This window comes from Cupressus sempervirens, chromosome 9 (genome assembly GCF_028749045.1).
Source record: "Cupressus sempervirens isolate cs-2001-9-10 chromosome 9, ASM2874904v1, whole genome shotgun sequence".
NCBI classification, from domain to species: Eukaryota; Viridiplantae; Streptophyta; class Pinopsida; order Cupressales; family Cupressaceae; genus Cupressus; species Cupressus sempervirens.
In genome coordinates this window covers 360,316,722-360,460,900 of record NC_143126.1, presented here as the reverse complement: position 1 = coordinate 360,460,900, position 144,179 = coordinate 360,316,722, and the positions used below count along the sequence as shown (strand labels likewise).

The 144,179-nt window shown below is 35.1% G+C and overlaps 1 protein-coding gene across 1 annotated transcript; it reads left to right on the top strand.

Moving 5' to 3' along the window:
• The first annotated feature begins 46,073 nt into the window (after positions 1-46,073).
• On the top strand, positions 46,074-132,269 carry LOC149538791 (NAD(P)-binding Rossmann-fold superfamily protein). Its single transcript, XM_089800107.1, has 4 exons — positions 46,074-46,334; positions 46,436-46,629; positions 55,024-55,253; positions 131,724-132,269. Exons 1-4 carry the CDS (start codon positions 46,243-46,245, stop codon positions 132,000-132,002), a joined length of 795 nt encoding a protein of 264 aa, XP_089656233.1. The 5' UTR covers positions 46,074-46,242; the 3' UTR covers positions 132,003-132,269.
• Positions 132,270-144,179: the final 11,910 nt, after the last annotated feature.

Here is a 144,179-nt window from a genome sequence, read left to right as displayed (position 1 = left end):
CATGTGGATAAATTAGTCTTTAAAAAGATAGTAAGATTGCATGGGTTTCCTAGGACTATTATTTCAAATAGATATACCAAGTTTACTAGTCATTTTTGGAGGACACTTTGGAAGAAAATGGATACAAAATTGAAGTTTAGTTCTATATTTCATCCATAGATAGATGGGCAAACTGAGGTTATGAATAGAAGTTTGGGTAACTTATTGATATGTTTGGTTGGGGATAAGCTTGCTAACTAGAATTTTATTTTAGCACAAGTAGAGTTTGCATATAACAATTTTGTGAATATAAGTACCAAGAAGACACCTTTTGAGATTGTTAATGGATTAAATCCTAAAGGAACTACTGAATAAATTCTAAGATAAAGAGAAGTTTTCAAGTAGAGGAATTTGTAGATTTCATGAAGACTTTGCATGAGAAAGTAAAGAAGAATCTAGAGGATAGTAACCTTGAGTATAAAAAGAGATAAAATAAAGGGAGGAGAAATAAATATTTTGAGATTGGAGAAAAAGTGATGGTTCATTTGAAGAGAAATAGATTTCCAATTGGTCCTTGAAGAAAAAAAAGAATAAGTTTGGTTGTTGTAAAATCCTAAGGAATTTTGACAGTAGAAATGTTTTTGAAATGAACCATAAATTCTTTTGAAGTGATGGGCCTTGAAGAAAAAGAGGATGAAGTTTGTTCCTTGTAAAATCCTAAGGAAGTCTGACAATGGAAATGATTTTGAAGTTGAATTACCTAAATACATGTACATTTCACCAATATTCAATATTGAAGACATCTTTCAATACTTTGAAGCATATGAGGAATTACAAGATAACCTAGATTATCCCAAGAAGAAGGTTGATAACATTGAGAAGGTTTTCGATAGTAGAGTAAATAAGAGTACTAGAGGAAAAGACTACATGGAATACCTTATTCAAAGATAAACCAATCAAAGATAGTTCATGGATAACACAAGATGATTTGGATCTTCATGACTTAGGTCAAAGCATCAGGGTTTCCTAATGTGGAAATTATATGTTTACTTACCCTAGGTGTCTAATGAAGGAGCATCATGGGTTAATGAGCAATCTTGCATCACCCAAAAACATTTATTGTTTTTTGTGCTTGTTTTTTGTTCATGAAGTAGCCATTACTATCTTGATTTTTGTGTTATGTTTAGTTAACATCTTGTCGAGGACTTATTTTTATTCCTTAACCTTAGAGCGCAAAAGTTGATGTGTCATATTCTTCATGTTTTGTGTCATTCTTTTATGTCTCTATCTCCTGTAGGTTTCATCTAGCAAGGCATGTTATTTCTTTTGGCATGGTATCCTATGATGATGTAGCATCTTGCATAGTTGGGAGTTGACTCATTGATTATGTTTGGACCTACCCTCAAGAGTGTGTGGAAAATTGATGCCCATTACTTGGGCTATGGCTTACACCTCCAAGGTAGGACCTATATTGTAATTAAATGCATGATTAGCTAACTTGTGGTCTAGCTAGCTATATAAGAAGCTTGAATTAGATATAGGGAGGTAATGAAGTAAAAGCAGTATGTAAGCCAAAGGAAAAAGAGTGTGAGATTGGATTTTGATGTTGTAATTTATTTGTATATGGTGGAAACTTGAAAGGCCTTACAGTTAGGCATGTTGATTGTTATTTACCATATATAATCAATCAATAAATCTATGAACTTTGTTACCTCTGAGTTGCAATTCTATTTTTTTTTGTGTGCACTCTTGGAAGGGTTGTTAGGTGTTTGGACTCCCATCCTTTCATCTACCTTCCCTCCATCATGTCTCTTTCATCATTATACTTTCTTGAAATCCTCTTTATTAATCAAAGTATCTTCATCAATCAAATGATCTGGTACTCTACTGAATTAGAGTAATGCTTAACCAACTCAAGCTTGACATCAATGACAACATAAAAACTGATATGACTCTTTTGTATATGCCTTAAATTTAATTATATTTTGGAATTTAAATTTATGTTGATTTAGAACTTAGGATGAGGATGATTACCTAATCTATATGCATTGATGTTTACATGTTTAGATCTACATGTTGAATATGTTAATTGAATTATGAAACTAACATGAGGATTTTAATTTAAAACTAAGGTTTATATGGATTAACTATTACATGATGCTTAAATGTGATGATTACCTTGCATGATAATTGGATTATGGAAGTTTTTTTGAAGGAAAAGGATTTTAGAATTGATTATGAATATTGCTTTAGAAATAAAAAAAGGTCATTTGATTATGTAGTATGAATGTAAATGTTGAATTTAAATGATGCACTATTGATTTTATATATTAAATCTCCTTGGACTACATTTACTTTTGTATTAAAATAGTTGAAACAACATCTAGAACAAAATAGAGTATTCAGAAGTTTGAACAAGAGAAACTTACCAATCCCCATATATATTAACAATTACAAAATTGGATTTAGTGTGTAGGAAAATAACCATGGATTTAATCAGAGAATCAAGGCTAAACCTATGTGCAATTTGTGAAAAGCCAAGGTTAAATTGATTGAGGATATTGAAACTTAATTATGATTTTTTTATTTATAAGCATAATTTGGATTTATGTTATTAGATTAAATTCATTTTGCAATTTAGATACGTCACTTGTATTGTGAAATTTATTTTAAATGGTATCACTTATACTTTTATTGTCTGTGGAAGTAACATGTCAATTAGGACTTGGCAAGAGATACCTAACCTAGGACTAAACCTAATAAGCTACATAAGTAGTACCACTTGCTAATAGATGTTATGTGAGATCCCATTAAGAAGAAATTTTAATTTAAACTTTGTGGAGACTTTTGAGGGCTAAAAAGTGAACCTAGGATGCCATTTAAGTGAAAACTACCAACCCATATAGTGGTACTATCGGTTAGGGGCTTATTTTTAACCATTAGAAGGTGAAGGACACCTTTATGACCCTCCAAGTAAGCCACTTTTCAAAAGTGCTAGAAATGGAGAAGTCATAATCACCTTTCCTTTCAACCACTCTTAGTTAAGCCTACATTTTTTGAAGGGAGAGTGGAAGAAAAAGATATTTTTGTCATTTGCACTTTTAGCTAGGGTTTTGGTAGTGGGCTTGATGACCCTTTTAGAGGACTTAGTAAGTGTTCACCTATTTTCTAATTTTGGAGACACTTAGGGTTTTGGATGGGAGATTTGGAATAAGCTAAGGAAAGATCTTCTCAAACCTCATTTCTATTTCTTTGGAGCAAGGTTGGTTCTCTTGTCATGAAAGAGATTCTTTCATTTTGTAGCTATGTGTTGTTATTCTACAAATGAATATCTAAGTGTTTGCATTCATTGTTATGTAATTGTTTATGTTTTGTGAGTGTTGGGTATGGAGGATTTTACATTGGTTTATTTCTTGTGATTTTTAGTGTATGATGTTAATGGGTGTAAAGGGTATCACTCATGCTTGGGAGGGAAATAATTGATATGGGTGAAGGGATTAGTTGGGCTAGCCCTTGAGTGTAGAGTCTCTTCCATTTGAGGGAAGAGGGATAAAGCATGGATTATGAGCTCCATGTGCCAAATTTAGTTTTACATGTAGGAGTGATAAGGGGAGAAATTGTGAGAAGTATGACATGTTAATCTTTAATCCTTGTGAAGGCATGGTATGGTTATGTGATTTTTGAAGCCTTGTGAAGGCATGATACTTATTTATTTTGTATGGCTTCTCCTCTTGGGTTTGGCACACCTTCATCCTCTTTCACGGGTCCTTAGGTGACCCATTATGAAGCTCATGGTCTAGGAGCTCAATATTGTTTTGTTGTAATTTTATTTGTGAGATTTTTTCTATGTATCCCATTTAGCCTTGATTCTCCAAGCTTAGGGGTGGTCTCATAGAGACCTAGGTTAGGAGGTGATCTCTCCATGGTACCTTTATTTTATTTGCATATTTATGTCTTGGAAATGCAAGAGATGAGAAAGGAGGAAAATTTATTTTTCTTCATTATTTTGGTAAGTTTTGGATGTGGCTCTTGAACATTGTAAAACAAGAGCTCATTGTATGAGGAATGTATTCTTGCACTATGGTTAAAAGAAAAGGAGTCTTAATATGCATTTTGGTTCATGTAATGTCAAGTGAGAAGGGTGCATTGCAATGTATTTAATATGACTATTTTAGTTTTGAGAAGTGGGGTAATGTATCATTTCAATATGATTAAAGAAAACGTAATGTGTAGATTTTACTATGTTTACTCTAAGGAAAAATACAATTTGTATCATCTTATATTCAGTAAGTGTGATAAATAATTGTTTTTTCAAAGTTTCATTCTATCATTGGGAGAGCACAAAAAAAGTAGTTACAAATTTCTTAGTAATGATGTAGAAAATGTACTTTTAAAAAGTTCAAGAAAAATATTGGTTTGATTTTGGTTGTAAAAATTTAGGCATGACAGTTTCTCCCTTCCATTACAAGTGGGTTGTCTATTAAGAATTTCCCTTACTATAGGCTCTTGAGTATAATCTTCAACCCTCTCTATGTTTACAGCTTCCTACTCCCTTACTCTGATTAACATTCTATCCCTTTCTATAATGTGCTCCCTGATCTTAACTTCTCTCTTTATTTATTTGTTTTCAGAGAGTTGTTTGCTAGTGGAGTCTCTCATTTAAATCTTAAAATTTTTAGGTCAATCCATCTTGATAAAAAAAAGTTTCATTAGACTGAGATAAGACTATCATATCCATCAAGCTAATCTCTCAAGGCTCATAGATTGTCTAAGAAGAGGTTTGGGTGATCATGTTTGTTCCAATTTATAAGAATTTGCCTTAGGGCAAAATTCACCCAAGATCAAGGAACTAAAACACAAGCACAATAGTAGACCAAAAGAGTATGATTAGAATAATGATATGTATTCAATTCAATGTCAATGTACAATAGGAGTGTTTTTATATAAAGGCCTCTGGAATGCTTCTAGAATGCCTAGAAATTAGCATCATGATAAGTCATACAACTAGGCACATGTCCACGAGATGTGGATTATCCTCTATTAAGCATAGGAGTAAGTGTGATGATGAGAGGATAAGGCTACAAAGGTGTAGCACACAAAATGATGTTGTAGACACCATGTGCTAAAATATGAGTGCAATTAACTATGTTGTCTACATGACAACTCAATTAATTATGCAAACTCCAGTGTTGTAGACACCATGTGTTGAATTAGAGTTGGTTACTTCTATGTTGTCAACATGACAACTCATAAAAGTACACAAACTCCTAAGTGTCTCACTAATAAATAATAAAATAATGCATTAACCTAAGTAAACTTAAGTAAGTGTAAATAGTGAATAATTATTTACACCAACACCCCCCCTTAAGTGCAACTTAGGGGAATGCACTTAAGCTCACAAAAACTAGGATGAAATACATAATGGGTCCCGACTACTAGGCCATGTTAGGTACCCATGTACATAATGAAATGCAGTCTCTCATAAAGTAGAGAAAGAGGGAAAACCTCATGGGAAAAACCCTCCCCCAAAAGGAGAGATGAAAAATCAAGATGCATGGATGGATGGAGTAATCAAGACCCCCCCATTATGACATACATCAAGTATATACAAAAGAGAAGTATGAGAAGAACAAAACCCCATAAGAGGAAAAAGTCCCCCCCATAAGAGAGAAGAAGGAGAGAAACAAGGTGGTCCCCCCCCCCCCCCAAAAAAAAAAGAAAAGTAAAGTGTCAATTAGTGATAGCTGCTCCAAGGTAGAAGTTGGTCCATGAGTGTTGAATAATGTTCCTCCCCTTTGGAAGAAACAATGGCAAAGGTACAAGTGAGATGCTTCCCCCATATGTAGAAAGAATCCCAATGATGAATGATGCCTCTAAAACCTACTTAACTATCCATGTGTTGATACTGACTGCCACCCCTTCCAAGATTACTGAAAAGAACGAGTGTAGATATAGTAAGGATGGATGTAGAACCTATCCCAAAGAACCAATTGTCTTCTCAAATGATAAAGAGACCTCCTGCAACTATTGTACATAAGGATCCATAATCATATCAACTTGTGAAGATCGATCATGTAGAGAATGGACATGAGGGTCAGAGTGAGACCTCGCAACAACTGAAGAAGGATCATCATCATTAAAGAGAAGATGTATATCATCAACGATGTCCCCCAAGTTTTCTATGTATGACTCCACAAATAAACTTGAAAAATCTTCTATGTAGTTATCCCCCATTGTTGGAGCTAGAAGACAAGGTGTACCCTATTGTGTTGGACCTATCACTGTGGTAATATATGCATGTGGAAAGTGTTGATGATGTGACCTCTCGCTACAATTGTCAATAGGATCCCACATATCTGATTATGTTGAATCACTATTACTGGTGTCACTATCAGTTTCCATAGTCTACTTATAGCTTTGACTTCAAGTGTTGGATCAAGAGACTTTCCTTGTATCATGCAACTTTCCATGGACTTAAGAGTTTGTATCATTAGTGTTGCAACATCTATCTTGTGCAGACTGAATGCTGGTGGATTATAAAGATCAATACCCTCAAGTTTGCAAAAGTCTTGAAGTCTTGTGTTCACATATCTACTTTCATTGTCCATCCAAAGAACCTTAATGAATTTCCTTGATCATTGTTCAACATGACTCTTGAAGGCTTGAAGCTTATCAACCACTTCATTCTTATGATGAAGAAAGTAGACCCATTTGTAGTGTGAAAAAACATCAATGAAAGTAAGGATGTAGCAACCCTAGCTGACTGATGTCACTATAAAAGAACCTACTAGGACCATGTGAACCAACTAAAGAACAATTGGTGATCTTGAAGACTTCCCTTTATCAAACTTATTCTCTAGATTCATATCCACTAAACATGTTGAACATTCACCCTTAGAAAAGTTGATTATAGGTGGACCTTTGACCATGTTTTTTCAACAAAGTTGTTGAAGATAGCGAAACGAAAGATGGCCAAACAGCTTATGCCATAATTTTGTTTGTGAATGAGATTGAGCCAACAAGGCATTTGAAGGAGACTTAGGCACAAAGTGGGAGAATGAATAAATCCTCTGGTCATGATTGACTTTCCCCACTACAAGCAATGAATCATCTTTTAGATTTTGCACCATTACTAAATCTGGAAGAAACTCAACTTTTTTGCCATCTCCAAGGTGAGTGATTTAGTAAATTGAGAGGAGATTAGAGCTAAGGTTTGGAACATAGAGAACATCTTTGAATTCTCCATTATCCATCTCCACATGTCATTTCCCTTCAACTTCCATTTTTCTATCATCTCCTACAAAGATGTGTGGTACCCGTGATTACTTCAATGAAGAAAAGTCTTCTTTTGAAGAACCCATATGATATGAGGCACCTAAGTCAAGAATCCATTCTGATGAAGAACTTGATCTAGCCATAAGTGTGTGCCCTTTTCCCTTTGAAATTGTTGGAGTTGAATCCTTGGAAGCATTTGGTACATTGATTTTGTTCTTCTTGAGTAAGTTTTCCAACTCATCGATCCTCTTAGTCTTGCAATGATGCTCATCATGATTTGGCTTCTTGCAATATGCACAAATTTTTTTATCCTTTTCATTGTTTCCCTTCTTGTTGGAAGAAGAACTACCTTGTTGTGAGGAGGATTGTTGTGTCTCAAATTGTGATTTTTGCTTCCACTACTTTTTCTTGTTGTTGCTAGAATTTTTGCCTCTTTGACTTGATTGGTTCTCATCACTAGTCATTAATGCTTTGGTCTTTGATGACATGAGAATTCCCATATCTATCAACTTGGTTTGTTCAAAAATCAACATTTCTACAAATGCATCAAATGTAGGCTTTTGGAAAGCACTTCTTATAGTTAACCTATGAGTATTATAACTCAAAAAAAAGGAAGCATACTCTAAAGGTAGCCTCTTCAAGATGTGATGAATCAACCTATCATCCTTCATGGGATTACCGCAATCTTTAACTAGTCCTCTAAACTCATTGGCTTTGTTGATATAATCTTGAATTGTGTCAAAATTCTTTGGATCCAATAGAAGTAGGTCATCCTCAATTTGGAATTCTTTTTCCTCATCCACCTTACCATACAAAGATTCAAGTTTGTCCCAAGCAGGTTTGGTTTCCTTGAAACTGGAAATGTGGAAGAAGAGATCTCTATGTACACAACTCCTGATAATTCCTAAGGCCTATTGGTCTTTAATTTTCTAATCAAAGAGTGCTATAGCATCAGTGGGTTTGAGGATTGTACCATCAACATAAAGATTTAAACCTTTTGCCATTAATCTACTCCATACAATATCTTTCCATGTAGAATAATTATGTGAAGTTAGAAGTGGACCTTTAGGTGAACCCATGATGTAGAAAATTAAAAGAGCACAAAAGAGAGACACAAAAACACAATACACACCCTGCCTTTTCACTCAATCAAAAGACCCCCCTAAAAAAGATGTTTTTGGCACTTTATATGTAGTGCATGTACAATAGGCCACTTGTCAAAATGTACAAAGTGGACTTCTGATTTTGCTATTTACAATTGCCTTTTGAGGCTCAACTTTGTCACTAAGAAATGTAGCTCAAATGTACAACAATTTTGAAAAGTAATCAAAGCAATACAATGTAGAAAATGTCCTAAGTCTGAAAGTGATAGTTTTGTCCACACAACCCTATAATCTAATTGCAGATTTGGAAAGTAGATGAAAAATTAAGTACTTTAAAAAAAAATAGAACTTGAAAATGTGTCTAGATGAGCCTGTACGGAGCATTTCAAATTGCAAAATACAAGATTGGATAGGTATAGTTGCCAAAAAATGCAATTCTTGACAAATTCATGCACCAAAACCAAAAAAGAACAACACCACTAAAAAGTTTAGGAAATTCTATCCAAAATCAAAAAAAAAAAATTGCACCTAATTTGGAGTCTAAATGAATGAGTTATGGCCTCCCAAATTCAGACTATCAAATCAAAATTACATCTAGAGAGGGATCTTGGTAGCAAACTGCTAGGTTAAATTTGATGGTCAAACAACCATCACAGTAGTTCAAAAGTTCCTAGGAATGACTGTCACACAGTCATCAAATTTAATGATGTGAAATGTTGATGTCAGCAAAACAAGTCCCATCTACTGACATGGTTGTTGATTGTGCATATGGATCGATAGTTGGATGATGTGTCTATATGGAGGTGTACGACTTGACGAGTCAGAGGATGACATAGCTATTTGTGGTGTTATGTGCTGACATGGTCAAGTGTTAGTATGGTCTGTCATGCATGGTAGTCGTGTCAAACATGTTGCTGACATAGGCAGCTGAGTTGGCAGCTTGCCTAGTTCGTGGGCTAATGTGGTTCAAGTACATGCAGACCATGCAAAAGTGTGTCACATGTGGAGCACAGTAGGTGCCACATAGTGATGGTGACTAGGTGCTAGGAATGTTGCAATGAGCACCGAGAAATGTCATAGTGGCTAGAAGTGCTAGCCGCGACCCAGGAAAGCAAATAGTGGCAGTAGAAGATACTATGTGCTGTCATAGTATAGGGATACCAGTACTCAAAGAATGAAAAGTGGAATGTGAGCCAAAAACTATAGATCGATCGTCGGGCGAGAGTTCTAACAGTGTCACTGCCAGTGGTGCTGACGGATGCATCATCAAAAAACCAAAAAGACATAACTGCTATGAAAAGATTCTGCTAGAAATTGAAAGGACGATGAGGTGGGTGGGTTACCAATAATCCTACATTGACAATGTGAGTGCCTGCAGAGTTGCATAAATGAAAGAAGCCACAAATATTTAAAATGAAGTTGGTTGGTCTGTGGCTTATGTGCCTGCCAGTATGTAAGTTGTGCATCCACTGATGTTGAAAGATGTTGCCCACCAATAAATTGCAAAGGTACCAACAAATAATTTGGAATATTCCAGTGTTGTAATGAATATTCCTACGGGAGCCAGGGTTTCACCACTCGATTACTGCAAAAAAAAAAAAATCTCTATAGGGCCAACTGGCTGAAATTTTTTTTCGAAAATATGCAAAAAAAATCTGATGGAATGCAAAGAGAATTAAAATACTTATCTAAATTAAAAATGAAAATCTAAATAACAATCATACCAAATTTGCAAATTGGGCCTTCAAGTGTCAGTTTGTAAAAAAAAATTCCTCAAAATCAACTTTGGCCTAACATAGGCAAATTTATAGTCAATTTTCACCAAGTCAATGTTTCAGATGTAATGGCAAGGTATGTTCTAGCTCTAGATGCTCCTAATGATAGTGATACTCTAAATTTAGGTTGAGGTGCTGAAGAAATAATGGCCTCAAACAACTATGTGAAGAGAAATTTTTCAAGCTCTAATACCATGTAAGAATTTTCCTTAGGGAAAAATTCACCCAAGATCAAGGAACTCAAACACAAGCACAATAGTAGACCAAAAGAGTATGATCAAAATAACAATATGTATTCAATTCAATGTCAAAGTACACTAGGAGTGCTTATATATAAGGCCTTTGGAATGCTTCTAGAATACCTAGAAATCAACGTCGTGATAAGTCATACAACCAAGCACATGTCTACCAAATGTGGATTATCCTCTATTAAGCAAAGGAGTAAGTGTAATGATGAGAGGATAAGCCTACAAAGGTGTAGCACACAAAATAATGTTGTAGACACCATGTTCTAAAATAGGAGTGCAATTAACTGTGTTGTCTGCATGACAACTCAGTTAATTATGCAAACTCCAATGTTGTAGACACCATGTGTTGAACTAGAGTTGCTTACTTCTGTGTTGCCAACTTGACAACTCATAAAAGTATGCAAACTCTTAAGTGTCTCACTAATAAATAATAAAATAACGCATTGACCTAAGTAAACTTAAGTAAGTATAAATAGAGAATAATTATTTACACCAACACAATTATTACCGGATAAGTCCCTTATTGTTATACCTATGTGCCCTTCTCAATATTCCTATATAGTGATCATTTATGGTAGGTTGGCAAGTAAAAACAATATACCAAATAGTTTAACATCAATGTGAAATAATATAACTTATTATCATGCAATCCATAGGTCTTCTTTCCATCACCAACTTGTCTAATCAAGTATTCCAACACTAGTATAGCATCACCTATATTCATCTTTGAATTAGTCACATTTTGAAAATGAGTATGTGCACTACCATTGGAACCAATGTAGCCTCAACCCATATATTGAATACCCTGCACAACGATGAAAATAAATAAATTTTGATTTTAGTGCTAGTTGTTCAACACAACAGAAGAAGCACCACAAACCCTTAAGCCCACATTAGTGTTATTACTCCAGGGATTGAGGTTGTATTAGTATTCCACAAACTTTTGCCCAACTATGGAAATGCAAGATGAGAAAGGAGTAAAATTAGATTTTCTTCACTATTTTGGTAAGTTGTGTATGTGGCTCTTGAATACTATAAAAGAAGAGCTCATTGTATGAGGAATAAAATCTCACATTGTGGTTAAAAGGAAAGGAATCTTAATATGTATTTTTGTTCATGTAATGTCAAGTGAGAAGGGTGAATTACAATGTATTTATTATGACTATTTTAGACTTGAGAAGCGTGGTACTGTATCATTTCAATATGATTATGGAAACTTAATTTGCAAATTTTACTATGTTAACTCTAAGGAAAAATATATTTTGTATCCTCTTATATTAGGTGGGTGTGATAAATAGAATTTGTTTTCAAAGTTTCATTCTATCATTGGGAGAGAACAAAAAAAGTAGTTAAAACTTTCTTAGTAGAAGTGATGTAGAAAATGTAAACTTCAAAAAAAAGTTTTAAAAAAATATTGGGTTTGATTTTTGTTGTAAAATTTAAGGCATTATAGTTTCTTCCTTACACTACAAGTGGATTGTCTATTAAAAATATCCCTTACTATAGAGAGAGTATCATCTTCAATCCTCTCCATGTTTATGGCTTCCAACTTTCTTACTATATTTAAAAATCATTTTCTTTCTATAATGTGCTCCCTAATCTTTGCTTCTCTCTCCTTATTTCTCTATTTTTAGAGAGCTATCTGTTGGTGGGGTCTTTTATTTATTTCTTTAATCTATTAGGTTACTCCATCTTGATTAGACAAAGTTTCATCAAACTCAAATAAGATTATCATATCTATCAAGATAATCTCTCAAGGCTCATAGATTGTCTAATAAGAGGTTTGGGTGATCATGTTTGTTCCAATTATTATCAAATAAGTCCCTTACTATTATGCCTATGTTCCCTTCTCAATATTACTATATAGTGATCATCTAATGGTATGGTAGCAAGTCAAAAAAATATACCAAATAGTTTGACATCAATGACAAATAATATAACTTATTATCATGCAATCCATAGGTCTTCTTTCCATCAACAACTTGTCTAATCAGTTATGCCAACACTAATAACCCTTAATATTAATTGACCCTCTTTGAATTTGGATAGTATAGCACCACCTATATTCAATTTTGAACTAGACATATTTTGAGAATGAAAATGTGCACTACCATTGGCACCAATGTAGCCCCAACTTGTTTGTTGAATACTCTAAACTGATATGGAAACAAATAAATCTTGATTTCAGTGCTAGTTGTTCAACAAAATAGAAGAAGTACCACAACTCCCTAAATCCATATTAGTGTTATTACTCCCATAGGTTGTTCTATTAAGTTTTTCTATTTTCCTTCTCATCTCCATATTTATTGCTTTTGTTAGAAATAGGAAATACTGAGAGGGGAGGGTGTGAATAAGTATTCCACAAACTTTTGCCCAACTATGGATATTTTTTACAACCTTAAAACATGCACATGTGATTAAACTAATAACAACATTAGTTGTTAACTAGGGAAATCCTAGCCAAGGGAAAATCTCGATGGGGATGGTACCCATAAAATGATCCATTAATCAAAAGTATCTTGTGAAAGATGTTAACCTTGTTAGGAGTCTATTACATATGTATAGTGTCTCTATCCTTGTTAGAGGATTAGGCATTTTGAGAAGCCTCAACCCTGTTAGGAGTTGGTATTATAATTACAAAAGGTATGGAAGATGAGCCCACTACCCAAACATGCAATTAGAATGATATATGTTGTACACAATAGGTATAGATAAAAACAACTCTTGACAATGTTGATATATGTAATATCTCATTTGTCCTTTAGAGCTCTTCATTCACAACTATGCATACTCTTCCTTTTACTTTGTTCTAGCATAAAGTTTGCATCATAATGCAATAGCATTTCAATGTCTAAGACATCAAATAACTTCTCATATACAAGTCTTTCCTTTATACCAAGTAATTATGTCTTGTTGGCCTTCATGTCTTTACACATGTCCTAAAAATTAAAACTAACTCTTGCCTACTTAGGGTTAACATCAAGGATTTCCTCCCTGAATAGTCAAGCAATTATTTTGATAAACCAAAATAATTCCTTAACATAATTGACCATTTCCTTGCCTATGCTATGTTCTTCCCGTACATGACTACAATTGGTAAATCTTGAATACCTATGTCTATACATCTCATAAAGACTTGTAATCTAGGAAATAGTATCATCATACCTTGTTCTAGCTTCCCTCAATTGCACACATGCCAATTTGCTAACTATATATGAAGCTCGCCAATTAGAAAGGTGTCTCTGCTTATAGATAATCTTTATAACATTTAGACAAGTTTTTGAGTCTTCAAACCAAAACTTTGTCTTCATAACATGCTGAATGAATATTAATAATATGTTTCTATAAATGAAAACCTTAATGTATTTTTATACTAACCTCTTAGAAAGATTTTCAACATCTTAAACTTTAAGGCACTAATCATTTTAGTAGCAGAGTTGTAGTATTCTAACATTTTTTATTTTTCTTTTAAAATAAAATCAAATGTCAAAGTTTAATTTCTTGTATAAATTATTGTAATTCATTCCATCTTAAGTTCCATTTAAGAGGTTTAATAATTAGCCAATATCTAGGTTAGTTTTGTTTTTTCAACTTTGAGATGAGATTTGTTTTTTCTTTTAGATTCATTATGATGGGATTAGGAAAATGCTTTATGTGAATCCAAGTCTACCCACCTTGGTCTTGTAGAGCTAGAAGTCTAAGAGAATTTCCTAATTCCCGTTAGTCGTGTAGTCCTTCATTAGAGAATTGAAATTTCTTTGTTTAGTGTTATTGAGGTGTATTGGTATTTGTTAAGGTATAAAACCCTTTTTCAGAGCCAACACAATGAGTGCTAGGTGTTCCATTCATTCTAATGAGAGATGGGTTCTTGTATATCACTTCTCATGAAACATGGGTCAATAAATTTTACTAAAAATCCTACACAATCAAATGTTGATAATATTATCATAATTTGACTTGCTATGGAAAATACCTTGTTGCACTCTGTATTGGCACACTATCTTCCCTGGGACTATGCATTGGTTTTAAGTTAGGAATACCAATTTTTTGCCTTATTTTTTAGTTTCATGAATTTTGGAGGGTGAATTGAAGAAGTTTTTTGAAATGTTTGACTTAGGTTTTGCATTCCTCATTGTCATGTCATCACCGTGGACCATGCAATAGAATTTCAGTTTTGGAATGGTAACCTTTTTTTACTATGACCAATATGGCCATGTTTTAGTAGGCAATTATTTTATTATTACAACCATTAAAGTTAAATGTTTTAGCAGACAATATTTGTTAGCTCTTTCTATATCTTGCATCAAAGCTTCTCTCTCCCTTCTAACTCTTTCTAACTCCATTTCTTATTTTTTCAATTGTTGTTGTGCCATATCTGGGTTCACCCCATAACTATCACCTTTTCTTTGATCATCTAGTCCAGTCAAAATTATTTTCCCTCATCCAAAGTCAATTTGGTGAACAATATGTCATACCTTATATTGCATTGAGTTACTAGTTTAGGTGGAGCCTGCCTGCTATATTTAGGTTTCTCCCTTGCATCACAAGTGGGTTGTCTATTAGAATTCCCCTTAGAAAAGGCTCTTTCTTATCATCTTCAACCCTCTCCGTGGTCATGACTTCCAACTCCCTTACTTTTTTTAGTAAACTATCCTTTTCTACAATGTGCTCCCTAATCCTAACTTCTCTCTCCATATTTCTCTTTGTTCAGAGAGCTATCTATTGGTGGGGTCTCCCAGTCAATTCTTCAATCTCTTAGGTCACTCCATCTTTATAAGGCAAAGTTTTATTAGATTCAGATATTATTATCATATCCATCAAGCCAATCTCTCTAGTCTCATGGATTGCCTAATAAGAAGTTTGGATGATAGGATTAGAAGAAGAATGCATAGCTAAATAATTGAAGTCATAAAGATCTCTTTTCACTCTTAGGCTATCTTCATAAACACCTCTCCTATTCAAAAGTTGAATTAATTTTTATATTTTAATTAAAACCATAAAAGTATCCATACTATCACTATATGAACTCTTAGAAAATGAATCTAGGCCCTCAAGGACATGATGTATAAAGGCTTAGTAAGTTCACCAATCTTAAGCATCCAAGAGTTGGAAAACTTAGCATTTAACTTAAAATGGGATTGACCTTTTCTTTCATTTTGACCCAAGTCACCTTGCAATTTCTCTTCAAGGCGCTCTTTGATATAAGTGTTAGTATTCTTTTTTTAATCCATGGTTTATAACTCAAAAAAATGCATTGGTACAAAGAAACTCAAAGTCACCAACCAAAAAGGTTTACCAACTGATAAACAATCTTTATAACATTTAGACAAATTTTTGAGTCTTCAGACCAAAAATTTGTCTTCATAACATGTTGGATGAATATGAGTAATAGATTTCCATAAATGACAACCTTAATGTATTTCTATACTAAGCTCTTAGCCAAATTTTTGACAGCTTAAACTTTAAGGCACTAATCATTTCAATAGCAAAGTTGTAATAGTCTAACATTTTTTCTTTTTCTTTTAAAATAAAATCAAATGTCAAAGTTTAACTTCTTGTCTAACTTATTATAATTTATTCCATCTTAAGTTCCATTTAAGAGGTTTAATAATTAGCCAATATCTAGATTAGTTTTGTTTGTTGAGCTTTGAGATGAGATTTTTTTCATTTTTTTAAAGATTCATTATGATGAGATTAGTAAAGTGTTTTATGTGAATTTAAGTCTACCCGCCTTGGTCTCATAGAGCCAGAAGTGTAGGCGAATTTCCTAATTCCTGTTAGTTGGTCTAGTCCTTCATTAGAGAATTGATATTGCTTTGTTCAGTGTTATTGAAGTGTACTTGTAGTTGTTAAGGTATAAAACCCTTTTTCAAAGCCAACACAATGAGTGCTAGGTTTTCCATTCATTCTAATGAGAGATGAGTTCTTGTATATCACTTCTCATGAAATATGGGTCAACAAATTTTACAAAAAACCCTACACAATCAAATTTTGATAATATTATCATGATTTTACTTGCTATTGAAAATATCCTATTGCACTTTGTATTGGCACACCATCTTCCTTGGGACTATGCAACAGGTTTAGGTTAAGAATACCAATTTTTCTACCTTATTTTTCAATTTCATGAATTTCAAAGGGTGAATTGTAGATGTTTTTTTGAAATGTTTGACTTAGGTTTTGCATTCCTCATTGTCATGTCATCCCCGTTGACCATGCAACATAATTTAAGTTTTGGAATGGTAACCTTTTTTTACTACAACCAATATGGCTTGTTTTAGCAAGAAATATTTTTTTTATTACAACCATTAAAGTTAAATGTTTTAGTAGGCAATCTATTTTAGCTCTTTCCTAACTCTTGCATCAAAGTGTCTCTATCCCTTCTAACTCTTTCTAACTCCATTTCTTATTTTGTCAATTGTTGTTGTGTCATATCTCAGTTCACCCTATATAACTATCACCTTTTCTCTTATCATTTAGTTGACTCAATAATTATTTTACCTTATCTAAAGTCAATTTGGGGAACAATAAGTCATACCTTGCATTACATTGAGTTATTGGTTTAGGTGGAGCCTATCTGCTATCTTTAGGTTTCTCCCTTGCATTAAAAGTGGGGTTGTCTATTAAGAATTCTCCTTACAAAAGGCTCTCGCTTATCATCTTCAACCCTCTCCATGAGCATGGCTTCCAACTCCCTTATTTTTTTTAACAGACTATCCATTTCTATGATGTGCTCTCTGATCTAAACTTCTCTCTCCTTATTTCTCTTTGTTTGGAGATCTATCTATTGGTGGAGTCTCCCACTCAATTCTTCAATCTCATAGGTCACTCCATCTTGATTAGGCAAAGTTTTATTAGATTTAGATATTATTGTCATATGCATAAAGCTAATCTCTCTAATATCATGAATTGCCTAATAAGAATTTTGAGTTACAAGGTTAGAAGAAGAATGCATAGCTAAATGATTGAAGTCATAAAGATTTCTTTTCACTTTTAGGCTATCTTCATAGACACCTCTCCTATTCAAAAGTTGAATTTATTTTGATATTTGAATCAAAACCATAAAAGTACCCATACTATCACTATATGAACTCTTAAAAAATGAATCTAGGCCCTCAAGAACATGATGAATAATGGCTTAGTAATTCCACCAATCTTAAGCATCCAAGAGCTAGAAAAATTAGCATTTGAATCAACATGGGATTGACCTTTTCTTTCATTTTGACCCAAGTCACCTTGCAATTTCTCTTCAAGGCACTCTTTCATATAAGTTTTGGTATTCTTTTGTTAATTCATCGTGTATAACTCACAAAAATGCATTGATACAAAGAAACTCAAAGTAACCAACCAAAAGGTGTATTTGTTGATAGATAATCTAGACAAATTTTTGAGTCTTCAAACCAAAACTTTTTCTTCATAACATGATGAATGAATATGAATAATATGTTTCCATAAATGACAACCTTAATGTATTTCTATACTAACTTCTTAGCCAAATTTCCAACAGCTTAACTTTAAGGCACTAATCATTTCAACAACAGAGTTGTAATATTCTAACATTTTTTTTCTTTTAAAATAAAATTAAATGTCAAAGTTTAATTTATAGTCTAAATTATTGTAATTTATTCCATCTTAATTTCCATTCAAGAGGTTTAATAATTAGCCAATGTCTAGGTTAGTTTTGTATGTTAAGCTTTGAGATGAGATTTGCTTTTTCTTTTAGATTCATTATGATGGGATTAATAAAATGTTTTATGTGAATCCAAGTCAAGCCACCTTGGTCTTGTAGAGCCAAAAGTGTAGGAGAATTTCCTAATTCCCATTAGCTAGTCTAGTCCTTCATTAGAGAATTGACATTTCTTTGTTTAGTGTTATTGAAGTGTACTGGTAGTTGTTAAGGTATAAAACCTTTTTCAGAGCCAACACAATGAGTGTTAGGTGTTCCATTTATTCTAATGAGAGATGGTTCTTAAATATGACTTCTCATGAAACATGGGTCAATAAATTTTAATAAAAACCCTACACAATAAAATTTTGATAATATTATCATAATTTGACTTGCTATGGAAAATATCCTGTTGCACTCTATATTAGCACACCATCTTCCTTGGGACTATGCATCAGGATTAGATTAGGAATACCAGTTTTCCACCTTATTTTTCAATTTGATGAATTTTGGAGGGTGAATTGAAGAAGTTTTTTGAAATACTCAACTTAGGTTTTGCATTCCTCATTGTCATGTCATCCCTATGGACCATGCAACAAAATTTAAGTATTGGAATGGTAACCTTTTTTTCCAATATGGCCATGTTTTAGCTGGCAATTTTTTTTTATTACAACTATTAAAGTTAAATGTTTTAGCATGAAATTTTTGTTAGCTCTTTCTAACTCTTGCATCAAAGCTTCTCTCTCCCTTCTAACTCTTTCTAACTTTATTTCTTATCTTGTCAATTGTTGTTGTGTCACATCTTGGTTCACCCCATGACTATCACCTTTTCTCTGATCATCTAGTCTAGTCAATTTGGGGAACAATATGTCATACCTTGTATTACATTGAGTTACTAGTTTAGGTGGAGCCTTCCTGCTATCTTTAGGTTTCTCCCTTGCATTACAGTGGCTTGTCTATTAAGAATTCCCCTTACAATAGGCTCTTGCTTATCATCTTCAACCTTCTCCATGTTCATGGCTTGCAACTCCCTTACTTTTTTAACAAACTGTCCCTTTTTGTAATGTGCTTCCTGATCTTAGCTTCTCTCTCCATATTTCTCTTTGTTTTGAGAGTTATCTATTGGTGGAGTCTCCCACTCAATTCTTTAATCTCTTAGGTCACTCCATCTTTATTAGGCAAAGTTGTATTAGATTTAGATATTATTATCATATCCATCAAGCTAATCTCTCTAGTCTCATGGATTGCCTAATAAGAAGTTTGGGTGATAAGGTTAGAAGAAGAATGCATAGCTAAATGATTAAAGTCATAAATATCTCTTTTGACTCTTAAACTATCTTCATAGACACCTCTCCTATTCAAAAGATGAATTTATTTTGATATTTGAATCAAAACCATAAAACTACCAATACTATCACTATATGAACTTTTAGAAAATGAATCTAGGCTTTCAAGAACATGATGAATAATGGCTTAGTAATTCCACCAATCTTAAGCATCCAAGAGCTAGAAAACTTAGAATTTGACTCAACATGGGATTGACCTTTTCTTTCATTTTGATTGAAGTCAACTTACAATTTATCTTCAAGGTGCTCTTTCATATAAGTGTTTTTATTCTTTTGTTAATTCATGGTGTATATAACTCACAAAAATGCATTGGTAAAAAGAAACTGAAAGTCACCAACCAATTGAGGTTGGGATAATATTTTGGAAAGAACTTAAATGACACTATGTGAATATACACACTTCAAATCTAATACAACTGAGACAATACAAGATAGCTCATGTAAACCCTACACTCAACTTTGCAACAATCATCTTGAACTCGACACAAATATTTTTAAGACTGAAGGATTAAAACACTTTCATTTGCTAACCTCCCCAAAAAATGTGGTATTGTGTTGGCTCCCAAAAAGGGATTTATGCTTTGAAAACTACTGTACACTCGAAAGTGTCCCACTCTAAACCCTTCTATCCAAACGATTCCATGAGTTTGGAATGCTTGGATGCCGGCTTAGAGCTCCCTATCCATGGAGTGCAAGAGAGTGTATTTCAAGTTCAAGGGCTCTCAGATGAGCCTTAGAGATACTCTTCTTGCTAGTAAACCATGCAATGGGAGGTTCCAAAGACAAGATGCAAGAATGCAAATGTCCCAAGGAGTTCCTCAAGAATGCAATGCAACTAAAGATTAAACTAGAATGATAATACAAAATGCAGCTATGCTAAAACATGTATGAGAGTGTTACAAAACCATTATTAAGCTATGTGAGATTAAGCTACATGTAAAAATGAAAGCTAAGCTAAGATGCTATGGTATGAGAGAATGTAGACAAGAAATAGAAATTCTCCACAAAGCTCCAAAGAAACCTGTTAGAAAACCTGCAGCATAACAATATTCAAAATATGGATGGATTGAGGGGGAAAGCTCTCTCCCTTTTAAAGATGTATGGACGGTGGAGATCAAGATGAAGATGGTGGATGATCAATGGTGGAATTTGAAAAGAGGAGTGATCCATGTGCACACACAAATCAACCAATAGAATATAAGTTGACTTGTCATATAAGACAAAAGTCACAAAGCCTTTTCTTTTAATTGCAAAATAGAAAAAAGACTTTATGTGTGCACTTTAAGTGGGTTAGAAGAATGGGGTCTTTTATTTAATTAAAAGGGGACATGTTCTTTTAATCAAATAATGAACTTAGGATAGCATAGTCAAACTATAGGTTATAATCAAATAAATTGATTATTAGCAATTTGGCTTAGGTAAGTGATTAAATTAATTTAGCCAAAATGTTGAAAAGGGGGCTAATAGTCTAGATGACCATTTTTAGGTGATTACATTTGCCCCTCTTTGACTAATGCGTGATCGATCTGGGAACACATTATGTCAAATAAAATCGAAGCCAAGTAGGCGATGATAGATATAGACGTCTGATTCCAAAGAATGAAATGCAGAAATAGATAGCAAGTCCTGAATGCACAGCCTGATAGCAATAGTACTAAACACTAGGAAGAGATGATGTCAGAATTCAAGAAGAATACTAACACTTAGAAAAGTGGATAGAGTGAGAGCAAGTGAGAAGATCAAACAAATGCTCCTAAGCAGTGATAGAGTATTTTTGCCCCCTCGGGATCGAAATTGAAATGAGATAAGGGGATGCAAAAACTGGCTAGAAATGAGAAAATTAGAATATAGCAATGTCCAAGATGACAGATAAATGATTAGAACCCAAGAATGACTATAAGAAATTGATGAAATGCCCCAGTTTGACTAGAGTTGACTTTGAAGGATATAGCATAAAAATTAGGTCAAATCTAGTAGAGAGATGATTTAGATGTGAAAAGGTGAATAGAAGGAGATACGAAGCATAGAAATGAAGATGCCCCAGCGATGATTCAAAGATTAGACCTCAAACAGTCAGCTAACTGCTCAGAAGAAGGTAGAATTTTAAAAGACAATTTTGACCATCAAGATGAACTCGAATTTGGATTTCAATCCCGAAAATGAATCTAGGACGTTGAAATTATTTAAGAGGTCAAAAATTTATATAATGTGATGATAAGATAGAAAAGAGATGAAGTGATAGATTAAGAAGGTGAAAAGACATGAATAAGAAGAAAGTAAAGAAAATATATGAAAGGAGTTAGTCGATATGTCCACAAAAAGATGAAGAGAGAGCTCTCCCCATATGCAAGAATGCAAGACTAAGCTAGAAAATGAACCTAAAATGCAAGCTAATATGCAAAGTGGTTTACCAGCAAGAAGTGCATAACATTTAGACTCTTAATTTCATCATTGAGCATTTATTAGGGACATCATGAGATCATACAACCATCACTAGTATAACTATGAGGATATGAATATGATCGATATTAGATAGGTATGTGGAAATCCAATCTAAGCATCAAAGACATTTAAGTCAAGATAACTACACGATTAGATTCCCTAAGTTTAATTTAGCAAGATTACACCTGTATCAAGGCATAAGCGCCAGGATAAACCCTGAGTGCGGTCTTGCAAAACAATCAAGGATGATACATTTATAAGTCAAAGTGTTGAATAGGACAAGCATGATTGCTTACAACACTATAGACAAACAAAAGTATACCCACAAGCAGAAATCAAGAAAATATGTCCCATGCCCCCAGTCTTCTAGTCAATGACATCCTTGAAAGACTATTAGGGAGGGAATACATGGCAAAGAAATCATCATAGACAGCACACAAAGTAGATAAATGTCAGCATAGCTCAGTTGTTTAAGTGTTAAAGTGCGTGTGTGTAAGTCACTTGGCCATTTCTTCCAGACTTGATTCTGATAGTGAGATATCGCGACATCGGAGACCGTAGGTAAACTATCTGTAAAGTGTTAAAAAAACACTTGATGTCAAAGTGGGGGAAGTGTTGAGAAACACTATTTTGTGAGTTGTCAAAGAAACCCTAATCCACAAGAATACCTCAATAGGCTAAGTAGCTATGCCCCCAAGATGAGGACAAGAAAAAATTCCAAGCTAGGAAATGTGTAGCAAAGTGGATGATTGAGATTGATAGACATAGGTGCAAGGGTTTCAAGTAGCGCCTGTTTCCAGGTTTTCACCACTTTGACAGATTTTTTTTTTTTTTTTTTTTTTCTTGTTGGTGATACATCAAAGTGAGGTTTTCACTAAGATGATCATTTTTTCAGGACATTTTCTGATTTTTAAGATTTTTTCAGGCTCATAGATATATACAAGATAGCTGAGCAAGAAGCCTCTAAGTATAGAACTTCTTCAAGTGTAGGATGTTGATAGGTTCTGCAAGTTCTTCACCCTTTGAAGTAGACAACTGGTAAGCACCAGACCCAAATGATGTTGTGATAATGTAAGGACCTAACCAGTTAGGTTCAAATTTCCCTTTCTGTTCTCGATTTTGCTAATTTTTGGGATTCTCTCTAAGCACAAGTTCACCAACTTGGAACTCACGGGGGTGAACCTTTTTGTTATATTGTGTAGACATGCGCTTTCGATAAGCTCTCATGTGATCAAAAGCAGCCTTGCGCCGTTCATCCAGAGTCTCTAATTCCTATACTCTCATAGCTCTATGGTCTTCATCGGTTATTAACCCATGTAAGGAGATGCGCAAAGAAGGTATTTCGACTTCTAATGGGAGAACAGCCTCAGAGCCATAGACTAGAGAAAAGGGTGTAGCCCCTGTAGGAGTACGAATAGAGGTTCTATAGGCCCAAAGTGTCGGATTTATTTGCAAGTGCCAATCTTTCCCAGACTTGTGAACTGTGCGGTGTAGGATTTTCAGCAGCGTAATTCGTCCTCTATTTATGTCCTCAGAAGTAGACCCTTCTTGTTCCTATTGTTGGGAGGTAGAAGCTTCTTCATTATTAGCAATAACTATGTCTTCTCCCCAAAGGAGGGAAGTGAGAGGAACAAAGTCTTCGTCTTGTGTAGTAGTAGCAATTACGGGAGAGTCATCATCCTCCGATTCACTAGACATGAGTAATATTTGACTACAGTTTGGTGTATTATTGTCTAGCCCAAAGCCTAGACCAGCAGTGTCTCGAGCATCATGACCTTGAGTGTGACTTAAAGGTTCAACTAGAGCATTCTTACAACCAGTTAAGGACCCGTGGCCCTGGTAGCCCATTTTTGTCAAAAATTTATAGCCTTTTCCATATTTTTTGGGAGAAATAGGGGTAGTCATTGTAACCTCCTCGTCTTCCTCTTCTCTGTAGATCCAGTCCCTAATGGCTTGTTCTTCCTTCTCTTCTTCCAGTGGTATGGAAGATTGCACAAAAGTGCCAAAAAGTGTCATAGCAGAAGCAAAAGACTTCTTTGCAATAGTTGGTTTCCCATAAGACCGAGGGGAAATTGGTAAGGCAGCAATAGAGTCCAAAGTGTACTCGCCCATACCAAGGCTCATCATTTTCAGTTTTTGTTCACATTCTGTGAAAGATGGTGCTAGCTCATGAGAAGAGCGATTGTGCGGGACTAGCGTTTCGGCAGCAGATAATGTGTTGATAGACATGGAGTTGTCGCCGGGGACAACCACTTTAGTACCATTAAAAGGGAACTTAATGCACTGATGGTATGTAGAGGGTACTGCTTGCATATCATGAATCCATGGTCGTCCCAACAACAAGTTGTATGCAAGTGGTATGTCTAAGACTTGGAAAATGACATTCTTCTCAACTGGACCAACTCTGATTGGAAGTACAATTAGACCTTTAGAAGGCCTTTCAACCTCATCATAGGCCTTTATAGTGATCTTGCGCTTAGGATCGATGGCAAATTCAGACATGCCCAATTGTTGGATTACATTGAACGAAATGATATTTAACCCTGCACCATTGTCTATCAAGACTCGACGAACATGAGTACAAAAGATTTGAACTTCGACATGAAGAGCAAGGTTATGGGGATGACTAAGAGCTCGGTCATCTTCTTCAGAAAAGGTGAGATAGTGAGGCGAGGAGATGTGGTTCACCATAGCTTGGAATTGTTCTGCATCAATATCTGTGTGAACATTGGCAGAACGTAAAGCTTTCTCAAGGATATCCCTGTGCAAAGGAGATAACTTTAGCAATTCAAAAATGGAGATTTGTGCTTGTGTGCATTGCAGTTGGCTAACAAGATCATAGTTGGAGATCTTGGAAGTAATTGGTTGCTTAGATGATGAAGCATTTTTAGGATCATTAGCAACTTTTAGGACAACCTTAGATTGCCCCCTAGTGACAGCGTTAAGTGGTTCACCCTGAGAAGATGAAGACTTAGCCACTCGGAGTACCACCTTGGGTCTAGTATCAGTATGATCTTGAGGAGTGGATCATGTCCTTAAGACCACTCTTGGTCGTTCATCTTTAGCGTCATAATTTGGCCAGTTGTCATTGTTGGAGCTTGCCATACATATGTATTCAACGGGCTCAAGCATGCTTATAACATTATCAGTGTTAGCGTAAGCATAACTAATTTTGGCGTCATGATTCTTTTTGGTAGCTACCCTTGAGGTCTCACCCTTTTCATATTCAGGTAATGGTTTTTGGAAAGCCTTATGATTAGTATTCTTAACAAGGCCATCTGTAACAACTTTTCCAGCTTCGATGAGGTCTTGAATTACATCTTTGAGTTTGAAGCAATTCTCTGTGTTATGTCCTTTACTTTGGTGATAGCTACAAGTATGATCTTCTCTCCACCATGGAGGTCTAACAGGTGGATCGTAAGGACGTGAGTTGTCTGGTAAGGTAACCAATTTGTTTGCAATTAAGGTTTTTAAAACCACTTCATAAGGTTCGACCATAGGTGTGTAAACACGTCGCTTCTTCACAAATTTAGAGCCTTTGTCAAAGGGTTGTGGTTTTGAACCTTCTTGTTGCTTTGCTGCATAGATGGCATTGGAAAGGTTAAACACAGGCTCCTTAGTCTTAGGAGTGTCCACTACTCCGTCATTGACAACATACTTGTTTTTGTTCCAAGGTTTGCCTTTGTCTTTATTGTTCCCATTGTTAATTCTATCCTTGTTTATGGTAATATCACCTTTTTTGATAGCAACATCCTCAATGCGATATGCACTTTCTACCATGGCGTTGAAGGATGTGAATAACTATTTTCTTAGATCAAAGTATAATTTGGGTACAAGCGTGTTGACAAAGATGTCAATTTTTCAGCCTCGGGCACTTGCCGAGGATACCGAGAGTATAAAGATCTCCATCGTTGAAGGTATATTGCAAAAGACTCTCCTGGTCTTTGTTTGATGTTGCATAAGTCTAGCACTGTCACAGGATGTTGAATGTTGTACGAATATTGCTGGATGAAACGTTGCGCAAGTTCGTCAAATGTTTTAAGAGGAGGACTCAATTTTGTGAACCACTCCATAGCTTGTCTTCTTAGACTTCTAGGGAACAAACGCATAAGAAAGGTGTCTTCATGCATAAAGTCCATACTAATAGCATAGAAATGTCTCACATGGTCATGAGGGTCACCATTTCCATCGTATTTGTCATACTTAGGAACCTTTATATCCTTAGGAAATGGTAGCATGTATAGACCCCTATCAAATGGAAGAGCGCAAATTGATTCAACAAATGATGTCTTAGGTGGCTCTTTTGAAGTTTGTAGTTGTGTAAATTGTTTTCTTAGTTCTTGTATTTCTTCCCTTAAGATTTCAGCCTCAGTGGGCTCTCATTTTGGTTTAATATGTTCAACATTAAAACCTTTAGGGAGTTTCCATCCCCTAGCTGCCATGTATCGAAAGTATTGGTCTCCATTTTCCTCTAAAGCTCTGAGCATTAGTTTTTGGGCGAAGCCATCTTGTTGAAATTTGATCACATCTTCGCTAGTTACTTCTTCATCACTATCATGATGAGATGGTTTAGGTGAAGGACATGTGCCAGCGGCAGCTCTAGGAGATCTTGGAGGTGTGTGATTACCATCATTATTTTCAAAGGGATTTCGAGGACAAGTTCCTTTATATCCTTCGTAGCGTGCCTGATTGTCAGTTTCAGCTTGTTGATTTTCTCTCTCCGTAGCGTATATAGCCTCCAAAGTCTTTTGGGTTTCACGTGCTTGTTCTTCTAAGCGATGTTTAATTTCATCATGATGCACCATAGTGACTATACCACTCGTACCCTCGGGTGTCTCAAAGGGTGTGCCAATGGATTTTAAAAACTATAAAGTGGGTTGTGCCGAACGTTAGCTGTTTGTGTTTGATCAAATTCAAGGTTCTTATCACAAGGTTGTTTGCGAGGACGTTTGGGTGGTGTTTCCAATTGTTTGAAAATGAAAGGCGTGTGGCTACTGTTACCACCTTGATATCTAGTTGTGACCGGCATGTAAAGAGTTGTCTTTGTTTAGTAGGACAAGAAGAGCGAGCCAAATTTGAAGCTTTTACGATCAGGACTAGTCACTTGTCAAAATGTGATTAGATGGCTTGTCAAACAGTGCTCAAGATCTTACAGCACGGGTGACTCGAGCCGAGCGGACGAGCGAGAAGCTCAATAGTGGATAGCTAGAAAAATAATAGCTGAATTTTGACAAGTGATTTATCAAGACGTTTCAAGACTTACATTTACGGACTAAACCCATCTTTTCAACTTAGGATGAATTCTTCACACACTGATACGTGGCCAGGATCAAGGGTGACTAGTGTGACGCTCCTTAGACCAAACAAATCCGATGGCAAACTTTGTTTTTGACCCAAAATGACTCTGATACTTTCTCAAAAGGAGGGTGACATAAGTTCAGCAAATAATGTCGTGCAACAGAATTTCAAGAACAGTGCGATACTTTTTGTTCAGGCGACAGATATTTATACCAAGTGCGACTGAATATAAGACACAGTGCGACATAATTTACTACTGACGTGTGACATAATTTTTGAAAAAAATGTCGCGCGATATTTCTCGTGAAAGCGTGCGACAGAGTGCCAGTTTTGTGTAAAAAAAGTCAATTTTTTGGCTTGGAGTTGATTTCAATTTGTCAATCAGATAGTCGTTTCAATCAGACAGCGTTTCGTCTCAGCTTGTATCAGTAAACAACAAGGTTTGCAAACAGTAAGTGTTGTAACATGTCTTCAAAACAATTGATCAAGGGTAAAAACAACCTTGTCAATACGCACTTGGGATATCAGAACAGCCTTCCTAACAACTCTTTATCGGAATGTTTATGTTGCAAGAACGTTAACACTGGTCAAAACATCGAAAACAATAGCCAAGCAATCTACCTTAGAGTCACGGTTCATTACTCAACAACTTAGCCCACGCTTGATGCTCCTTCGCCTCACACCAAGTGGTTGCCCACAAGAGATATTGGCTTTGTCATGGAAGTGCCATAAGCACAACCAAGGGAACACATATGGTGAGTGTAAATCTTGGGGTGATCCGGGTAGTCCACTAGGATCGATCCTTGCACCAAGAAGTTGAGCGGCTAAAAAAAAAAGGTAGTTACTAACTTAGAGTTTTTAGATCGGGCTTCCATTCATAGTGTTCCTCTTGCTCCCAATTACGGGACACCTCACCTTGCGATGAGTAATCGATCTCGCGATCACAAGAGTACCTTAAGCATTCTTGCCTAGTGATCTCCCTATGGTCGAAATCCCATAAGCAATCACACTAGGCGAAGACAAACACTACGTCTACCAAAGTTTTGTGTCCTTGGTAGCCTTGAGTTTATAGTGGGTTGGAAGAGCCAGGTAATCAGCTTGTCCCCACTTGGGTCGTTCCTCTCAGGTTGTCCGAGAGCAGGCCCTCTAAAGGATTCTAACTACACAAAGAGTGGATCAACTTTCGAAAGTCAAGATTTCTGATTCACCACAAGGGTGAAGAGCATACTCTCCTATTCCAATCGTTTTCTCCCAAACACGCCAAGAAGATTCAATTGCCTCTTACTCTTGAAATCAAATGGTAAGTCAAGATTTCTGATTCACCACAAGGGTGAAGAGCATACTCTCCTATCACCAAAAGATCCCAATTGTAAGTTTTAATGTGCCTAAAAATAAACAACTAGTATATGCTGCACATGAAAACTAAAAAGCAAGAAATTTTGAGTTTTTATGCTTTGGGCAGCCTTGCAAACAATGTTAGTAGCCCTTGCGCATTTGAAGCTTTGACATGCGTTCTTTTTATGCAATGTTTCAATTTTTTTTTTTCATAAGGATAGCAACCTGTAATCACAACTTGTTAGCACCAAAAGTTAGTATGAAATAACATAAAAATCTGCAATAAAAAGTGGTGAGTTGCCTCAAAAATCCAATTTATCTTCCAACCAAGTGCATGCAAAGAAAGTGCAAGTTAATCACAAATGCTCTCATTTTTACTCTTTGATTTTGACCTAGTCAACAAGATTGGACTTGTTTACTATGATTTTGTATCCAAAAATGAAAATGAAAAGAAGAGACTCCTGTTAAAAATCAGAGAACTTTCCAAAAATGTAAGAAATTTTAAAAAATCTCTTCATTTGCGCTCTAGAGATTAATTTTGTCAAAACAGGCCAAATTTATCAAATCGAGTTTTTGATCTTTAATACGACCTCAAAATTCAAAACACAAAGAAAAAACCCCCATTAGAATTGAAAACCTTTTCTGAAAATGTAAGTTTTTTTAAAAAATTCGCTGATTTGCAATCAAAAACAGCTTTTTATGAAAAAAAAAAAAGAAAAACTCATAACTCCCGAAAATCATGTCAAAATGCTCTACAAATCGGACTGAGACATTTTGAGCATATATCCAACCTGCAAAAAAAAATTCAAAAATGAACTCCAAGCGGTTTAAAAGATATGATCAAATCTTTAAACCAACTAAGTTTTTGGCCTTCAAACCAATTTACTTATGGGTTGGCCTTAAAACCAAAGTGATAATTCTACAAAAGCATTTGATTAGATCCAATATGCTGCTGTAAAAAACCAGAGATAAAAAATGAAAGAAAATGGAGCTAGAACTTGATTCAAGCCCCACGGTGGGCACCAAAAATGTACACTCGAAAGTGTCCCACTCTAAACCCTTCTATCCAAACGATTCCATGAGTTTGGAATGCTTGGATGCCGGCTTAGAGCTCCCTATCCACGGAGTGCAAGAGAGTGTATTTCAAGTTCAAGGGCTCTCAGATGAGCCTTAGAGATACTCTTCTTGCTAGTAAACCATGCAATGGGAGGTTCTAAAGACAAGATGCAAGAATGCAAATGTCCCAAGGAGTTCCTCAAGAATGCAATGCAACTAAAGATTAAACTAGAATGATAATGCAAAATGTAGCTATGCTAAAACATGTATGAGAGTGTTACAATACCATTATTAAGCTATGTGAGATTAAGCTACATGTAAAAATGAAAGCTAAGCTAAGATGCTATGGTATGAGAGAATGTAGACAAGAAATAGAAATTCTCCACAAAGCTCCAAAGAAACCTGTTAGAAAACCTGCAGCATAACAATATTCAAAATATGGATGGATTGAGGGGGGAAGCTCTCTCCCTTTTAAAGATGTATGGACGGAGGAGATCAAGATGAAGATGGTGGATGATCAACAGTGGAATTTGAAAAGAGGAGTGATCCATGTGCACACACAAATCAACCAATAGAATATAAGTTGACTTGTCATATAAGACAAAAGTCACAAAGCCTTTTCTTTTAATTGCAAAATAGAAAAAAGACTTTATGTGTGCACTTTAAGTGGGTTAGAAGAATGGGGTCTTTTATTTAATTAAAAGGGGACATGTTCTTTTAATCAAATAATGAGCTTAGGATAGCATAGTCAAACTATAGGTTATAATCAAATAAATTGATTATTAGCAATTTGGCTTAGGTAAGTGATTAAATTAATTTAGCCAAAATGTTGAAAAGGGGGCTAATAGTCTAGATGACCATTTTTAGGTGATTACAACTACCAATATACTTCAATAACACTAAACAAAGACATGCCAATTCTCTAATGAAGGACTAGACCAACTTTCAAGAATTAGAAAATTACCCTACACTTTTGGCTCAAGGCAGATAGATCTTGATTCACATAAAATATTTTACTAATACCATTACATTATATCAAAAAGAAGAAACAAATCTCAAAGCTCAACACTCAAAATTGACCTAGATATTGACTAATTATCTCTCTTCAAAACCTGTTGAATGAAACTTAAGATGGAATACATTACAATAATTTAAACAAGAAATTAAACTTTGACATTTGATTTGATTTTAAAAGAAAAACAAGGAATGCTAGAATACTACAAACTCTACTACTAAAATGATTACTTCCTTAATCCATTGGGGTTTGTCTTCTACAGCACATGGATTTGATTTTTGAATACTCTTGAGATCTTCTATGACTTGATTTGCAAATGCCTTACAATTGAAATCATTTACAATTAAAATTTTGGCCTACTTAGAAAATCCTTATATTAATTCTATGGACATTATGAATTATTCTTTAGCAATTTAATTGATCTTTGATCAAATCTTAGGAATAATACACATGCACATTAAAGTATGTAATGAATTAATGTAAAATCTTGCAATGCATAAATTCACAATTACTCTTTTAAAAAAAATCCTTTGTTAATTGCTTGGATTGTCACTTTATGTATAGAAATGTTATACGTTAATTTACTGCATACTTACATATGCATATTTTTATTCCTAAGCTTTGATTAATGATCAATTAAATTGTCAAAGAGTAAATCATAATGTTAATGGAACTAACAAGGATTCACTAAGTAGGTTGGAATTTTAATTTTAAATGATTGTAATTGTAAGACATTTGCAAATCAAGTCATAGAAGATCTCACGAGTATTCAAAATCAAATTCATAGGCTGCGTTAGATAAACCCCAATGACTTAAGGCATTGATCATTTCAGTAGCAAAGTTGTGGTATTCCAACTTTTTTATTTTTCTTTTAAAATAAAATAAAATTTCAAAGTTTAATTTTTTATCTAAATTATTGTAATCTTAAGTTCCATTTAAGAGGTTTAATAATTAGCCAATATGTGGGTTAATTTTGTAATACCCCTCCTTTTCTATCATTATAGACTTAGTTGTTAAATTTCTATATGAATCTTCTATAAATGTGTTAGCCCTTATTTGATATTTGAAATGTAATACTTTGATATGTTGGGTAATTGATTATGTTAAGTTGTACAACAATTTCCTACTGGTAGTGATGATGCTTTCATTTTTCTTAGTTAGTTAATGAAATTACTTTTATGATGATACCATATAGTGTATCTTACAAAGATGTTTATTATGTCTATTGAAAACACATTGATACCAGTATGAGAATGTGTTTCAATCATTATTTTGTCACTGATGTTAAACCTGCTACTTGTTGGTAAGACAACTACTTAGTTGATTTGAGTACTATCATATAATTGGTTGATGAGGAGGATTTGATCAAATGAGATAACAAAAGCATCTAGAGAAAAGGTTGAGTTATGGTATGTAAAAGGAAGCACAAAGATCAATTAAGACAATGATTATATAGTGCATTGATTATCTACTTAAGGTTGCAAAGGTTGGATACACTGACAAAGTCTAGAAGAACAAGTAAGAAGAATTGAGTCTACCAAACTTGACCCTATGGATAGTAGGTGCCGAGAAAAATTAGTTCAAGCCGAGTAGAAAATCAGTTGGAGTCGAACAAAGTCAAAGTATAGTGTATGCCAAGTGATACAGTGTAAGCCGAGTAAAGTTTAGTTGATGTCAGGCACCAGTAAACTTTAGTGTTTGTTGAGTGATCTAGTTGAAGACGACTAGAAGAACAATATCGAAGTTGAGTGACAACATATTGATGCCAAGTGTTAGTATTCATGTTAAATCTTGGATTTGATGAATCTAAGCCAATTATTTTATTTTCTTCAAGCATGTGGAAGATAACTATGGTGAGTTGGTGGCACAAAATTCATGGTAAACTATTTTGAGGTGAATTTAAAGAGGATTGAAGAAGAAGTTTCTAGAAGGGACTAAAATGAAAAGGTGGTAGATTCATTGAATCCTACCTAATTCTACCTAACCCTAAAATGGATGATAGAGGTTGAATGATAAAAGATCTTAAATTTCTATTTATAGAAATGGGTGGTTAGAAGCAAGGTTGATCGATGTTGGAGAACCTAAGTTAGACAAGAGGTCTAAGGTATTGGTTCATTTAGAGACCAAAACAAAAGAGATTTCTATTGGAAAGCAAAGCAAGAAGGCTTAAGAGTATGAATGCTTAAAGGGTGAGCAAGCTATCAGAGCTAAAGTGTGTGAAAACTAAGCAGAATGGAGGACTAAATTAGAGATCTATAATTTGCAAGTTGTTATCAGATCAAGCCTTACTGTTACTTTCTAACCATTATACCAGTCTATGGTAGATCTTTTTGATTAAGGTTGACCTAATAGTCATTTGTAACTATCCTAATTGGGTGACATTCCAAGTGAATGATCTAAAGTCCTCTAACAAGGCTCACTCCTAATAGGGTGATTGAAATCCTCTAACCATGTCACATTTAACAGTGTGTATTGTACTAACAAGGCATCACTTTAGAAGAGTGAGAATGAGTAGCATGTTATTGGTAGTTTTTTCCAAATTGGGTTTCCATGTAAAATCATTGTGTCAAATGTCTTATTGAATCTATTACGTTTCATGCTTACATTTATGTAAAGTTGATTTGACAGTAACATACAAGTCTAAGTGATTGTATGGTCTAATGGATGCATGCATGATGAATATGCTTTATGGATATGGGTTCACTAAGCTATGAAAAGTTTTATTTGTACATCTAGACCTTGGATAACTAATTCACCCCCCTTGTCTTAGTTATTCTAAAGTATTCCTTGACAATGTCTTCATGATGATGAGATATTCATCTTAGAATATGATCTTATTTATATTTAGAATTTACTATTATACTTACTTCATATTTGCATGTGTATGGTGTGTGTGTGTGTGTGTGTGTGTGTGTGTGTATTTTACAATTATGTTTGACATGCCTAATATGGTTGAGGGAGGGACTTATAGTCACCTACTAGTCAAGATCTACATGATGTACCACTCCTTGCCATTATTTGTTTAGCTTAGATATATATGCACATGTACATGCTCGTCTTTTATACAGATTTACAAGTATCAGGCAGCGACTTCTCTGAATTGCTAGGATGAGTGTGTTGTATCGCGATAACTCAATGGTAAGAAAGGAGAGATAATGTTCAGGTCCAATCCCATCCATATCTTAATTACATGTCATAGGAAGGAGGACATGTATTTGATTTCCACCTTTTGTAAACCCATGAGTTTATCTTTGTTTGTGTCCTTTACTATTGAGTTTTGGTATTGTTGCTTTTATGTGGATTTGAATATCTGATTTATTTGGTAAATGATTTAATTATAATATTTGGGTTAATCATATATATTGAGAATTATTAAATTTTATTTGAATAATTTTTTAAATTAAAATATGAGAATATTTAATTAATTAAAAACTAATTAAATATGTTCTTTAATTTAAAAGGACTTAATTTAGAAGTCTAATTTAGAAAATTGGTTTACGAGAAACTAAAATAAGATGATATTTAATTAATTAGAAATTAGAGTAAATATGTGCTTCAATTTAAAAAAATTAGTCTAATTTAAGAAGTTGCATTAAAAAGATAATTCAAGTATTAAAAGATTAAAGATTTGATATTGTTTTATTATAACTATTTAATTAATAATAATTAAATTAGAGTTGCATTTAATAATGAGTTTTAATTATTATTATTAATTTAAATAATAAATTATGCATTAAATAGTGCTTGCACTAATTAATAAAGTGGAGGAAAAGAACATTTTAATTGAAAGGTTCTTTAAGTGTGCATAAAAGGATTAAATAATTAAAGTAATTATTATTTGATAAAGTTAGTGGCTTTTAGAATATTGAAGAACAAAAACCCTAGTTAGGATTATGGTTCTTTATAAGGGGGTTAGTAGTTCATTTGAGGGACACACAGGTTTTGGAGAGAAAATTTTAGAATTGGATCAAAGGAATTGTTGAAAGTTTTAGAGGGTTTGGATTTGCATGTGTTCACATATTGTCTCAGATATTAGCTATGGTTTTGAGGTAGGGTTTGAAAACCAAGTATAGAATTTTATTGAAAGATTTGTCTACTTTGTGTCTTCCTAGGTGCTTGCATAATGCTTATTAATTTTTGAATAAAGAAGTATGTGGTAGATTTTGAAAAGAAAAACTTATTGATGGAATTAAATCATATGACTAAAAACCATGTTTTTTCTTATATTCTATTTATAGTCTTGTGATGTTTATTTTTGTGATGGTTTTCTTTGTGGGTTATTTAGTTGGCCAAGTTAAGATGTGCACTAGAGGCATTTTTGAGATTTCTTTTATGATTATTTGACTAGATGTCATGATATACTTTATGATTTGAATTGAGATTTATGTTTTATGAGCTTTATGCTATTAAGTATTTATGAGAACTTGAATTTTCAGAACCAAGGTTATTTTTGGGTTTCCTGTTAAGGAACCACATTCGATTAGTATTACATTTGTGGTATGATACACAATTGTGGCTTGTGAGTTTTGGCAAGGTAGTCGATGTGCATGTCTATAGGAGTTGCTTACAATGGAGGTCAAGGTCTAAAGTGGTTGCCATGGTAACTCATTGTAAGTTGTGTAATAAGAAATAACATAGTAATTAAAATATTTTAAAAATATTAAAAAGATAAGTTAGAGGTTTTTCCTTGTCCATGCCTTAAGTGCTTGTATAGGCTAAGGATGGGAATGGGATGATAGCTAGTGAGAGGTATGATTAGTTTTCCTTCTCTTTGTGAAAGGGTATTTTGGTTCCACATGTGTCACATTGAGACTCAACACTTGAGGGTCTGGGGTCTAGTGAGAGGCTAGTCCAGGTAACTCAAGTAGTTTGACCATGTGATGACAATCCCTAGTATATAGCTCAAGTCTTCTTCATTTAAAAAAAAATTTATTTACCTCTAGTGGTGTACTTGTTGGATATTACTTTTGATGGTGTATTTATTGTGAGTTGTTACTTATTTATTGGATGCCATTTATTGTTGACAATTGACTTTTATTGATGAGTGTCAATTATTTATTGGTGGTGTATTTATTGTTGGATATTCTTATTGTTGGTGATTAACTTTAATTGATGATAGTTGTTGTTAGTTGATTATCGTTCTTGGACATGTGGCATTTGACTTAAGGTGGATACCTTTCATTGACTTTATTTTGATTTGATATTGTATTGTATTTGGTATCTAGATGTTGACTTGGTATGTGATGTTGGTATTGAATAAGTGTCCTTTTGATTTTGATTATCTCTTCTTCTTGAGTAGTTTGTGTTACCCTTGAGGTAGATTTGGCTATAAGAGTTCCTTGTCTAGGATTTTTTTATAGTTTGATAATCTATATGTGGATCGTACATCATCTCTCTTGCATGGTGGGAATGGGAGCTTGACTAGGTGACCACGTGGTTAGGAGGCAGTGCCTTCTTACCATTTGCCCCCCTAGATTTGTGGATGTTGGTTGCTCGTTGGTGCAAATGTATCCTTTATCATTATTATTCATATCTTAGAGACTTCTATTTAGTTGATGTATATATGTTAACATGTATCTTGTATTTGGATGTACTTGTATCCATTCTCACATACCCTACAACATGTGTAGTGGATGTTATTTGTAATGCCCTGCTTGAAGATCTTTGGAACAAAGATTTAATACAAGCCAAGATTTTTTTTTTTTTTACAAGTATGAATGTATATGACAACATCATATAGGGACAATGGAAGACTTCACCAGAAATCCTAGCAACCAACTAATCTCCAAATGCCACCACCAAATGAAAATAACAAACCATAGAAGAACACAAACAATTCTAAATCCAAAACACTCTGAATTCAAAATCCAATTCCAAGGTATTCAAGAACACCATAGAAGGTAGTCAAAACACCTCTCGAAAACTTTTAGTCAAACTAAAAAGTGCTTGCTATCTGCCCAGATAGGTTTTCCAAAGACCCAAGCAACACTTTATTCCAGCACTATGCGATACTTTCCAATATTGCATGACCTTTCTAAAGAAGGCATGCGATACTTTTAAGGTCTGGGTGACACTTCTTCGAAAGCCATGCAATACTTCATAAGTATCGTCAATCTTTCTCCATTGGTCATGCAATACTCCAAAGTGTCACATGATAGTTTTCCTATAGGCATGCAATACTTTCCAATATAGCACAATTCTTCTTCTTTGGGCATGCGATACTTAAAGTATTGCCCAATGTTGGCACATGGTCGCCTAAGAAAAGAAAGAACACACCAAGGAAAAACAAGGGGATAAAACAAGAAATCAAGACCTCCACATTGGGGAGTACCGAATCCATAGTCGAGGTGTAGACACTCAGACAATAACTACAAGAAAGAAACTGCATCAAATCATCGAACATAGTAGTGAAGGGAAAGAACTGAAAGCAACATCACAATGTATAGAAGCAATATCACAATGTACTAAAATAAAAAACTAAGTGCATGGTTCCTTCCAACTATAATAGCATCATGAGACCCCAAAGGTCATAGTCATCCCTCATGCATAACATCCCAAACTACCAACTAGATAGTTGGAGTTGTCTTATAAGGATGTTACTACTATAGCATAATAACATCATAAGAAAAATAAATCTAACATACTAAACCAAAAGCAATAGATACTCCAATTGCACAAATCACATCATCTAATCATATGCTAAACATTATATGAATAAGAGATCTAACATGCTAACTAGTAAAGCAATAGATATTCCAACTAATCAAATCACATCATCTAATCATATGCTAAACCTCATAATATAGAAATACGTCAAATAACTAACATCATATATATATGACATTCAAGCATTCCAATGAAAGCATAAATCATAATAAAGCATACTCTAGAACCTGAAGTATCAAGTGAAAACATCCAACAACGGTCACATTAGGGCAAAAGACCATCTCTATACACCGATCTCCAGTAATGGTGAAGGTAGCTACACCTCCCAACCATGTGGAACCCATAGGCCCACTCCTGTTGTGCTGATGGAGATAATAATCCAACCACAAACACACATAAAAGAAACATCCATGGCTAACACTCACGCCCAATAGCGTGATGACTAAAACCAAGACCATGAGACAATGCAAGTACAATAGGTCTTGGTTAGACACTCAATGAGCTACTAATTAGGGGCTGACATCATGGAGAGTCACTTGGCATCAACAAACCCAAGCTCAAATCATGTAGATTCAACTCCCTCAATAGAAAGGCTCTAGCACAAAACTTTTTCATTATCTTAAGTTTTATTACCACCCAATATTTTATTTAGTTATCACTTGATTAAAGCTCCCTCTTCCAACCTGTGGCGTCATGATCGTCAAGATGCAAGATAGAAGCCCTCTCCATATGCTACCCTACCCTACCCATGCTCATCCAATGATGAGTACCCATAGGCATGCATATTCCCAACCCAACCCCAAATGATCATAACTCTCAAAAGTACCATCGAAGATCAGGCCTTGTAAGTCACCTAACAAATGCACACACACATGCTTGTGTGTGGCGCACCACCATCACAAAGATCATATCACAAGGACTGGATGAGAACACATGCAAAAAAATCACTCAACTGAAAACAAAATCAAGAAGACATATTCTACATGAATCTCAATGAATAATAAAACCATACATCATGAACTCACGCAACCGGCCTCAATCTGGGAGCATGGATTCTACACGAATCCCAATGATGTGAGAAGACCAAACATCATGAACTCACTCAACCAGCCTCAATTTGGGAGTATGGATTTTACACGAATCCTAGTGTCCACGAAACAATAATAAGGGTCCAAAAGAAACAATAACACCAAGTATAAAATTGTTCAATCGAACACCTTTGTCAGGTGTACAGATGCGAGACACATCCCAATGCAAACATAAAGTGCAATAGTGGTCTGACTAATATCCTATATATAATCCATGTCCATGACCAATATCATGCCAAGAAAACTTGAGAAAATTGAGCGGTACACAAATTGAGGTGAAAAACCTCAAAACGCAAAAACTTTGAAATTAAAACCCATTTGGTCTTATGGCACAAAAGCCAAAAAAATCCAATAAAATATGGGTTTGGAGTCTGTATGCAAAAATGGCCAACATAATGGTGCAAAACCCCAAACCCTCATCCCCAAAAACAAGGAAATACTCATACCCACCCAACTGGGTAGAGCTAGCATATAGAAACAGAGAGGAACACTAGTTCTCAGCCTCCTAACAAATGGATACCAAAAATAGAAGTAGAAATAGAGCTGAAACAATAATACAGGAGAGCCCTACCTCATAGCCAAAAGGGGCAAAATGAGAACTTGAACCATAAAATAAAAATGTTCTAGAAGTAGCTGAAAATTGTGGCAATCCAAGGTCTCCCTGAGTTGGATCCAACAAGACCGATCTCGTGACCATCCCATCCCCATAGCTCCCACAACAAATGAAACAATAATTCCTCATGAAAAGGATTTTGGGTTTTACTCTCAACTTTCTAATTCAAATGTGAGGAGTGAGGAATTAAATTCCTTTGAGGATACTTATTCACTTTTTGAGTGAATAATTGATTAGGGCAAATAACTAGCCAACCTAGTTAAACCCAGAATCAACCCAAACAAAAATAGGCTATTCCTAGAAATAGGAATTCATTTATGGAAAAGTTGTCAAAAATTGAAATAAAATAAAGCTTGAAAACCCCAAAATCATAGAATTTTTCTTAACAACTTTCACGATAATGGGAACCTCTAAATGCACAGACACGCTCATTGATCTAATCACATAATGCAAATGAGTTTAAATTTAATAATCACTGAAAGATTTAATAAAACAATTAATTTAGATACGTTGACCATACAGGAATGACATTGGTAAAATATGAATGGTTGAATCACTAACTCCATGTGCCATTGCCAGGGATATAAATCCTGCACACTAAAACACACAATCAAGTGTAATTGCATACAATAACATAGCCAAAACAATAAATGTATTAAATGCCCAATTTAACCATTTATTCAATTATATTGAAATAATCCATTTACATTACTCACATTCACATATAGCAAGAATGAAGTAAATAACCATAGCATTAAATCCATCACATAACATAATCAGAGATATGTCCAAATATCGAATTACTAGGTATCATCATAAGACATTCTGTCATCTCAAAATGGCATCATCATGCAAAAATGATCGATTGAACAACATAGTAGTTTAGCATCTATGATACTAAAATCAAAGTATAACATCTAACCCTCAGGTCATCTCAAATGTAAAACATAACATGAGTAACAAGTATCTCTTGGATCAAAATATAACAAGGTAAATATCCGTAGCACATAATCAATGAATCCAACATGGACAATTCAATTCTAGATATTTAAGCATTTAATAATGGTTGTTTAAACAACATGAAAAGGTACTTACAACACATAAGTGAACACAGTCATATACACGACTAACCACTGCTATAGGAACCTAGTCGAGTGTAGCAAGATAATAGTACACAATGCAATCTCTGTACACATCTTTGAGTAATCGCAGAACAACACATTATACCACATTGATCCTGGCAACCATTGTGACAAACCTCAGTGAACCATAAAACACATCATAATCTAATAAATTAACTAAAAAAACATAAACAAAGTAACTAATATAGTAACATAAATCCAATCACCTCAAGGGTGTAGACCACTCATGGTCCCAATCACAATCCCTTCTTAAGGAGAGATCAATGAGGTTGCATCATTTGATGTGTTCTAATTCTATTAGTTGTATTCATGCATTTGCTTATGAGATGATGCATCTGTTATTTCCTTATGATTCATGAACACGTACTAAAGACTTAAACTAATAATTATATAAACTTCTTAAACATAACTCAATGTGAAGGAACGCTTGAGGAATGAGAATTCTATTTGTAATTGCTCATGTGTACTTGTAGTGTATATGTATATTTCTTCCGCATTGTTCTCTTGTGTTGTATAAACTTAAAAAACATAGTTCAATAAACATTGTAACATGTTAGGTTTATTTCTCTTGGGTTCCTGAGCAAGGCATTGCAAGTTCGTTTGTTGAGCTTTAAGATGATATTTGCTTTTAGATTCATTATGATGGCACTAGTAAAATGTTTTATGCGTATCCAAGTCTACTTTCCTTGGCCTTGCAGAGCCAGAAGTGTAGGAGAATTTCCTAATTCCTATTAGTTGGTCTAGTCCTCCATTAGAGAATTGATATTTCTTTATTTAGTGTTATTGAAGTGTATTGGTAGTTGTTAAGGTATAAAACCCTTTTTTAGAGCCAACAAAATGAGTGCTAGGTGTTCCATTCATTCTAATGAGAGATGGGTTCTTGTATAACACATCTCATGAAACATGGGTCAATACATTTCACTAAAAACCCTATACAATCAAATGTTGATAATATTATCATAATTTGACTTGCTATGGAAAATATCTCCTACTTATCAATTAATGAATTCAAGGGGTTTTCTAATAAATGGTCCATATGGCACAATGCTTATTAATTTTTTTTGCAAGTGGGTTTGCAAGAAAAGTGAGCTTGACCATGGAAGAAACTTTGTAATTAAGCACACTTAAGCTAGAGTAGTACTAGGACAGATGACCTCTTGAGAAGTCCCAATGCTTTACCTCACCTAGATGTAATGATTCTGAAGTGCTCCATTCGTTCTTGTGAAAGATAGGTTCTTTTGAACCACTACCCACGAAACATGGGTCAATGATCTATATAGTTGAATCATGACCAACATGATGAGTGCTTGGTGTTCTATTCATTCTTGTGAGAAAGGGGTTCTTGTAAATCACTTCTCATGAAATATAGGTTCGTAAAATTTGCTAAAAAACCTACACACTCAAATGCTAATAACATTATTATAATTTTGATTTGATATGGAAAATATCTCCTACTTATCAATTGGTGAAGTCAAGAGTTTTTTTAATAAATGGTCCATATGGCACAATACTTGCTAATTTTTTTGCAAGTGGGGTTGCAAGAAGAGTGAACTTAACCATGGAAGAAACTTCGTAGTTAAGCACGCTCGAGCTAGAGTAGTATTGGGATGGATGACCTCTTAATAAGCCACAATGCTTCACCTCTATGAACATCACCAAGATGTAACATTGGGGTTTGTCTTCTATAGCCTATGGATTTGATTTTCTGAGATCTTCTATGACTTGATTTGCAAATGCCTTACAATTGAAATAATTTACAATTAATTTTTGGCCTACTTAGCATATCCTTATATTAATTCTATGAACATTATGAATTATTCTTTATCAATTTAATTGATCTTTGATCAAAGCTTGGGAATAATATACATGCACATGAAAGTATGCCTTGAATTAATGTAAAAGCTTGCAATACATAAATTTATAATTAGTATTTTTCAAACAAATTCCGCTTAGTTAATTGTTTAAATTGTGAATTTATGTATTAAAAGGCTTTACATTAATTCACTCCATACTTTCATATACATATGTATTATTCCTAAGCTTTGATTAAAGATCAATTAAATTGCCAAAGGGTAAATCATAATGTTAAGGGAATTAATATAAGGATTTGCTATGTAGGTCAGAATTTGAATTTTAAATGATTGTAATCATAAGGCATTTTCCAATCAAATCATAGAAGATCTCATGAGTATTCAAAATCAAATCCATAGGCCGCAGAAGATAAACCCCAATGGATTAAGGCACTGATCATTCTAGTAGAAGGGTTTGCAGTATTCTCACATTTTAAATTTTTCTTTGAAATTTAAATCAAATGTCAAAGTTTAATTTCTTGTCTAAATTATTGTAATTTATTCCATCTTAAGTTCCGTTCAAGAGATTTTGAGGAAAGATAATTAGCCAATATATGGGTCAACTTTAATTGTTGAGCTTTGAAATGCGATTTATTTCTTCTTTTGGACTTATTGTGATGGGATTAGTAAAACATTTTATCTGAATTCAGGGCTACCCGACTTGGTCTTGCAGAACTAGAAGTGTAAGAGAATTTCCTAATCTCTGTTAGTTGGTCTAGTCCTTCATTAAAGAATTGACATTTCCTTGTTTAGTGTTACTAAAGTGTACTGGTAGATGTTAAGGTGTAAAACTCTTTTTTGGAGCCAACAAAATGAGTGCTAGGTGTTTTATTCTTCTCATTGGAGACGAGTTCTTGTAAATCACTTCTCATGAAACATGGGTCAATGAATTTCATACGATTGAATGTTGATCATATTATTTAACTTGCTATGGAAAATATCTCATACTTATCAATTGGCGAACTCAAGGGTTTTTGATAAATAGTCCATATGGCACAATGCTTGTTAATTGTTTTTGCAAGTGGGTTGCAAGCAAAGTGAGCTTAACCATGGAAGAAACTTTGTACTTAAGCACACACGAGCTAGAGTAGTACTAGGATAGATGACCTCTTGAGAAGTCCCAACGCTTCACCTCTGTGAACATCACCTAGATGTAATGTGTGCCAAGTGTTCCATTTGTTCTTGTGAGAGATGGGTACTCATAAAACATGGGTCAATCAATTTGACTAAAAATATACACATTTGAATCATGACCAACACAATGAGTGCTTGGTGTTCCATTCATTCTCATGAGAGATGGGTTCTTGTAAATCACTTATCATGGAACATGGGTCATTGAATTTTACTAAAAAAACCTACATAGTTGAATGAAAATAACATTATCATAATTTGACTTGCTCTGATAAATATCTCCTAGTTATCAATTGGTGAACTCATGGGGTTTTCTGATAAATGGTCCATATGGCACAATGCTTGCTAATTGTTTTTGCAAGTGGGGTTGCAAGCAAAGTGAACTTAACCATGGAAGAAACATCATAGTTAAGCACGCTCGAGCTAGAGTAGTTTTGAGATAGATGACCTTTTCAGAAGTCACAATGCTTCACCTCTATGAACATTACCTAGATGTAACGAGTGCTAAGTGTTCCATTTGTTCATATGTGAGATAAGTTCTTATGAATGACTAATCACAAAACATGGATCAATAAATTTGACTAAAAAATCTACACACTTCATAATAGCAATATTATAATTTCCTATCATTTCTCTATGAAGAAAAAATCATGTGTAAGAACATGACTCTTCACGGTCTACATATTTTCAAAATTTTGAATGGCCAAATCACCTCTCTTATCGGCTCATTGACGCACAAAAGCAGGGAACCGGCTACGATGCGCACCATGCCATTTAGCCTTTCCATTAGTTTACCTTCCATCTCCCTCATCGGATGTCATGCAACATTTGTTAGTTAGTACCGTACCCATATTGCTGTTAAATCAAATGATATACAAATTTATTTTCTAACTTTCACTTATATTTATATTTTTGTAAGGGTCCATACCTTTCTAGGTTATACTTTAAAATGAAGCTATATAATATATTATATTGCATTCTATAATGTCTTTCTATTATTTATTGTATTGTATTAATATAATATAATATAATTTTATATACATTAATAATTTATTTTAAAATTTTATTACTTTAATTTAAAATTTTTGAATGAATTTAATTTTATAAGTAATAATAAATATATATAAGATAAATACAAATAATATAATTTATTAACTTATTTTTATAATTCATTCAAATTAATAAAAAACATATAAGTTATGGTTTTAAAAGTTTAGTAGCATTTAAAAAAAAGAAAATAGACTTATATATTATATAAATATAAGATAAGATAATTATTTCTTTATTAACTAATTTTGTAATTTTACTTTAAGTTATTTTAATATGTTTCATTTTTTTTTTTTAAATTGTTGACAATTTTTTGGTATTAAATATATATATATTTAAAATTATTTGATTTAGTAACAATTTATATTGATGTAAAGTAAAATTGTCATTTTCTTGTATATAAAATATTCTTCAATGTAAAAATATAACAAATTTAATTTAATTAATAAAATTTTAAAATGAAAACCAAAATAACTTCTTAAATTAGGGTAAAAAGTTTATGCTAGGATGTTATCAATTATTAACATATTACTGTTAATTCAATTTTTATTTAAGAGAGTTATTGATAGTTTACGTACAATTTAATTGATATCCGTCAATGAATTTTTACTTTTAGTTATTTACATTAAAAAATTATATAGAACACATATTAGATTCTAACATAAAAAAACTACACTAAAACATAAATAACAAACTTAATTTTAGCAAACAAAATATTTGAATATTATCATTTAGATTGAAACTTCTTTAAATAATTTGGTAAAATAGATAACAATATTTTTTTCCAAAATATCTATAATATAAAACCTTAGTGTTAAAATAAAATGATCTATAATATAAAACCTTAGTGTTAAAATAATCTTGAACATTATTTTTAGTAATTGAAATTTTTGAATTTAATATAAATCTATACTAATCTAAACCTAAAATTTCCTTATTATATGTCAAATCATTATACAAAATTCAGTTTCTTTTAAGTTTCACATACAAACTATCAGTTTTGGCTATGGAGGGTCAAAATGCACTGCATGGACCAAAATGCACTGCATAACCAATTTGTTTGTATTTTTAAACAAATTAACATTCATATATAAATTTATAATTAATTAATAAAAACATTTTGGTTCCTCAACATCGACCGCACCACCACAATAGATCTCTTGTTATTATTAGTCCCTGCCTATTTATAGGCAGGGTACTAATGGTTTTTTTACCCCCCCTCCCTATTAATTTTTGACAACAATTATTCTATTTCTAAAGTTATTTTTAAAGTTCAACAAACTTTCTATTTTAAAATTAATTTATGTTGATTTATTACCTTTTTCTAATTGGTCCATTACATTTTTGGTGGGCTTTATTTTATTTTTCCATTGTAAAAAATACAATATTTTCTAACATACATTAATGAATTCATTAATTGCACTCTATCTTTTACATATTTGTTTTTGTATATTTGTCACAAGTTCATTAGAGTTATAAAATAATTAAAACTTTATTTTTTAAATATTTGTCACAAGTTGATTAGATTTATTAATAAAAAATCATATTTTTATCTTTCACAACAAAAATAATGTCTTATCAATATTAATATCACAATTTTTAGTTTTGAATATAGTATTTAAAAATGTTAATATATTTTATATTATTTTAAAAATTAGTTTTATATAAATCAATAATTACTAAATTTGATTTTTTATTAAAATATATTATTGCTATTAAGAATTGTATTGCTTTATATATATAAACTTTACTATATATCAATTAAAAAAAATAAAAACAATTAATCTCAAAATTTAAAATAAAATTTTAAAAATCCTAAATTTGTTAGTTAAAACTCTATTCATTCAAATCTCACAATTTTACAATACATTACAGTATGTTGTATATTTTTAGACAATAGGTAGTCGCTACATTATTCTATAAAATTTAAATTTAAAATATTAACTTAGTAAATTTGCTAAAATTTATAACTTCTCTTTTCAAAACCATAATTTTAACAAATATTACATCCAATTTGTTTCCCTACAGGCAGGGACTCCAGCTCTCAAAGAGCTCTGGTTATCTAATACTATTATTACCGTAAACAGATTTTCAGCGAACAAATTGTAAAATGCGGTTTGGCATTGTCTAGCGATCGAAAGTGAAAGCGTGGGGTGTTTTAGGCAGGATGGATCTGACTGGTAAAAATGTTCTGCTCACAAGTAATGGTGATGAAGTTTCCTTAAATTTAGCTCTCAATTTGTGCAAGACTGGCTGCAGGTTAGATTTTCAGTTTTTTTTTTCAATCACAAAATTCCCATACGGAAATTTCGGTAATTTTTGGAACACATTTTCATATATGTTGTATAAGTCAATGGCAGAGTTGTGCTGGCTGGCAATGGTTCCGATTTTCGCAACAGTGTGGAGCATCTCAAGAATTTTGTCAACGACAGCATAGTTGGTGTCGCTGAGCTTGATATGAATAGCACTGAATTGGTAGTCGATGAAGCAATCAATAAAGCATGGCGAAGTCTCGGTCACATTGATGCTTTAGTCAATTGCTACGCTTACGAAGGTATGTCCTTTTTTAATCTTGATTTTGCTTGATTTGCAGTTCAAAATTGGATTAAAGAAGACATTTGAAATGATAGAATTGGGCTTGTTGCATTTAGTTATAGGAATGTCATCTACCTTGGATTAAGTAACATTTTCAGATTAGGAATTTGTAAGGTTTTTTTCCCGTCTTTTTTTTTCTTTGCTCGATTCATGGTTTGAAGGAGGGAATTAAAGAAGAAATTTGAAATACCGACTTAGGCTTGTTGCACTCTGTATTGGCACACCATCTTCCCCGGGTCTATGCATTGGGTTTAGGTTAGAAATACCAATTCTTCCGCCTTATTTTTCAATTTCATGAATTTCGGAGGGTGAATTGAAGAAGTTTTTTGAAATGTTCGACTTAGGTTTTGCATTCCTCATTGTCGTGTCATCCCCGTGGACCATGCAACAGAATTTAAGTTTTGGAATGGTAACCTTTTTTTTTTTCACTATGTGGCCATGTTTTAGCAGGCAATCTTTTTTTTATTACAACCATTAAAGTTAAATGTTTTGCCGAGTCTTAAAAGTTATCAGGATATTGTTCAGGTGTCTATCCCAGACATGCATTGCTGGATGCCATGACCCTTGGTCTCAAGTCAGTTGAATCTAAAATCTCTTGTTTCTACATCTTTGCAAAGATGATATTTTTAAAAATATGATGAATGGTGATAGATCAATGGGGATTAACCGTGTTACATCTGACCCGGTCTTAATCTAATGGGGTAAGCCTTGTTACTTTGAGTTACCATGGATTTGCGGACTATGTAAGCCCAACTTCTTGTTCCGCATACTGGATTTTTAATCTCATTATTTCACAGAATAGCGCTTCTGCAAAATTAGCGGCTTAATTTCTCTGTAGCTGGAATCATTATATTTGCTATAGTTAATGTTATGCTGTTCAATGATCATGATCACCAAGAGTGACATTTTGTGCCTTCATTTGGTCTAAGTGCTGACTAGCTTAGGTTATTAGTGTTGGGGTCGGTGCCTGCATCTCCTTTGGGTGAAGGTACCGTTCAGCATAGATTGATGGATTTGTGACATGTGCTTAACCGCCTCCCGTGGATCTTTGTCTTTGGCTGTTGTGGTGTTCATTGAAAGCTTGAGAGCTTTTGGTGTAACGGCAGTGGTGATTCCGACAAGTGGTACCAGAGTGCTGGGTTATGGGTTCAAATCCCTCGGGTCATGGTGAGGGGGGGATTGTTGGGAGGTCATTGCCTCCATTTGAAGGTACTGTTCAAATAGACCGATGAATTTGTGACATTTGCTTAAACGCCTCCCGTGGATCCTTGTCTCTGGCTGTTGTGACGTTCATTGAAAGCTCAATCTTTTAGTGTAACAGCAGCGGTGATTCCAACAATTACTGGTTCTTGGCCTGCTATCTTTTTACATCTTACATAACTTTGTTTGCAAGGCATGAGTTCCACGATGTTTCCTTGAAATAGGGTTGAGCAGAGGTTAAGTTCTAGCTGTTTTTCAACTCGCCAATGAACATCAATATGACCTTATTTCGTATTGTACAACCTGAAACAGGGAAACAGTTTCTGAAGCTTGTAATGAGTTTAGAAATTCTCTACTTTCAAAATTTTGGAAAAAAATAGTAGAAGCAAAAAATGTTCTGTACAAATAAAGCAATACATATAAAAGAAAAGAGTGGAAATGTAGTATTAATACCAATATTTTTGAAAATCTAATGTTTAACAATTAAAACTGAAGTAGGTCAAGATCTAGACAATGTGGCCATAAAATAACTAAAACGTCCATATCATCAAGATTAAACATAGCTACACATCTGATAGCCAATCTCGAAGTCCAAATTTGCAGGATAGAAATAGCTAATTTACTAACGCATGACATGGAATGATGTAATAAATAATGAAGTAACATTTTAATGTTTTTGAAGGAAAAAAAGGTTTTGAAGGGACCCGAAACCCTTAACAAGCAGATTTTGAAGGGACTGGAACCCATAAACAGACAGCTGCCCAAAGAAGCGCATCATACAGCAGTAGCCAAGAAACCAACATACCATCAGCAGCTGAAAAACCAGCATACCAACAGTACCTTAAAAGATGATAACATAACAGAAACAAGCTGCACCAAAAAGGCCAAAGCCTTCAGAAATTACGTAGGGTTTTGAAAGGCTCCCTCAACCTTGAAGAAATCTGCCAAAAGACAGAAAAGGTCTGAACCACCAACCAACTGGGTAATGATCAAGGGGTTTTGAAAGGCTCCCCTAACCTTCAACAAGAAACATTTGGTCCCGCAGAAACCATCTTGAGTATTCCTGCACTCCACCTCAATAAAAGCCAGCAACATAAGAGAGTGCAACCAACCTTCTTAGTCAAACCAAACTCCTCCTTTATAGGAATTTCATCCACCTCAATAGGACTTAAAGCCAAGAAGGAAGAAACCTATAGATAAGGAGGAGCAAATTGCAAGGAGAGGAGGAGAAAGGAAACAAATACATCAATGCTCAGCCAATTAAGATACTTTTTCCCAAACTCCACTACAAGCCCTACAAAAAAGAACCAACCATCACCACCACCTAATAGGTAAGAAGACACCCAAAACAGAGAGAGGATGGGGAAGGCAATGGGCACAACAATGCGCATCCTCTGAAGAAACTCACTGACAGTCACAACAAAATACCCCGCAACTAGGATCCACACACTTGTCACAAACCAAAAGACAGAAGGAAGGAAGGGAATAAAAAAAGAGAGAGGAAGGGAAAGGGTGTAAGCACAACAAAGTCCACCCTCAAAAGATGCGCACTTCCAAACACAACCAACCACTCTTCAACCGACCCCAACCACACTAAACCAACATAACCAACATTGTGCGACTTATTCTTACCAACAAAGAACTCCACCTCTATAGGAGCTGTGTCCACCACAAAGGGAGCTTAGACAAGCCTCCCAAAAACCAAACACCAATAGAACAAGGAAACACCTCCAATAGGAAAGGTCCACAATGGAGACGAAGAGAAGAGGGTTTGAGATCATCAAAGTACCCTAGCTTAAAAATTAGAATCCAATGGAGATGAAGAGAAGAGGGTTTGAGATCATCAAAGTACCCTAGCTTAAAAATTAGAATCCACCATCTTCCCCATCTCAAGCAAGAACCCAAGATCTTGTCGAGAGGGTCCACCTGAACCTCTGTCCCAAACATTGCCACCAAGGTAAGACACCTCTAGCAAAAGAGGAAACTTAGAGCGAAGAAGGAAATTAGCAGGTCTGAGATCATCAAAGTGCCTTTCGTAAAGAAAATCAATTTTCGCCAACTTCAGACCCTCAATAACCAAGAATCCACCTTCCCATAGAGAGAAACTATCATCTACCATTTTCCATGAAGGAAAACCCCCCAAAAACCAAAGTCCAACAACGAGGTGAATCACCATCAACAAGAAGGTCCCCAATGGAGACAAAGAAACCAATAGATCACCAATGTACACTATCTTAAAAAAACTAGAACTTGCCAACTTCCTCAACAAATAGGGACCCAAAAATCCAAGAAGACAATTCACCCAAACAATTGAAACAAACACCAATACTAAGAGAAACACCTCCAATGGAAGAGGACCCTTGAATAGAAGAAGGAAATCCAAAGGCCTGAAATCATCAAAGCCCCCTCCCTTAAGAAAATTAGCACCAACCAACTTTCCAACTTCCACCACCAAGAAACCAACTTCCTACAAAGAGATGCCTCTCGGAAAACAAACCCCAACACAAAGAGGGAACAAATTCAAAGGAAAAGGAGTCAATTAAAATGAAAACCAAATGCTAAGTGTTTGAATTGAATGAATTGTATAAGGTTTGTTTATAATGAATTTGATGCTTGTAGGAAGGAATATATAGATTTTCTGACTTCAATAAGGAAAGGACTAGTGCCTCTGTTCATCTGGGCAATAGAGTCAACTTCAATGAATTTTCACATACAACTTTATAATGTTCTACACACTTATACTGCCAACAATTAAATAATCAAGATGCGATAGATCAGATATATATGCAATCTTAAATTAGTCTAGAATGCGCTATAACTCCTCTAGTAGGGAGACAAACTGGACAGAGATACAAAAACAATTTGATATTTCACAATATTTATGTTGATCACATTTAAGATGCTAAATGACCATGTCCACTTATCTGACAATTAAATTGTATGCAAAATTCCAAAAAATTATTTAGAAAGGATGATTCATCTACAGTTTAAATCTCCATGTCATTTAAAAATAAACAAAGGACATTTTATTTTATTATAAAAATGAAATAATTGAATTTACATTATAAAGTCATATTGAGCTCCTTATCCCTCCGTAAATAATATAAAATACTTTCTGTAGAATATGAATGTCTTTCGAATATTGAATTGTCTTATCCTTTATATTTCATCTTCTATTTATATCTCAATTCTAAGTAGATACAACTTTTCAAAATGAAAAGTTGTATCCTTTCATTTACATATGGTTTTATTTAATCACATTTGTTTGATTAATTTTCAACCTTATAACATCAATAATTATCTGATTAATAATCCTTAGAAAACCTTAAAGAAATACACAGTTATTATATCAATCGTGGCTTTCTTACTTATGCGGCATCGGTAATAATACTTATCCTCTGCATACAAATAATACTATTGAATCTCCAAAAATTCAAAGTACTTGACAATGGTGATGCTGCATATGAGTCCACTAACCTTTGTATATTTCCATGAAACTCCATCATTGCTGGTGGGCTTCAACAAATAATTAATTTTTGTATCTTTATTATCTGCGATAATTGCCGTAAAACACCTTAATCACACCATATTCTCTTTGTATCTGGTCTCTCAACGAATATATTTATTTTGCCGTGAGGTGTAGACTGGACTCATCATTTTTGAGAGAACCACTCTGACCATTGACGTCCCCCATGTTACGTTCACTGCCTGAGATTATTGAATCAATGCCTTTGGGATACAGAGATATGACCATCGGCATTGTGCATTTGGTGCTCTTCATATTTGTATTTAAACTAGAACTGTTACCGCTGATACTTAGTCTAGATGCTCAATTTGGCTGGTAATATCTCCTTCACAACACAATTTATTTGTTTGCTCAGATTGTTAAGATGTTTTTGTTGGACTGCTAATTGATTGACTGTCGAATGATCTTGAGAATCCACATATATCTTTGATAAGGTGAATGTTTTATCTTTGCACTTCCTTCAGATTATTGTTCTGACCATTCACATGGCTCCTCAAATTTTCATGGGTTTACTGTCATCAGTTGCTTATCAAATAATCAAACATGCCTGTGTTGAAATCCTCACATCTTCAATAACAATGCAGTTTCATCCTTCAGAATTGAATTAGATCTCTGCTAAAGTCAGAAAGCACATCCCTTGCTCAAGTTTTCAAAGAAGGATTCCAAAGATCTCTGTTTGAATGGCCACTATAATACTCGAAGATTTGTCTTCAAACATCATTCTTTAAGTAGTTGCAAGTAACTTCCTGTATCTTTTCAGTATGCAAGAGCTCATCAATAGATGTGGTTGCTGACTCAAGTTTTGACCATTCCATATATCCCAGCATTCAGAGTTATCATCAGCCTGTTTAACATTCACAAATACCAAGGAACAAGTAATTCAATGACGCTTCTGTGGATTATTTGTTTATTCTTGCATGTCCTTTGTGACAAAAGATTTCAGAACTTTGGCTGGGAGTGAAGTGCTACAGCTGGGACTTGATTTTAAAAAGTAAATGTCATAATGCACAGTTTAACCATAAATTTTTGGTAGCAAGCTCTTTTTATTGAATGTGTAGATCTAAGCTTGACACACTTTGAAATAAAAATAGAGTCACTGCTGCTATTTTATTCTGGAAGCTCACACATACACACATGTATAAATCTGCAAGGATATTTGTATTGTGGGCTCTGCTTAAATTCTAAATGGAGTCCTTAATTCTGGAAATTTGGGCTTCATCACACAGCATAACTTCATCAATCCAAAGGAGGAACACAATATCAAAACTCTCTGCAATTATCCAAAAGACTGCAAAGCCACAACTGAAGCTTCTCATTAGAACATAAACCTCAAGAGGACAAGTACATACTTAACTGAACATTAGGTCTGAACCTAACCTCAAACAATCACTGCAGGAAATGTGTCATAATGGTCGGAGAATGTTTCCAAAATTGTTCATAGACTGCTGTATACTCGAAGTGAATGTGTGGCAATGAAAATAAAGGATATTCATCTAGAAATGAAATGTCTAACACCTTAATTCTGCTGAGAACTGCTTTAAACTGTTGCACTTCAGTCTGTTATTGATAATTTATGTAAGTCTTCAAACAATCCTCAAATCCTAGAGTTAGGCTGCATCCCAACTCATAGCAGCGAGTTGTATGTGGATTCTGAGATATAGAGTAAATTGTCTGATCTAAATGGCCAAAATGGAAGTATATCAGGTCTGGTTCATGCTCATTGGATGGACTAAACTTGACGAACCTTGTTAAATAACCTGTGATCTTCTTTATTGATGGACAAACTTTATCCTCTTAATGAAAACAGCTGCTTAGAACCTGTGGCTGCCTGTATGTTTTCCCTATATCCCTCCTTTATTCCTCTCTCAGCATAGCATGGCTCATTTAGAACAAATAGCATAGTCTGCCGCTGGCATGAGGAACTCTAAAATTCTAAATACTTCCATAACTTGGGCAATTCCCTTCTTGGAGTTTCCACACTCCCTAAAAGATTCCAGCGCCTACGTTAATTCCAGCACCATCTTTCTTAAGACCGTGTCTAGTTGGAATATACACCAAACCCTTAATAATAATATTCAATGCAGCACTCCAAGTCGTCCTCATTCTAGCATACAGATTCAATTTAGAGTGGCCAATAGAAAATGAAATTATGTTTACTTAGAAATTATCCATTTTCCTACAATTTTTAAAAAAACTTGTTGATTGTTCAGCTCCAAATGCTCCAAAGATATGAAATATTGCACAAATTCTCTCTGTCTTTAAACATTTATCTCAGCTATGAATCCTGTGTGAATACAGCACTATATCTTTTCTATATTCAACACAAATTGTGATTGTGGGTGAACCATTCCATATTGGCCAGGGAAGGTTTTCACATTGGAAACAAATTTTCGCTGTAGGGTAATTGTTGTAGGTTTCTTCAGCAAACTTGCTCAACCTCCAAAAATGGGTGTTAAGAATATGCAAAATATAAAGAATGAGTTATTTTTTACTTCAAAACTCCCTTTATGAGCAATTTTTGGAATAATAAAATAGTACTATCTGTGTCCTCTTATTTTCCCTCCAAAAAGCAACTTTAGAATCCTTTAAAATAATTACATTTGTCATCTTTTAATTTCTTTTTTTGACAATTTAATATTTAATTAACTATTTAACGATTTAATTACTTTTGCACATCTCCTGAAGGTTGTGAAAGACATTACAAGGGACCAAAGTTGAATTTTGTCCATGCAAGGTGTTCTCAATCTCTTAGGTTAATAGCAAATTTCTCCAAGTTTGGAGAGCTCAGGAAATGCTGCAACTGCATTTTGTCTTCTTTAACATGCTGCAATGGTTAGAATCCATTTCTGACGAAGTTGGCTTTCTCCAAGAATTTTTGAACTTCCCAAGTAATGTAGAATTGATTGAAAACGGGCATTATATCAACATCATTTATATATATCAACATCATTTATATATTCTACTTACAAAATTATACAAATGGTAGCTTTTCGAAGCCATGTATCAAGCTGCAATACAGCAAGCAATGGCCTCTTGTGCTCTTTTCATGGTCCAGCAGATGTGTTCAGGGGAATCAGTGCCTCTTTAACTCTTCCCCTAGGATTGCAAATTCTACTTGGAGTGCAATTTCAAGAGATGAATAAGGTCAAAAAATGGATGCTGGTGATTCCAGTGGGAGCCCCACTGTCTAGCTTCTGCTTGCTTTGCTTCTGTTTGAATGGTGTCTTTCTTCTGTTCATTGAGCAATCTATTCTAAGCAGGTTTTACTATTGGAGTTCCTTTTAGTAAATGTACATTAATCAGTTTCTGGTAACTGTCCTAGGTTTCATTCTCTGACTTCTAAGTATTCTGCGTCTCTTCTCATCTCTTGTTTCATTCTGTAGCTACCTTACTCATTATCTGGTCCTTACAGTTTTTTATAAGGACCCAACAAAATAAAATGACACATGTGAGGAATGATGGTTTCCTTTTGTATTAATTTTATATCAATAGATCATTTCATTTTGCAATTTGATAGGATTGATGTTTCTTGATGTATAGATCATATAGATCAGCACAGACATTTGAGAGATCTAATTTCAAATCCATCAAATTATATATAATGATTTGTGTATTGAATAATAATAGGTAATGTAACACCACCCCTTGACCTTAAGGAAGATGAATTGGACAAGATAATACGAGTTAATCTCAAGGGAACATTGCTTGTCTGCAAGGCGGTTGGTAAGCGTATGCGAGATAATGCGATTGGGGGGTCCTTTATTCTCCTTACAACAATCATTGGTTGTGAAAGAGGCCTTTACCCTGGAGCTTCTGCTTATGGTGCTTGTTTGGCTGGAGTAAATCATCTTGCAAGGGTAAGTATGCCAATTCTTAGTATCATGGTGTCCTTGTGTTCTCTGCTTTGATATAATATTTTTCTAAGACAGTAATGTAAGATATAAAACGTTAAGTCCTTTGGAGATTAAATCTCTAATTCTTTGTACAAGCATTTGGATATATGCCTCCTTGCAATGTCAAACCTATCACTGAGTGAAAGAGTAATTTAGAATCTCTCTAGATGATGAGTAATATTTAAAAACTGTCTAATTTATTAATAAGACAGAAAGTGATCTGAGGAATGCCTAAGAATTTATCTCCTTATAAAAAAATGCCTTAAAACATTTTTGCTTACCACATGGTTAGTTACTCTCTTTGCATCTTGATTTTACAGCAGTTTCAAATCTATCAGCTATAATTTGATTCTCTACAAATAAGTTTAAAGAAACTGTGACACTAAACAACTGGTTAAATATTTTCATGAAGTTTTGGAAATCTACTAATCCTGGTTGCAAATGGTTAGTCTAGTTGGTCATGCACTAAATAAGGATGTGGTTTCTATTGAACACTCTGGGATTTGTGAAGAGATTGCAAGTATGTTTCTTGTCTATATATACTAAATCTAACAGTGATTTGGAGTCATAAAAGATAGTGGGTCGACCCTAAAATACAAACCTTTTGCTTGTCTTGCGAACCCTATATGTGATTTCCATTTCCAAATATCCTTTATTTTTCTGAGGTTGGGAGGCATGGTCAACTGTCAGGAAAATCAGAGATCAATTTTAATGAAGGTTCTTCCTTCAAATTGTCTTAAGCCTACATTGTCCTTTAGAGAAGCAACTACCTTGTAATTCACAAGGATCAGTCCCCATGTCACCATAAAGAAACATTTCTCTTTTGAAAATTTGATACGGATGGGCCCTGTTGGTTCCCAAAACCGCAGATTGGAATCCTACGAACCTTGCTTGCTCGATACTGGGATATCCAACCAGTTAAGGCCAACTTGACGGGATTGATCGATGCGACCCAAATCCCTTGCACTTTTGGCTTTGCAAGGCCAAGGCTGGTGTACCTGATCCTGGACAAAACACTTATATTCAAGACGCTTATAGCAGATTGATTAGAATGTGAATGCGATGAAAATCTTCGTAACAGAAAGAATTATAGAAAGCTTTAAACTTGAAAATTATGAATTAATAAATAAATGTGATAATGTTTTAAATAAAGAATGAACGCAACAAATGAATATATTAATTCCTCAATAGAAAGAAATGAAACAGTTGCCAGCATATGGATTATGAATCAAGAGTAACATAAAGACTAGTGCTTAATTAAACGGGCAATTAGAGTCAATATTATAAGTTGAAGCATACAACTTTATAAAGTTCAATGTACTTAAACTATAAACAGTTTCAACAATTCACTCGCAACAGATCAATTATATGAACGCAATTTTAAACTAGTCTGGGATGCACTTTAATTCTTGCGATATGGAGACGAACTAGACATAAATATGGAAACAATAAAATATTTCACAATATTTACGTTTATCAAGTTTAAAATGCAATAATGACCTAGTGCACTTTTCCAAACATTAAAATATTTATAGAATTTTAAATTTTTTATAAAGGACACAACTTAATAATATTTCAACTTCGAAATTTAAAATAAATAATTATACCAGAAATAAAATCACAATAAAGACATTCCTTACAGATGATCCATCTATTGTAAATTTATCGGGATTGCACAAAATTCACCCAATAAATCAATCCACAGGCTTTGATCGAGAATTCATTTCTTCACCAATCGGAGAATATAATACATCATAAGTGCATAAGACTCAGGTATGTAAAAGTTTTAGGAATATGAATATTGTATCTCCGGTTTGTTCTACATCTTATGTTTATAGACGCTGAAGGGTGTCGGTTATGTTTCCAAGCACCGCACCTTTTCATAATTAAAAAACTAACCAATATTAAACACTTAATATGGTTTTAATTTTGTCAAGATAGAGCCAGCGATATTATGTTTGTAACTTCTATTTCCGTTACGCGTCCACTCAGGCTTCCAGGGAACTACCTATGGGTTTATTAGTCCCTACCTTTTAAAGGCAGGGAACTAATGTTTTTTTTACCCCCCTCTTTTTATTTTCCCTTTGCATGTGTGCACCATTTTCAAAGGTTTTTGCTGGCGATTAAAAAAATGTGATTATAAACTGCAAATTCCAAATTTCTGATTGGTGAAGCACATTTTCTTGGGGTTTTTGTCATTTACCAAAAATTAATATTGAACATAAATAAAAAAGCTGCAAGCTGTCCGAGTAGAAGGAAGTCGGTGTTGAATAATCATCATAATTCTTACATACGGCGTATCATGGATTGAGATAAAATTTACCACCTCTCTACTTTTAAATTATAAAGCACTTGTACTTCCATACAAGTTATACCAAGTGGGGAAAAGTGACGAAATTCGATTTGATTTATGATGGAAACAAATAATGCTATCAATAAATGTTTTCACCTTTTCTATATCCATTATAAACACATCAAAAATCTAGATTTGCTTTTTTCAAATGTTCAATATCTACCCATACTTGGATTGCACGGCAACAATTAATAAATACTGTATGAATCAAATGACTTGCATTCATAATGATTTTGTTAGTTTGAAAAATAATAATAATAATAATAACAAGTTTTATGATAACTCAACAATAGGTAAAACGGAAGTGAATTTTAAAAAATAAAATTACAAATAAATGAAAACAATACTATTAAAGAAAAAATGTTAAATACAAAAAATACAAAAAGATTTTTAATTTGAGACTATTTAGAAATAAAAAAATATAGAATTATAGTTTTTTTTCCAAAACATGATGAAAGAAAAGCGATTTGTAAAATTTATAATCATTTATGTTGTCAATTATTATTTTAATAGTGTTTTAAATTTAAACATTTGAATTCTTTAATTTTCAAAATTTCAAAATTGTAAGAGGATTTTAGAACTATTACAGTAGGGAAAACATTGAGATTAATTCTTAGTGAAAACTATAAGATTTTAAATTTTGTCATTGTCAACTACAATTTCAATAATATCTCAAGACATTTTAAATTTGCCAATTAAATACAAATACAAATAATATATAGAATTAAATATAAATATAAAAAATATATAAATTATCAATATTTTATAAATTTTAATCTCTATAACAAATTGATATATATTATAATTCTCAAAGGCAGGAAGTTATCTGGAAAAATCTTGGAACACTAAACTTCCACAAAAGATGATATCCCAAAAGACCGGGACTCAAGCTTGCAAAGAGCTCTTGTTAAACTTCTCGCTTCAATGGTTCTATTAGAAATGCAACCCAGAAGTCTAGCATATTGATCTCCTTAATTAATTGACTGCCAGTCTCAACACTGATCCCAGTCGGGTAAAAAATCCACGTTATTGTGCTTAAGAGATGAAAATAGGAATTCACAGCATCCTCAAATTCAATCATTTACACCAGCCTCTGAATATTGACGCGTTTGTGTACAATCTCCATTATCGTGGGTAGGTATCCATTAGACTGCTCATGACGGCACACCCCTGGCGAGGATCTTTCTTCTGCATATTTCCATGTGCGTGACCAATCCGTGCTTCTAATATGCTGCTAAAGTCCACAATTTCCATTTAATGAGTATGTTAATTCTGTGCATTTGTTCATCCCGCTTTCGCATCGGTATATGTCTCCCAGACTGCAAATATACAAAATGTGATTAGTTATAAATAAAAACATGAACTCTTGTTGCCCGACTTCTCCATTCTTCACACAGGATGCCATCAGTAAATATTCGATGTCTTTAGCCGGCCACTGGTCTTCAATAACCATTCTATATTTGCACGCCTATGACTCATGCGTGATTCACGGTTATGAAGATTAATAATCCTGTGCCCGTGAAAGTGCGGTGAAATGATAGGTAACAAAACTCTTCAAAATCATGAATCCTGTTTTGAATGAAACTCAACGTGATGCTGATATGCTTCAGGACACTCCCAGAACAGGGTGCTTGATTTTATCCAGACTTGTGATAGAACATCGCTAAATAGATAACGGAAACAAAAGCATGGCCTATGATTCCCCTTCTTCATCACTTCTCATCATAAAAGGATGCGGCAGAGATATTTGGTGTACTAGAATATTCGTGATCTCCAACCTTATCAACTTGCAAGATATTCAACTGGACGATATCCCAACCAAGCTGATATATAATAGCATGAAATATGATCTGCCTGGCTTCCTGGGACTGGTAAAATCAGAGATGATGCTGTGTCTGGTTACACTTGTTCATTGTTTTTATTTATCAATGATGCTCCTGTATTCTGGATGCTATCCATCTCCTTGTGGCTTTCTTAACTGCTTAGTTGTATATATATTGGCACTGTGGTGGAGATGTTGAAGCTAATCATGATCAGCTGAAGACATCAGTAGGCCTGTGTTAACATGTTCACTTGTCAAAATCCAAGGCAGTGTCATAAGAAGAAAGCCAACATACAGAGTCGGATGATAAGATCCTTCAGATCCCAGCAATGAGGAGCCCAACACTCTGAATCCCTGCAAGTTCAAGCATATAATTGCAAAACAAATACTTGATTTTCTCATGTTGAGGGCAACCCCTTGAAGCACAGAACTGTCTGTATTGACAAATGCTCTCTGGTAATCAAAGAACAGTTTCGAAATTATTATGCTCCTAAGGTCTGTACATTTTTTATTGTTGTCAGTACACATGAGGCATGTCCACTGTTCATACTTCCTTAGCAAGTTCTTCGAGTACCAGAGTTCTGGAGTTACATAATCTGATTATATCTTATTTACTGCTCACTGCTAATATGTATTATGCATTATTTTTAACGCATTCCTCTGTTCTGAAAACGTTCCTTCTGCATTTTGGATACTGGTTTGGAAACTCTCCATCATTTCTGGGTGTAATATGCATTTTGCCTCAAAATTCCTTTCCTGGAAATGAGGACTGTGGCTACATTGTGAGCTCAAGACCTTGAGATGGCTGCAAGTGATAAACAACTTCCAATGAATGAACAACTTCTGACAGTTATTGTCATGATAATTTAAATAATGGTTTGATAATCGAACATAAGACATTAACTTGGAAATCTTGCCCAATGGTTGGGAATAATGCCGGAACAATGAGCATACATTACAATCTTCAGAATAGTTATGAAATAGGAGTAAATTCCAAATGACAGTGGCCACTTAAACAATACTATGACTGTCTCAGATTTAGGACACTTCAGCAGGTCGCCTTTGCTGATTAGAGAAGCATTATAAATTCATTTACAACCTTTCATTATACCACAACTTCAAAGTGATTAAAAAATAGAAGACAAATGCTGATTGTACCCTGTCACAGTAATCTCATTCAATCCTAGTCTTCATTGGGATACTGTTGTAATGCATGTGAGAGCCTCCACTTGTAGGGCCTTGTTTGGAAGATATTGTTCTTACTTGGACGTAGTTTGGAAGATATTGTTCTTACTTGGACGTAGTTTGCAAGAAGACCTTCACTGACTTCTCATTAAAAATATATGAGTCAAGTACAGCTAAGTATATATTTTCAGATTCTTCATATGGGATACTTCATCAACTTTTCAACATCATTTCACAAATGTAGACCTAATTTTTTAGGCTCAATCAGGCCCTTCTGGGGTAAGAATTGGTACTTAAGTTATTTATTAAATTTATTTTTTATAATTAGTACAATCGAGTCAATACATTGACCAATTGTAAGATGCTATGCCTGTGTTACCACAAAACCTTTTGCACCTTATAACAAGAAGTTGCTGTGAATGTAAGGATTCTTTGTTTGCAGGTTTGAGTGCAGATGATTTACATCGATTATCACCTATAATCCAACAAGTTGATTTCAAGCAGGAATAATTGATTAAAGCTATGATAATCATTAACAACTGTAATGAATACACCAAAAAATGATACCATTAGATTCAATTCAACACATTACTGTATTTAGTTTTAGATTAAAAACTTGAATCATACAAATATCTTATCTCTTTACCATGAATTAAGGAAATGCAATGATCCAATCTTGTTTGTCACATCTTCTGAACTTCCAGACATAATTCATTTCTGCATTTATATTTTAAATTACCCAGATACTAACAGAAGCTGCCCAAAAGTCCAACATACTGTCATGTCCCTCTCTGTTTGCTATGATACCATATTTCTTATAATCTGGTTGTGATTCTTCTGGTGAATAGAAGTTAAGGGAATTTTAAAAATTATATGTAGCAAAATATACTCTCCAACCAAAATTTGTGGAAGACGTGGCATAAAATGAATAATAACTGCGAGTCACCAACCATCTAAAACTACTCGAACAGACATGATAGTCAATTGGAAGCACATAAAAAGTAAAATCTTCCACATCTGCGTTAATATAGCAACCAAATAGAAATAGACCAAGACAAAGCCAAGAAGCCCTTAACCCATGTGGCTGTAAAGAGAGAGAGAGGACTGGGCAATAACTGCGCTTTAATGAGAGATAAATGTCCATGTTTAAACAAAACTGCACATCCACTTCCTTTACTCCACAAAGCAAACTGGAAATTAAAAATATGCAACTTTTGTGAAACTAAATGTTTAATTTACGCAACGCCTCTCAATCTATAGATTAAACTATGCAACTCTCCTTTAAGGGACTCATCAATTGTGTAAAAGAATGAATGAATGGATTATAAATTACCACCTTGCTCAATTGAAAACACATCCTAAGAAACAACTGTCCTCTCTCTTTTGTTGAACCTTCCTTTTTTATGTTCTTGTGACTGTGATCAATTTTCCTTTCTGTGTGCAAGGACAGCAAGAAGACTAAGTTATTTATTCCCACAAGTAGGACGAGGCTTTGACTGGGAAGTGGAGCAGTGATCTGGGCATTCTCCTTTTAAGTTGATTGTTTCATCCTCAAGAGGAGTTTAGCGTGACCTGGTAGGGTCTGACGCCCATTCCTTGTTCTGCATGTAATATGTATACTGTATGCAGAATGGGTAGTTCAAATTTGAATGAAGTTGAAGCCCATCTGCAACACAAATTTCCATAACATCAGTGTAGGCATACCCAGGCGTATTTCTTATTGCTTTACCATGAATTTTTACCAGATCCGTCATTCTAGTTAGTAGAACAAACTCATAGGTCGTCGCATCTTCTATTTTTTTATCTATCTGCCAACTTTCCTAATGTTTTTTTTTTAGCCTCTCCCACCTTAATAGATTAGTCTGTACGAATAGGAGGAACCATTCAAATAGTATAATCTATGAAGTATGAAGGGGGAAAAGGTTCTAGGACAAATCTTGGAAAAGTTGGACAAATTTTGAAATGATAGGCATAATAGATATAATATACAGAGGGCTCAAATATGTGGTTCAAGTATACAGTTTACATTGTTTCCTGTTCAAGCTTTCATACATTACTCATTAGGGGTATTGAATTAATTTATACATTATTTTTTATCATCCAAGCATTTGAACTTGTTTCACAAGATAAATATTGAGGTCTGAAAGGAAAATGGTTAAATAAAGTTTGCAATATATAATTATAAGGATCTTACAATCATTCCATTCACTTTAGGCTGAAAGATTTAGTACTCCAAAGAAAATTTGCCTGGCCCACTTTTATGGAATAAGAAAAAGGGAAAAAAATAAGAGGGAAATAATAGGTGAAGGGGGGGGGGGAGAGGATAGAAAACTAAACGAGTCATTCAATCGAATTCATTTTATGAGTTTTAAACATTTGAGGCATTAAAAGTCTCACAATGGTTGTTTCTCAAATCAATTTGATTAGACATGCCTTATAGATGAAGATAATACTAGAGTTAATGTAACTAATGCAAGTAATTAAGAGGCTAAAGTAAACTAAATACCCCACAAAAACTTCTATATTAGTTTGAATTACTTTTATGTTCATATTAGTTTAACAATAACATCCAACCACTTACATCTTTTGTATGGGGACAAATGCGTCCATTTACTAACAATCAAGAAATGTGATTGGGGACATACACATCAAACCACAATATAAAAGGTTTGAGAACTAAGTCCTCATCACATATGCGGCTATCATTGTAGATCAGTGCCACTCGGATCACAAATGATATGAGATGGTTGCCACTGCCACTTGTAAACCATTCTTGGCTCTAGTCTTTTTGGCACGAAATGGCAAATGGAACATTGATTATTAATTCCCCTTGTTGGTTCCCAAAATCGCAGAGTGGAAATCCAAGACCCTGCCATTTCTCCAATAGGATTTCACAATCAGTTCTGGCCAATGAATGAGAATCACCTTGATTCTCCTGCACTTTAGGCTCCATTATACCTAGGTAGGTAGACCTTCTCCTCGGACCTGATCACTTGGTTTATAGCTTTTCTATAGGAAATTAAAGTTTTGGAGAGCTCTTTGGTTGGAAAAGTCGTTGAACTCAATTAAAATGAAACTGAATGCTTAGTGTTTGAATTGTATGAATTGTGTAAGGTTTTAACAATGGATTTGATGCTTGTAAGAAGGAAGTTATAGATTTTCTAACTTCAATAATAAAAAAGTCAGTGCCTCTGCTCATTTAGGCAATAGAGTCAACTAGAATGAAGATTTTCATGTACAACTATATAAAATTCTAAGCACTTGTATTGTCAACAATAAAATAATCAAGATGCGACAAATCACATATATATGCAATCTTAAATCAGTCCAGATTGAACTTTAACTCCTCTGGTAGGGAGACATACTAGACACAGATACAGAAACAATTTGATATTTCACTATATCTATGATGATCATATTCAAGATGCTAAATGATTGTGTCCACTTTTCTGATATTTAAATTGTATACAAAATTTTAAAAATGATTATAAAGGACAAATCATTTGCAATTTAAATCTCATGCCTCTAATAATAAACAAATGGCTTTTTATTTTATTATTAAAATAAAATAATTGAAATCATATTACAAAGTCCTATTAAGACTCACTTTCCTTCCGTACAAATAAATATAGTACATCCTCTTATAATTGCTTGTTCGAATGTATCTCTTGTTGTCTTCAGTAGTGTCCTCCATTTATATCTTGTTATTTCAACGTTGTGACTCTTCAAAATGAACTATCATGTCTCTTAAAATATATTCTACTTTTAATTAATTAAATCCCTTTATTTTGTTTATTGTTTTACCTGATTATCGGCTATGGTAATTAAAATATTTTCTTTCATAATATATTCTGAAGCGAACCTTTGTCTTTTATTGTTCATTGATTTTACATTGGCTATGACCTGGAAATCTTCATGTGGAGTATTAGGCATGATATTCTTCAAATCGCTATATACCTATGTTCTCATGTCATCTTAATATACTTCAATCATGTTATGTGGATTCCAGCGGCTCCTTTGTTTTTATTGTGCATGAGAGGGTATTGGCACATATTCAAAACAAAATACATTTGACTCCATATTGTATTATGTGTTGCGTTGTCCTAGATTTATTTCACTGGTACATGGATGGTGATGCGGAGAAATTCAATCATATCCTTCCCTGTGGTTGTAATTGTTCTCATCGAAAGTGCAGAGACGAACATCTTCATGTTTGGAATTCACCACCATTGAATTCTTCATGCACAACATCTATTTTTGTATCGAGCGTAGTCTTGGTAGGTTTGATAATAACAATGCTTTCTCATCCTCATCTGTAGACCACAATAGAATCACTTATTATTATGAATAATGATTTGTTTGTCTTTATTTGTAAATCTCTAGCATGCTGTAATGACCCCATCTTTTAGCCTTCGCGTTCTCCAAAGTCTAAGTGGAGTATAAGAGGAAATTGAATTAATTTATCATAAAGTCATTAAATGAATTAAAAATAAAAATTAAAAGGTGATTTTATATTTAATTAATTTAATTAATTATTGTATTACAAGGGAGAAGCTTCTAGAGTGTGTATTAATTATTTGAAAGGTGGAAGCCTCTAGTGATTTAATTTTCTAGAAGCACAATTAATTATTGTATTGCAAGGGAGGAGTTTCTAGAGAGTGCATTAATTATTGGAAGGGGGAAGCTTCTAGCACTTGCAATTAATTAATGTTTTAGTTCCTTCTAGAAGGGTGAAGGAAAAGGATAAATAGGGGTGAGAGTCTCATTGTTTAGCATCGGATGATTGTGAATTGCATTTGATAAGAGCTTGGATGTGTGAGTCGCATATCTTTCTTGGCATTAGAGGACATTCATCCTCTCTTGTAACATTCTAGACGTCATTCCCTTGGGGTTTGGCCTTTGGAATACATTGCTATGTACTTGATTTTATCATTTGAGAACTAATAATATTTTAGCAGCGGTTCAATTTTCAATTTGCTTCTTGCTCATGTTATGTGGATTGAAATCTATGCAAAGACATTAGTTGGTTCAGTTATTGGGCATCTCCAGGGTGCCCATTACAATGGTATTAGAGCTTGCATGCAAAGTGTTTCACGAACTTATAACCGGTGGGTGCCCATTACAGTGGTATTAGAGCTTGCTTGCAAAGTGTTTCACGAAGTTATAACCGGTAGGTGCCCATTACAGTGGTATCAAAGCTATAAGTCCTGCCATCCTGTGGAGATCTACAACATCTATGTTTGAGCATGCGACAAGGGCTTTATAATTTCCGCAATAACAGAGCAAGACAAGGTAGGAGTTCAGACTTGCAAAACAAACTGAAGTAATCCCGACAAGATTATTGCTTCTTAAACACCAAAAATAACTCTTTATTCTTCAGCTCTGATACCACTGAGATGACCCTAGCTATAAAGGTCACTAAATCCCAATATTGTACTGTGGCAATTCGTCAAATAGTTTGCAAACAGGCTCTGATACCACTGTAGTAACCCTGACAGGTTATTGCTTTCTCCAGCACAAAAAAAACTAAAACTTCGGAAAGTCATCAAATATTTGCAAACACAAAATGATGATACCAAAACTCACCCGTTGGACTAATTCAACAGGAAGAAGAATAGACCTAAATAACCAACTTTCCTTGTTTCAATAACAATCCATCTACTACAAATCAGTTTGGAAGATGCATTTCCTATTTTTCTAAGATAATTAGAGGAAGCATCAAAAGAACCTGAAACTCGAGCTATATCCTTTCTTGTATGGGGAATGTCTCTTTTATTATCTTGGGCAGAAGAATGCTTATCCCCTGAAACAAAATCCTGATGACTTGCATCCTTTTTAGTGTTCAGAAACCGACCACCATTCCCCCTTGCTCGTCGGAGAGCATGGAGATATCGTAACTCATGAAGATATGGCTGAACTACTTATCTCTGCCTCCTCACGTTGATGGCAAATGGTATCAACTAATATGGTGATCGCAGGCCGCAGGTGAAGGTCGTTTGGACTGCACAGTCACCTAGGGTGGAGAGGGCAGATCCCACACAACTCGTAATGAACAATAATGAGTAATGTCACCAAACTCGCACATTTGATAACGCTGCCCTTCTTCTGAATGTGAATCCAATTGTTGGCTTACCCGCCTACCAATTTCGTGCGTCTGTCACCCGAGATTTTATGAATCGCGACCACTGCCTGGAGTCAGGATTTCAACCCGTGTCTATTTTCTTCTCCACTGCCGTCTATACCTTGAACGTCTGCTGCAAGTGGATCCTCAGTTGGATCAAGAAGGGCCCGGCCAGCCCGACCAAGCAAATCTGAACCCGACTCCTGATGAAATTGTGTGTCAATCTGCTCTAACCCTCAGTGTTGTTAACGGAAACAGAGTCACTGATGCACTTGTAAACCATCTGACTCCATCAGTCCATCTCCCGAGCCGATGTGTCTCAGCTTCATGAATCGGAAGCTTCAACTGCTCCTTCGGTTGCCAAGACTGATTGCTGTCCTTCGATTTCCAAGTCTCTGCTGCTATTAATTGGCTTGAAACCCGTTGCCTTGGCTCTGATATGGAAGATATTCTTATAAGCCCGGTTCTCTTCCTTTATGCATTTTTTTTTAATTGCTATCGGCCTCTATTAAATTGAATCCTTAATCTGATGTCAGCAATATCCTGCAATAATGTGTGAAATGTCGACTAACCTTATCCTTGTTGATCCTTAAATGAATAGTGATGCAAAAACCATGAAGTTGGCCTTAAGCCACAAATGATCGCTCCGATGAAATGACTAAGTGTCACCTCCAATCTGCAATAATTCGGATGATATTTCACACCCTCAAAATTGCGAACCAATTGAGAGTTATCGTTCTCAATGGTCAACTGTGACAATTGTAGAAACCCTAGGTTCCACAATGCACCTGTGATTGAATCACAACCTGAAAACAAAAGAGAGATAATCAACTGCCTGATTCGAATGGAGCCCCGGGGTGCCTATTTATTCTTTTCTCTCCACCTTCTCCAGAGACTTCTAGAACATTTTTGATCTTATCCCACAAGTGACTTTATTAAATATTTTCCAAGTCACTTTATTAAATACAAGGTTATCTTTTAATATTATTTATTTAATTAAAATAACTAATTAGTCGTCCTTGGACAACCATTAATTAAATTAATTAAATCGAATTGTCACCAGAAAATTGGGGACATGACACAAACAGGGTAGTTCATCCATGCAGAGGGACATACAATCCAGTCATATAGACACAGAGGAGATATTCTTTGAACAAGACAGCAGTATGGGTGACTGAGATGATAGGAATACCGGTCCAGATCAGGAAAATGTAATGTTCAGGTTATTGGATACATTAGAGGAGGGGCAGTGTATGCAACAGGAGCTAAATAGGTGAATGGATATGATTTTGCAGCTTATGGCTAGACATATGGGCATCAATATTAATCCAGGTGATGCGAACAATGGAAACAACAATAATAGAGACAATGATAATGGAGGCTGAGGCAACATTAATGGTAATAATGGACATGACAACAATGGGAATGAGGCTGATAACTTTAGACATGTTGCACCCTTAGCTCAAACAGTAAGCTCGAGACCTCTTCTACCCACTTTTCTACCCAGAGATCCAGTTCAACCAGTTAATGAACCACAGATTACGGAGTTACAAGATCAATTCAGAAGGGATTGGGAGGCTAGTGGACCGGAGTTTAAGGTAGACATTTCTCTCAGAGATTACTTGGACTTGAGAATGAGACACATGCCCAGATCAGGAGGAAGAAGTCAAAACCTTGAGTTGAGAAAGAAAGTTGGGAAACTTTCTTTACCTTATTATGATGCTTCAGGGAAGATGACCGCACGAGCTTGGGTGCAAAAGATGGATACATACTTCCAACTGAATTCTATGCTTGAAGAGGAGGCTATAAAGTATGCGACTATTCACTTGGATGGACTGGCACATGAGTGGTGGCACCATGGCATGATAACCTTGGGACATAATCAGATCACATCTTACGAGGAGTTCACTAAGAAGCTCATAGAGAGATTTGATAATAGGGATCCTGAATTACAGTTTACGAAGTTGGCACAACTCAAGCAGTGGGGATCAGTTGAGACTTATATTAGTGAGTTTCAGAGGTTAGCTATGTTGGTCACAAATATTTTAGAGAGGAGGTTGGTAGTGTTGTTTATGGATGGACTCTTAGAACCCTTGCGAGGATGGGTCAAGGGGCATGACCCAGCTACATTGCATCTTACGAGGAGTTCACTGAGAAGCTCATAGAGAGATTTGATAACAGGGATCCTGAATTACAGTTTACGAAGTTGGCACAACTCAAGCAGTGGGGATCAGTTGAGACTTATATTAGTGAGTTTCAGAGGTTAGCTATGTTGGTCACAAATATTTTAGAGAGGAGGTTGGTAGTGTTGTTTATGGATGGACTCTCAGAACCCTTGCGAGGATGGGTCAAGGGGCATGACCCAGCTACGTTGCAGGAGGCCTTAAATGACACCTTGAATGATTTAAGAAAGAAGAAGTTATGTTTTCATTGCAGAGAGCCTTGAGATTTATCTCATAAGTGTCCTCTCAAGGCAAATCAAATGGAGTATTTCTCAGCAGAAGAGTCACAGTCAAAGAGGGAGGATCAACACTCTGATTTAGATGAGGATAGCACTACAGAGGAGAGCAACATTTTTGAGGATGAGAAGTCATTAGCACGATTAACAGGGGCTCAGAAGGCAATCACATTTAAGGACAGAGGTACTATCCAAGGGCAGAAAGTGATCTCACTCATTGACACTGGGGATACACATAATTTTATAGATGCACAATTGGTAGCCAAGAGAGGTCTATAGACTGAGGAGCACGTCGAATATAGATTTATGGTAGCTAATGGTGACAAACTATTATGCACTCGAAAGATATCTAATCTTCACATGAAGTTTGGAGATGGCTATGAGTTGGAAGATGAGTTCTATGTGGTAGACATAGGAGACTATGATGTCATCATCGGCATGGTATGGATGGCCTTGCTAGTAGAGTTCACACTTAACCTAGCAAAATTGGAGATGAAGTTTTAGCATGAGGGAAGAACTGTTGTACTTAGAGGACTTTTAGATGGGAGTTGCAAAGTAGTTTCCGTAAGGAGAATGCAGAGACTTTTTCGGCATAATAACATATAGTGGGTAGCAAAATGTTTCACTATGCCAACTTCACAAGAGCCACAGGTGAAGAGTCATCCACCAGATATCCAGGAGATACTTGACAGGCACACTAAGGTATTTAGCGAGATTTCGCATGTGGTTCCTCCTGACAAGGGAATAGAGCATGTTATTGAGCTCGAGGAGGGAGCCAAACCAATCATGATTACTCCCTATCATCATCCTAAGAAACATAAGGATGAGATAGAGAAGGCAATTAAGAAGTTGGAAATAGGGCATATCAGGCCTTGTAAGAGCCCCTTTGCTTCAGCAATATTGTTGTTAAAGAAGAAATATGGGACGATGCGCATGTGCATCGATTACAGGGCATTAAATAAGAAGACCATTAAGAACAGATATCCCATCCCACGAATAGATGCGCTGATTGATGAGTTACATGGTGCATGCTTTTTTACAAAGATTGATCTATGGTCAGGGTATCATCAGATCAGGATGAGGGAGGAGGACATTGAGAAGACAACTTTTCGGTGTCACTATGGCCACTTCGAGTTTTTGGTTATGCCATTTGGGCTAACCAATGCCCCTGCTATGTTCCAGAGTTGCATGAATCAGGTATTCAGGGAGCAGCTTAGGAGATTTGTTTTGATTTTCTTTGATGACATTTTAGTTTTCAGTAAGACTTGGGAGGAGCATTTACAACATCTTGAGATGGTGCTATCCACTTTGGAGAAAGAGTCACTGTATGCCAAGGAATCTAAGTGCGAGTTTGGGATGACTGAGCTACTATACCTTGGGCATATCATTAGCGCAGATGGAGTTCAAGTAGATCCTGAAAAGATTAGTGCTATTGTTGATTGGCCTACTCCTATGAATCTTAAACAGCTTAAGGGATTCCTTGGTCTTTGTGGATTTTACAGGATATTTGTTAAGGGATTTTCACAAACCGCTGCACCCTTGATAGACCTTACCAGGAAAGGGGCCTTCACATGGACAGAGGCAGCTCAGAGAAGCTTCAATCATTTCAAGAAGGTGATGTCATCATGTCCGGTACTAGCTCTACCATATTTCACAAAGCCATTTGAGCTTCATTGCGATGTGTCAGGAGATGGGATTGGGGCGGTCTTGATGCAGGAGAAGTATCCCATTGTTTTTGAGAGCAGGAAGCTCCGTGGAGTGGAGAGGAGCTATTCCATCTATGATCGGGAGATGTTGGCTATAATGCTTGCATTGGCTAAGTTTCGGTCCTATCTAATTGGGGGAAAGTTTGTTATCAAAACCGATCACAACAACATCAAATACTTCATGAGCCAACGTGATTTGAATGATAGATAACAGAAGTGGATTACAAAGTTACAGGCATATGATTTTGACATTGAGTTTGTCAAAGGTAAGAAGAATGTGGTGGCAAATGCTTTATCTAGGAGACCTCGTATTTGTGCTCTACCTGAGATTATAGGAGATTGGAGAAATAAAATCACAGAAGAGTATGCGAGGGACACTTGGGCTTCTGGAGTGATTGTAGGCACCATACATGATGATTGTTATGTGGCGATGGATGGATTGATAAAGTTTCAGGGTAGGATATATTTGATTCCTTCATCACAGTTTAGGGAGGTAATATTGAAGGCATTTCACAATGCACCTACAGCTGGACATCTAGGGGTCTTTAAGACCTACAGGTAGATCCGTGAGCGGTTCACATGGAAAGGGCTCAAGGATGATGTTTAGAAGCATGTCATGGAGTGTGCAATTTGTCAGCAGAATAAGGGAGAGCACACATATCCTGCAGGGTTGTTACAGCCTTTGCCCATTCCGGATAGGAAATGGGAAAGTATTTCTATGGACTTCATCACCGGGTTATCACGAGTACATGAGAAAGATTGCATCTATGTGATAGTTGACCGGTTGACAAAGTTTGCTCACTTCTTTGCTATTCCATCCACTTACACATCAACATAGGTGGCCGATCTTTTCTTCAGAGAGATATTCAGGTTACATGGGCTACCTAGTTTCATTGTTAGTGATCGGGACAATAAATTCATGAGTACTTTTTGGCAAGAACTGTTTAGGTTGTGTGGTACAAATCTTACACCTAGCACTAGTTATCATCCACAGACAGATGGGCAGACAGAGATTGTGAATAAATGGGTAGAAGGATATTTGAGGAACTATGTGACTACACAATAGAGGGCTTGGGTCAAATGGCTACATATGGGAAAGTACTGTTATAACACCACTTATCATATGTCCATCAAGATGACTCCATTCATGGCACTGTATGGTTATGAAGCACCTAGTTTCATGGATCTAGTTTTGGGGGATACTAGAGTGCCCAAAGCAAAACACTTCTTGCAGGATAGTCAGGATATTTTGAGGGTGCTCAAGGAGAATATACAACAAGCCCAAAATAAGCAGAAATTGTATGCTGGCCAGCACTGGATTGAGCGCAGTTTTGAGGTTGGGGATATGGTTTACCTGAGGCTACAACCATACATACAGTCATCACTCAAGAAAAGTGGAGCAGAGAAGTTGAAGCCTAGGTTTTATGGTCCCTACAGAGTGATTCGCAAGGTGGGCGAGGTTGCTTACGAGATTGAGCTTCTAAAGGGCAGTCAGGTGCATACTGTGTTTCATGTGTCAAGGCTTAAGAAAGCCATCGGTCAGAGAGTTGTGCCTTCAACAGAATTACCACCATTAGATGAGGAGGGAAAGCTCGTATTAATTCTTGAGGCTATTTTGGATACTAGGGAAAGGACTCTGCGAAGCAGGTTGATTAAAGAATATTTAGTCAAATGGAGATATCTGCCAGAGGAAGATGCTACTTGGGAGAGTGAGCAAGTGCTACAGCAAACAAGATTGAGATTGCTTGAGGACAAGCAATTTCAAGGAGGAGGGACTGTAATGACCCTATCTTTTAGCCTTCACGTTCTCCAAAGTCTAAGTGGAGCATAAGAGGAAATTTAATTAATTTCTTATAAAGTCATTAAATAAATTAAAATTAAAAATTAAAAGGTGACTTTATATTTAATTAATTTAATTAATTATTCTATTACAAGGGAGAAGCTTCTAGAGTGTGTATTAATTATTTGAAAGGTGGAAGCCTCTAGTAATTTAATTTTCTAGAAGCACAATTAATTATTGTATTGCAAGGGAGGAGTTTCTAGAGAGTGCATTAATTATTGGAAGGGGGAAGCTTCTAGCACTTGCACTTAATTAATGTTTTAGTTCCTTCTAGAAGGGTGGAGGAAAAGGATAAATAGGGGTGAGAGTCTCATTGTTTAGCATCGAATGATTGTGAATTGCATTTGATAAGAGCTTGGATGTGTGAGTCACGTATCTTTCTTGGCATTAGAGGACATTCATCCTCTCTTGTAACATTCTAGACATCATTCCTTTGGGGTTTGGCCTTTGGAATACATTGCTATGTACTTGATTTTATCATTTGAGAACTAATAATATTTCAGCAGCGGTTCAATCTTCAATTTGCTTCTTGCTCATGTTATGTGGATTGAAATCTATGCAAAGACATTAGTTGGTTCAATTATTGGGCATTTTCAGGGTGCCCATTACAGTGGTATGAGAGCTTGGGTGCAAAGTGTTTCACGAACTTATAATCGGTGGGTGCCCATTACAGTGGTATCAGAGCTTGCTTGCAAAGTGTTTCATGAAGTTATAATCGGTAGGTGCCCATTACACATGCACATCACATATGATACTGCAACGATGAACCTAGACATTAGAGGGGAGAGATGACCAAATCGAGTGATGTAAACTTCGTCGATTCCTATCAACACTGGCTACTAAGTCACAAGGTTCGAATTCGAATTCGAGTTCGACAAGTATAAAATTTGATTGAAGTTCAGGAAGAGTAAAAATTCGGAAAAATACTTTGAATTATATTTGCCTTATGTATTTTTAATTATTTTTAAATGTATGCAATATATCCCATAAATTATCAAAATAGTTAAAATTGCTAGATAGACCTGATAACTTTATAAGCACGATGACACATTTACAAAGGATAAAACATAAGAAACATGTGAAAGCACAACAACAAATGTGTTTAATATTCAAAGTTACTGTCAAAAGTCAAGACTTCATAACTTCAAAAAAGCTCCAAGTCATCAAGAGCACTTGGCTCAGATAGTGTAGCATCATCATTAGTATCACTACCCAATTCCTCATAAAAGAAGTTAGGTTCATCTGCGTATGGTATTGCCATGTCTTCTAAAGCTTGTTTTTGTAAAGATGACTCATTTGCTGATTTGTTCACGAGCAATTTTAAATTGCTGCGAACATAGACAAGATCTCCCAACTTTCCAGACAACAACTGGTTCCTTTTTTTGGAATGGATGGGGTCAAAGCAACTCCAATTTCTCTCACGAGCTGATGAACTTGCTTCTTGACTCAATATTCAAATGACAAATCACTGAAGTTCAGGAGTTTCTGCGCCATAGCTCATCCACATCTATAACTAGGTACCTCATCTCGTGTCATATCATATTTGGCTTCTCCTATTCCAAACATCCCTTCCACTTTCCTATATTTCCAACATTGTTCTCTACTTAGAGATGCAATTGATGGATCTTGTTCAAACCTACTAATGGCTTCATAAACCCCTGCCATAATTTCAGCATCGCCTTGTCTATCAATGTGAAATAGTTTAGGCTCCAAATAGCAAGCCATTGTATGTAAAGGAGTGTGCATCATTCTCCTTTTGGAATCAACTGTCTCCCATATTTTTGTGAACTCTGCTTCTATATTATTTAGTGCTTTTTGAATAGCTTCCTTGCAGCGATCCATGCTTTCATAAAGCATTCCAAGGCAAGGAGTGTCCCCATCAACCATACGGAGCACATCAACAATTGGCTCGCATATATTTAAGACCTTTGCCCCACTTTCCCAAAAGCTGCTATTTAAAACAATTTTCTCTATGATCTTTCCCTTAGCTTTTTTAGAGAGAGTAAAATTTTCCCTCTCATTGGAACAAATTACAGATCTCAAAGCTACTTTCTTTTCAACCACTCTTTTCAAAGTGATATTAAATGAAGCAAACTTTGTATCACAAGGCCTCAATAACTCCCTAGATGCATATTGCCTATAAAGACTCAATGTGAGACGGTGATTTCGTATGAAATTCACAACTGCTCTTCCTCTATGAATTATTCATGTATCCAAGGGGATTTTGCCAAGTCACGAAGCAACAAATCCAAACAATGAGCTGCACATGGACTCCAATTAATTTGTGGGTACTTCTCTACAATCAACTTCCCAACGCCCACACAATTTGCTGTATTATCAGTAACCACTTGAACTACATTTGCAACCCCTACTTCAAGAATTGCTTCCTCTAATATCTGAAATATATATTCAGAAGTTTTTTTGTGATTCATAGTGTCAATAACCTTCAAGAAGACTAACCTTCAAGAAGACAACCCCTTTAGGACAAGCCACTAAAACATTGATCAACGGCTTTTGACACATATTCGACCATCCATCACTCAATACAATGCAACTTGTTGCCTTCCAAGAAGCTTTGACCATAGATAATTTCCCGGTCACTCTATCTTTTGACCTCTCTAAGAGAGTTGTTCTCAAAGCCTCAGAGGTGAGAGGTATGCACCCTTTGCCAAACTCTATAGCCTTTTGAAATGTAGCACGAAAAAAAGGATTTTAGCTACATTGAATGGAATTGCACTTGTATAGATTAAATCAGCTAGTAAATCATCCACTTGTTGTTTCTCACATGGTTTCGAAAAGGCGTTCAATGTTCCCCTCTCTTTTGATGCCTTTACAACTTGAGGTAGACATGAAGATGAAAGTATAGTAGATGTGAATCTACAAACATCATCTTCAATTCTTTGTTTCTTTTGTGCCTTAATTCATCTTTTCAGAAATATAGGATGTATGCTCTTTCTTTAAAATCGCTTTGAGCTCTTGGGTCACACTTGGACATGCAGTAACACCTCCAGCTTTACTCCTGTAATACCAAGCAACTGATCCATGACCCTGTAAAACTTCTAGTAATAACTTTTGGACACAAGTTAAATTGAGCTTTATTAGCACCATTATGAGTCACATGTTTCCATGCCTTCGAAGTTAATTTGTTGGGAGCCATATTACAATCTATTGAATTAAAAATAAGATTATATATTATATCTAAAACATTAACTATACGTTGTTTGAATAAAAAAAATATTAATTATTTTAAACTTTAAAACAAAATAATCAATAAATTAAAACATAATTTAAAGATATTATTCTAAAATAAACCAATGTTATATTACATATTAATATTAAATTAAAATTAAACATGTTAGAGCTCAACATTTAACACTTTTATAATTACATTATTTGAAATATACATTTATAAAACATAATAAAATATAATTTTATTTATTTATTAAATTTTAATAAATTTTTTTATAACAAAACAAAATATTAATATATATTTAATTCAATATAAACTCTAATATTTTAAATTTTAATGAACTATGATATTAACAAATTAATAATATATCAATGTTTTAAATTATAGATTTTTCAAAACAATAATTAACCATTACAAACTATTATAATGTAAAAAAGAAATTGTGATTAAAACAATCACTAATGATTATCCCTTAATAATGATTATTATCTCTTATAAGAGATTTAATTTTCTAATAGTATTAGATAACCATTACTAATTCAAAATAGTTCTCTAATTAATTTTCTAAACTTTATATTTTAAAATACTTTTCTAAAACCATAGACTTAATAATACTAAAACAAAAAAAGAAGCCTAAAGGTTTTCCTAATTGTTTTAGCTCTCCCGATACCTCATGGTGCAGCACGGGCATAAGCAAAAGTCAAGACGGAAGTTGTAGACCCAGCTTGCAGTGGTGACGAAAGTTCGAGATGCTGCAGATTTGGTTGTCGAAAGTCACTAAAATTGCAGATTCGCCTTCAGGTCTCTTCAAACTCACTCAAATTGTAGAGCGACTGGCAATTTATGTGCATTTATGGGGCTCTACAATGACGATTTATAGATTTTTTTTTCCCAAAAACCCTTCAAACAATTGCAGGATCATCAATATGGAAATTTCTAATTTTTTAGTGCAATAAAAATCCAATCCATTTTTGCATACGATTTTTCAGTGATTTTAAATGAATATTTCAGGAAAGTTTCAAATTTGGCAATATTTGAACTTCAAGCTTGGTGTTCGCCGAATCTTGTGACTTAGGCAAGATGCATCTATGCAAATGGATTGTCATTTAATGTTTTCTCACTATATTGGCAAAAAATGGTGAGATCAATCAATTAGGCTCCAAAAGGGTTCAAGGGCCCAAGTTATGAGAAGGTGCACACCATTGTATAGATAGAGAGATGACCAATGTAGTGGCTTCCATGCAGCCCATCAAGGATTCATGTGTCGAAACAGGTGTGACTGTAGCATCCAATGGATCGAAAGATGCAAGAAATTGTCCTTTGGGCAATATTATTGCAGTGTCCACAAGAAGTACAATGTTTCTAAAAATTGTGGATTGTGAAGGGGAGGTCAAAAAAAGTCCTTTCATTGCAAATATTATTATTCAAGCCATTGGGCAAGTTGGCCCTCAAAATGTTGTTTAGGTGATAATCAACAATACCAAGAATTATAGGGTTGTCAGGCTATTAGTTGAGGAACACTTCAAACATTTATATTTTTTGGACACCTTGAGTTGTGCACTCGCTCAACCTAATGCTACAAAAAATTGGAATTAAGATTGAGTGGATAAAAAAATGGATAAAGATGCACAAGAGATCCATATGTTCATCACAAACCACCATATGACGCAAACCATATTCAGAGAATTCTAGAAATTGGAGCTCTTGAAGGTAAGTTAAATTATTTCAAATTTAAATATGTTTTAGAAATCTTGTCACTTTAGTTTAGTAATCTTTCTATGTTTTTAAATTTTAATTTTAATCTTGACTTTAATTTATTATTGTTTTGATTTTAAAATAGGTTGTCGAGACCCGATTTGCCTCTAATATTATTGTTTTGAGACACCTTGTCAAGGTTAAAGAGGCATTGTTTAGAATGGTAATCAATGCTAATTGGAGCATGTCAAGGCAATCTAATAGTGCCAAGGCAGCTGCCCTTAAGGCAATGATACTAGATGACTCTTGGTGGGACTGTGTTGAGTACTTCCTGAGATTCTGTGATCCTATGTTGAACATGATCCAATACACTAACATGGATATGTCTTGCTCGAGTGAGGTATATGATGACATAGACAACATGATTGAGAATATCTTAAATGAGAGAGTGCAAGAACCTGAAAAAAATTTCTTCAAGGAGCTACAAATAATCATGGTAGAGAGATGGAACAAAATGACTACCCCTTTGCATCTACTTGCTTTTGCATTGAGTCGCGGGTTCTATAGTCAATTGGTCCTCAGGGGGAGTACTACTAGAGTTACCCCATATAAAGATCCTAAAGTTGCTCAAGGGTACAAGTCAGCCCTTTGAAGACTCTTTCCTATAGAGGTCTCAATTCATGAGTTTTGCAAGCACCGATGATTGTGTTCTTGATGCTCTTAAAGACAAGAACAATGTTGATGCTCATAAATGGTGGTACTTCCATGGACAAATGTACCAACAACTACAACTCATTGCCATCAAGATTTTACGACAAGTTCGTTCGTAACTCTTAAGATTCTAATTTCTAAATTCTTTTTGATGAATATTGAATTTATATTTAAAAAAAAGAATTATTCAAAACTCTTAACACCCTAAATTCAAAATTGCAAATCTTGATAGTTTGCTAGTTCATCATCAATTGAGAGGAACTGAAGCACATACTCCTTATCCACTCAATAAAACACAATAGACTGAATTCCAAGAAGGCAAATAACTTGGTCTTTGAGCATTCAAACTTGAGGCTCACAACACACAAAGACAATGCTTACAAAAAGGGGAGGCAAAGCATTGAGATGTTGAACCAGAGCATGCGGAGTTCAAAGCCCACTTTGATACACTTGTAATTTATGATGGTGATCATGAGCTACATAGTGATGCTGAGGTTGATCCTAATGCTGAGCCTCGAACTGCTTGTACCGATGCTAGTGGTACTTTTGTGCATGTAATTTGCAATAGTAGAATGATGATTATTAGTTTGATGGTTTTTTATGATATTTGATCAATGGATGACTAATTATTAATGCTAACATTATTATGTTTGAACCGAAACATTGATATGGTGGTGTATTTTGGCATTTTGTTATCATTTTGACCAAAACATTAATATATGCGATGATGTATTTTGCTAAGTTGCATTAATATTAGCATAGTGGTGTATGAACTTTTTTGCTGCATCATATATATATTAAAAAAATAGTACGTACGAACCCAGAAAAAATTGAACAAAAATAAATCTGAATCTCGAACCCACATCCATAAAGGAAACTGAACCAGCAACTTAGATTATTTCCCTATTTTCAAATAAAAAGAGGGGATAATAAAGGGACAAAGAAAAGTAAATTCACGAGGTAAGGAAAATGAAGAATCACGAGGATATTCTCTTAAAGAACATTGGTGGACTTATTCTAGATATGCTTGGTTTATTATTTCTCTTGGATATTTGGGAGCTTCTAGCTTTCAATTTTAACCTAAGGATGGAAGCCTTCAAGATTTCTCTCAAATTGGACGAAAAGCCAATTCAGGTTGGAGATATCATCTAGGCATATCACTTTGCATTACAAAGTATTTCCAATTTGTCAAAGTCTCATTTTGAGGCTAATTTGCAAAGTATGAATGTATAATGGTAGTATGGTGTTTCATGCATATCTTTATTGGAGATGGTTTATTTGGGAGTAATATATTCTAAGGCTGTAAGCTGGATATAATGGAGTTGATTCATAATCATTTCCAAATATTGGTGTCAATATTTGGTTGATTATATTTTAACGTGGCTTCATCATTTTATTAGTATTGAAACCATTGGAAGAAAATTTTATTATTAGTTAAACTTTGGCAAATATTCATTCAGCTTGTTGCCATGAGATTTGAAGGAATGTTTGGTCTTGTAATGGCTTCAATTTTACAATCCCATGTAAAAGGTCATTTTCACATTTTCCCTACCTTAGATTAAGATTCAAGTCCATGCAATCCCCATCATCCACCACCTTTAGCCAACAGATTGCTCGTTCCGATATTCTTGCCACGCAGCCCCGACAACTTTGGACATGTGCATTGCAGAGACATTCACACAACACACTAACATTTGTGAATTTGCTGATGTGCAGGTTGTTGTTGGAGCATTATGAATTGTTAACCTACATTCGTAACGCCCCAATAATAGGCTCGCCTATGTAAGATTCCATCCAGACATGTTTTAAACCCTTCACTTGCCTTCATGGTCTACTTGGTTACTCATTTGGCACTTCTTGGTGATTTACCAAAAACCTCTTGGCTACATTCTCACACTTCACAGATTGCTTGGCTCTCCAAAAACATCAATTCACTTCAGGTTTTCTCCATTATCAAGCTCTTCCTCGGTTGTACTCTTTGTGCTTGGGCTTCTCTCTCTTGTAAGGGAATCTTCTTACCCTTCTTTTGTGTCTTAAAGGATATTATCTATCATATCTATTTATAATTCATATTGCATTTACTTCATTATCGTTACTTTGTTATCTATCACTGATTTCATCGTGTCTAAACCAATGCTATGGAGGTAGAGACACCAAAACAAGGACTTCACTTTGGCAAATCTCCATATAGCCACCCAAACCCTTTTCTCTTCTTTCTTGTGTATAGGTTCTTTGTGGGTTCATGAGCTTCGAGAGGATTGCATTATCAACTATCGAAACCAAGGTTGGTCTATCTCTCAATTTCATTCTTAAATATAACATATACTTCATTTACCATTTCATTTTCTTAGCTCATCTCTATCTACTATTTTTAGTTTGTCCTATTGTTATTGTCTTCTTGTTTTATTCATATTTTGATATTTCGTTTAACATTCTATTTCCACTTTCCATACCCTATCCATATGAGACACCAGTGCTCCGCCTTGGGGTCCAACTTCCGCGTTGTAGTCCTAGGACTTCTCTATTTTCCAAGACAATGAACTTCTGGCGATTGGTCTTTATTGTATGTAGCTCTTTCATTTCCCATTTAAAAAACATTTGAATCTGTCAATTTACTTTAATTATAAGCATCCGATTTACATTTAATCAATTAATTCGTATCAAAACATCTACACTTAAGAAATCACACTCAACCACCTTAAAGTAATCAAGAAAACTCTTCATCGGGTCTAATCACCCTAGCACTCCTAGCTAGCAAAGTGAGATGGTTCAAGGAGAAAGTCCATCCCTCAGGACTTCAACCAACTCAAAGTTGGTGTACTATTTTCCTCTCCACATTTTGGTGAACTTGACGTGAACTAGCAACCTTTCGAAACTTCATAACGGTTTTGTCGTAGAAATGTTGGCCATCACTCCTATTTTCACACAAGCCTAGAGGGTGCCTGAGACAACCATATCATTCGCCTCTCTGGATGAGTAATGCAACGGAGAGCCTTCTCCCCTAAATGTCCATGCTTCTATCAATGGCATTGTCGTGAAGGGTGTCTTGGTGGATCCCACATGTCGAGTCAACGTCATTACAAAGGAGCTCCTCTTCTTAAATGACCTTAATCGAGGAAAATACAATGAGTATCCAGCCACCACATGAATGCATGACGAACTATCCTTGCTTCCTTGGGAATTAACCACTCTGACAATTCAGGTGGGACCCAAGGTGGTCTTTTCGACATTTGTGATCATCCCAAAGTCAGATCTCTTCAAGGTCAAGTTGGGTGTCCCTTGGTTGACTTCTAAGGGAGTCGTCGCCTTGATCACCCACAAATGCTTGTCAATTCCTGAACCAAGGGACTATCCATACTCATTAGGACATTGGATATTGTCCCCTATTGTCTTTCGGGGGATTTAGCCTCTACCGATCATTTTTGGCCTACTCCAATAGGCTCCATGTGCCCTCGGCAAGATGTCGCATAGTTTGCATGTTAGGCATACAAGGCCGAGGAGATGAGCTTACGATCTGTAGCACCTTCCTTTGCTTGGCCCTCTTGTGAGGTTCGACGTGCTTCCTCCTCTGCCCTTTCTTCATCGGGGGCTCAGGACAAGCGCATACCTCATGGGAAACCCCCTTGCCCGCCATGATGGAGCCCCAATTGTGGCAAATTAGGGCCTCCATTTAAGCATTCTCTCTAATCCTTTTCCTATAGTTTGTATTATATTTCATTATTTTATTATTTTTCTCATTAAGATTAGATTTAATATATACTTCCCATATCTTTAAGTCACATTGATAAAACTCAGTCATCGCACAAATTCTTACAATCCTAGAGTCATTACTGTTTTGAACAGTTGAGTGATTCAATTTATTCTGACTTATTTCATGTTTTTATCATGCTGATAATTTGGAAATCCATTGAGTATTCATTTCAACAAAAGAGAAGTGACTAAATCAAACTACGAGGTAAAAGGTGATGTTATGTTGAAGATCATAGGACATGATGCATCCATTACACAGGAAAAGGAATATCATCATTTCTACAGTTCTCACTGGGTTATATTAAAAGTCCAGAATCATTTGTTTTAGTGCACTAGGAAGTGCTTGATCCATTCATTATCTACCTCAGTCGGGTGATTAGCAGGAGGCATATGAAGATTTAAAATCTATTGCAGAGGCATCTGTGATGAAAGTGATCGAACAACGCATGGAGAAAGCTGTCGATTGACTAGGGAAAATTGCACAAAATACCAAATATAAATTTAAAACTCTTGATGCAAATAACATTGCCAACTGAAATAGAGCCAGATGTGAGAAAGCACTAATATTGATCAGTCTCAAATGTCAATGAGAGCAACTTTGAAAGAAACTAAAGGATTACATGTCAGATTTTCAGACTTTAAGGCAAGATTTTGTTGAACGTAAATCACAGAAAGAAGTCAACCCTTATATGTATACATGACTATTTATGAGAATGGATGAGATTTTCAATTTTGCAGAAGAATGTATGTGCTAATCAGTGCGATAGTGATTGGTGAATTAGCAATTAATTCATTCAAAATATTAAGTAATAAAACCAAGCGTAAGGTTTTATGTTTGCATTTGCAAACACCTGTAAAGGCTATGCATTCTATCTATGCAAAAGATTGATCATAACAATCAAGGGTCATGATGTGATGTGACTTATAAATCTAATTTATACAAGATAAGTATCTTGTCAGACTTCTCTGTGTCATTGAAAAGAGTTATTCAAAATATAGTAAATTCTGAGGGATAAGTTCGCAAACAATAATTCACAAATAGAGATCCATTGGGTATTCTGCATTTTCTAATGATTATACATCTTTGGGCAAGGTGCCAAGGATGACACAGAAGCACGGTATTGTGCATGCATGCTAGCGAAATCTTTGATTTATGGCAATACGATGAGCCAGCAGCAATGATAATATTGAAGGGTTCTTGACCCAGATTACATTGATGAAGGTTAGCGCATTCAATTGAAATTGGAATCTCTGTCATCACTCCATTTGGTTATGATCATGTATTGTTACATTGTGCAGCCTATTCAAGGTTGTAAATTCTCTTGGGAGCTGTATTTCAAGTTCTACCGATGGGGCTAAAATACTACCGAAGTATGATGATCTTGTGAGAGGAAGACTCAACGATTATACATTTAAGAAAACTCAACAACATAATTAGATACTCCTTTGTAATAATCAAACAGTTGCAACCAACCAGATGTGATTAGGTGTTGTGAAAAGTGGTGTCATTTCATTTCCACCAATTCACCAATATCTAAATAATAGATGTAAGAAACAAACAACAGACAATACACACAATTCTCTTACACACATTCATTATACAGTGATTCTAGAACATTTTGAACTCTTGAGAAATAGCAATTCTGGAATGTGAAAGCATAAATACTTTGGCAACTGACATTTCTGAATTGGATAATAAAATCCGTGACAAAAAATAGGCTTTGTAATTTTATTTCCTAAAAGGAAGAGAATTAAAACCACATATAAGGACAAATCTTTGTAGTTGCCCAGGAAAGCGGCAGATTATCTCTGGAAGAAATCAGAAATTTAGAGTCCTCCAGCATTCAAAATCTGAACAGCAGGGCTATTGTGGAACATTTGTATGTTTTCTTAACCTTGTTTTGATTGGTCTTGTCTCAAGAGTTAAAAAGCTCTCAAATCAATTCTGGATTGCATGTTATGTGATTGTCTGTATGTCTGATATTGGGTTAATTGATAATATTTAAATAAAATATTGTCCTATAAAGTCATATTTAAGAGCCTGCATTGTGATTTGTTCTTTTGCCCAAGGAATTAAAGCAATGGTCTTATTTATCATCTGGATATAATTGTCTGTTTTTAGGCTTTAGGTTGTCAATGTATTTTTGTATTCCGTTTTACAGATTAACTCATTGTAACTTATAAGCAGTCATACCTTAAAATTCTTTACTTTCAGAACAATTACATTTCATCATCATTTTAATTTCAGAATATTGAGGTTTAAAAGGCATTATACCTGAAACATTTACATCCTGAAGTTATCGGTGAAATTGTGAAGTCAATATAATTTCATAATTTGTTGCAATTTTAGGGGCAGCGCCCAAGGCACTCTCCCTGTTGCAATACAAGGTGAGGTCAAAGGGCAGCGCCCTTGAGGCCAAAAATGAATTTACTATTGTAAAAGGCATCGGGAGTTATTTTTCTATTGGATGACATATTCTAGCCCTAATTTTGTGCGGCAAGTCTTGTATAAAATGGCTTAGGGTTAGGGATTTTATGATGTATGATGATTTAGTAGCTTCTTGCGGCGGTTTTGAGTTGCAAGGGATTGCAGATTGTAATCCAGTTGAAATCACTGGATAATAATATTGGACTTGTTGTTTGGTGGATGTAGCCCAGGTATTGGGTGAACCACATTAATTCATGTCTTCTATTCTCTTATGTGTGCTTTATTCTTTTGTAATATTGGTTATATTTGCATGTAATTGCTATTTCTGTCTCTCTAATCCTTATAGTTCCATCCTACATGACCCTTCTACTCCATTGGTACTTGGAAACAAGGGGTTTTCTAGCATGAACCTTCTAACTTTTCTCCACTTCTAGTTGTTGTACTCTCGATTTCAGACGTTTGGGGATGATGCAAAGTTCTAGGGGCAATTAGGCACAACTTCCATGTTGACCCAAATCTTTATTTTCCTTAGCTTCATGCCATTCTTCATATCCAAGTCTCGATTGACAATGATGTAATATTCCCTAAGAGTATATATATGTCTTCACTTATGGGTTTTGATGTCAATCCACCAGATCCCCCTGTCCCATCTGCAGATTTCTTGGGAACATGTGTTACCTATCAAGAAGTGAGCTTCCATGACAACATCATGTATGTTGGCATGCTACATCTTTTTCCTTCCTTGGAATGATTTGTGCTCCCCTCTGAGAAGCATAGTCCACGCGAGGGGATTGTGTTATCTATGTATTTGAATTAATTTTTACCTATCAATGTCACTACACAAGATTCTTGCACAAGATTTCGAAATTCGGCATTACCTACATTTGTGGGGCGAAACCACTATCTTTGTGTCTCGGTCTTGCCCTATCATACGCCTATCTAGCTTAATGCTATGAGTGTTGACATCATCTCAAGTTGCCCTATCACACATCTATCTAGCTCAATGCTACGTATGTTGATGCACTGTGTCTAAAGCCGCCCCATCACATGCCCAGCTAGCTCAATACTACACTTCAGTGCATTATCATCACATGCCTATCTAGCATTTGCTACACATGTCAAGGCCTTATCATAAATCGCCCTATCATATGGCTACTTGGCATAACACAACTTGTCACTCATATCGGTATACCATTGATGGTCTCATATCAAACAAGTTGTCTTCATCATCTAGCATGCTTGTTTGTACTTGGTATGCTAGATCCATCTCATCAAGAAATCAACAATTCCTACTTTGAGACTACTAGAGTTTGTAGCTATAGGAGATATCTGTATACCTGATAGAAATCTTCATATGAATAGGTTGTGTGTATATGATGTTGCTTATGTTCACTGCTTATGTTCTTGGTTGTGATTTGGTTTATTGTGGTAATGGTAGAGCTTGTCTATGGCTCGAGACTTTTGCCCTAGCACTACTTGTTGGTTCCCAAAACCAGAGATTGGAAGTCCAAGAGCTTGCCAATTCTCCAATAAGATTCCAAATCAGTTATCGCCAACAAACGGGAATAATTCAAATTCCCCTTTGCTTCAGGCTTCGCTATGCCTAGGCCGGTGAACCTTCACTTCAAACCTAATCACCTTTTGTTTATCATTGTATAAGCATCTCTAATGACTGAGATTTACCGAACTAATTTCTTATTGTTATAGATTGAGTTTTGCAAGCTTATCCCTGTAACATGACTTTGACAATAATCTCCATTGTGTTGGGGCTGCACTTTAATGGTTTGTCACTTATCAATGCTAAGAAATCATCCATGTTTGATCTCTCAATCATATTCATAATAGTGTTTCATTGGTTGAAATAATTTCATAAAGAACAACTCCAAATGCATAAACATCCACCTTAGGAGAGACATCTCCAAATCGATCATATTCTGGGGACAATATCCAAATGTTCCAACTAGACGTGTAGGTAATATTGATCGTGCACCTCCGACTTCAAGTTCAAGTGATGAACATGTGTAGGAACCTTCAGTTCAGGTAAGAACTCCTTTGTGGCCTGCATATCCATTTTCCTTATGGCTGCCTTCTCTCCTCGAAGTTCTGCATAGCAAGCAGCACCAAAACCACCTCCACTGGAATCTAAAAGGTGATTACTTCCATTTAGATTTTGCAATCTTAGAATTACTCCTTCCTTTCCATTCTCTCAAGGCATTAAAAACACCAACTTATCATATTTGCTTACTCCTCAAAATGAAAAAATGGAGATTGGAACTTTGGGCTCCATCAGTTGCTCTTGTTGGAGACATATGCCCATTGTGGGTATGATGAGATTCCAATTATCTCTGGAGAAGCAGACAAGGTATCCATACTCAACCTGATGCAAAATGAAACTGGGTGGCCCTGGACCCCCACACGAAATGAAGAATGCTCCTTTCCTCTATCAAACACCTGATTCTGATCATGTAACACTTTGAATCTGCTGAATATGATGTCATCATTTTTCTGAATAATACTCACTTGTTTTGCTTCATCAAAGTATTCTTTACTGAATGGATAATCCCTTGAGTCATTTTTTTTATTAGTTATACAAGCATCAGAATAAGCCTTTTTTGCTTGGTTGTTTTCTTGCACACAACCTGCTTATCTACATATTCAAGATATTGTTTCTCTACAACAAGATGTCGAAGATAGTTCATATTCAGGGAATGTAGACTCTCTCTCATCAAGAAATCCATCTGATATGAGACTTAAAAAAAATTAAGAACTATTCTTCAACACATTGTCCTCATTGTGCTTGGCTGATTTAATCTTATCTTCACATGTTTGATACAACTTCTGCTCATAGGATGAATTGGAAAATGTCTCACCTTCTGAATGCATATCACAAGTCTTATCAACTTCAAAATTAGGTATCCTATCTTCATCATGATGCTGATGGACTTGATTCTGGAGAAAATCCTCTTCAAATAATTGATAAGAGAACATAGAGAACTCAGACATATCAACATTCACTTCCTCTTCAAACAATGGATACAAAACCATAGAGAATTCAAGCACACCTTCATGAGTGTTTTCATCCAGATCATTAGATGTTTCATCAACAAGACTAATATCTTCATTATCTCCTGAAACTTCCTCTTGTTCATATACCGTATGCGATTCTATTTCATCTTCACTATATGATTCTTGTGAATTACTATCTCCTTCATCCAGTACTCTACATCTAACAAGGCTGAAATCTCTTCCATGCTGAGACAATCATCCTCATCATTTCTACAGTTGTTGTCATCTTGTAATATCCCATAAGAATTGTATTTATAAAAGAAATATATATATATATATATATATATAAATTATTTATATTAGTTTCAATATCCATAAACTAATATAATTTCTTTACTATATTAAAAATAAAACATTGAAATCCAATTATGTATCTCCTAATCACCTTGTTACGAGTCAGTTGAAGAGACGGAATTCCTACGGGAATTTCACAATTTAAATATTATTTGTAAAGATTGGGGAAGGCAGAGAAGAATGATCGAATGAATGCATTTGTAAAGATTTCGAAGGATTTTCTTTTGGTTAATCCTTTCGTCAATTCTGTGTTGACCTAGTGGATTGCAGGCGAAATATACATTTGTTGCAAAAGCATCACAAAGAGGAGTTGGTATTGTATAAGGAGGAGAGCCGGTGGGTTTCAATAATCTTGATGTAAATTATATCAACAATATCTCAAAATATTTGTTTGCGATTCACGTGAGATAGAGGCTGGACGTCCATTCATTTCAAGTGTCAACGGAGGTACCAAGAATCATTGTGGAAACTTCGATTGGCAAGCACAAAGAAATTGAAGTCGCTATTGGTTACAAGGCCACGAGGATCGACAATTTCATATAAATGCAGTTTTAGAAGATGGTCATAACCTTTTGTCACTAAGAAGAGAACAGTCAAGTATCGGGATGAGTTAAGTTTGAAGTCTCTTAAACCCAAATTGTAGTGATATTCAGGTGCATGATTACCGTCAAATATAGTGTATAACTTTCATTGTTCAATGATAAGAAATCAATTACTAGGCATCCGTAAAATATCAATTTTGTCACATACTATGTATCTTTTCTGTGATTAAGGAATAAGAAAGCCAATTTCATCATTTAAATATCATTTACTGTCATATGTTCCTCTTCTAGGCATTTCTAGGCATAATTCAATGAAATAAGAATTTGTGACGGTTATATTTTGGAACTGATCAAGAGATTTTTTATAGAAAATATTTTGATATTTCATATTGGTAGCAGAGGTTTCAGTCTTGCCAGCTTGTGGGTACAAACACACATATGCCAAGAGGAGATTATGACTTCCGTAATACCAGAGTCAAACAAAATAGATTGTTAGAATCATCTAGTTCCTCTATAGAAGTTGACATTGAAGATAGTCACATTGAGTCAGACGAGGAGATAATTTTGGAAAACAACATGGGAGATGCAGATGACACTAGGGGTCTAATAACTGTGTTACTAAGGAGCCAATAAGATATGCAAAATAATGTTAACCGTATGGAAAATTTGATGGCACAATTAATGAGCATTAATAAGAATCCAAATCAGAATAATGTATAAGGGAAATAGGTGAACATGAGAACCAATCAGTAAATGGACAACCTGAAAGTTCAACTTCAGCAAGACCCTTCATGCCAACCTTCACTCCTAGAAATCCACAGCCTGAAAGAGAACCTACCATTAGGGAACTTCAGGAAGAGGTGTATCAAGATTGGATCCAAGGAGGTTATGAATTCAGCGCATCAATGACTTTTAGAGAATATTTGGATGTTAGGATGAAACATAAAAATAAGGGGCATAGGGGGTATAATAATGAGATACAAAGAAAGATTGGTATAATGTCCATCCCTTATTTTGATGGGTCAGGTAAAACCACTAGTAGAGCTTGGGTACAAAAACTTGACACTTCCAATTAAATCCAATGATAAAGGATGAAGCTATAAAAAATGCAACATTACATTTAGAGGGAATCGCCCATGAATGGTGGCATCATGGACAACATACGTTGGGCCATAATCAGATTAACACTTATGTTGTTTTCACAAAAAGGCTTATTGATCGGTTTGATTCGAAGGATCCGGAACTTCATCTCAAATAGGTATGGTGGAACAATATATTTATGAATTTGAAAAATTAGCAATATTAGTAACAAAAATATCTGAGAGGCAGAAAACAATGTCATTTATAAATGGATTATCTAATACTATCAAAGGTTGGGTTAAGTCCTTAAATCCTCCTTCCTTGCAGTCAACCATAAAAAGGGCTAGAGAACTAGAACTCCCTTCTAAAGGAAAGATATTTAACAAAGAACCACTTTGTAAGCCAGACTTTGATAAAAAATCTTTTCCAAACAATACACCACCTAGAAATTAGAAAAGGAAGAGCGTAATGAACTCAAAAGGAAAACAATGTGTTTCAATTGTAAAGAAGCATGAGGACTAGGTCATAGATGTTTGGGAAAAGGGAAAATTCACTACATTGAAGTAGTATTAGATAGTGAAGATGAGGAAAACATAGATCCAAATCAGGAACAAGATCCTAAAACTATAGGACAAGTCTAAGAAGATCCACCAGGAAAGGGTGAAATAACAACAATGACAGGAACTCTGCATTTTGATATTTTCAAAGTAAGAGGGGTTTTACAAGGGCAACGAGTCATTGTTATGATAGACAACAGTGTTACACATAATTTCATTGATACCACTCTTGTTAAAAAATGTGGCTTACATACAGTGAAACATGAAGGTTTTGGTGTCCGAGTAGCAGGTGGTACTACTTTAGTAAGCACACATAAGGTTCCTCAATTAAGTATTACTCTTGGTAATTACACAAATGATTGACAATTTTTTATGTGGTTGATTTGGCTAACTCTAATGTTATGTTGGGCATTCAATGGTTGATAACTTTGGGTAAATATTCATAGAGTTTCAAACAACTAGAATTTTCTGTCAAAATTAATGGGAAAAAGGTAATCTTCAAAGGAATGTCAAATGAAGGTCCCCAGGTTGTATCTACTAACAGAATAGAGGCCATTTTCCGCCATGGTGATGTAGCTTGGTCAACACAATGCCTCATCTCCACTAAGGTATCAGGTTTTGAATCTAAACATTATCAAGATGATTTGTTACATATTTTAGATTCACATAGTGTGGTTTTCAGTGACATACCTCTAGGAGTACCTCCAGATAGAGGTTTTGAACATACTACTGAGTTGGAAGAAGGGGCAAAGCCAGTTATTACTACTCCCTATAGACATCCTAAGGCATTCAAAGATGAAGTAGAGTAATATGAAAGGGGGACCCTTCAATAATCTAGAAGGGGCCCCTACAATAATATAGAAGGAGGCCCCTACAATAATTCAGAAGGGGCCCCTACCCCTACCCCTACTATTATAAGGTAAGGTAAGGCAGGCCATTAAGGAGTTACTAGATATGGGATATATTAGGCCCAATTCAAGTACATTTGCTTCTTTAGTAGTGCTGGTCAAAAAGAAAGATGAGACTCTTCGTATATGTATAGATTATTGTGCCCTTAATAAAAAGACCATAAAGAACAGGTATCTAATTCTCTGCATTGATGAATTGTTAGATGAATTATATGGTGCTATATATTTTTTTAAAATTGATTTAAGATCTAGGTATCATCAGATAAAACCAAGGGAACAGGATATTCATAAAACCACTTTTTGTTGTCATTATGGTCACTATGAATTTGTAGTCATGCTGTTTGGACTAACAAATGCTCCAACAACATTTTAGTCTTGTATGAATCATATTTTTAATAGACAATTGAAGAATTTTTTGCTAGTTTTCTTTGATGATATACTGATTTGCAACAAGACTTGGGAAGAACATTTGCGTCATATTGATGAGATTTTGGGTATAATGGAATCACAGTTCTTTTATGCAAAAGCATCAAAATGTGAATTTGGTATGACATAAATTTTATATTTGGGTCAGATGGTCAGTGCCAAAGGTGTGCAGTTTCATCAGAAGAAGATTAGAGCCATTTTGGATTGGCCACCTCCACAAAATCTTTTAGATCTAAGGGGTTTCTTTGGTCTATGTAGTTATTACAGGAGATAATTAAGGGATTTTCACAGCTTGGATTATCAATGTCTTACCAAAAAGGGGACATTCAGGTGGACTGAAGAAGCACATGTATTTGACAAACTCAAGAAGGTAATGATTCTTGTGCATTTCTTGCACTTCCTGATTTCAATCAGTCTTTTGTATTAGAATGTGATGCTTCAGGTGAAGGATTAGGGGCAGTTCTAATACAGAGTAAACACTCTATAGCTTATGAAAGGAGGAAACTCAATAGTGTTGAAAGATTGTATTCAATCTATGATAAGGAAATGTTGGCCATTATGTATGTATTGGCTAAATTTCGGCAATATTTAGTTAGTAGCAGATCTTAAGTTAGAATTGATCATAGTAGTTTGAAATATTTCTTGAGCCAGAAGGATCTGAATGATAAACAACAGAAGTGGATCAATAAAATCCAAGCTTATGATTTTGAAATTGAATATGTTAAAGGTAAGAACAATGTGGTTGCTAATGCAATATCTAGAAAATCTGAAATAAATGCTATTTCGGGAGTAACAACTGATTGGAAATCTTTGCTATCAGTCAAATATTCTAAAAATACATTTGCATGTGACATTTTTGATGGGAATATTCAGGATGAAAGATACAAAGTTATAAATGAGATCATTTATTATAAAGATAGATTTTTCCTTGTACCAGGATCTAAATTGAAATTGAAGATTACACAAGCATTTCATGATTTACCTTTGGTAGGACATCCTAGTTATCTCAAGACTTAGAGGCAAATCTGTGAATGGTTCACACAGAAAAGGGCTAAAAATGATGTCTTACTATACGTGAAGGAATGTATCACATGCTAGCAGAATAAAGCTCGAGCATTCCTATCCAACGGGATTACTTCAGCCTTTACCCATTCCATCACAAATATGGGAAAGTATATCCATGGATTTTATTACTGGATTACCTTGTGTGCAAGGTAAAGATGGTATCTTTGTTGTAGTTGATAGACTGACGAAATTTGCACATTTCTTTGCTATCACCATAGAATTCACAGCCATTCAAGTTGCTGAATTATTTTTCAAGGAGGTGTTCCGCTTACATGGGTTGCTAGAGAATATCATTAGTGACAGGGATAGCAGATTTTTTAGTCTATTCTGGAAAGAAATATTCAGATTAACAGGTACAACTTTGAACCACAACATCAGTTACCATCCACAAATAGATGGGTAGACAAAAATTGTGAACAAGTGGGTTGAAGGATATCTTCATAATTATGTGGTTGGACATCAAAAGGCTTGGATCAACTGGTTTTATTTAGGATAATTTTGTTACAACATGACATATCATATGTCTATTGGTATGACTCCCTTCAAGGCTTTGTATGGATATGATGTTGTATCCTTTGTTGATTTGACTTTTAACAAAAGTAATATCCCTAAAGCTCAAAACTGGCTTTAAGAAAGTCAAGATAATTTAAAGGCACTTAAGGAAAACTTGCAAGCTGCACAAAATCGACAAAAAATTTATGCTAACAAGAAATGTACAGAGCATAGTTTTGTTGAAGGTGACTTTGTATATCTCAGATTACAGCCATATAGACAATCTTCACTCAAATGAAGTGGAGTTGGAAAATTGGAACCTCATTTCTATGGACCTTGTTCGATTGTCAGAACAATTGGTGCAATTGCTTATGAATTGATATTACCCGAGGGTAGTTGAATTCATAATGTTTTCCACGTCTCTTGACTCAAAAAGGCTTTAGGCAGACATATGACAGTATCAAAAGAATTAACCCCATTGGATTCAGAAAGAAAGCTGGAAACATACTTGAATGCATTCTAGATACACGAGAAAGACACTTGTGAAATCACTTTATCAAGGAATACCTGATCCAGTGGAAAAATTTGCCAATAGTTGATGCTGCTTGGGAAAACAAAGAGGTGCTACAACATTCCAATTTGCAATTGCTTGTGGGCAAGCAACATGGGTAAGGGGAGATTTGTAATATCCCAGAAGAATTATTTTTATAAAAGAAATATATATGTATGTATGTATATATGTATATATGTATGTATGTATGTATGTATGTATATTATATATTAATTATTTATGTTAGTTTCAATATCCGTAAACTAATATAAACTATTCAATACATAAAAAATAAAACATTGAAATCCAATTATGTATCTTCTAATCACCTTGTTACGAGTAAGTTGAAGAGACGAAGTTCCTATTGGAATTTCACAATTTTATTATTAATTGTAACAGATTTCCACAATCCATGCTATTCTTATTTATGCTTCTGGGTGCGATTGTGTGTAAGTTTGACAGCATCAACGTTTCGGATCATACTCAATGATCCATCATCAGGATGAGAGAGCTTAGAGAACCCTGATGATGGATCATTGAGTATGATCCAAAACGTTGATGCTGTCAAACTTACACACAATCGCACCTAGAAGCATAAATAAGAATTTTATTATTGTTTGTGAAGATCAGGGAAGGCAGAGAAGAATGATTGAATGAATGCATTTATAAAGATTTCAAAGGAGTTTCTTTTGGTTATTCCTTTTGTTAAGCTTGTAGCTTCTGTCAGATTGATTTTATCATGAGATACCTTGTTGATGGTAAATCATCTTTAAGATAAATATCTTATATATATAATTTATATTATATATGTAATATAATATATGTTATATATATACATTATATATTATTATATAATAATATATACTATACATTATATATTAGTATATAATAATATAATACCATATTATATATATGCTTAAAGATGAGTTATACATATGGTTATTTATATTATTAATATATATAAACTAATGATGATTAACTATAGAGACATGTCTCTGCATGAGACATGTCTCCTCTAATATGTGAGTCTTCAAATCTACATTTGGAAGACATCAGTCACATTGGCAATGTTAGTACATTTACAGAAAACGAACCTTAACACTCCCTTTTAGCTAGGGAGGATTTATAGAACACATTATGATCTCAAGAATAAGAAGAGATATCATCTCAGTATGATATTCAATTCACTATGAGGCTAAATTTCTCACCTTTCATAACACACAATTGAAGCAATTGCTATAACTTTTAAAAACACCACCTTAAGTGTGGTCTATATGGTGTTCGATTCAAAGAACCATAACAAGTTGGTATATTGGTGTCCTACAAAATCCAGCCCAAAGAATCATGATAACAGGTCTACCATTTATAAGATCGCCACCTTATAATGGTTACCTTCTGTATGTTCGTTATCATGATTTCCAGCACTCCGAGACAACAATTTAATGAAGTCTGTCATGATAACAGGTCAACCATTTATAAGATCATCATTTTATAATGGTTATCTTTTGTTTATATATTCAATGAAAGATCATCACCTTTCATTACATATCATAAGTGAAATAGTAACCACCATGAACCCATTCAGAGGGTGGTATAAAGGGTTCTCACCTCATACGTCTCTCTCATAGAGGAGAGCGCATTATACAAAATTTCTCTTAGAACTTCTCCTCATAGAGAAGATATCATCCACAAAGGATTGCATCTCAAAATTTCTCCCTCTGAGCATCGATCTTGGGAAGTCAGGTCCTCTAGTTACTTCCTCAGAAACTCTCTTTACCCAAGGATGCCTGTCGAACTTATCACTTCCTCATGATATGCGTAGGACTAGGCCCATCAACATCATACTGTCACCCACATCTATTTCTAGACTCCCTCTGAATATCAATCTTCTAAGCTCCTACATTGCCTTTGAAGAAGTATCATATTCCCTCTTAATGTAGAAAAATCTCATAATCTCAATCATCAAAGATGAGAGCCGTATTTTATCCATCTTGATCATCAGGGTCTTTGAAGTTGCTATTATTAGGTTGAGTTTGCACAATATTTGGTAGCATGTGTAAAGTACCAACTTTCTTTTCCTGTCAGAACATCCTCAAACATAAAGGAAAAGATCAAGGAAAATAACCTTTATAGTATGTATAAAAATTACAAATAAGAGAGACAAATGTCAAAAATAAGAGTACTTATCTACAAATGAAGGTTTATCAATTGTCTTCTTAGATTATTTGAGAATGAAACATCTCCTTCTAAAGAAGGTTCAAGTGGGAGTGAAACATTGACTATTATTCCCCCCACAATGTAAAGTTCCCACTCATTCTATATTGTTGAACAATTTTGCATCAAATCAAATATATTATTTTGATAGTAAATGTACATTCCCATTTCATACTTCCTCCATTATAACTAAACTTATGCTATCAATACTAGAGAATCCATCTCAACATTGTTTACTCCCTCTGAATTAATATGATCAAGATTGCCAACAGTTGACTAAATCATATCCTTTATATGCTCCCTCTCAAATGTCAACCTCCCTCTGAATCTCAATCTCCCTCTTTTTTCCTGTAAGAACAGTCTCGAAAAAAAGATCAAGGCCATAGCTCTTATAGAACAAATAGAAATAAGAGAGAGACTACATTTAATTAAGATAAAATATTAAAGAATGATAAATATTGATCTACACATTAATTTAATAATGTCAAATTTATGAAATCTCATTATTAGATAAAATAATCTCTCTCTCTCTCGATATACACACGCACACACACACACCAAATTAATGGTAAACAAGCTTATGTAATCTATTTCATAAGAATGTAAAAGAAAATTAATATATCATTACTTACCTTGAAGGGTTTGTATACCTGTCCTTACCTTAATATACCCTCATTATTTGGCACACTTCTCATTTTGTTGTCTAAACTAAGGTGACAAATATACGTGGTATTTGTAACCCTTTTGGTAGTGTGATAGATCATGTCCATTTTGCGAGGAAATGAGGCATCGATGCAGGCGACATCCTAATCTAAATTCTATATATTGACAATCATACTTCTACATACTTCTATAATTTTGACAATCATACTTCTACATACATACTCTTCTTCCATTCTTAGCGAAAGCTTGTCAGATAGAAGGAAGGCGGTCCTGACATATTATTGATATCATTTCAATCCTTGTTGGCAGTATGCTAGGGTCAAAGGTCTTCGTCCCTTATAATCGATATCATTCAAAACCACGAGGATGCATCCATGTTTTAAATGATGCAATAGAAGTGTCTTCCCTCTACTAATATTGGGCACCATGAGATTTTCAAAATCATCCACAAAGAGCTCGAAGATCTCCTTATGCCCGTGTCCCTCATGCTTGAGAGTTATGTGGATACCATGTAGATTGGCATGAATCAATTATTGGCCTTCACACGAGTCTTCCACGTAGCACCTTATCCTCCCAACTCTCAACTCACCCAATTTAGTGTCACTTGTCAGTCCATATTCGCTTGTGGGTGACATTCTTTGTGAGACTGATCACAGAACCAACAAATTTGTTTAGTTTGTCATATTTCCTTGTGGCATATTAATGCCCATTGATCATTGTTGGCCTTTTTTTTATGTTCGATACTTTGTTCCCTGTGTTTAGTCGTCATTTTTGGGTACATGAGAAGGTGAATTCATCTTCCCAATCCTCCAAACTATTTGTGTTCCTCGTCATATTGCCTAGTGTCTTCAAGTGAGAGTTGCATCTTTTTCAGCATTTGATAGGTGGGCTTGTTGTCATAAGTGTGAGTCTTAGCTAGCATTTTCTAAATAGAACCATCTTTGTTGTGTGGTTTGTCCCTCTCACCCAGCCACAAGCCTTCTTCCATTTCTCTGTGAAATTAATCTTTGTCAAATTCTATTTTTGAAATAAAAGCCGAGTAACCATAATGTTTCTTACCCTTCATCTTAACACCTGTGATATATTTTTTTAATTTTTATTTTCTTTTCAAAATATTAACGTTAGGTAAGGTTTGTGCTAGTTTTTCATCTGCACACTTTCTTTTCATTGACTTCAAGGTGTGATTCCATTTCACACTACACGATTATCTTATACTGCACTAATAATATCTTTTAGCAATTTATCCTGTCAGAACTCCATCGATGTGTCTCACATAAAAAATTTATTGGCAATGGAAACCTAGCTCTGATACCGTGTTGAATAACATGGATTGTTTTCTGCAAATATACTAACATTGCCAAGTGATTGATGTCTTCCAAATGCAGATTTGAAGACTCATAAATATGAGAAGAGGAGACATGTCTCATGTAGAGACATGTCTGTATAGTTAATCATCATTAGTTAATATATATTAATAATATAACCATATGTATAACTCATCTTTTAACATATATATATATATATATGTTATTATATTATTATATAATAATATATATAAGATATTTATCTTAGAGATGATTTACTATCAACAAGGTATCTCATGATAAAATCAATCCGACAGAAGCTACAACATTAACAATTATTAGTCCCATAGCTTGTTTAATAAGTTATTTTATTAGTGGTCATATGTTGAATTGTTAACAACTCAACATAATAAGAAAATAGTTCAGAAGGTTTCCTAAAATATAGGAAATGGAACTCCTATATATATGTAAAGGGATTGAATAAAAATAATATGAAGCATATTTTTCTTTGTGTATTATAATTCTACTTCAAAAAGAAATTAAATATATTATTATTTCAATTGTAAGTGGATGCATTTTTTGCTTGTATGTGACATGAACGGCATTCTAAAATTGAGCCTTAAAGTCAAATTGTTGAGTAGATTACTGATTGGAGGATGGAGGTACTGGAGGCTGGAGGACAATCAGCGTCCTCTTATTAGTCACCAATGACGGGCCGCTTATCAGTTTCGGTTGCATTTTTTTCAATATGAGAAGTGGAAATTTCACATTGTGGGGGTGATGGAGCCCTCATTGTTATAGCCTCCATTTATGCATTATCCTTACTGCCCTCGTCCTTTCTTCCTATGACTAATATTTTTGTTCCATTTTGCATATTTTTAGTGATATTCACAAAGGCCTTGAAGAACACATAATTTTTATAGCATCAAAAGTGTAAGATGTTAGCTCAGCTAAGGCAATCAGATAGATATCCAGAGCAACATGCAGGAGTTCAAACTCTTAAGTATGGATCAGTTGGATCCAAAGCATTTTGAGGTTGACAGACGACAGGTTTCAATTAACATAAAGATTTTTTGGTTTGCTGCTCATAGCCTATAGGTGCTGGAAACCATGTCATCCACAACAATTCCAGAATTGTCATAACAGAAATATGTGTTGTAGCTTTTTTGCTGTTTCAGTACCTACCTAGCTTCTACACCCTTTCAGAACATTCTCTATGTCATGCAGCTCACTTCTAACCTATGACACTTGTCAGAGAACACACCCAACATTGCCACGATGGCCTCCAGGCATACCCAGCACACAGCTAATCTGGAACGGAAGAAAGAGGGAAATGAAACAAGAACAATGGGAAATCACCCTTCACGTACTTATTCGCAGAATAATTAGACGGTATTGACAAATGTTCGAGCACGAATGGATGCAAATAGGTGTATCAGAAATGGCAATCAGAATGAGAACCACATCACAATCTGACAGTCATCATATTAACTGATATCGAGGCTGAGTGCAGATTTTGATTCAATGGCAGTGGTAGATCATTCAATGAATCCTAAAAATGATATATTTATGGAGTAACTTCATCCTCGCAAAATTCAGAATCTACAGATATATTAATTCATGACAGCTCGTAACTAGTGGATACATGGAATCAGACGATGAAAGAGTACATTCAGAAATTGTTTAAAGGATGAACAACGATTCACTCCCTAAATTCACGACAAACATTAATGAAAGGTAAAGCACCAAAGGCTGCTTGCAATCAAACGAGAACCTTAGTTTTTGAAGATTCACCCCTCAGATATTCTTGAAAAGTGAAAATGAATTTCTCGATACATGCACACGATAGACAAAGTGGTATCTTCAGGAGATATGATGCTCTGCTTGGTATACGTTTAGAAGACTCCAATCCATATAGCCAGTCTAAGTCACAGGATTCGGTGAACACCAAGCTTGAAGTTCAGATATTGTCGAATTTGAAACTTTCCTGAAATATTCATTTAAAATCGCTGAAAAATCGTACACAAAAATGGATTGGATTTTCATTGCACTAAATAATTAGAAATTTCCATTTTAATGATCCTCCAATTGTTTGAAGGGTGTGTGGAATTCTTTTCTTCTATAAATCGTCACTATAGAGCCCCATAAACGCACAGAAATCGCCAGTCGCTCTGCAATTTGAGCGAACTTGAGGAGACCTGAAGACGAATCTGCAATTTCACTGGCTTTTGACAAGCAAATCTGCAACTTCCATCGCCCCTGCAAAGCTGTGTCTGCAAGTTCGGTCTTGACTTTCGGTTGTGCCCGTACTGCGCCGTGTGAGGTATGAGCAGAGTTAAATTTTTTAGGAAGAACTTTAGGTTTCTTTTAATATTTAGTTTTAGTATTATTAAATCTACAATTTTAGAAAACTATTTTAAAATACAAAGTTTTGAAAATTAATTAGAGAACTATTTTAAATTAGTAAGGGTTATCTAATACTATTAGAAATCTATCTCTTATTAAAAGATAATAATGATTATTAAGGGATAATAATTAGTAATTTGTTTTAATCACAATTTTTTTTTTACCATATAATAGTTTGTAATGGTTACTTAATATTTGTTTTTAAAAAATTATAATTTAATTTATTGATAAATTAATATTATTAATTTTTTAATATCATAGTTCATTAAATTTTAAAATTTTAGAGTTTATAGTTAAATAGATATAGCTTAATATTTTTATTTTGTTTTGTTATATAACTTTTTATTAAATTTAATAAATAAATAAAGTTATATTTTATTATGTTTTATAAATGTATATTTCAAATAATGTAATTATAAAAGTGTTAAATGTTGAGTTCTAACATGTTTAATTTAAATTTAATATTAATATGTAATATAACATTGGTTTATTTTAAAATAATATATTTAAATGGTAACTTGTGAGCCTCTCATGTGGGAGGTTTTGGGTTCAATTACAATAAATAACAATAATTAATCTAGGTTTTGACCGTTTGATGATCAAAAAAATAAATTAAAAAACATTGGTTTATTTTAGAATAATATATTTAAATTATGTTTTAATTTATTGAATTATTTTATTTTAAAGTTTAAAATAATAAATATTTTTTCATTTAAACAATGTATAGTTAATGTTTTAGATATAATACATTATCTTATTTTTAGTTCTACAGATTGTAATATGGCTCCCAACAAATCAACTTCGGAGGCATGGAAACATGTGACTCGTAATGGTGCTAATAAAGCTCAATGTAACTTGCGTCCAAAAGTTATTACTAGAAGTTAAACAAGGGTCATGGATCATTTGCTTGGTATTACAGTGGGTAAAGGTGGAGGTATACCTGCATGTCTAGGTGTGATCCAAGAGTTCAAAGCGATTTTAGAGAAAGAGCATTCATCTTCTATTTCTGAAAAGATGAATATGGCACAAAAGAAACAAAGAATTGAAGATGATGTTTGTAGATTCACATCTACTATACCTTCATCTTCATGTCTACCTCAAGTTGTAAAGGCATCAAAAAGGAGTGGAACATTGAACACCTTTTGGAAACCATGTGAGAGACAACAAGTGGATGATTTACTAGCTGATTTATTCTATATGAGTGCGATTCCATTCAATGTAGCTAGAAATCCACTTCTTCATGCTCCATTTCAAAAGGCTACAGAGTTTGGCAAAGGGTACATGCCTCCCACTTTTGAGGTTTTGAGAACAACTCTCTTAGAGAGGTCAAAAGATAGAGTGACTGGGAAATTATCTGTGGCCAAATCCTCTCGGAAGGCAATAGGTTGCACTGTATTGAGTGATGAATGGTCAGATATGTGTTAGCCATTGATCAATGTTTTAGTGACTTGTCTTTAAGGGGTTGTCTTTTTGAAGGTTATTGACACTATGAATTATAAAAAAACTTTTGATTATATATTTTAGATATTAGAGGAAGCAATTCTTGAAGTAGGGGTTGCAAATGTAGTTCAAGTGGTTGCTGATTGTGTAACAAATTGTGTGGGAATTGGGAGGCTGATTGTAGAGAAGTACCCACAAATTTATTGGAGTCCATGTGCAACTCATTGTTTGGATTTGTTGCTTCATGACTATTAGCCCCCTTATCAACATTTTGGCTAATTTAATTAATCATTTACCTAGACCAAATTGCTAATAATCAATTAATTTGATTATAACCTATAGTTTGACTATGCTATCGTAAGTTTATTATTTGATTAAAAGAACATGTCTCCTTTTAATTAAATAAAAAACCCCATTCTTCTAACCCACTTAAAGTGCACACATAAAGTCTTTTTTCTATTTTGCAATCAAAAGAAAAGGCTTGTGAGACTTTTGTCTTATATTACAAGTCAACTTATTTTCTATTGGTTGACTTGTGCGTGCATATGGATCCCTCCCATTTTCGAATTCAAGCTTTGATTATTCACCATCTCAATCTTGATCTCTACTGTCTGTAGGACTCTAAAAGGGAGAGAGCTTTCCCCCTCAAAGGATCCACACTCTTGAGTATTGTTATGCTGCAAGTTTTCTATTCAAATGCTTGAGAGCTTTTGTGGAGAATACCATTTCTTGTCTACATTTCTTTCATCCATAGCATTTTGTCATATGGCATCCTAGTTTAGTTGCATGTAGTGTAATTCTTTTGCAAGTAGTTTAGATCACATAGTTTAATTAGTATAGATGTAACACTTTCATTTGCTTAGCTTAGTTGCATTGTGCATTTCATCTTAGTTTTCTCTCATCCTTGCATTGCATATTCAAGAGTTCTTTAACACTAGCATTCTTGCTCTTACACAAAGAATCTCCCATTTCATGGTTTACTAGCAAGGGCTACATTCCTAAGGCTCAGCTGAGAGCCATTTTATGCTCATTTGTATGCTTCTTGCACTCCATGACTACGGAGCCCTAAGCCGCCATTTCAAGCTTTCCAATCTATGGAAAACTTTGGATAGAAGGGTTTAGGGAAGTGCACTTTTCTTAGTGTACATTTTTGGTGCTCACCGTGGGGTAGAACGTCACGTTTTGTCCTCTGCTTTACCGATTTTATTGCATTTTCGCTGCTTGTCTGTTTCTTTTTTTCTATTTCAAGTCGCAATTTACGGGCGACATTTTTCTAGTTTCGTATGACAGTTCACATAACTGTTGTGCGATATTTTGTTGGGAAAAGGGTCGCACCACCGTACTAAAGCATATCGCCCTACTATAGAAGATTGTCATTTGGCTTAAAAAGAAAAATCGCATAGGGAAGTTTTGTCACACGGCTATACTGAGAAGTATCGTACAACAGTCTTCCAGCGAAAACTATCGCTGAATAGAGATTGCTTGCTATTTGGGGTGTTTTGGTCAGCTTTCTATTGTTGTTGGGTGGTTGCTGGTTTTTACAGGTCTGTAAACTGTTTTACAAAGGTCCATTTACAGGTTTCCTTTTATTTTTAGAACTAACTCGTGGTGCTAACGGTTGTGGTTGCAGGTTGCCATTTTGGAAAACTTGAAACATTGCCTAAAAGACCGCATGTCAAAGCTTCAAATGCAAAAGGGTTACTAACGGTTGTTTGTAGGGCTGTTCGACACATAAAAACCAAACACTTGCTTGTTTTTTCTTTTATTTCATGTGCGACATCTACTAGTTGTTCTTTTTTTAGGCACATTAAACTTGTGATTGAGATTCTTTGGTGATAGGAGAGTATGCTCTTCACCCTTGTGGTGAATCAGAAATCTTGACCCACCTTTGGATTTCAAAAGCAAGAGGGTAATTCAATCTTTTTGGTGTGTTTGGGGGAAGCAATCAAGATAGGAGAGTATGCTCTTCACCCTTGGGGTGAATAAAAAATCTTGACCCTTGAGAGTGGATCCATTTTGTAGTAGTTAGGATCCTTTAGAGGGCCTGCTCTTGGACAACCTGAGAGGAATGACCCAAGTGGGGACAAGCAAATTACCCGGCTCTTCCAACCCACTATAAATTCAAGGCTACCAAGGACACAAAACCTTGGTAGACGTAGTGTTTGTCTTTGTTTAGTGTGATCGCTTATGGGATTTCGACCATAGAGAGATCACTAGGCAAGAATGCTTAAGGTGCTTTTGTGACCGCAAGGTCTGTTACCCATCGCAAGGTGGCATGTTCCTTAATTGGGTGCAAGAGGAACAATACGAACGGAAGCCCTATCTAGACACCTTAGGTTAGTATCACCCTATTTTGCCGTTCAACTTCTTGGTGCAAGAATCGATCCTAGTAGACTACCTAGATCACCCCAAGATTTACACTCACCATATGTGTTCCTTTGGTTGTGCTTATGGCACTTCTATGAAAAAGCCAATATCTCTTGTGGGTAACCACTTGGTGTGAGGTGAAGGAGCATCAAGCGTGGGCCAAGTTGTTGAGTAATGAACTGTGACCTTAAGATAGATTGCTTGGCTACTGTTTTCGAATGTGTTGACCAATGTTAACATTCTTGCACATCAAACAATCATGGTAATATTAGTAGAAAGGTTGTTATGATATCACAAGTGCGTGTTGGCAAGGTTGTTTTTACCCTTGTTCAACTGTTTGAGACATGTTAAAACACTTAGTGTTTGCAAACCTTGCTAATAATTGACACGAACTAGAAACATACACTGTCTGATTCGAAAAATCACTTGATTGTCAAGACTGAAACACAAATTTTGGAGTCAACACTGGTCTTTTGTACACACAAACTGGCACTTTATCACCTGGCTTTGAAAAAATATCACACGACTATAATTTTCCAAAATTGTCTCGCCCGCATGCTATGAGTTATATTGCACTTGTATATTGAGATCTATCGCACCGCTTTGTGCGAACTATCGTCTGTAAGAAAAGTATCGCTCTCCTGTTCTAAAGTGTATCGCACGAAGTTTTATGCTGTCCTACTGTCATCTGGTAATTGAGAAAGTATTGCTTGGAACTGTTTCTTGCCAAAACAGCATTTGCATTCTGGTTTTTCTGGTCTAGGGTGTGTCACTTTCATCTCCTGGGTCCTGGTTGCACATCCGTATGTTAGGAAGCTGTCCCAGGTTGAAAAGATGGGTTTAGTCCATCAGATGTAAGTCTTGAAACATCACTGATAAATCACTTGTCAAAATCTGGTTACCGTTCTTTTTAGCTGCTTGCTATTGAGCTTCTTGCTCGCTCGCTCGGCTTGAGTCACTAGTGCTGTAAGTTCTTGAGCATTGTTTGACAAGCCATCTCTCACACTTTGACAAGTGACTAATCTTGATTGTAAAAGCTTCAAATCTGACTTACTTTTCTCGTCCTATTAAACAAAGACAAGTCCTTACATGCCGGTTACAACTAGATTTCAAGTTGGGAGTGGTAGCCATACCCCTTTTGTTTTCAAACAATTAGAAACCCCACCTAGACGTCCTCACGGACAACGTTGTGTGGAAGACCCTAAGCCTATTGAAATGCAAACAGCTAACGTTAGGCACAATCCGCTTTACAGTTTGAAAACCCGTTCGGCACACCTTGTGAGACACCTAAGGGTGAGAACGGTTTGGTCACCATGGTATCTGATTCGAAAAATCACTTGATTGTGAAGACTGAAACACAAATTTTGGAGTCAAAACTGGTCTTTTGTACACACAAACTGGCACTTTATCACTTGGCTTTGAAGAAATATCACACGACTATAATTTTCCAAAATTGTCTCGCCCGCATGCTATGAGTTATATCGCACTTGTATATTGAGATCTATCGCACCGCTTTGTGCGAACTATCGTCTGTAAGAAAAGTATCCCTCTCCTGTTCTAAAGTGTATCGCACGAAGTTTTATGCTGTCCTACTGTCATCTGGTAATTGAGAAAGTATTGCTTGGAACTATTTCTTGCCAAAACAGTGTTTGCATTCTGGTTTTTCTGGTCTAGGGTGTGTCACTTTCATCTCCTGGGTCCTGGTTGCAGATCCGTATGTTAGGAAGCTGTCCCAGGTTGAAAAGATGGGTTTAGTCCATCAAATGTAAGTCTTGAAACATCACTGATAAATCACTTGTCAAAATCTGGTTACCGTTCTTTTTAGCTGCTTGCTATTGAGCTTCTTGCTCGCTCGCTCGGCTTGAGTCACTAGTGCTGTAAGTTCTTGAGCATTGTTTGACAAGCCATCTCTCACACTTTGACAAGTGACTAATCTTGATTGTAAAAGCTTCAAATCTGACTTACTTTTCTCGTCTTATTAAACAAAGACAAGTCCTTACATGCCGGTTACAACTAGAGTTCAAGTTGGGAGTGGTAGCCATACCCCTTTTGTTTTCAAACAATTAGAAACCCCACCTAGACGTCCTCACGGACAACGTTGTGTGGAAGACCCTAAGCCTATTGAAATGCAAACAGCTAACGTTAGGCACAATCCGCTTTACAGTTTGAAAACCCGTTCGGCACACCTTGTGAGACACCTAAGGGTGAGAACGGTTTGGTCACCATGGTACACCCCGATGAAGTCCAACGTCATTTAGAGGAACAAGCACGTGAAAATCAAAGGATCTTAGAAGCCATATATGCTAGGGAGAAAGAACATCAACAAGCTGAAAACAATAACCATACTTGCCATGAAGGGAACAAGGGGACTTGCTCCCGAAATCCTTTTGATGGCAATGATGGCAACAACACACTTCCATGAACTCCTAGAGTCACCACGGGCACATGTCCTTCTCATCATGAAAGTGATGAAGAAGTAACTAGCGAAGATGTTATAAAATTCCAACAAGATGGCTTTGCTCAAAAACTGATGCTTAGAGCTTTAGAGGAAAACGGAGACCAGTACTTCCAATATATGGGAGCAAGAGGATGGAAACTTCCCCAAGATTTTGATATAGAGCGCACAATTCCAAAATGAGAACCCACTGAAGCTGAAATATTAAGGGAAGAAATACAAGAACTAAGGATTCAATTTACACAACTGCAAGCTTTAAAAGAACCACCTAAAACTTCATTTGTTGAGTCAATATGTGCACTTCCATTTGATAGGGTTCTCTATATGCTACCATTTCCTAAGGATATAGAGGTTCCTAAGTGTGACAAATATGATGGAAATGGTGATCCTCATGATCATGTGAGGCATTTTTATGCTCTTAGCATGGATTTTATGCATGAAGACACCTTTCTTATGAGGTTATTCCCTAGGAGTCTAAGAGGGCAAGCTATGGAATGGTTCACCAAATTGAGTCCTCCCATTAAAACATTTGACGAGCTTGTGCAACGTTTTACCCGACAATACTCCTATAATATTCAACATCCTATAAAAGTGCTGGACTTATGCAACATCAAACAAAAACCAAGAGAACCTTTCGCAACATATCTTCAACGATGGAGGTCATTTTACTCTCGATATCCTCGGCAAGTTCCTAAGGCTGAAAAAATTGATATTTTTGTCAATACGCTCATACCAGAATTATACTTTGATTTAAGGAAACAACTATTCACATCTTTCAATGCCATGGTTGAGAGTGTGTATGGTATTGAAGATGTTGCTATCAAAAGGGGTGATATTGTCATAAACAAAGACAAGAACAACAATGGAAATGGTAAAGACAAAGATAAACCTTGGAATAAAAACAAGTATGTTGTCAATGATGGAGTAGTGGACACTCTTGAGACCAAGGAACCCGCATTTAATCTTTCCACTACCATCTATGCCACAAAACAACAAGAAAATGCGAAACCACAAACACTTGACAAAAGCTCTAAGTTTACCAAGAAACGATGTGTTTACACACCAATGGTTGAGCCCTATGAAGTGTTCTTAAAAACTCTAATTGCAAACAAGTTGATTACTTTGCCAGATAATTCCTGACCCTATGACCCACTCGTTAAACCCCCGTGGTGGAGAGAGGACCATATTTGCAGTTACCATCGCAACAAGGGTCACAACACTGAAAACTGTTTTAAGCTCAAAGATATAATTCAAGATCTTATTGAGGAAGGCAAAGTTGTCACAGATGGTCTCGCCAAAAATGCTGATCACAAAGCTTTTAAGCAACCCTTACCAGAATATGAGAAGGGTGAAACCTCTAAAGCTGCTAAAAAGAATCATGATGCCAAGATTAGCTATGCTTATGCTGACATAGACAATGTTATATGTATGCTTGAGCCTGTTGAGTATTTATGCACGACAAGTTATAATAATGACAACCGATATGTAGATGAACAACCTAAAGTTGTCTTAAAAATGCACAATGTTCCTCAATACCATAATGACTCTAGACTTAAGGTGGTGCTCCGGGTGACCGATTCTTTTTCATCACAAAGTGAACCACTTAATGCTGTTACTAGGGGGCAATCTAAGGTTGTTCTAAAAGTTTCCCAGGATTCCAAGAATACTTCATCTTCTAAACAAACAACCACTTCCAGGATCTCTAACTATGACCTTGTCAGTCAATTACAGTGTACCCTGGCTCAAATTTCCATTTTCGAGTTATTAGAGTTATCTCCTTTGCAAAAGGATATCCTTGAAAAAGCTTTACGCTCTGCTAATGTTCCCACAGATATCAATTTGGAACGGTTCCAAGCTATGGTGAATCATATCTCTTCACCTCATCACCTCACCTTTTCTGAAGAAGATGATCGAGCTCTCAGTCATCCCCACAACCTTGCTCTCCATGTTGAAGTCCAAATCTTCCGTACTCGCATTTGCCAAGTCTTGATAGACAATGGTGTAGGGTTAAACATTATTTCCTTTAATGTGATCCAACAGTTGGGCATGTCAGAATTTGCTATTGATCCTAGGCGCAAGATCACCATAAAAGCTTATGATGAGATTGAAAGACCTTCCAAGGGTCTAATTGTGCTACCAATTAGAGTTGGTCCAGTGGAAAAGGATGTTGTTTTCCAAGTCCTAGATATACCCCTTGCATATAATTTGTTGTTGGGATGACTATGGATTCATGACATGCAAGCGGTGCCTTCTGCATACCATCAATGCATCAACTTTCCCTTTAATGGTACTGAAGTAGTTGTCCCCAGTGACAACTCAATGACCATCAACACATTGGCTACTGCTGAAACACTGATTCCACACACTCGCTCTTCTCATGAGCCAACACCGTCTCTTACAGAGTGAACAGAAAATGAAAATGACGAGTCTTAGTATGGGCGAATACACTTTAGACTGTGTTGCTGCTCTACCTATTTCCTCTCAATCTTATAGGAAGCCGTCTACCAAAAAGAAACCTTCCACATCTGCCATGACTCTTTCTGGCACTTTTGTACAGTCCTCAGTTCCCCTCGAAGAAGAAAAAGAAGAACAAGTTATTAAAGATTGGATATATAGGGGAGAGGAAGATGAAGAGGATATTACAGTCACCACTCCCATTTTTCCGAAACGATATAGAAAAGGATATAAGATTCTTTCAAACATGGGCTATCAAGGTCATGGGTCCTTAATTGGTCACAAAAAAGCTCTAGCTGAACCTTTAAGTCATACTCAAGGTCGCGATGCTCGAGACACTGCTGGCCTAGGATTTGGGCTATATAATAATATGCGTCAACTCAAAATGCGCCCATATCTAGTGAATCAGAGGATGATGATTCTCCCTTTGTTGCTGCCACTTTGCAAGATGAAGACTTTATACCTATAACCTCTCTTCTTTGGGGAGAAGAAACATTCACTACCAATAATAATGATGAGGCTTCCACCTCTAGACAGTTAGAACAGGATGAATTTGACCTTGAAGATTTAAATAGAGGACGGATTAGACAAAATATTGCCCATCTAATTGCTAGAGATCAGAGTACAGACTCTCAAGAGTATGAATGGGAAAGTTTATCAGACGCCTCTTGTCAACCCGCAGTTGATGTCATTCACACTTATGCAATTCAATCAAATGCAGTAGATGAGTCTAGTGTAAGGTCCGATGAGTTTGGCTCGCAAAATGCTTTAGTAGGTCACGCTAGTCCCTCTAGGACTATTCCCGATCTGGATACCTTTGCAACATTCACTATAGGCTCTACTTCGCATGTCACCAAAGATGACTCTATTCGCATCAATAACCTTGAAGCTTCTACCTAACTCTCATTGATTCATCTTGATCTCATAGATTGGTCCATTCAACATCAGACACCGGAAATACAGTCTTTCCGAAATGACTACGAGATAGCCTATTACATAAATGCCATTGAACCCGTCACTTCTTCCACCAGTGAACCCGTGATTCACATAATAGAATAAGATATCAAGTATCTTAGTCATAAATCAAAAGAAAAAACAAACGGTCAGATGGTGAAAACCACATTGTGGTGGTATCTGAACCTAAAAATATTAAAAATAAAGACGTATCTAATAGTGAAAACCTCTTTGAGGCACCTGTGGATGAGGTACTTAGTAGTCTGCCAAGCTATTTTCAAGATAGATCATCGGTTCTCATTGAGCCTATAAAACCAATCAACTTGGGGACAGAGGAATCTCCTAAAATTATTCATGTAGCTCAATCATTGTTAGCTGAAGAAAAGGGGCAATTTGCCCAATTTTTTCAAGATAAAAAGATCAATTTCGCATGGACATACTCGGACATGCCTGGGCTTGACACAGATCTTATTATGTATCATTTGTCTATTTCTCCCGATATCAAGCCTGTTAAACAAAAATTGAGGAAGATGGATCCACATGTAGCTTTGTTGGTGAAAGTAGAATTGGAAAAACTTTTGAGTGCAAATTTTATTAGAACAATTGACTATGCAGAATGGATCTCTAACATTGTACCTGTATCCAAACATGATAAAACCATCCGAGTTTGTATTGATTTCAGAGATCTTAACAAAGCATGCCCCAAAGATGATTTCCTGCTACCAAACATTGATATGATAGTAGACATGACTGTGGGGTATGAAATGTACTCTCTTATGGATGGGCTTTTTGGGTATAATCAAATTAAGATAGCTCCAACTGATCAAGAGAAGACAGTCTTCACATGTGCATGGGGTACTTTCTGTTGGAACATCATGCCTTTTGGGCTCAAGAATGCCGGTGCTACCTACCAAAGAGAAATGACAACCATATTCCATGATATGATGCATAAAAATATGGAAGACTATGTTGATGACACATTGGCAAAATCTAGAACAAGAGATACACATCTTGAAGACCTTAGTTTGATATTGGACCATATGGAACAATTCCAACTTAGGCTAAATCCAAAAAAAGTGTGCCTTTAGTGTCACTTCTAGAAAATTGCTAGGCTAAATTATCTCAACAAAAGGTATTGAGGTTGATCTTGAAAAAGTTCAAGCTATCATAGATATGCCTCCTCCAAAAAATATCAATCAACTTAGAAGTCTACAATCCATAAGAAGGTTTATTTCTCAATTGGTTGATAAAGCTCAACCTTTTAACAAGAATTTGCACAAAGGTTCTACTCATATCTGGAATGAGGAGTGTCAACAAAGTCTAGATCAAATGAAAGGATACTTGGCAAGACCTCTAGTTTTGATTCCACTTATTCCAGGCAAACCTTTGATCTTGTATATCTCAGCTACAACTTCTTCTCTAGGAGCGCTATTAGCCCAAAGTGATGAGATTGGTAAAGAACAGGCTATATATTATATTAGTCAAACTTTGGTTCCTTATGAGATGAACTATACCAGCATCGAGAAGGCTTGTCTCATAGTGATCTTTGCTTCTCAAAAGCTTCGACATTACATGTTGGCACATACAGTCCACCTAGTTGTTGAAATTGATCTTTTGAAATATCTGTTGAGAAAAGCTGTGCTTACTAGTCGTCTAGCTAAATGGATGATGATTCTTTCAGAATTTGACATTTAGTATGTCAAATGTAAAGCCATCAAAGGACAAGCTATAGCTGACCAACTAGCTGATTTTCCTCTAGAGGATACAACACCCATACAAGCTGAATTTCCAGATGCCTCAATTCTATACATCACTAAGAGAACCTGGAAAATGTTCTTTGATAGTTCTCATACACAAAATGGAGCTGGAGCAGGTATATTGCTTGTTTCCCCTCATGGGTATACGATTCCCAAATTGTACAAGCTCTTGTTCCCTTGTACAAACAACATGGCAGAATATGAGGCTTTAACAAATGGGATCAAGATGGCTCTTGAATGGAGAATAATTGAATTGCATATCTATGGAGATTCCCAACTTGTTATTAACCAAGTAAATAATGACTATCAAACGAAAGATGACAAGTTGATACCTTAAAAAAGTTGATAGATGCTCTAAGGAACTACTTCACTTTTGTGACATTTTAGCAAATTCCTAGTGCAGAAAACAAAGCTGCTGATGCTATGGCCACTTTGGCATCTATTCTCCAACTACAATAACGTGAATCTTGATTTGAGTTCCTAGTGGAAGAATTGCGTCATCTTGCCTACGATTCCTCTGATAATCAAGTGATCTGCACCGTTGTAGGTCATGATTCCTCTCGCTATGCCGCCATCTTCTCTTACTTGCATGATCAAATTGTTCCTGAGAACCTCACGCGCAACCAAAAATGCCAATTCCTTCGCAACGCCTCACATTACATTTTGGTCTCTGGTGACTTGTATAGAAAGGGTCTAGACGGAACATTGCTTAGGTGTTTAGAGCTAGAAGGGTCCGAAAAGGCACTTACCGAAGTCCATGACGACATTTGTCTAACGGCCTTGCACTTGCTCGAAAGTTGCTTAGAGTAGGTTATTACTGGCCGACTATGCAAGTTGATGCAATTTGTTATGCCAAGTCTTGTTAAAAATGTCAACTCCATGGTAACTTAATTCATGCTCCTGGACATGAGTTGATTTCTTTCGTGACATATTGGCCATTTCAACAATGGGCCTTTGACTTGGTCGCCAAAATTCACCCAAGTTCATCTAGTGGCCACAAGTTCATCATTACAGCAACTAAGTATTTCACTAAATGGGTTGAAGCTGTGCTATTATTTGCTGCTACAGGCAAACATGTTGCCCTGTTTATACTGAATCACATCATTTGTCGATATGGTATTCCTTCCTCTATTGTCACTGACAATGGAGCAATGGAGGACAATTCAAAAATAAGGACCTAAGACAATTATGCAAGAAGTTTCGGATCAAACAACATTGGTTTTCTATTTATTACCTTCAAGGGAATGGCCAAGTAGAGGCCTCCAACAAAACATTGCTGAAAACGCACAGTGCATAAGTCTGGGAGAGATTGGCACCTACAGATAAATCCAGCACTTTGGGCCTATAGAACTACCATTCGTACTTCTATAGGGGCGACCCCCTTTTCTTTAGTCTATGGTTCCGAGGCCGTTCTTCCATTAGAAGTAGAGATCCCCTCCTTGCAAGTCTCTTTACATGGGTTGATAATTGATGAAGACCATAGAGCTATGCGAATACAAGAATTAGAGACCCTTGATGAGCGCTGTAAGGCAGCTTTTGATCACATGAGGGCTTATCAAAAGCGCATGTCTATTCAGTATAACAAAAAGGTTCATCCACATGAGTTTCGAGTTGGTGACCTCGTGCTTAGAGGAAATCCAAAAAATCAACAGCATAGAAGCAGAAGGGAAAGTTTGAACCCAATTGGTTAGGTCCATACATTATCACAGCAGCATTTGGGTCTGGTGTTTATTAATGTGAAGGTGAAGAGCTTGAAGAGCCTATTAATGTCCTACAATTAAAAAATTTCTATGCTTAAAGGCTTACTGCTTAGCTATCTTGTACATATTTATGATCCTGAAAAATCTTAAAAATCAGAAAATGTCTTGAAAAAATGATCATCTTCACGAAAACCTAGCAATAGGTGCTTTGATGTATCATAAAAAAAAATCAAAAAAATCAAAAATACAAAAAAATTGAAAAAAGTCCTAAAAAAAAAGAAATCTGCCAAGTGGTGAAAACTTGGAAACAGGCACTGCTTTAGACCCTTGCTACACATTTCCTAGCTTGGGATTGTTTCTTGTCTTCGTCTCGGGGACACCGCGGCTTAGCCTATTGAGGTATTCTTGTGCATTAGGGTTTTCTTTGACAACTCACAAAACAATGTTTCTCAACACTACCCCCAACTTGACATTAAGTGTTTCTCAACACTTTTCAGATAGTTTACCTATGGTCTCCGATGTCGCGATATTTCTCACTATTAGAATCAAGTCTTGAAGAAATGGTCAAGTAACTTACAGACACGCACTTAAACACTTAAACGATTGAGCTATGCTAATCTTTATTTACTTTGTGTGTTGTCTATGACGATTTCTTTACCATGTGTTCCCTCCATAATAGTCTCTCGAGGATGTCATTGACTAGAAAGATTGGGGGCATGGGGCACGTTTTCTTGATTTCTGCTTGTGGGTATACTTTATCTGTCTATAGTGTTTTAAGCATTCATGCTTGTCCTATTTGATACTTTGACTTATAAAAGTATCATCCTTGACTGTATTTTCGTAAGACCACACTTGGGGGTTATCCTGACACTTATGCCTCGATATAGGTGTAATCCTGCTATACTAAACTTAGGGATTCTAATCGCATAGTTATCTTGACTTACATGTCTTTGATGCTTAGATTAGATTTCCACATACCTATTTGATATTGATCATATTCATATCCTCATAGTTATACTAGTGATGGTTGTATGATCTCATGATGTCTCTAATAAGCGCTCAATGATGAAATAAGACTCTAAATGTTATGTGTCCCTTGCTGGTAAACCACTTTGCATATTAGCTTGCATTTCAGGTTCATTTTTCTAGTCTAGTCTTGCATTCCTGCATATGGGGAGAGCTCTCTCTTCATCCTTTTTGCAAACATATCAGCTAATTGCTTTCACATCCTTCTTTGCTTTCTTTATCACGTCTTTCACCTTCTTGATCTTTCATTTCATCTCTATCTTGCTATCCTGTCATCACAAGGGGTTAATCTAAACATCACATTCAATCTATTCAAGTGTCACATATTTTCAGAAACATAAAGTCTATATCATACACATGAGAGCTAAAAACATCATACATAAGAGAGATACATGAGCATAAGTATCCAAACAAATGCATACATGAGCAAGAAACTGAAACTGAGACATCACATGAAAATCAAAATGCTGAAACATCCATTTGAGACAAGTACACAAAACTGCCAATTGAATCTAGTATCTCATATATATATATCAATGTGTCACAGTACATATACAAAAATGAGATCCAAAATTTGGATATCCATCTCAAGAATACATGATGTACAATTAAAATGTCAAAACTATCAGTATTAGCCTATGATTGACTCCCACCCTCTGCAGCAGGTAGAGTTGGTGGCCCTGGTGGTGGAGCCTGTCTCCTATCCAGCGGCTGTACCGCACCCTTTGATCGACCTACCTGCTCTGAGTAATCCGGAAGTCCTTGCCCTGGTGGCACTACACCCTTGTAAGCGGCATAATAATATGCGACGCATGCACCATGATGTGTAGCCTCTCGCTTTGCAGCATCTTGCTCCCTGCGCAACTTGTCTCCTCGAGCCCACTCATCTATGAGCTGCTGTTCTCGCACTGCAATCACTTCCCGAGTTGCTTGTAGCTCCGCCTTTAAAGTACGGATCCGCGCATCCTGATCATCAACCCCCCAGCTGGTTGCTCTGGCTTTGCCTCCGCTCTCCCTGCTCGCCACCACCTCAGTGGCACCTCCTTCTCCTCCTCCCCCCTTGCTGCCTGTGCTCGCGTCCTCCTCCTCCCTGATTGAGATCCCTCTCCAACCTCCATCTGTCTGACACCCCTGCCTCCGCCTTCGCCTCCACCACCTCCATGCCCCCCCATTGCGGGTAGCACATCGGGCATTGTAAATCGAGGAAACGGATGTCTCTGCATCTCGTACAAATACGCTGGGTCTGCCCTTGCATCTACCACATCTGGGCGATAATCCCAAGGAGTCTACACTAGAGCCGTTGTCTTTCGTACCATTGTCTGGTAATCTTGCATCGACAACCATCCATGTGCCTCATTTGAATGAAATCGAGCATATGTAGTGGTCTCTACTGATACCACCTGCCACTTCGCAAATTGCCGCCATACTCGGCTGATAGAAAACTGCTCCACAATCTCATTGTGCTTGCCTACTAGCGGTCTACTGTACCTCATGTACTCTAACTCCCAGGCATCAAACCATCTGCTGCACTCTCGGTAAGGCCGCCATGTAAATACTGTAAGCTCATAAAAAATGTGGTGGTAGTAGGTGACGTTCCCACTGTGAGTTTGGGGGACAAATCTTGTGTATCAAAAAATATAGGGCTGGCTTCGCTCTCGAGGCTGCACCCGTGGTTGGATCACAACAATGTGCTCCTAAGCCCAGATTTGTGCCAAAACCGCTCCGCATAACCAGGAACCACCACTATGATACACTACCTCATGAAGCTTGTGGTACATATCTGCCAGTATCGCTGGACCCCATGCCATCCTACGTGGCCATGCAATCAAATCTGCCACTAGTCGACCCCATCCCAGTGGGAAGCCCTTCTGGTTCCTATCTGTCACCAAGGCTCGGGCTACCAAAGAACATAACAAGCTCGACAGAGGGTAGTCAGAACCATAATCATCGATGAGTCTCTCCCAACTCAAATGACAATCTAGGACGGTAACATCCTGGAACATCTGCTACATCTTTGCCTGCCCCTCTATTGAGGTTTGATTATAGTACACTTGTGACATCACCAAACTTGGCATCAGTATACCCGACATCAAAAATCAAACTTGCTAACACATGACCAAGCAATCAAACGTACAACTTACTGGGTCACCATAGCAAGGCACTCACAGAATCCGATACACATCCTTTGAGGTGATCGAGGCCTCTTCAATCGGTAGATGGAAGGTGTTATGCTCATTGTGCCACCGCTCAGCCAATGTGGTTAGCAACCCATGGTTCACCCGTATATGGGGCATCTGAACAACCCACCTCAATCCCATGGTCGATATGGTGGCATGCTCAGCATCAGTCAAATACCGCACAACTCGCAACCCCACCACTTTGGGGGCTCTGATATGAAGTGCTAGAAATACCTCCTACAAACATGAAACATGTAAGCATTAGTAACATATCGCAAACGTGATCATAATGCAAAAATTCAACAAGAAAAACTCAAAATTAAGTTGTGCGATACTTTTTCTACATGCAAGCGATTTAATTTGCTGAGATATTATTGTGCGATACATTTTCTAAACCAGTGCGACACAATTTTGTCGTGCGATATTTTGCACTAATCCGGGCGACAAATGGGTTGGCCCATATGACAAAACCTAGAACTATGCGTGCGACACTTTTTCTGATGCGAAATATCGCGCGATATTTTGTAAAGTACCCGTGCGATACTTTTAAAATCACACAATATTTTGCATTTAAACCCTCAAAACATGCGAAAAAGCTCATAAATGCTCAAAAAAATGACAAAAAAGTTGTTACTTACCGGCGCCCCGTAGTCGTTTGGCCAGTTGTGCAACCGACTGCACTCGAAACGATGTCTGTGAGTCGAAATACCCGCTAATGCCATGATGCTGTCTAGACCACTCAAAAACTCTCATCAAATCACAAAAGACAAATGAATCTTAAAATGACACTTGGGCCCCTTTTATATAGCTTCCGACCTCATTTTGACCTAATTTTCAAACTCAAAATTTTGCGAAAATTGCACCCTTGGCTAATTTCGACGTCTTGGATCCATTTTCGGGATCAAAATCAAAATCCGAGTTCATCTTGATAGTTAAAATCGCATTGTAAAATTCTACCTTCTTCTGAGCAGTTAGCTGACCTTTTGAGGTCTAATCTCCAAATCATCGCTGGGGCATCTTCATTTCTTCATGTCCTCACCATTTCTATGCTTCATATCTACTTCTATTCACCTTTTCTTGTCTAAAATCACTTTTCTACTCGATTTGGCCTAATTTTTATGCTTTATCCTTCGTGGTCAACCCTGGTCAAACTGGGGTATTCTATCAGTTTCTTATAGTCACTCTTTGGTTCTAATCATTTATCTGTCATCTTGGACATTACTATATCTCAATTTATTCACATCTAGCTTGTTTCTGCATCCCCCTTACCTCATTTCGAATTCGATCCCGAGGGGGTTGAAATACTCTATCATCGCTTGCTGCAACTGTCTATTTCTTAGGAGCATATGATTGATCTTTTCACTTGCTCTTGATCTATCTACTTTTCTAGGTGTTAGCATCCTTCTTGGATTCTGACATCGTCTTTCTTTTCCTAGTGTTCAATGCCATCGCTATTAGGCTGTACATGCAGGATTTGCTATCTTTTTCTACATTTCGGAATCAGATATCTATATCTGTTGCTGCCTACTTGGCTTCTGTTTTCTTTGACGTAATGTGTTCCCAAATCGATCACACATTAGTCAAAGAGGGGCAAATGTAATCACCTAAAAATGGTCATTTAGACTATTAGCCCCATTCTCAACATTTTGGCTAATTTAATTAGTCATTTACCTAGACCAAATTGCTAATAATCAATTAATTTGATTATAACCTATAGTTTGACTATGCTATCCCAAGTTCATTATTTGATTAAAAGAATATGCCCCCTTTTAATTAAATAAAAGACCCCATTCTTCTAACCCACTTAATGTGCACACATAAAGTCCTTTTTCTATTTTGCAACTAAAAGAAAAAGCTTGTGAGACTTTTGTCTTATATGACAAGTCAACTTAATTTCTATTGGTTGACTTGTGTGTGCACATGGATCCCTCCCATTTTCGAATTCAACCGTTGATTATCCACCATCTCAATCTTGATCTCTACCGTCTGTACAACTTTAAAAGGGAGAGAGCTTTCCCCCTCAAAGGATCCACACTCTTGAGTATTGTTATGCTGCAGGTTTTCTATTCGAATGCTTGAGAGCTTTTGTGGAAAATACCATTTCTTGTCTACATTTCTTTCATCCATAGCATTTTGTCATATGGCATCCTAGTTTAGTTGCATTTAGTGTAATTTTTTTGCAAGTAGTTTAGATCACATAGTCTAATTAGCATGGATGTAACACTTGCATTTGCTTCACTTAGCTGCATTGTGCATTTCATCTTAGTTTACTCTCATCCTTGCATTGCATATTCAAGAGTTCTTTGACACTAACATTCTTGCTCTTGCTCGAAGAATCTCCCATTTCACGGTTTACTAGCAAGGGCTGCATTCCTAAGGCTCAGTTGAGAGCCATTTTATGCTCATTTGTATGCTTCTTGCACTCCATGACTAGGGAGCCCTAAGTTGCTTTCCAATCTATGGAAAATCTTGGATAGAAGGGTTTAGGGAAGTGCACTTTTCTTAGTGTACACTAGGGAGTTTTGATTAAGTAAAAACAGGTTTTGAAGCACACAAAACCTTTTACATAACCTTTTACATAGGAAACAAGAACAAAAGCTGAAAAATCCAGAAGAACTGCGCATCAACAACTAAGAGCAAAACTAGCTAAAACAAGTAGCCAAAAAACCAGCAGGAAAAGATAGCAAAAAGAAAGCAAAAATATAACACAAAACCAGCTATAGGGTCTTCAGCAAAAAGCCATGCATTTAAGGAGTTGTTGAGGCTTTGCGATACAAGATTTGCTTCATTTTATATCACTTTGAAAAGAGTGGTTGAAGAGAAAGCAACTTTGAGATCTATAATTTGTTCCAATGAGTGGAAAAATTCTACTCTCTCAAAGTGCTAAGGGAAATATCATGGAGCAAATTGTTTTAAATAGCAGCTTTTGGGAAAGTGGGGCAAAGGTCTTTAATTTATTCGAGCCAATTGTTGGTGCGCTCCGTATGGTTGATGGTGACACTCCTTGCCTTAGAATGCTTTATGAAAGCATGGATCACTGCAAGGAAACTATTCAAAAAGTACTAAATAATGTGGAAACAGAGTACACAAAGATATGGGAGACAATTGATTCCAGATGGAGAATGATGCACACTCCTTTACATATAGTGGCTAGCTATTTGGAGCCTAAACTATTTCACATTGATAGACAAGGTGATGCTGAAATTATGGCAAGGGTTTATGAAGCTATTAGTAGGTTTGAACCAGATCCATCCACTGCATCTCTAATAAGAGAACAATGTTGGAAATACAGAAAAGTGGAAGAGATGTTTGGAATAGGAGCAACTAAATATGATATGACACAAGATGAGGTACCTAGTTATAGATGGTGGATAAGCTATAGGGCAGAAACTCCTGAACTTCAGCGATTTGCCATTTGAATATTGAGTCAAGGAGCAAGTTCATCAGCTTGTGAGATAAATTGGAGTTGCTTTGACCACATCCATTTCAAAAAGAGGAACAAGTTGTTGTTTGGAAAGTTGGGAGATCTTCTCTATGTTTGCAGCAATTTAAAATTGCTCATGAACAAATCAGCAAATGAGTCATCTTCACAAAACAAAGCTTTAGAAGACATGGTAGTACCAGACGCAGATGAGCCTAACTTTTTTGACAAAGAATTGGTTAGTGATGCTGATGATGACGCTACACCATCTGAGCCAAGTGCTCTTGATGACTTAGAGCTTTTTTGAAGTTACGAAGTCTTGACTTTTGATTGTAACTTTGAGAATAACACACATTTTTGTTGTTGTGCTTTCACATGTTTCTTATGTTTTATACAATGTAAATGTGTCATCGTGCTTATAAAGTTGTCAAATCTATCTAGCAATTTTAACTATTTTGATAATTTATGGGATATATTGCATATATTTAAAAATAAATGAAAATACATAAGGCGAATATAATTTGAATTTTTACTCTTCATTAACTTCATTTGAATTTTCTACTCGGTGAACTTGAATTCGAATTCAAACCTTGTGACGTAGCATCTCGCTACGTCTTCCTTGGCAACATCTGACTAGCTTCATTTTGAAATGATATTTCCAAGGGCCCCTTTGCTCTTTTATTTGCATCCAGTTCTTGAGGACCACACAAGAATGGACAACCCTTTCTAGGTGGTTCATCAAAAGTGGAAACTGAAGTCATAGATGATGTTTTTGTTTTTTCTAGCTTTTTGTAAAGAATGAGAATTACCACGTCAAACTGCTTCGATTATTTGTTTTTACTCTTGAATATATTTATTCAAATGTGGTTAAGAATATTAGTAGTAAGTGTATTGAAACATCTCTGATCAAAAGTTAGTAATTGATATATATATGTATGTACGTATGTATGTATGTATGTATGTATTTCAGTCACACTAAATACTGCATATATATATATATATATATATATATATATATATATATATATATATATATATATATATATATATATACACACACACACACATTCTCATTCTTAATATAATAGTTATGAAAAGACGCTAATGTGTATATCTGTTTGGGACGTAATCATGTAGGGTCATAACCTTACTTGGTTGTGTTTCAATAGGTATATATATTAGTCTCATTTGTATTTGCAGATCATATCAATCAAAGTGGCATACATATCTCAGATCAGAACAAATATTACTGCATTAAGAACATATATATAATTGAGAAGTCAAACACTCAATAAGGAATATAAAAGTTTGCGAAATCATTAAATCAGACTGAAATATAATTGATATGTCTCCACCAACTAAGATCCATTAAACTTTACATGGTATCAGAGCTTAATTGGTAGAGAGACTATCATTTTGATTTTATAATTAAAAGAGACAATATGTCAAATAATGTAAGAGTAGAGGATAGACTTGAAAGCGCAGTGAATTTCTTTTCTTGGAAAATTCATATAACTACAATTCTTGAAGAATTAGAAATTGAGTCTTTTATTGAGTCACATATTTCAATTCCTAAAGATGAGGCAAAAAAGGCTATTTGGAAAAGACGAAATAATAAAGCTAGGAAAATCATTGTGGATTCCGTAAAAGATCATATCCTTCCATCTATATCAGATCTAAAGAAAGCATATGAAGTATTCAAAACAGTTAAGGATACGTTTAAAATCAACAACTCAAGTAGACTGATTACATTGAAAAATCAACTAATGAATACTAAAATTTGTAAAAGTGAAACAATCTCATCATATTTTGGGAAGATTTCCCAAATTAAAAATCATCTAAATGTTATTGGAAGCAAAATAGAAGATCAAGATCTATTGATAATAGCACTTAGAGGATTGCCATTATCATGGAAAGCATTCATTCAAGTAATCAACAGACCTACTATACCTCTTTTTGATCAACTAAAGAATGATTGCACATTAGAAGAATCAAGGCTAATTTCTAGGGGGATCATCTCAAATCAAGAGGGAGAAAATCAAGCTCTTTTTTTCAGTTTCAAATTACAAAGGCAAAAAGAGAAAATTTGAAGGTAAGAATTATAACAAAAAGAAAGAAAATCAAAACTACAAAAGAAAAGATTTTTCTGAAGTTAAATGTTATAAATGTGAGAAACTTGGGCATACTTTCATAAATTGTCTGGAAAGGGAAAACATCTTAGCTTCTTTAGCTATAACAAAGAAAGATGAAAATATATTATTCCGTGTTATCAAGTGAGATAAACTCTAATAAAAATGTGTGGATAATAGATATCGGTGCTTCCCTTCATATAATAGGATTCAGAGAAAAATTTGAAACCCTTGAAAGTTATATCTTTGAAGGAGTCACCATTGGAGATAATTCCACCCATCCAGTTAGAGGAATTGGGACTTGTTCTATACAACTAAGGATTGGAGTTACACTAAAATTAAAGGATGTTCTATTTGTACCAGATATAAAAAGAAATCTAATTTCAATTTTTGGACTAGCTGATGAAGGATTCCAAGTCACTTTCAACGAAGACAAAGTTCTGTATTGGCCTAAAAATTCAAATCTAAAAAATGCCATCACCATAGGAACTAGAGATGGAACCTTATATAAACTATGCAATATCCAAAAGCAAGCTCTTAATCTTGAACTAACAAACTCCAATGAAGTATGGCATAGAAGACTTGGACATATTGGATTTAGTTCACTTCCAAATGTAGAGAAAATCACCTCTGGAACACTGAGTCTAAGCTCAAAACACATTGGTGTCTGTAAAAGATGTGCTCTAAGAAAGAACATTAAAAAACCTTTTCCTCCTAGTGAACACAAGTCTAAATCGGTTCTGGAACTAGTTCACTTTGATTTATGTGGGCCAGTGCCAACACTCTCTCTAGGAGGTTACTCTTACTACATCATATTCATCGATGATTACTCGAGGAAAACTTGGATTTACTTTCCAAAAGTTAAAGAATCTAATGAAGTTATGTCAAAATTTAAAGAATTCAAAGAAATTGTGGAAAATCAAACCTTAAAGAAAATTAAAACTCTAAGATCTGACAATGGGGGAGAATATACTTTTGAAAATTTCAAAGTTTTTTGTACTTTTGTTGGGATTAAGAGGGAGTACACATTACCATATAATCCTTAACAAAATGGGATAGCAGAAAGAAAAAATAGAACTATTGTTGAATTTGCAAAAGCCATGCTTCATGATCAAAACTTGCATTTTTCATTCTAGGTGGAAGCCACCAATACTGCTATATACATTCAAAACAGATGTCCCCACTCTATACTAGAAAACATAACACCTGAAGAAGTCTTTATAGGGAATTAACCTGACTCACCTTAGAATTTTTGGTTGCCTTGTTTATATTCACATACCTAAAGAAAGAAGAACTAAGTTAGATCCATCCAGAAAGAAAGGGATATTTGTTGGGTATATTGAAATCTCAAAAGGGTATAGAGTTTATGTTCTTGGACAAAGATCAATTGAAGTAAGAAGAGATGTCATATTCGAGGAAAACTCCGCATTAAAACTAGCCACAAATACAGAAGATGAGCCCATTACAGACTTAGATGAAAATCCTTTAACTAGAATTCAGACGAAGAACACATCAAAACGAAATGAACCATCTATAGATATGGAAGATAGAGATACCTCCAATATCAAGAAAAGACCCTTATGGGCAAGAAAAATGATTGAAGAAAATAATGTTGAACCAAATGAAATTTCCAAGGAAAGCAAGAAAACCAGAACCAAATCTTGTTATATTGCCCTAGTAACTGAGCTTACAAAATCTGAACCAACAACTGTTGTTGAAGCCATTACTTGTCAAGCATGGAAAGATGCTATGACTGAAGAATATCAGTCGATACTACAAAATGATGACTGGGATATTGTACCTAGACCTAAAGACAAATTAGTTGTTTCTTCAAAATGGCCATACAAAATCAAACATGCAACAGATGGTAGCATTGAGAAACATAAAGAAAGGTTTGTTGCTCGAGGTTTTTTCAGAAGGTAGGCATTGATTACGAAGAGACTTTTTCTTTGGTTGCTTGTTACACTTCGGTCAGGACAATTATTGCAATTGTAGCAGCTAAAGGATGGAAGATACATCAAAGGGATGTGAAGACTGCATTCTTAAATGGAGTCATAAACGAAGAAGTATATATTGAACAACTTGAAGGCTTTGTTATAAAAAATAAGAATCTATATGTGTGTAAACTCAAGAGAGCTCTTTATGGTCTTAAATAAGCACCTCAAGCTTGGTATGAAAGAATAGATAGCTACCTCATCAAATTAGGATACTCTAAGAATGAAGCTGATCCTAATATATATTTTGAAATCTTTAATGATGATATGTTGAACTTGTGCTATATGTTGATGATCTATTGATAATAGGAAATGATCATCTAATTGAAATATGCGAACAAGATCTTATAGCTGAATTCGAAATGAAGGATCTAGGTCTACTACATTATTTCTTGGGCCTAGAAGTATGTCAAAGGAAAGATCATAAAATACACTCAGGATATCTTGACTAGATTTGGAATGATGGACAGCAAACCACTTGCAACTCCAATGGAAACTAATCTACACAAACTAAAAGAAGAAACAATGCATTCAGAATCTATTGATCCCACACTCTACAAACAAATTATTGGGTCTCTCATGTATTTGGTAAATACTAGGCCCGATATATGCTATGCCACAAATGTATTAAGTCACTTTATGTGTGAGCCCAAGAAGATACATTTAATGGCAGCGAAACACATCTTGAGATATCTACGTGGCACTGTTGGTCTTGGACTTGTTGGTTCCCAAAACCGCATATTGGAAATCCAAGAGCTTGCCACTTCTCCGATAGGACTTCTCAATCAATTCTGGCCAACGAACAGAAATACTTCTCGATTCCCCTGCACTTCAAGCTCCGCTACACCTAAGCGGGTAGACCTTCTCCTCGAACCTGATCACTTGGTTTAAAGCTTTTCTATAGCGAATTTAAACTTCTGGAGTTCTTTGGCTGGCAAGGTCCTTGAACTCGATCAAAATGAAACTGGATGCTGAGTGTTTGAATTAAATGAATTATATAAAGTTTTAATAATGGATCTGATGCTTGTAGAAGGAATATATAGATTTTCTGACTTCAAAAGACTAGTGCCTCTGGTCATCCGGGCAATAGAGTCAACTTTAGTGAATTTTCACTTACTATTTTATAAAGTTTTTATGAACTTGAACTGCCAACAATTAAATAATCAAGATGTGACAGATCAAATATTATGCAATCTTAAATTAGTCCAGATTGACCTTTAACTCCTCTGGTAGGGAGAGAAATTGGACACAAATACGGAAACAATTTGATATTTCACAGTATCTGTGATGATCAAATTTAAAATGCTAAATGACCATGTCCACTCATCCGATATTTAAATTGTATATAGAATTCCAAAAAATAAGTACAAAGGACGATTCATCTATAGTTTAAATCTCCATGCCATTTAAAAATAAACAAAAGACATCTTATTTTATTATAAAAATAAAATAATTGAATTTATATTACAAAGTCATATTGAACTCATTATCCCTCTGTACAAGTAATATAAAATACTTCTTGTGAATGATAGTTTGAATATATGAATTATATCGTTGAAATCCAACCTATATTTATATGACTCACTAATAGGTATGACTTTTCAAAATGAAAAGATCACATCTCCTTGAAAACAAAGAACTCCTTTTCTTTACATAATCACACCCTATTGGTTTTAAGTAATTTATTCAACTTAAAACATAAGCTTTCATTTTTCTTGTTAATATTTTTGACTTTAGTCTAAGCCCTTTGAATATTTCATTATATTGATATTACTTCACAATACTTGTTTGAATCAAACGCTATATAAGTCATTGCCTTCTATGGTCATGTGGAGTTTCGTTGTGACGTGGAACTTCTGCCTTCTCACATCTCGCTCCTAAAACTTTCTAACAATAAAGTATAATTTGGAGAATTTATTTGTCCTATCGGGGAATTTGTACAATTATCTTTCTTATTGAAAATTTGGGGCTTTCTCCATTTCGAGTCCTTTCACAGGTGTATATCTAAACCTGCTACTGCTCCTTCATTCCATTTGTGCTTCATTGGGACTTTCGGGTTCAACTGGCCTTTCCTCCTTCCACGATTTTCAACCGTTGAATGTGTTTTTTTTATGTACACATAATAAATATTAATGTACTTGTAATAAATTGAATCTTTATTATTTTTTGTGTTTGCCGGCAAATACCATTCCATCATCTCTAGGCATTCAGGTTGTTGCTCCATATCTTCAATTTGTTTATTAGTATTGCTGTATGATCAGAGGACATCACTGGGCTATGATTTCATCTTTTATTGTGAATTCATAACTTTTATCGCTGCATCTGTATATTCTTAACTTATTTATTCTGAAGGAAACAAAATAAGATATGATACTTGTGTGTTTGTCATGGATTCACTTTCATCAAAGGAACTCTACAGATCCATCCAATTCATTTACCTTGCAAAGAGCACCAATGACGATCTATAGTACATACTATGTCAATATCATGTATAAGCAATCTTACACTGGTATAGATATTTGCAATTTCTACACAAGAATCAACTAATGGTTCGATTCCATCCATGCTTATACTCTTGAGTGGATCCTGCAATTTCTGGGTTTGTATATTATTAACTAGCAATGAGAGGAGAGGATCATATACTAGTGAAATAAGTTTTAAATTTGTCTGACTTTGTGCCCATCTGAAGCATTTCAGTGTTGTTTCTGTATTCTTCTGACAATACAAATCTCAGATTTCTCTCTACAGTCAAGTAGCTGACATCTACTAGCTTCTTGAAAAGCTTCTTTTGGCAATGATGAAAGTTACCTTCTCCAAGCAAGTGAACAAGTGAAAATAGAATGTAGGAAATCAATCCACCAAAATATTATTAATGGACACAGCTAGGCATCAAATCCTTGATAGGCAGAGAAATGCAATGTCAATAGGTAGACCAAAGATTGAAGAGGAATTAATGTCTTCAAAACTTGACTTCTCATACTCCAGTAAATGGTCTGATTTCAAATACTTAAGAGAATATATACAAGTATCTTACCAATAAAAACCTTGTCTTGCTCTTGATACTTTTATGGTTCTGCTATATTAGGATCTAATGTTATAATATTATGATCCTCTCTTCCTAGTCTCTTTAGCCACAATCAAAACCAACTTTCCACGTTTGCCCAATCTTGACAAAATTGGAGACTTAAATCAAGACTCCATTAGGACTAACGTATAGAAATGTTGAGATCAAACTTGAAGGCTATACTGATTATGATTGGGCTGGATGCTCCTTAAACTATAAGAGTACAACCGGATGTTGTTTCAGTCTTGGATCAGCAATGATATCGTGGTTCAGTAGAAAACAACCTATAGTTGCTTTGAGCTCTATCGAAGCTGAATACATGGCAGCCTCCATGGGAGTGTGTGAAGCAGTATGGTTATGAAAGCTATTATTTGGATTATTTGGAAGGAAATTAGATCCCACATTGATCCATTGTGATAACCAGAGCTGCATCAAACTCTCTGCTAATCCAGTGTTTCATAATCGATCAAAGCACATCGAAACTCCATACCACTATATTAGGGACACGGTTGATAGAAATGTGATCAAGTTGATCTATATAAGCACTGATGAACAAAATCCTGATATTTTTACCAAGCCTCTTGCAAGAGTGAAAAGAGTACTTCAGAGGTAAACTTGGTATCGAAAATTTCAAATTGTAATATATATATATTCATGAATATTGAAAATTAGATGGTTTGCAAACTTGTTGGAAATAGAAGAAAGTGGAAGAGATGTTTGGAATAGGAGCAGCCAAATATGATATGACACAATATGAGGTACCTAGTTATAGATGATGGATGAGCTATGGGGCAGAAACTCCTAACTTCAACGATTTGCCATTTGAATATTGAGTCAAGGAGCAAGTTCATCAGCTTGTGAGAGAAATTGGAGTTGCTTTGACCACATCCATTCCAAAAAGAGGAACAAGTTGTTGTCTGGAAAGTTGGGAGATCTTGTTTATGTTTGCAGAAATTTAAAATTGCTCATGAACAAATCAGCAAATGAGTCATCTTCACAAAAACGAGTTTTAGAAGACATGGCAGTACCAGACATAGATGAGCCTGACTTTTTTGATGAGGAATTGGATAGTGATACTGATGATGATGCTACACCATTTGAGCTAAGTGCTCTTGATGGCTGAGAGCTTTTTTGAAGTTACAAAGTCTTGACTTATGATTGTTACTTTGAGAATAAAACACATATTTGTTGTTGTGCTTTCACATGTTTCTTATGTTTTATACAATATAAATGTGTCATCATGCTTATAAAGTTGTCAAATCTATCTAGCAATTTTAACTATTTTGATAATTTATGGGATATATTGCATATATTTAAAAATAATTGAAAATACATGAGGCGAATATAATTTGAATTTTTACTCTTCATTAACTTCATTTGAATTTTCTGCTCGGTGAACTTGAATTCGAATTCGAACCTTGTGACATAGCATCTCACTATGTCTTCCTTGGCACCGTCTCTAGCTTCATTTCGAAATGATATTTCCAAGGGCCACTTTGCTCTTTTATTTGCAACCGGTTCTTGAGGACCACACAAGAATGGACAACCCTTTCCAGGTGGTTCATCAAAAGTGGAAATTGAAGCCATAGATGATGTTTTTTTCCCTTAGATTTTTGCTAAGAATGAGAATTACCACGTCAAACTGCTTCGTTTACTTGTTTTTGCTCTTGGATATATTTATTCACAATGTGGTTAAGAATATTAGCAGTAAGTGTATAGAAACATCTGTGATCAGAAGTCAATAATTGACATATATATATATTCTCATTCTGAATATAATAGTTATGAAAATACACTAATGTGTATATATCTGTTTGGGACATAATCATGTAGGGTCATAACCTTACTGGGTTGTGTTTCAATAGGTATATATATTAGTCTCATTTGTATTTGCAGATCATATCAATCAAAGTGGCATACATATCTCAGATCAGAACAAATATTACTGCATTAAGAACATATATATAATTGAGAAGTCAAGCACTCAAAAAGAATATAGAAGTCTGCTAAATCATTAAATCAGACTGAAATATAATTGATATGTCTCCACCAAGATCTAGTAAACTTTATAGGAAGAAGGCTTTTATGTGGTACCCCATTAACTCTTGGCTTCTCTGTATGAAACTTCATATCCTTTTGAGGAATGAAGTACAAATATGCATTCACTCTACTATAAGAGCTACTAGATTCCTCTTTCCAATGGCTTGAAATCCACACGTAACCTTCTCCACTTGGCATTGATTGAACCATTTCCACATATTTTGATAGCATCTGTCTATTTTCAAGCGGGAGTTTTCGGTGCTAGAAATACTTGCAGTGATCCTTGAATCTACAAACAACAAACCAGTAGGTTTCTTTTTCATTAGCTGTTCAACAAAGAGAAAAGATAAGATAAAGGAAAGAATGATATTAGTGAGATTGTGCACATGGCATGTTAGTCTATTCGAAATGTAAGCTTTTTTCTTGATGCCAACACAAACAAGCAAAGATGTGAGAATAGTATTTTGGATATGGCACAGCACTGAGCATCAATGAAGCCAATGGTTTGATGATTCTTTATGTTATCACAGGGCTCTTAAATGATTAATTTTATTTTTCCTTTTTCAACAATGAGATGAATTCACCCCTGCCTCATCTATATAATTTAGGACAAAAATTAAAAAATTACAAGAGCTATTGTTTCAATCTTCTCTTTTGAATGAGGCATCATATACAGATGCAGAGTAATACCTTCAATAATTGTTATCGATCCAAAAGTGTTATATTCCGACTTAGGGTGCTAATAGATCACCAAATGTAAAAAAATTACAAGAGAAAAAAATGTTAAAAAAGATTACCTGTAGCTACCCATGGGAAGACCTCAGGCGCTGCTAGAAGACCACCTGCAGCTGATGAAAAACCCAGTTTCTGATGAAAGATTTGTGAGGAGACCCAGTCGCTGATGAAAGACCCAGTTGCCATCTGGGGACAGAAAACACCTGCGATGTATTTTCTTAGAAAATGACTTCTGTGTATTTTGTGCAAATGCCCTGTATTTTATCAGAAAACGCCTGATGTCAGAATGCCGTGTGAGGCCAAAACATGTTATATTGGGTCATTTTTAGGTTTAGATTGAAGAAAAAAAGATACTAGAAAACTCTAATGAAAACATTGCAAAGTCAACAAAGCAACATTTTAACCAAATTTGCCCAACATTCGCACAAACTCATCCAAATCCACTCTGGGCTTGCGCCACTGTTTTCAAATTCGATCAAAAGCGGGTGAAATTTGACCACGGTCCTGATGTTCAAATTTACAGTGAATTTAACAGGGAAAAATCAAATTTACAGCAAATCTGAACTGACTATGAACTTACAGCGAACAAACTTTTGACTTTGGGTTAGCCAAGTGAATGTGGTAACTTAGGAAATAATAATCAGATGGTTTTATTGATTTTTCTCTAGTAGTTTATAATTAAATTAAGCTGTCATTAAATTTATATAGTTTGACAGCTTAAAATTTAATTATTCAGTTGACTTCTAATGTCCCAAAAAGGGGACATTACATTGGCTTCACAGTCGTATGTTCCCTACAAAATCATAAATGCCATAGGATTGGCTGCTTGGTACCTTTATGTCTATTTATTTGTCTTTCTTGTAGAAACTTACAGCTCATACTGTTTTAGGGTTCCAATGTGGCAAAGCAATTATGAAACATGATAATTTGACAATTGAACACCCTACTTGGGAATATGAGGAGTTCACAGAAGTATCTTCAACTGATAAGCATTTTTCTAAAGGTCAGATATTTCCCCTAAGTCATCCTCTTCTTATTATATGGGCATTTGGGCTATTCTGTGACCAACTTACGGAATACATATAGCTTTGACTAGTCTTCTACTAGTTCTTAATAAGCTGCATCAACTTAATTATGATTTTAAGTAGGGAGTAATGTGTTCGTTATGATTCATCAGTTGTGTTTTATTGTTGGGTTCTTGTATCTCAAGGTTTCCTTTTTTCAAATATATAGTAAGTTTGCATTTAGTTTCATTGATTTCCTGGATCTGCTCTTTCTCATTTTGATTACATTGATTGGCTTTGTTGTGTGTTAATTTTATTGTGCAATATAGAAACATGCTTAGTTAATGACGAGTCTTTTGGGACATTAACTATAACTTTACTTAAAGGACGCTGCAACTGTCTTATAACATCATCAATGATATTAGCATCTATGCTGATCTTAAACACTAGTTTTGTTAAAGTGCTCCCTTCAACTGACCTGTAAAAGATTGTCAGCTTTTATAGCTGTTGATAGTACACGGTTTACCAGCTTGGCACATTGACCATCACTCTTTATGGAATATGCTAATTGATGAATGCTAGTAGATTTGTTATGTTTTCTATTAATGGAGCTTGTTTCAGTTATACCGAGTAAGAAAAACAAAATTCTCCTTGTTCATTCTTTGAACTACCGATTGAAGGTGAACATTTATGCTTACATTTGGAAGGTTGTTTTTAGAAAAGAGAAAAATGCACCACATAATATAGAAAGATTTATTCAGTCACATAAATGAAAGGGTTTGCACCATGCTTACATGACACATAACAAAAGTAATGTTGTTTCTGTTTATACTCATTTTGAAATGTTAATTCAATTTTTGGAGAACACGTTCTGCATTTTTCACAAACCAGGCTTTGGCAATGGAGCTGGGGAAGTATAAGATCAGGGTTAATGCAGTTGCACGTGGATTATACAATTCTGATGCTTTTCTTCAGATGTTTAGCGAGGATAAGAAAGAAGTATTAGTCAAGGATATTGTTCCTTTGCAAAGATGGCTAGATGTAAAGAACGACCTTACTAATATTGTTCTCTACTTGGTTGCTGATGATTCTTCTTTCATGACTGGAACTGTGATATTTATTGATGGGGGGCAATCAATAGTAAGACCACGTATGCGTTCATTTATGTAAAGGAAGGTCTTGAGGGAAAACATTAGGGTTTTGAATTTTTCTTTGTTGGCAATTATGTTTACATTTGAAAGTGTCAATTCCTATGAATCTGTAGGGGTAAAAGTCATGATAAATGGTTGAAATAGTGGTGCATTCAAGTATTTTTATTATCAAATATAGCCATGCTTATGGTTTCATTGCCTATGATGAGGAAATGTAATTATAATAAATTATATTCTTCACTGTACTGCACTTTCCCAGTCATTTAATTATATAAGGCTTTGAATATGACAGTTAGTGCTGCTAACAAAAGCAGAAATAATGCTTCACTGACGTGCTCCAAATACTATCCATGTTAAGAACAGAAAACTAGCACACTGTTTTGCTATGCTCCTTTGTAGCATTCCTGTTCACATTTGCTTCATTTGAAATGCATTACTTCTGCTTGATGTTAACTTGTTTTTATAGTGCTGTATTACGATGCTCTAAACTAGTGGCCATAGTGATTTTCAAAGTGTGGACAGAAACACAGCTTGAGCGTATTAAGCATTTTTTAAATTGTAAGTTGCATGAATGTGAATCTTGTCTAAAATAATAATATTAATTGCCATGCAATGTAATCATGTGCCTTGTGTGCCTATGTGCATGTGTGAGAGTATGTTTGGTTTATATACCTTTGGGTTTAGTGTACATACATATGGAAGAATTAATACATAATTCACAATTTCATAGTTCATGCCAATGTCAAGTTTTAACATTTTTGTCATTGACCTAAGGTATGGCCATAATGTAAGAATTGGCACCATGGATATGGACACAAAGGAGACATCAGTAACTAATCTAGTGTCTACAGTCTCTTCCTCCTTGCATGAAGTCAGCCTGATGAAGTGATGGGCATCCTCTCTTGACATTCGACAGAGTTTGAAAAAGATGTACCTTGGAAAATTGTTTAAAGAAGATAGGTCTTCTTAAATCTGTTTCAGAATTCTGTCCCTAGGTTAAGGGTTCTGTGTAGGTGTTCTTTTTCTTTAGGTTTAGCTGGTGTTCCACTGACGCTTTGATGCAATTTGGTTTGAGGTCATTGTGAAACCTATTCACACATTAAGCTTGTGGAACAACTTGATTGCAATATTGTTGTTCCTTGGCTTGTGTTCTGTATGACCTTTATTGTAAGTGTTCAAGGGCCTCCTTCAATACCTATTTTACCCATACGATATAAAATGATTCTATTGTTTCGAGCTCAAATCAAGCCATTTGTAAAAGGAATCTTTCACCATTATTGAAGAATTCAGCGCTTTTAAGGATTTAGTGTCCATGCCATTTGTCTCCTCGTAGGAAATTATAATGAAATCTTATTTCACGAAATACTGGGGATGGTAACATTTTCTATTATGATTTCATGGAGATATGGTGTTAGTCCAAAATGTGTGTGAATGTGTATATGTTTGTGGGGGTATAGAATAATTGAAGAAATCTTAGGAGATTCTTTTGTTGGTCGAGACCTAAATGTCATTTTTTTAATCAATTGGGTATGATTACATTGCCATAATGCTTTCCTTCTGGAATTGATCCCAATTGGCTATCCCTATTTTCTGTATGTGTGTATTATTTGCTTAATTTTGACATGCTTGTCTCTCCTTCCATTTTTTTATGGCTCTCGTAGATTTGGGGTGAACTGTCTTGTGCAAATTCTGTTGGTGGAAGGTTAGCAGCTCATTTTGCAATCTTGGGCTCTTTAGGAAGCTTATGGAGGATAAACTTGTATTTTTAGTTTGGTAGTAGTTATTTAAGTGTAAAGATTAAAGTCATCATTTGTAAAATTGTGCCTCTTAATTATAAATTTGTAAATAACTGAAATTTATATTAAAAAAAGAAAACTATTAAGATATTCTTGATGAAGGAAGGCTTTGAGATTTTAGTTTAAGGAAAGAAATGAAGTATTAAATGGATATCTGAAAGTAAAAGAAATAATTCCCAATCACAAATATGTGTTTGTTTTGTCAAACGGTTATTACAAACATATGTATGAATATATGTTGCTGTTTTGAATATAGAAAAATTGTGAATAATTTTGTTGTTGTAAAATTGTATATTCATTATGGTTGTAAAATAAACATAAAAAATGTTGATTAAAATGTAAGCATTTAGATCTATAATTTTCAATCATCAATTATTATATATAGTGATATATTTGTAAAGTGCAAAATTCATAATAACTTAATCCAACTTTAAAAGAATGAAAATGAAAATGGTTGACTATGTACCATTGAGTGCATGTATCAAATAAATGACATAGATCTAAAAGAGTGTGTAGTATAAAATTCAAATCTAGTGAGTGTGTAATATAAAAGACAAAACTTGTAGAAAATTTCTTTCAAGCAAAATTTGCTTACATTTTTCTCAAAGCATTTTCAATTACAATATTTGACAACATTCGTCAAGTCTTTATAAATTGTGTAAAATGTATAAATATGTTATAAAGTTAAAAGGCAAAAGAGGGACATCCATTATATATAGTGATATATGCAATATATATCTTATAGCCATGATATTCTAAGAGATCACATTACATTAAGACGTTTTTTTATGTAGTTCGTGCTAAGTATATGCTAAATTATAATTGAGTCAAAAAAAAAAAAAAAAAAAGCAAGTTGTAAGAGGATTACATGGTCGTTGAACTCATTTTGTGAAAATTGGAGCTAGGCTAAGCCTTAATGATGTAACATTCTTTCCTATACCATTGAAGTTTGAGTTCATCAACAAGAACAATTGAGTTTTACATGCTTTACTTGTGTGTCTTGGTTGCAAGCACAAGGTGAGAGATGTTTATGGGCCCTCTGTATGGAGTGCTACATCCAAATTTTTGTTCTTAGCAATTAGACATGTAGCACTTATAGCTCACTTTGCCTGCGCCCCCCCACCCCCCCCCGCCCGCCCGCTCGCCCACCCACCAAGGTAGTTAGGACCACCCCAATGCCATTCCTAGCACACACGTGCATGCGTTCTTATTCTTCACCCATTCCCACCTTGAATTAAGGTTGGGTAAAACTAAAAAAGGGGATATCTAGATGCTTGACACCACCCCAATGATATTAGTTTGGAGGATGTCCTTCCCAACCTAATATGATAGATGTGGCCATTGATACTTTACTGTCCAAAGCACAGAAAAAGATAGATATCTTGGCAACAAGATTTTCAGTGTTCCTCTATGAGAGTCCAACTAATAATGTCGTGTCATCTACAAAATGTATGTTTGAAAGATAATCCTAGTTGGGAAATGTAGTCCCCTTGACCCTTCGAGATCTAAGGAGTTTGCAACAATAACAAACAAATTCGAGATGAGAGGACATCCTTGTCTAATAGATCTAAAAATGGGGAAGGCTTTAGATCTTGCCCCATTAATCTCAACCAATGTAGTAATGTCAATCATGAGGGTTAGAACCATATTGTTGAATAATTTGGGGAACCTAAGATCTTCCACCACAATCATCATAATATATTTCCATTCAATCCTGTCATATTCTTTCTCACAGTCGATTAGGAGCATGGAGGCTTGTTGACTTGAATACTTGGCCAAGTCTATGGCCTCTCAACGAGCAATTAGGTTTTCTAATATATATATTTTTAGTTAACTCTTTCTGCTCAATCATTTTAAATAAATAGTATCCATTATGCATCCTAATTTCTACTACAAGTCTTCTATTGAAATATTTGACACAAGGGAGAGGTTTGAAATACGCTCAAACCTTTACACTCTGTCAACTAGTAGTGCTAGTGTCCTCAATGACTTTTGTGCCTAGCACCAATACACTAGTCACAATACTAGAAGGTAGTTTGGAGACAGTGATATTGCTATCAGGATTTAATTGTATGATTTTGAGTCAAACTCATTGACCCATGTTTCATGAGTAGTGATTCAACATGAATCCATCTCTCATGAGAATAAATGGAACGCTTAGCACTCATTGGATCTAGGTGATGCTCACAGGGGTGAAGCACTGGGACTTCCCAGGAGGTCATCAATCCCATTACTACTCCAGCTTGAGCGCGCTTAACTACGAAGTTTCCTCCATGGTTAAACCCAAAGCTTGCAACTCCATTTGCAAAACCTTCACCAAGTGTTGTGCCTTATGAACCATTCATTAGAAAGCCCCTGAAGCTCATCAATTAATAAGTAAGAGATAATTTCCACAAGAAGTCAAGTTTGGAGACTCTTGAAACTATTTTCACCCTTATTTTGGAGCTAGCAATATATGGCTTAGATTTAATGCCTTGCATTTCAAACCTTATTTTTAGGTATTTATTCCTCTATATATCTCCTTTCTAGTTATGTACATTTCAGTTGATATCTTGCTCGACATATTTCTATTTATATCATTTTTCATATCCAAATCATTATCTAATGATAATCAATTAAATTAGAAAAAAGAACGATCAAAGAACAAAGTACTCAACTCTCCCAAGGGAATGAAGTTGGCCCTAATATGATGTTCTCTAATGTAAATATTTGGAAATGTTTAGTTTGCATTCGTATACTAGAGCCCATTTTCTTACCTTACAATTATGCATATTGAAAATAATAGGAAGACATTTTGTAAAGTTGGAAAGAGAGGGGATCTTAAGATAGTTAAAAAATACTAAGGCTTATCATTGAAAATAATAGGAAGGCATTGTAAAGTGGGTAAGAAAGGGAATGTTAAGCTAGTTAAAAAATCCTTAAGGCTTATCAACTAGAGCAACTTGCTACAGAGGACAAATTGGATAAAGTGATATTGCATTGAATGATCTTAGTTACAAGGTAGAAAAGAATGAAAATGTTTTTTCAAGTGATAGATCTAACGATTAGAAGCAAGAGAAAGAGAGGTTCATGAGATTGACAGATGTGTCTTCTAAAAAAATTTGGCTCGATTGTAAAATAGGCCCTTTAAATAATGAAAATCACAATTCTCTATAAGAAAATATGAGACATAGATGAATATAAGATCTAAATAATATAATAGAAATAATACATACTTCTTCCATATTTATTCAAATACATAAAACATGTTTATAGAAGTTTAATCCTCTAAATTATAGAAAACTCCCCAACAAAATTACCTAAATATATTGAGTTGTTTTAACAACTCATTACATTTGTATCACTAATTTAATAACTTATTTAACAAACCATCTGACATAAATACTTAAGTTTTTTTTTAATTACTTAATATTATGACACTTATTTAACATTACCCTAATTTTTAGCTCTTGTGTGAACACTAATTCCTAACTTCCCCTACTATACAATAATTCATCAAACAATATAATACTTAGAGTAGGAACATAAACATATAATTACGCAATAGTGGATCTAGCCTTGCTACACTTAGTGTACTTTCATCCAAGGATAGAGACAAGAACATCTACCCATAGATCCAAGGTCTTATATCATGTCCAGATAGGGACAATCACATATATGTAACATTAGTCATGAAAAAGGATAGACATATATGCTCAAAATAATTATGAATAAGGTAAAACACATCCAACTTGTGTAACTAGGGAAATACAAATTAATCGCAATATAAAAATAATTGAGAACTAAATTTCATTGTTGCATATGCAACCACCATGGGTGAACCAACAAAACTAGTTCCCAATTTTTGTCACTAAGAAATTTTGGTCAATTGGGGAAATGTCATTTTAGGGCCCTTTGTGTATGAAGGCCCCCAAAGGGTTTCATTGAAACCACTTGGGGGGGATTCGTGCGACAACTTCATCTTTTGTCAAAGACCCCTGTGCAGGGTCTTGAAGAAAAGTAGGAGCTTCGAGCAAAGCCCCTGTGGATGGATTTTTTTAATACTTTTCAGTGTCTGCCTCTCATTTTCACCAATTTTAGTTGGTGGAATTTATGGAGCAAAGCCTTAGAGTGAATACTATGACATCCATGACTTGCATCAATGCCTTGATTACAACTTCGATCTTTTTAAATCATTTTCCATACCATGCATACAATATTCTTCCTTTTGTATATTTTAAAATTAATAATTAACTATATTTTTTTGTTAATTATAAAGTATATAATTAGTTTAGTACAAAACTATTACTAATGAGATTTTATCGGATACCAAAATAAAATATACAATTCTCAATTTGTGGCTCAGGAAGATGTGCAATGCCAATACATCAAGCTTTATAAAAACATTTACTTAAGTATGATATGACTTAATCTTAAATTTTGAACCACGCGGTCCATGGGAGTGGTCCATCTGCCCATATATGTCTAATACATTTTTCCTAAATATTGTTGTAAGGATTAGTGAACCTCATTTCTAGAGGAAGAAGATGAGAACAAGGGGGGGCACCCATTACCATGCAAGGGGTAGCTCTATTGCTTATGATTGTCTCCACAATGATCTTTTGGGCCTTTGGTTTGATGGCTCTACTGTTGTTAGTTGTCTCCACAATGATCTATTGGGTCTCTAGTTTAATGGCTTTACTATAGGATGACATAGTCTTCTTCTTCTTCTTATTGATCAGTTCTAAGGACTACTTTAGTGTACAATTAAAGTCAAATTCTACTTGCTCTTTAGTTTTCATTTTGAAAGGGATATCTTTATTTCTGAGAATGGTTGACAACCTTGAGTAACTGGTGCTCTTTCCCCTGGAAAGTTAGTGAGACATGTGAGGAGATGTGACAATAGATGAGTCTTGGTAATGACTCGGTAAGAGTTATATAACCACCTTTGAATATATCCTCATTTCTAACTATCCAGATGTGCCAAAGTAGAAGAGAAGTAAAAATAGAGCAAAAGGAGTTGAAATTCTTAGATATGTTAGCAATATAACTAGTAAGAACATGAATACCAAAGATTTCTAGATTCAAGGAGATACCAAATGCTTCCCACACATCCTGAAAAAAGGGAACTCAAAAAAGACATAGAATACCATCTTAGGATGCTAACATACCAAGTAGGCACATGGCTCACTATTAGGTTTAGTGAAGGAGAGTTTATGCAGTAGGAGCTGCCAAAGGAAACATTGAATTTTGGGCTCAATAGGTCAATGCCAGAGGCTTCTTAGGGTTTATACTAGAGCTGGTGGTTAAGATTGCTATTTTGGTTGTGGCTAATATGGCCAAGGACAATAGAGGAATCAAATACAAGGATGTAGAAAACTATCTTTAATAAAATGCAATGGGGAGATATCAAGCATTTTCAATAGGGGAAACTTATCTGTGGCCTCACCATAGAATTTACGTAGTTTAAAATTCTCCTAAGCCTCTTTTAATTTCAATGGTTAAAACACATAGCCACGCAATCATTGCCTCGATTGAGAATTAAATCTATATTTTGGATTAAGTTATAAAACTTGTAAATCTTAATTTATAGATCAAGTTGGTATCAAAGCCTATTTTGCAGTGAAATTTTAGGTGGTGAATGTTAACCAGGTTGAAGTTTAAACAAGGAGAAGGTGAACTTGCAGAGTTCAATCTAGAGATTGGAAAATGAAGAATTTTTCCATAAATCATGGCATCTAAACAAATGATGCAGAAGCCTTCTAAAGAGCTTTTGTGGAATTGAAGGCTTTGGTGGACATTCTTCTCCAAGAGAAGCATGAATGACAGTTGAGAAAGGATGACAAGGCTAGGAAGAAGGAAGAAGCTAAATCCTCAGTAAAAGATGGCAAAGGAAAAGGAGTAGGAGGTGCTAGTAACCCTCCTAAACCTTCATCTCCATCTTCTTCATTGACTTCTTCTTCTCTATCTACTTCTTCTAAAAAGAAACATGTGAAGACACCTTTCTTAAAACTTGATGTGAAGTTTGATTTGCCTGTACATAATGGTAAATTGGATGCAAAGAAATTAGATAATTGGCTTAAGCAAATTGAAGTGTACTATAGGGTTCAAAATATTTTGGATGATTCTTCCAAAATTCAACTAGCTACTCTCAGAATGGGGGGTACTGCATTAGTCTAGCAGGAGAGTAAGATCCAGGATAATCTTGCTACACATGGTAAAATCATTTCATCTTGGTATGAATTTACTTCTGCTTTAAAGAAACAATTTTGTCATTCGGGTTATATGCAACAAGCCATTATGGATTGGAAAAATCTTAAGCAAGGTAAAGGGAAGTTTGTACAAGAGTATACACATGTGTTTAGGAAGAAGGCATTAACTCTTGGCATTCCTCTTTATACACAAGATACTTTGTTAAAGTATATAGGTGGAATGCATTCTTATTTTGAACATACAATATTGATGTTTAGTCCTTCTAACTTTGATGAAGTATGTGTTCAAGCAACCCATATTGAAGCAAGGGGAGGAAACACAAGTTCTAGTTCAAAGAAAGAATTTGTTCCTCTTGAAAGCAACAAGAAGGGCAAGAAAGAAACCACTGTGAAGAAAGAGGAAGGTGAAAAGCCTACTTCTTCACATTGTCAAAAGAAAGGGCACGTAGATGCAAAGTGTTGGAAATTGCATCCTGAGTTAAAACCAAAGTGGTTTAAGACGAATAATAAAGGAAAGAAAAAGACTATAGTTGTTGTTTAAGATCTTGGATCAAATTCTGATGATGAAACCAAGATATCAGTTGTAGGTTTAAAGGGTAAAGCTTTTGCTAATTCTTTAACTAATGTTTCATGTTCTGCTTCCAAAAGTTAGGATGTTCCTGAAGAAAGTAAAAGATCTGAACTTTTTCATACAAGGGTGATTTCTAAGAACACTAAAATTGACACAATGATAGATAGTGGATCCCAAGTAAATTTAATTTCAGAGGAAGTTGTTAAACAATTAGGATTGGAAACCAAGCCACATAAGAGACCTTATCCTTTAGGTTGGGTGTGCAATGATAACAGATTATGAATAACTAAGCAATGTAGGTTAGGATTTGCAATTACATCCAAGTACATAGATGAGGTTGATTTTGATGTGATTCTACTTGACATTTGTGGGATTGTGTTGGGTAGCCCTTACTTATATGATAGAAAAGCTATCTTCTATAGGGACCATAATAAGTATCACTTGTTTAAGGATGGAATTGAATACATTATAAGAGCTCATTGCATGAAGAATGAAGGATCAATTGTAAATATAGGGCACTTGAAAATGATTATAAATGCAGGCAGTAGACTGACTCTCATGTTTGCCACAACAAGTGAGGATCAGGTGCAAGTAGAATCAAGTCTTCATCCAGTGTTGGTAACATAGTGTTTGAATGATTCATTTTCTAATGGTGTTCCTATGCAGGAGATCCAAAGAGTTGATACTCTTTCTATTTCAACAGTTTATTCTTTGTTGTTGCTTCTTTTTTCTACTAGTTGGTACTATGTGGGTGATGGATGCAACAATGAATCTTGGTGGATGTGTGGTTAATTGTGTCAGTAATGCGATCTCATTTTTTATTGTGTTTATGATGAGTCAGATATTCATAATCCCAACAGGTTGTACAAGTGATACTAGACAAGTGAGGAAAACATGCCCTCACTTTTAATCTATGTAAAAATAGACTTTTCGAGGTCCAAAAGATTCTCAGTGGGGAGGAATGCTCCAGGTGAATCTAGAAAACCTAAAATTTTCAGTCTTAGAATCTCTCAAATTCAACATCATTCCAAAGATCTCAAAAAAATAGACTCGACATAACTTGGACGGTGTCAAAAGGATCTCATATGTAGAAGTTATGCTCAGTCAAAGGTTTGGTGAAATTGGCAAATCAGAGGGCTCAGAAAAAGGTGAAAAAAATTAAGTCATAAAAAGGGTCAATATTGGTATCATTGTGAAGAGTTTTTAAAGAGCTTTCCAATGGTGTTTATTTCATCAAAATCTGAGATAAAATGTCGAAGATATTACAGAATTACTTTTACCTTAGAAAAAGGAGCTCCCTCTTTTCAAGTACCCTATTTTTGTGATTAATATTTTCCAACAAAATGGCCACAAAATTATTTAGAAAAAAAACAAAACATATGTCATTTACCATCCCTAGTTAAAGGCTTATGAATAAACCCCTATAAAATAGCAAGATCTCTCAAAATATATCTTCCCTATAATTAAGGATGCAAATGCTTAAAATATTAACACTATTTATAAGGAGAGCCAAATAATATTAAAATTATTTATAAAATGATCAAATTATACATCATTCATTTTTTGGGAACTATATTATTTTGTAAGATTTTATTGTAACAGAGGGATTGTTATGTAAAAATGGGAGATTTGTCAAATATTATGGTTTTAACCATAATAGGTAAATAAGCTTGTATAAAAGGGGATTATTTCTCTCTTGTAAGGACAAGGAGACTTAGAGAATTTTTTTTTTCTTGCGAGGGAAATTAGTGCTTGGGAAAAATTTAGTCTTGGTGGAGAAATTCTTGGAGAGAATTTTTTTTGTGAAATTATTTGCAAGGTGCTATTTTACACCAACAATTGTAAAAGAAGAAAGAGACTATGAAGGCTCACAGCTTAGATTCTGTAACAAAGTGTTCTTCTTGGAAAAATTAATAAAGCGGTCACCCGATTGAGAAGTGGACCCGAAGATGTAGTCCTACCTAGACGAACTTTGTATCAAATTGTTTGTGTCTCCTTATCCTCTTCCTTATTCTCTCATCCATTATTGTTCTCTTTTATATGCATTAAATACATTATTTAATTAAGTGTTTTACACATAAATATTCTTGTAATTTCAATGGTTAAAACACATAGCTACAAGTTACTACCTGGATCAGGAATTAAATCTATATTTTGGATTAAGTTATAAAACTTGTAAATCCTAGTTTACAGATCAACAAGATTGTTTAATAATTTGGAGAACTAAAGACCTTTCATTGTAATCATCATAATATATTTCCATTCAATCTTGTCATATTATTTCTCATAGTCTACTAGGAACATGGAGGCTTGTTGACTTGAATACCTAACCCAATCCATGGCCTCCCAACAAGGAATTATGTTTTCTAATATTTTTTTCAGTGAAATCTTTCTACTCAATCATTTCAAATAAATTATATCCACACTACATCTCAATTTCTACTACAAGTGTTCTATTGAACTATTTGACACGAGTGAGGTTTGAAATATGCCCAAACCTTTACACTCTATCAACTGGCAGTGCTAGTGTCCTTTACAAATTTTGTGTCTAGCACCAACATACTAGGTAAAAAACTAGAAGGCAGTTTGGAGACTCTTGAAACTATTTTCACCCCTATTTTACAACAAGCACTATATGAGTTATCTTATGTGCCTTGCATTTAAAGCCCTATATTTAGGCATATGTTCCTCCATGTATCTCCTTTCTAGTAATGTACATCTAAGTTGATTTTTAGTTAGTCATTTTTTGTTTGTGTCAAATTTTCATATCCAAATCGTCATCCAATGATAATATATTAAATTATAAAAAATAAAAATCACAATACAAATTACTTGGCACTCTCAAGGGAATCAAGTTGACCGTAATTAGACGTTTTCTAATGTAAATATTTGAAAATGCTTAATTTTCATTCGTGTACTAGAGCCCATTTTCTTACCTTACAATTATGCATATAAAAAATAATAGGAAGTCATATTGTAAAGTGGATAAGAGAGGGAATGTTAAGCTAGTAAAAAAATATAAAGGCTTATCATCTAAAGTAATAGGAAGATATACTGTAAAGTGGGTAAGAAAGGGGATGTTAAGATAGCAAAACAATTTGAAGGCTTATCAACTAGACCAATTTGCTAGAGAAGACAAATTGAATAAAGTGATGATTGCATTGAATGATCTTAGTTACAAGGTAGGAAAGGGTTTTCCAAATGATATAAGTTACTATTAGAAGCAAGAGAAAGAGAGATCTATGAGATTTTCGATGTCCATTTTTGACGTTAGGCCATTTTGGCTTGTAATTTTTTTTCATTTTTTATTATGTTGTCAAAATGTCATAAATTTGACGCCAATTAAGTTTGTTGTCAAAATTTTGATGTCCCTTAAGTTTATTGTCAAAATTTCAACGAATGTGGGATATGAACAAAAAAAGAAAATAAAATTAGTTGATTTTGTATCTTATTTTTAGGTAGATCACGAGTGAGAGGATGGGTTTTAACTACATGGGGTGGTTGATGACACTGGTAAGTCCTTAATTTTTCTCTATGTAGGTGCTTGTGATTATTTTGGTAGTAATGGTAGAAACTAAGTGAATGATTGCCTGCTACATACTTTATTTCCCCTATCATTTTCTTCCATCTCAACTAAC

Coding starts and splice junctions, on each gene's coding strand:
- LOC149538791 (XM_089800107.1), top strand. CDS start 46,243: ATGGATCTGACTGGTAAAAATGTTCTGCTCACAAGTAATGGTGATGAA. Junction 46,630..55,023: donor CAATTGCTACGCTTACGAAG/GTATGTCCTTTT, acceptor GAATAATAATAG/GTAATGTAACACCACCCCTT. Junction 55,254..131,723: donor GAGTAAATCATCTTGCAAGG/GTAAGTATGCCA, acceptor TTCACAAACCAG/GCTTTGGCAATGGAGCTGGG.